This window comes from Salvelinus alpinus, chromosome 24, assembly GCF_045679555.1.
Source record: "Salvelinus alpinus chromosome 24, SLU_Salpinus.1, whole genome shotgun sequence".
Classification (NCBI taxonomy): Eukaryota; Metazoa; Chordata; class Actinopteri; order Salmoniformes; family Salmonidae; genus Salvelinus; species Salvelinus alpinus.
This window is the reverse complement of record NC_092109.1, coordinates 46,560,300-46,704,478: the sequence shown is the minus strand read 5'-3', so window position 1 is coordinate 46,704,478 and position 144,179 is coordinate 46,560,300. Positions and strand designations below refer to the sequence as shown.

Below are 144,179 nucleotides of genomic sequence, written 5' to 3'. Positions count from 1 at the left end.
AGACAGTAACTAGGGTTAAATGTTCAGTCTCTACTACCCAGACAGTAACTAGGGTCAAATGTTCAGTCTCTACTACCCAGACAGTAACTAGGGTTAAATGTTCAGTCTCTACTACCCAGACAGTAACTAGGGTTAAATGTTCAGTCTCTACTACTCAGACAGTAACTAGGGTTAAATGTTCAGTCTCTACTACCCAGACAGTAACTAGGGTTAAATGTTCAGTCTCTAACCCAGACAGTAACTAGGGTTAAATGTTCAGTCTCTACTACTCAGACAGTAACTAGGGTTAAATGTTCAGTCTCTACTACCCAGACAGTAACTAGGGTTAAATGTTCAGTCTCTAACCCAGACAGTAACTAGGGTTAAATGTTCAGTCTCTACTACCCAGACAGTAACTAGGGTTAAATGTTCAGTCTCTACTACTCAGAGAGTAACTAGGGTTAAATGTTCAGTCTCTAACCCAGACAGTAACTAGGGTTAAATGTTCAGTCTCTAACCCAGACAGTAACTAGGGTTACATGTTCAGTCTCTACTACTCAGACAGTAACTAGGGTTAAATGTTCAGTCTCTACTACCCAGACAGTAACTAGGGTTAAATGTTCAGTCTCTACTACTCAGACAGTAACTAGGGTTAAATGTTCAGTCTCTACTACCCAGACAGTAACTAGGGTTAAATGTTCAGTCTCTAACCCAGACAGTAACTCGGGTTAAATGTTCAGTCTCTACTACCCAGACAGTAACTAGGGTTAAATGTTCAGTCTCTACTACCCAGACAGTAACTAGGGTTAAATGTTCAGTCTCTACTACCCAGACAGTAACTAGGGTTAAATGTTCAGTCTCTACTACTCAGACAGTAACTAGGGTTAAATGTTCAGTCTCTAACCCAGACAGTAACTAGGGTTAAATGTTCAGTCTCTACTACCCAGACAGTAACTCGGGTTAAATGTTCAGTCTCTAACCCAGACAGTAACTAGGGTTAAATGTTCAGTCTCTAACCCAGACAGTAACTAGGGTTAAATGTTCAGTCTCTACTACCCAGACAGTAACTAGGGTTAAATGTTCAGTCTCTACTACCCAGACAGTAACTAGGGTTACATGTTCAGTCTCTAACCCAGACAGTAACTAGGGTTAAATGTTCAGTCTCTAACCCAGACAGTAACTAGGGTTAAATGTTCAGTCTCTAACCCAGACAGTAACTAGGGTTAAATGTTCAGTCTCTACTACCCAGACAGTAACTAGGGTTAAATGTTCAGTCTCTACTACCCAGACAGTAACTAGGGTTACATGTTCAGTCTCTAACCCAGACAGTAACCAGGGTTAAATGTTCAGTCTCTACTACCCAGACAGTAACCAGGGTTAAATGTTCAGTCTCTAACCCAGACAGTAACCAGGGTTAAATGTTCAGTCTCTACTACCCAGACAGTAACCAGGGTTAAATGTTCAGTCTCTAACCCAGACAGTAACTAGGGTTAAAAGTTCAGTCTCTAACTCAGACAGTAACTAGGGTTAAATGTTCAGTCTCTACTACCCAGACAGTAACTAGGGTTAAATGTTCAGTCTCTACTACTCAGACAGTAACTAGGGTTAAATGTTCAGTCTCTAACCCAGACAGTAACTAGGGTTAAATGTTCAGTCTCTAACCCAGACAGTAACTAGGGTTAAATGTTCAGTCTCTACTACTCAGACAGTAACTAGGGTTAAATGTTCAGTCTCTACTACTCAGACAGTAACTAGGGTTAAATGTTCAGTCTCTACTACTCAGACAGTAACTAGGGTTAAATGTTCAGTCTCTACTACTCAGACAGTAACTAGGGTTACATGTTCAGTCTCTACTACTCAGACAGTAACTAGGGTTAAATGTTCAGTCTCTACTACCCAGACAGTAACTAGGGTTAAATGTTCAGTCTCTACTACTCAGACAGTAACTAGGGTTAAATGTTCAGTCTCTACTACCCAGACAGTAACTAGGGTCAAATGTTCAGTCTCTACTACCCAGACAGTAACTAGGGTTAAATGTTCAGTCTCTAACCCAGACAGTAACTAGGGTTAAATGTTCAGTCTCTACTACCCAGACAGTAACTAGGGTTAAATGTTCAGTCTCTACTACCCAGACAGTAACTAGGGTTACATGTTCAGTCTCTAACCCAGACAGTAACTAGGGTTAAATGTTCAGTCTCTAACCCAGACAGTAACTAGGGTTAAATGTTCAGTCTCTACTACTCAGACAGTAACTAGGGTTACATGTTCAGTCTCTACTACTCAGACAGTAACTAGGGTTAAATGTTCAGTCTCTACTACCCAGACAGTAACTAGGGTTAAATGTTCAGTCTCTACTACTCAGACAGTAACTAGGGTTAAATGTTCAGTCTCTACTACCCAGACAGTAACTAGGGTCAAATGTTCAGTCTCTACTACCCAGACAGTAACTAGGGTTAAATGTTCAGTCTCTAACCCAGACAGTAACTAGGGTTAAATGTTCAGTCTCTACTACCCAGACAGTAACTAGGGTTAAATGTTCAGTCTCTACTACCCAGACAGTAACTAGGGTTACATGTTCAGTCTCTAACCCAGACAGTAACTAGGGTTAAATGTTCAGTCTCTAACCCAGACAGTAACTAGGGTTAAATGTTCAGTCTCTAACCCAGACAGTAACTAGGGTTAAATGTTCAGTCTCTACTACCCAGACAGTAACTAGGGTTAAATGTTCAGTCTCTACTACCCAGACAGTAACTAGGGTTACATGTTCAGTCTCTAACCCAGACAGTAACCAGGGTTAAATGTTCAGTCTCTACTACCCAGACAGTAACCAGGGTTAAATGTTCAGTCTCTAACCCAGACAGTAACCAGGGTTAAATGTTCAGTCTCTACTACCCAGACAGTAACCAGGGTTAAATGTTCAGTCTCTAACCCAGACAGTAACTAGGGTTAAATGTTCAGTCTCTAACTCAGACAGTAACTAGGGTTAAATGTTCAGTCTCTACTACCCAGACAGTAACTAGGGTTAAATGTTCAGTCTCTACTACTCAGACAGTAACTAGGGTTAAATGTTCAGTCTCTAACCCAGACAGTAACTAGGGTTAAATGTTCAGTCTCTAACCCAGACAGTAACTAGGGTTAAATGTTCAGTCTCTACTACTCAGACAGTAACTAGGGTTAAATGTTCAGTCTCTACTACTCAGACAGTAACTAGGGTTAAATGTTCAGTCTCTACTACCCAGACAGTAACTAGGGTTAAATGTTCAGTCTCTAACTCAGACAGTAACTAGGGTTAAATGTTCAGTCTCTACTACTCAGACAGTAACTAGGGTTAAATGTTCAGTCTCTACTACTCAGACAGTAACTAGGGTTAAATGTTCAGTCTCTACTACCCAGACAGTAACTAGGGTTAAATGTTCAGTCTCTACTACTCAGACAGTAACTAGGGTTAAATGTTCAGTCTCTACTACCCAGACAGTAACTAGGGTCAAATGTTCAGTCTCTACTACCCAGACAGTAACTAGGGTTAAATGTTCAGTCTCTACTACCCAGACAGTAACTAGGGTTAAATGTTCAGTCTCTACTACTCAGACAGTAACTAGGGTTAAATGTTCAGTCTCTACTACCCAGACAGTAACTAGGGTTAAATGTTCAGTCTCTAACCCAGACAGTAACTAGGGTTAAATGTTCAGTCTCTACTACTCAGACAGTAACTAGGGTTAAATGTTCAGTCTCTACTACCCAGACAGTAACTAGGGTTAAATGTTCAGTCTCTAACCCAGACAGTAACTAGGGTTAAATGTTCAGTCTCTACTACCCAGACAGTAACTAGGGTTAAATGTTCAGTCTCTACTACTCAGAGAGTAACTAGGGTTAAATGTTCAGTCTCTAACCCAGACAGTAACTAGGGTTAAATGTTCAGTCTCTAACCCAGACAGTAACTAGGGTTACATGTTCAGTCTCTACTACTCAGACAGTAACTAGGGTTAAATGTTCAGTCTCTACTACCCAGACAGTAACTAGGGTTAAATGTTCAGTCTCTACTACTCAGACAGTAACTAGGGTTAAATGTTCAGTCTCTACTACCCAGACAGTAACTAGGGTTAAATGTTCAGTCTCTAACCCAGACAGTAACTCGGGTTAAATGTTCAGTCTCTACTACCCAGACAGTAACTAGGGTTAAATGTTCAGTCTCTACTACCCAGACAGTAACTAGGGTTAAATGTTCAGTCTCTACTACCCAGACAGTAACTAGGGTTAAATGTTCAGTCTCTACTACTCAGACAGTAACTAGGGTTAAATGTTCAGTCTCTAACCCAGACAGTAACTAGGGTTAAATGTTCAGTCTCTACTACCCAGACAGTAACTCGGGTTAAATGTTCAGTCTCTAACCCAGACAGTAACTAGGGTTAAATGTTCAGTCTCTAACCCAGACAGTAACTAGGGTTAAATGTTCAGTCTCTACTACCCAGACAGTAACTAGGGTTAAATGTTCAGTCTCTACTACCCAGACAGTAACTAGGGTTACATGTTCAGTCTCTAACCCAGACAGTAACGAGGGTTAAATGTTCAGTCTCTAACCCAGACAGTAACTAGGGTTAAATGTTCAGTCTCTAACCCAGACAGTAACTAGGGTTAAATGTTCAGTCTCTACTACCCAGACAGTAACTAGGGTTAAATGTTCAGTCTCTACTACCCAGACAGTAACTAGGGTTACATGTTCAGTCTCTAACCCAGACAGTAACCAGGGTTAAATGTTCAGTCTCTACTACCCAGACAGTAACCAGGGTTAAATGTTCAGTCTCTAACCCAGACAGTAACCAGGGTTAAATGTTCAGTCTCTACTACCCAGACAGTAACCAGGGTTAAATGTTCAGTCTCTAACCCAGACAGTAACTAGGGTTAAATGTTCAGTCTCTAACTCAGACAGTAACTAGGGTTAAATGTTCAGTCTCTACTACCCAGACAGTAACTAGGGTTAAATGTTCAGTCTCTACTACTCAGACAGTAACTAGGGTTAAATGTTCAGTCTCTAACCCAGACAGTAACTAGGGTTAAATGTTCAGTCTCTAACCCAGACAGTAACTAGGGTTAAATGTTCAGTCTCTACTACTCAGACAGTAACTAGGGTTAAATGTTCAGTCTCTACTACTCAGACAGTAACTAGGGTTAAATGTTCAGTCTCTACTACTCAGACAGTAACTAGGGTTAAATGTTCAGTCTCTACTACTCAGACAGTAACTAGGGTTACATGTTCAGTCTCTACTACTCAGACAGTAACTAGGGTTAAATGTTCAGTCTCTACTACCCAGACAGTAACTAGGGTTAAATGTTCAGTCTCTACTACTCAGACAGTAACTAGGGTTAAATGTTCAGTCTCTACTACCCAGACAGTAACTAGGGTCAAATGTTCAGTCTCTACTACCCAGACAGTAACTAGGGTTAAATGTTCAGTCTCTACTACCCAGACAGTAACTAGGGTTAAATGTTCAGTCTCTACTACCCAGACAGTAACTAGGGTTAAATGTTCAGTCTCTACTACCCAGACAGTAACTAGGGTTAAATGTTCAGTCTCTAACCCAGACAGTAACTAGGGTTAAATGTTCAGTCTCTACTACTCAGACAGTAACTAGGGTTAAATGTTCAGTCTCTACTACCCAGACAGTAACTAGGGTTAAATGTTCAGTCTCTAACCCAGACAGTAACTAGGGTTAAATGTTCAGTCTCTACTACCCAGACAGTAACTAGGGTTAAATGTTCAGTCTCTACTACCCAGACAGTAACTAGGGTTAAATGTTCAGTCTCTACTACCCAGACAGTAACTAGGGTTAAATGTTCAGTCTCTACTACCCAGACAGTAACTAGGGTTACATGTTCAGTCTCTACTACTCAGAGAGTAACTAGGGTTAAATGTTCAGTCTCTAACCCAGACAGTAACTAGGGTTAAATGTTCAGTCTCTAACCCAGACAGTAACTAGGGTTACATGTTCAGTCTCTACTACTCAGACAGTAACTAGGGTTAAATGTTCAGTCTCTACTACCCAGACAGTAACTAGGGTTACATGTTCAGTCTCTAACTCAGACAGTAACTAGGGTTACATGTTCAGTCTCTAACTCAGACAGTAACTAGGGTTAAATGTTCAGTCTCTAACCCAGACAGTAACTAGGGTTACATGTTCAGTCTCTACTACTCAGACAGTAACTAGGGTTAAATGTTCAGTCTCTACTACCCAGACAGTAACTAGGGTTAAATGTTCAGTCTCTACTACCCAGACAGTAACTAGGGTTAAATGTTCAGTCTCTACTACCCAGACAGTAACTAGGGTTAAATGTTCAGTCTCTAACCCAGACAGTAACTAGGGTTAAATGTTCAGTCTCTACTACCCAGACAGTAACTAGGGTTAAATGTTCAGTCTCTAACCCAGACAGTAACTAGGGTTAAATGTTCAGTCTCTAACCCAGACAGTAACTAGGGTTACATGTTCAGTCTCTAACTCAGACAGTAACTAGGGTTAAATGTTCAGTCTCTAACCCAGACAGTAACTAGGGTTACATGTTCAGTCTCTACTACTCAGACAGTAACTAGGGTTAAATGTTCAGTCTCTACTACCCAGACAGTAACTAGGGTTAAATGTTCAGTCTCTAACCCAGACAGTAACTAGGGTTAAATGTTCAGTCTCTACTACCCAGACAGTAACTAGGGTTAAATGTTCAGTCTCTACTACTAGGGTTAAATGTTCAGTCTCTACTACCCAGACAGTAACTAGGGTTAAATGTTCAGTCTCTACTACCCAGACAGTAACTAGGGTTAAATGTTCAGTCTCTACTACCCAGACAGTAACTAGGGTTAAATGTTCAGTCTCTAACCCAGACAGTAACTAGGGTTAAATGTTCAGTCTCTACTACCCAGACAGTAACTAGGGTTACATGTTCAGTCTCTAACTCAGACAGTAACTAGGGTTAAATGTTCAGTCTCTACTACCCAGACAGTAACTAGGGTTACATGTTCAGTCTCTAACTCAGACAGTAACTAGGGTTACATGTTCAGTCTCTAACCCAGACAGTAACTAGGGTTACATGTTCAGTCTCTACTACTCAGACAGTAACTAGGGTTAAATGTTCAGTCTCTAACCCAGACAGTAACTAGGGTTACATGTTCAGTCTCTACTACTCAGACAGTAACTAGGGTTAAATGTTCAGTCTCTACTACCCAGACAGTAACTAGGGTTACATGTTCAGTCTCTAACTCAGACAGTAACTAGGGTTACATGTTCAGTCTCTAACTCAGACAGTAACTAGGGTTAAATGTTCAGTCTCTAACCCAGACAGTAACTAGGGTTACATGTTCAGTCTCTACTACTCAGACAGTAACTAGGGTTAAATGTTCAGTCTCTACTACCCAGACAGTAACTAGGGTTAAATGTTCAGTCTCTACTACCCAGACAGTAACTAGGGTTAAATGTTCAGTCTCTACTACCCAGACAGTAACTAGGGTTAAATGTTCAGTCTCTAACCCAGACAGTAACTAGGGTTAAATGTTCAGTCTCTAACCCAGACAGTAACTAGGGTTAAATGTTCAGTCTCTACTACCCAGACAGTAACTAGGGTTAAATGTTCAGTCTCTAACCCAGACAGTAACTAGGGTTAAATGTTCAGTCTCTACTACCCAGACAGTAACTAGGGTTACATGTTCAGTCTCTACTACCCAGACAGTAACTAGGGTTAAATGTTCAGTCTCTAACCCAGACAGTAACTAGGGTTAAATGTTCAGTCTCTAACCCAGACAGTAACTAGGGTTAAATGTTCAGTCTCTACTACCCAGACAGTAACTAGGGTTAAATGTTCAGTCTCTAACCCAGACAGTAACTAGGGTTAAATGTTCAGTCTCTACTACCCAGACAGTAACTAGGGTTAAATGTTCAGTCTCTACTACCCAGACAGTAACTAGGGTTAAATGTTCAGTCTCTAACCCAGACAGTAACTAGGGTTAAATGTTCAGTCTCTACTACCCAGACAGTAACTAGGGTTAAATGTTCAGTCTCTACTACTCAGACAGTAACTAGGGTTAAATGTTCAGTCTCTAACCCAGACAGTAACTAGGGTTAAATGTTCAGTCTCTACTACTCAGACAGTAACTAGGGTTAAATGTTCAGTCTCTAACCCAGACAGTAACTAGGGTTAAATGTTCAGTCTCTACTACCCAGACAGTAACTAGGGTTAAATGTTCAGTCTCTACTACCCAGACAGTAACTAGGGTTACATGTTCAGTCTCTACTACCCAGACAGTAACTAGGGTTAAATGTTCAGTCTCTACTACCCAGACAGTAACTAGGGTTAAATGTTCAGTCTCTAACCCAGACAGTAACTAGGGTTAAATGTTCAGTCTCTACTACCCAGACAGTAACTAGGGTTAAATGTTCAGTCTCTACTACCCAGACAGTAACTAGGGTTACATGTTCAGTCTCTACTACTCAGACAGTAACTAGGGTTACATGTTCAGTCTCTACTACTAGGGTTAAATGTTCAGTCTCTACTACCCAGACAGTAACTAGGGTTAAATGTTCAGTCTCTACTACCCAGACAGTAACTAGGGTTAAATGTTCAGTCTCTACTACCCAGACAGTAACTAGGGTTACATGTTCAGTCTCTAACTCAGACAGTAACTAGGGTTACATGTTCAGTCTCTAACTCAGACAGTAACTAGGGTTAAATGTTCAGTCTCTAACCCAGACAGTAACTAGGGTTACATGTTCAGTCTCTACTACTCAGACAGTAACTAGGGTTAAATGTTCAGTCTCTACTACCCAGACAGTAACTAGGGTTAAATGTTCAGTCTCTACTACCCAGACAGTAACTAGGGTTAAATGTTCAGTCTCTACTACCCAGACAGTAACTAGGGTTAAATGTTCAGTCTCTAACCCAGACAGTAACTAGGGTTAAATGTTCAGTCTCTAACCCAGACAGTAACTAGGGTTAAATGTTCAGTCTCTACTACCCAGACAGTAACTAGGGTTAAATGTTCAGTCTCTAACCCAGACAGTAACTAGGGTTAAATGTTCAGTCTCTACTACCCAGACAGTAACTAGGGTTACATGTTCAGTCTCTACAACCCAGACAGTAACTAGGGTTAAATGTTCAGTCTCTACTACCCAGACAGTAACTAGGGTTAAATGTTCAGTCTCTAACCCAGACAGTAACTAGGGTTAAATGTTCAGTCTCTACTACCCAGACAGTAACTAGGGTTACATGTTCAGTCTCTACTACCCAGACAGTAACTAGGGTTAAATGTTCAGTCTCTAACCCAGACAGTAACTAGGGTTAAATGTTCAGTCTCTAACCCAGACAGTAACTAGGGTTAAATGTTCAGTCTCTACTACCCAGACAGTAACTAGGGTTACATGTTCAGTCTCTAACCCAGACAGTAACCAGGGTTAAATGTTCAGTCTCTACTACCCAGACAGTAACCAGGGTTAAATGTTCAGTCTCTAACCCAGACAGTAACCAGGGTTAAATGTTCAGTCTCTACTACCCAGACAGTAACCAGGGTTAAATGTTCAGTCTCTAACCCAGACAGTAACTAGGGTTAAATGTTCAGTCTCTAACTCAGACAGTAACTAGGGTTAAATGTTCAGTCTCTACTACCCAGACAGTAACTAGGGTTAAATGTTCAGTCTCTAACCCAGACAGTAACTAGGGTTAAATGTTCAGTCTCTAACCCAGACAGTAACTAGGGTTAAATGTTCAGTCTCTACTACTCAGACAGTAACTAGGGTTAAATGTTCAGTCTCTACTACCCAGACAGTAACTAGGGTCAAATGTTCTGTCTCTACTACCCAGACAGTAACTAGGGTTAAATGTTCAGTCTCTACTACCCAGACAGTAACTAGGGTTAAATGTTCAGTCTCTACTACTCAGACAGTAACTAGGGTTAAATGTTCAGTCTCTACTACCCAGACAGTAACTAGGGTTAAATGTTCAGTCTCTAACCCAGACAGTAACTAGGGTTAAATGTTCAGTCTCTACTACTCAGACAGTAACTAGGGTTAAATGTTCAGTCTCTACTACCCAGACAGTAACTAGGGTTAAATGTTCAGTCTCTAACCCAGACAGTAACTAGGGTTAAATGTTCAGGCTCTACTACCCAGACAGTAACTAGGGTTAAATGTTCAGTCTCTACTACTCAGAGAGTAACTAGGGTTAAATGTTCAGTCTCTAACCCAGACAGTAACTAGGGTTAAATGTTCAGTCTCTAACCCAGACAGTAACTAGGGTTACATGTTCAGTCTCTACTACTCAGACAGTAACTAGGGTTACATGTTCAGTCTCTACTACTCAGACAGTAACTAGGGTTAAATGTTCAGTCTCTACTACCCAGACAGTAACTAGGGTTAAATGTTCAGTCTCTACTACTCAGACAGTAACTAGGGTTAAATGTTCAGTCTCTACTACCCAGACAGTAACTAGGGTTAAATGTTCAGTCTCTACTACTCAGACAGTAACTAGGGTTACATGTTCAGTCTCTACTACTCAGACAGTAACTAGGGTTACATGTTCAGTCTCTACTACTCAGACAGTAACTAGGGTTAAATGTTCGGTCTCTACTACCCAGACAGTAACTAGGGTTAAATGTTCAGTCTCTACTACTCAGACAGTAACTAGGGTTAAATGTTCAGTCTCTACTACCCAGACAGTAACTAGGGTTAAATGTTCAGTCTCTAACCCAGACAGTAACTCGTGTTAAATGTTCAGTCTCTAACCCAGACAGTAACTAGGGTTAAATGTTCAGTCTCTACTACCCAGACAGTAACTAGGGTTAAATGTTCAGTCTCTACTACCCAGACAGTAACTAGGGTTAAATGTTCAGTCTCTACTACCCAGACAGTAACTAGGGTTAAATGTTCAGTCTCTACTACTCAGACAGTAACTAGGGTTAAATGTTCAGTCTCTAACCCAGACAGTAACTCGGGTTAAATGTTCAGTCTCTAACCCAGACAGTAACTAGGGTTAAATGTTCAGTCTCTAACCCAGACAGTAACTAGGGTTAAATGTTCAGTCTCTACTACCCAGACAGTAACTAGGGTTAAATGTTCAGTCTCTACTACCCAGACAGTAACTAGGGTTACATGTTCAGTCTCTAACCCAGACAGTAACTAGGGTTAAATGTTCAGTCTCTAACCCAGACAGTAACTAGGGTTAAATGTTCAGTCTCTAACCCAGACAGTAACTAGGGTTAAATGTTCAGTCTCTACTACCCAGACAGTAACTAGGGTTAAATGTTCAGTCTCTACTACCCAGACAGTAACTAGGGTTACATGTTCAGTCTCTAACCCAGACAGTAACCAGGGTTAAATGTTCAGTCTCTACTACCCAGACAGTAACCAGGGTTAAATGTTCAGTCTCTAACCCAGACAGTAACCAGGGTTAAATGTTCAGTCTCTACTACCCAGACAGTAACCAGGGTTAAATGTTCAGTCTCTAACCCAGACAGTAACTAGGGTTAAATGTTCAGTCTCTAACTCAGACAGTAACTAGGGTTAAATGTTCAGTCTCTACTACCCAGACAGTAACTAGGGTTAAATGTTCAGTCTCTACTACTCAGACAGTAACTAGGGTTAAATGTTCAGTCTCTAACCCAGACAGTAACTAGGGTTAAATGTTCAGTCTCTAACCCAGACAGTAACTAGGGTTAAATGTTCAGTCTCTACTACTCAGACAGTAACTAGGGTTAAATGTTCAGTCTCTACTACTCAGACAGTAACTAGGGTTAAATGTTCAGTCTCTACTACCCAGACAGTAACTAGGGTTAAATGTTCAGTCTCTAACTCAGACAGTAACTAGGGTTAAATGTTCAGTCTCTACTACTCAGACAGTAACTAGGGTTAAATGTTCAGTCTCTACTACTCAGACAGTAACTAGGGTTAAATGTTCAGTCTCTACTACCCAGACAGTAACTAGGGTTAAATGTTCAGTCTCTACTACTCAGACAGTAACTAGGGTTAAATGTTCAGTCTCTACTACCCAGACAGTAACTAGGGTCAAATGTTCAGTCTCTACTACCCAGACAGTAACTAGGGTTAAATGTTCAGTCTCTACTACCCAGACAGTAACTAGGGTTAAATGTTCAGTCTCTACTACTCAGACAGTAACTAGGGTTAAATGTTCAGTCTCTACTACCCAGACAGTAACTAGGGTTAAATGTTCAGTCTCTAACCCAGACAGTAACTAGGGTTAAATGTTCAGTCTCTACTACTCAGACAGTAACTAGGGTTAAATGTTCAGTCTCTACTACCCAGACAGTAACTAGGGTTAAATGTTCAGTCTCTAACCCAGACAGTAACTAGGGTTAAATGTTCAGTCTCTACTACCCAGACAGTAACTAGGGTTAAATGTTCAGTCTCTACTACTCAGAGAGTAACTAGGGTTAAATGTTCAGTCTCTAACCCAGACAGTAACTAGGGTTAAATGTTCAGTCTCTAACCCAGACAGTAACTAGGGTTACATGTTCAGTCTCTACTACTCAGACAGTAACTAGGGTTAAATGTTCAGTCTCTACTACCCAGACAGTAACTAGGGTTAAATGTTCAGTCTCTACTACTCAGACAGTAACTAGGGTTAAATGTTCAGTCTCTACTACCCAGACAGTAACTAGGGTTAAATGTTCAGTCTCTAACCCAGACAGTAACTCGGGTTAAATGTTCAGTCTCTACTACCCAGACAGTAACTAGGGTTAAATGTTCAGTCTCTACTACCCAGACAGTAACTAGGGTTAAATGTTCAGTCTCTACTACCCAGACAGTAACTAGGGTTAAATGTTCAGTCTCTACTACTCAGACAGTAACTAGGGTTAAATGTTCAGTCTCTAACCCAGACAGTAACTAGGGTTAAATGTTCAGTCTCTACTACCCAGACAGTAACTCGGGTTAAATGTTCAGTCTCTAACCCAGACAGTAACTAGGGTTAAATGTTCAGTCTCTAACCCAGACAGTAACTAGGGTTAAATGTTCAGTCTCTACTACCCAGACAGTAACTAGGGTTAAATGTTCAGTCTCTACTACCCAGACAGTAACTAGGGTTACATGTTCAGTCTCTAACCCAGACAGTAACTAGGGTTAAATGTTCAGTCTCTAACCCAGACAGTAACTAGGGTTAAATGTTCAGTCTCTAACCCAGACAGTAACTAGGGTTAAATGTTCAGTCTCTACTACCCAGACAGTAACTAGGGTTAAATGTTCAGTCTCTACTACCCAGACAGTAACTAGGGTTACATGTTCAGTCTCTAACCCAGACAGTAACCAGGGTTAAATGTTCAGTCTCTACTACCCAGACAGTAACCAGGGTTAAATGTTCAGTCTCTAACCCAGACAGTAACCAGGGTTAAATGTTCAGTCTCTACTACCCAGACAGTAACCAGGGTTAAATGTTCAGTCTCTAACCCAGACAGTAACTAGGGTTAAATGTTCAGTCTCTAACTCAGACAGTAACTAGGGTTAAATGTTCAGTCTCTACTACCCAGACAGTAACTAGGGTTAAATGTTCAGTCTCTACTACTCAGACAGTAACTAGGGTTAAATGTTCAGTCTCTAACCCAGACAGTAACTAGGGTTAAATGTTCAGTCTCTAACCCAGACAGTAACTAGGGTTAAATGTTCAGTCTCTACTACTCAGACAGTAACTAGGGTTAAATGTTCAGTCTCTACTACTCAGACAGTAACTAGGGTTAAATGTTCAGTCTCTACTACTCAGACAGTAACTAGGGTTAAATGTTCAGTCTCTACTACTCAGACAGTAACTAGGGTTACATGTTCAGTCTCTACTACTCAGACAGTAACTAGGGTTAAATGTTCAGTCTCTACTACCCAGACAGTAACTAGGGTTAAATGTTCAGTCTCTACTACTCAGACAGTAACTAGGGTTAAATGTTCAGTCTCTACTACCCAGACAGTAACTAGGGTCAAATGTTCAGTCTCTACTACCCAGACAGTAACTAGGGTTAAATGTTCAGTCTCTACTACCCAGACAGTAACTAGGGTTAAATGTTCAGTCTCTACTACCCAGACAGTAACTAGGGTTAAATGTTCAGTCTCTACTACCCAGACAGTAACTAGGGTTAAATGTTCAGTCTCTAACCCAGACAGTAACTAGGGTTAAATGTTCAGTCTCTACTACTCAGACAGTAACTAGGGTTAAATGTTCAGTCTCTACTACCCAGACAGTAACTAGGGTTAAATGTTCAGTCTCTAACCCAGACAGTAACTAGGGTTAAATGTTCAGTCTCTACTACCCAGACAGTAACTAGGGTTAAATGTTCAGTCTCTACTACCCAGACAGTAACTAGGGTTAAATGTTCAGTCTCTACTACCCAGACAGTAACTAGGGTTAAATGTTCAGTCTCTACTACCCAGACAGTAACTAGGGTTACATGTTCAGTCTCTACTACTCAGAGAGTAACTAGGGTTAAATGTTCAGTCTCTAACCCAGACAGTAACTAGGGTTAAATGTTCAGTCTCTAACCCAGACAGTAACTAGGGTTACATGTTCAGTCTCTACTACTCAGACAGTAACTAGGGTTAAATGTTCAGTCTCTACTACCCAGACAGTAACTAGGGTTAAATGTTCAGTCTCTACTACCCAGACAGTAACTAGGGTTAAATGTTCAGTCTCTACTACCCAGACAGTAACTAGGGTTAAATGTTCAGTCTCTAACCCAGACAGTAACTAGGGTTACATGTTCAGTCTCTAACTCAGACAGTAACTAGGGTTACATGTTCAGTCTCTAACTCAGACAGTAACTAGGGTTAAATGTTCAGTCTCTAACCCAGACAGTAACTAGGGTTACATGTTCAGTCTCTACTACTCAGACAGTAACTAGGGTTAAATGTTCAGTCTCTACTACCCAGACAGTAACTAGGGTTAAATGTTCAGTCTCTACTACCCAGACAGTAACTAGGGTTAAATGTTCAGTCTCTACTACCCAGACAGTAACTAGGGTTAAATGTTCAGTCTCTAACCCAGACAGTAACTAGGGTTACATGTTCAGTCTCTAACGCAGACAGTAACTAGGGTTAAATGTTCAGTCTCTAACCCAGACAGTAACTAGGGTTAAATGTTCAGTCTCTAACCCAGACAGTAACTAGGGTTACATGTTCAGTCTCTAACTCAGACAGTAACTAGGGTTAAATGTTCAGTCTCTAACCCAGACAGTAACTAGGGTTACATGTTCAGTCTCTACTACTCAGACAGTAACTAGGGTTAAATGTTCAGTCTCTACTACCCAGACAGTAACTAGGGTTAAATGTTCAGTCTCTAACCCAGACAGTAACTAGGGTTAAATGTTCAGTCTCTACTACCCAGACAGTAACTAGGGTTAAATGTTCAGTCTCTACTACTAGGGTTAAATGTTCAGTCTCTACTACCCAGACAGTAACTAGGGTTAAATGTTCAGTCTCTACTACCCAGACAGTAACTAGGGTTAAATGTTCAGTCTCTACTACCCAGACAGTAACTAGGGTTAAATGTTCAGTCTCTAACCCAGACAGTAACTAGGGTTAAATGTTCAGTCTCTACTACCCAGACAGTAACTAGGGTTACATGTTCAGTCTCTAACTCAGACAGTAACTAGGGTTAAATGTTCAGTCTCTACTACCCAGACAGTAACTAGGGTTACATGTTCAGTCTCTAACTCAGACAGTAACTAGGGTTACATGTTCAGTCTCTAACCCAGACAGTAACTAGGGTTACATGTTCAGTCTCTACTACTCAGACAGTAACTAGGGTTAAATGTTCAGTCTCTAACCCAGACAGTAACTAGGGTTACATGTTCAGTCTCTACTACTCAGACAGTAACTAGGGTTAAATGTTCAGTCTCTACTACCCAGACAGTAACTAGGGTTACATGTTCAGTCTCTAACTCAGACAGTAACTAGGGTTACATGTTCAGTCTCTAACTCAGACAGTAACTAGGGTTAAATGTTCAGTCTCTAACCCAGACAGTAACTAGGGTTACATGTTCAGTCTCTACTACTCAGACAGTAACTAGGGTTAAATGTTCAGTCTCTACTACCCAGACAGTAACTAGGGTTAAATGTTCAGTCTCTACTACCCAGACAGTAACTAGGGTTAAATGTTCAGTCTCTACTACCCAGACAGTAACTAGGGTTAAATGTTCAGTCTCTAACCCAGACAGTAACTAGGGTTAAATGTTCAGTCTCTAACCCAGACAGTAACTAGGGTTAAATGTTCAGTCTCTACTACCCAGACAGTAACTAGGGTTAAATGTTCAGTCTCTAACCCAGACAGTAACTAGGGTTAAATGTTCAGTCTCTACTACCCAGACAGTAACTAGGGTTACATGTTCAGTCTCTACTACCCAGACAGTAACTAGGGTTAAATGTTCAGTCTCTAACCCAGACAGTAACTAGGGTTAAATGTTCAGTCTCTAACCCAGACAGTAACTAGGGTTAAATGTTCAGTCTCTACTACCCAGACAGTAACTAGGGTTAAATGTTCAGTCTCTAACCCAGACAGTAACTAGGGTTAAATGTTCAGTCTCTACTACCCAGACAGTAACTAGGGTTAAATGTTCAGTCTCTACTACCCAGACAGTAACTAGGGTTAAATGTTCAGTCTCTAACCCAGACAGTAACTAGGGTTAAATGTTCAGTCTCTACTACCCAGACAGTAACTAGGGTTAAATGTTCAGTCTCTACTACTCAGACAGTAACTAGGGTTAAATGTTCAGTCTCTAACCCAGACAGTAACTAGGGTTAAATGTTCAGTCTCTACTACTCAGACAGTAACTAGGGTTAAATGTTCAGTCTCTAACCCAGACAGTAACTAGGGTTAAATGTTCAGTCTCTACTACCCAGACAGTAACTAGGGTTAAATGTTCAGTCTCTACTACCCAGACAGTAACTAGGGTTACATGTTCAGTCTCTACTACCCAGACAGTAACTAGGGTTAAATGTTCAGTCTCTACTACCCAGACAGTAACTAGGGTTAAATGTTCAGTCTCTAACCCAGACAGTAACTAGGGTTAAATGTTCAGTCTCTACTACCCAGACAGTAACTAGGGTTAAATGTTCAGTCTCTACTACCCAGACAGTAACTAGGGTTACATGTTCAGTCTCTACTACTCAGACAGTAACTAGGGTTACATGTTCAGTCTCTACTACTAGGGTTAAATGTTCAGTCTCTACTACCCAGACAGTAACTAGGGTTAAATGTTCAGTCTCTACTACCCAGACAGTAACTAGGGTTAAATGTTCAGTCTCTACTACCCAGACAGTAACTAGGGTTACATGTTCAGTCTCTAACTCAGACAGTAACTAGGGTTACATGTTCAGTCTCTAACTCAGACAGTAACTAGGGTTAAATGTTCAGTCTCTAACCCAGACAGTAACTAGGGTTACATGTTCAGTCTCTACTACTCAGACAGTAACTAGGGTTAAATGTTCAGTCTCTACTACCCAGACAGTAACTAGGGTTAAATGTTCAGTCTCTACTACCCAGACAGTAACTAGGGTTAAATGTTCAGTCTCTACTACCCAGACAGTAACTAGGGTTAAATGTTCAGTCTCTAACCCAGACAGTAACTAGGGTTAAATGTTCAGTCTCTAACCCAGACAGTAACTAGGGTTAAATGTTCAGTCTCTACTACCCAGACAGTAACTAGGGTTAAATGTTCAGTCTCTAACCCAGACAGTAACTAGGGTTAAATGTTCAGTCTCTACTACCCAGACAGTAACTAGGGTTACATGTTCAGTCTCTACTACCCAGACAGTAACTAGGGTTAAATGTTCAGTCTCTAACCCAGACAGTAACTAGGGTTAAATGTTCAGTCTCTAACCCAGACAGTAACTAGGGTTAAATGTTCAGTCTCTACTACCCAGACAGTAACTAGGGTTAAATGTTCAGTCTCTAACCCAGACAGTAACTAGGGTTAAATGTTCAGTCTCTACTACCCAGACAGTAACTAGGGTTAAATGTTCAGTCTCTACTACCCAGACAGTAACTAGGGTTAAATGTTCAGTCTCTAACCCAGACAGTAACTAGGGTTAAATGTTCAGTCTCTACTACCCAGACAGTAACTAGGGTTAAATGTTCAGTCTCTACTACTCAGACAGTAACTAGGGTTAAATGTTCAGTCTCTAACCCAGACAGTAACTAGGGTTAAATGTTCAGTCTCTACTACTCAGACAGTAACTAGGGTTAAATGTTCAGTCTCTAACCCAGACAGTAACTAGGGTTAAATGTTCAGTCTCTACTACCCAGACAGTAACTAGGGTTAAATGTTCAGTCTCTACTACCCAGACAGTAACTAGGGTTACATGTTCAGTCTCTACTACCCAGACAGTAACTAGGGTTAAATGTTCAGTCTCTACTACCCAGACAGTAACTAGGGTTAAATGTTCAGTCTCTAACCCAGACAGTAACTAGGGTTAAATGTTCAGTCTCTACTACCCAGACAGTAACTAGGGTTAAATGTTCAGTCTCTACTACCCAGACAGTAACTAGGGTTACATGTTCAGTCTCTACTACTCAGACAGTAACTAGGGTTACATGTTCAGTCTCTACTACTAGGGTTAAATGTTCAGTCTCTACTACCCAGACAGTAACTAGGGTTAAATGTTCAGTCTCTACTACCCAGACAGTAACTAGGGTTAAATGTTCAGTCTCTACTACCCAGACAGTAACTAGGGTTACATGTTCAGTCTCTAACTCAGACAGTAACTAGGGTTACATGTTCAGTCTCTAACTCAGACAGTAACTAGGGTTAAATGTTCAGTCTCTAACCCAGACAGTAACTAGGGTTACATGTTCAGTCTCTACTACTCAGACAGTAACTAGGGTTAAATGTTCAGTCTCTACTACCCAGACAGTAACTAGGGTTAAATGTTCAGTCTCTACTACCCAGACAGTAACTAGGGTTAAATGTTCAGTCTCTACTACCCAGACAGTAACTAGGGTTAAATGTTCAGTCTCTAACCCAGACAGTAACTAGGGTTAAATGTTCAGTCTCTAACCCAGACAGTAACTAGGGTTAAATGTTCAGTCTCTACTACCCAGACAGTAACTAGGGTTAAATGTTCAGTCTCTAACCCAGACAGTAACTAGGGTTAAATGTTCAGTCTCTACTACCCAGACAGTAACTAGGGTTACATGTTCAGTCTCTACTACCCAGACAGTAACTAGGGTTAAATGTTCAGTCTCTAACCCAGACAGTAACTAGGGTTAAATGTTCAGTCTCTAACCCAGACAGTAACTAGGGTTAAATGTTCAGTCTCTACTACCCAGACAGTAACTAGGGTTAAATGTTCAGTCTCTAACCCAGACAGTAACTAGGGTTAAATGTTCAGTCTCTACTACCCAGACAGTAACTAGGGTTAAATGTTCAGTCTCTACTACCCAGACAGTAACTAGGGTTAAATGTTCAGTCTCTAACCCAGACAGTAACTAGGGTTAAATGTTCAGTCTCTACTACCCAGACAGTAACTAGGGTTAAATGTTCAGTCTCTACTACTCAGACAGTAACTAGGGTTAAATGTTCAGTCTCTAACCCAGACAGTAACTAGGGTTAAATGTTCAGTCTCTACTACTCAGACAGTAACTAGGGTTAAATGTTCAGTCTCTAACCCAGACAGTAACTAGGGTTAAATGTTCAGTCTCTACTACCCAGACAGTAACTAGGGTTAAATGTTCAGTCTCTACTACCCAGACAGTAACTAGGGTTACATGTTCAGTCTCTACTACCCAGACAGTAACTAGGGTTAAATGTTCAGTCTCTACTACCCAGACAGCAACTAGGGTTAAATGTTCAGTCTCTAACCCAGACAGTAACTAGGGTTAAATGTTCAGTCTCTACTACCTAGACAGTAACTAGGGTTAAATGTTCAGTCTCTACTACCCAGACAGTAACTAGGGTTACATGTTCAGTCTCTACTACTCAGACAGTAACTAGGGTTACATGTTCAGTCTCTACTACCCAGACAGTAACTAGGGTTAAATGTTCAGTCTCTACTACCCAGACAGTAACTAGGGTTAAATGTTCAGTCTCTACTACCCAGACAGTAACTAGGGTTAAATGTTCAGTCTCTACTACCCAGACAGTAACTAGGGTTAAATGTTCAGTCTCTACTACCCAGACAGTAACTAGGGTTAAATGTTCAGTCTCTAACCCAGACAGTAACTAGGGTTAAATGTTCAGTCTCTACTACCCAGACAGTAACTAGGGTTAAATGTTCAGTCTCTACTACCCAGACAGTAACTAGGGTTAAATGTTCAGTCTCTAACCCAGACAGTAACTAGGGTTAAATGTTCAGTCTCTAACCCAGACAGTAACTAGGGTTAAATGTTCAGTCTCTACTACCCAGACAGTAACTAGGGTCAAATGTTCAGTCTCTAACCCAGACAGTAACTAGGGTTAAATGTTCAGTCTCTAACCCAGACAGTAACTAGGGTCAAATATTCAGTCTCTACAGTCTCTACTACCCAGACAGTAACTAGGGTCAAATATTCCGTCTCTACAGTCTCTACTACCCAGACAGTAACTAGAGTTAAATGTTCAGTCTCTACTACCCAGACAGTAACTAGGGTCAAATATTCAGTCTCTACAGTCTCTACTACCCAGACAGTAACTAGGGTCAAATATTCCGTCTCTACAGTCTCTACTACCCAGACAGTAACTAGGGTCAAATATTCAGTCTCTACAGTCTCTACTACCCAGACAGTAACTAGGGTCAAATATTCAGTCTCTACAGTCTCTACTACCCAGACAGTAACTAGGGTTAAATGAACAAAAAACCACACAGGTTGTTGTTCAGGGCTCACCCAGCCCTAGCAGCAGAACCCACCAGTGTTGAGGTCTCCATCACTGAGGCCCTCCAGGATGTTGTTCAGGGCTCACCCAGCCCTAGCAGCAGTACCCACCAGTGTTGAGGTCTCCAGGATGTTGTTCATGGCTCACCCAGCCCTAGCAGCAGAACCCACCAGTGTTGAGGCCTCCAGCATGTTGTTCAGGGCTCACCCAGCCCTAGCTACAGTACCAACCAGTGTTGAGGTCTCCAGCATGTTGTTCATGGCTCAACCAGCCCTAGCAGCAGAACCCACCAGTGTTGAGGCCTCCAGCATGTTGTTCAGGGCTCACCCAGCCCTAGCAGCAGTACCCACCAGTGTTGAGGTCTCCAGCATGTTGTTCATGGCTCAACCAGCCCTAGCAGCAGAACCCACCAGTGTTGAGGTCTCCAGGATGTTGTTCATGGCTCACCCAGCCCTAGCAGCAGTACCCACCAGTGTTGAGGTCTCCAGGATGTTGTACATGGCTCACCCAGCCCTAACAGCAGTACCCACCAGTGTTGAGGCCTCCAGGATGTTGTTCATGGCTCACCCAGCCCTAGCAGCAGTACCCACCAGTGTTGAGGCCTCCAGGATGTTGTACATGGCTCACCCAGCCCTAGCAGCAGTACCCAGAGGTGTTGAGGTCTCCAGCATGTTGTTCATGGCTCAACCAGCCCTAGCAGCAGAACCCACCAGTGTTGAGACCTCCAGGATGTTGTACATGGCTCACCCAGCCCTAACAGCAGTACCCACCAGTGTTGAGGTCTCCAGCATGTTGTTCATGGCTCAACCAGCCCTAGCAGCAGAACCCACCAGTGTTGAGGCCTCCAGGATGTTGTACATGGCTCACCCAGCCCTAACAGCAGTACCCACCAGTGTTGAGGTCTCCAGCATGTTGTTCATGGCTCAACCAGCCCTAGCAGCAGTACCCACCAGTGTTGAGGTCTCCAGCATGTTGTTCATGGCTCAACAAGCCCTAGCAGCAGAACCCACCAGTGTTGAGGTCTCCAGGATGTTGTTCATGGCTCACCCAGCCCTAGCAGCAGTACCCACCAGTGTTGAGGTCTCCAGGATGTTGTTCATGGCTCACCCAGCCCTAGCAGCAGAACCCACCAGTGTTGAGGCCTCCAGGATGTTGTACATGGCTCACCCAGCCCTAACAGCAGTACCCACCAGTGTTGAGGCCTCCAGGATGTTGTTCATGGCTCACCCAGCCCTAGCAGCAGTACCCACCAGTGTTGAGGCCTCCAGGATGTTGTACATGGCTCACCCAGCCCTAGCAGCAGTACCCAAAGGTGTTGAGGTCTCCAGGATGTTGTACATGGCTCACCCAGCCCTAGCAGCAGTACCCACCAGTGTTGAGGCCTCCAGGATGTTGTACATGGCTCACCCAGCCCTAACAGCAGTACCAACCAGTGTTGAGGCCTCCAGGATGTTGTTCATGGCTCACCGAGCCCTAGCAGCAGTACCCAAAGGTGTTGAGGTCTCCAGGATGTTGTACATGGCTCACCCAGCCCTAGCAGCAGTACCCACCAGTGTTGAGGTCTCCAGGATGTTGTACATGGCTCACCCAGCCCTAGCAGCAGTACCCAAAGGTGTTGAGGTCTCCAGGATGTTGTACATGGCTCACCCAGCCCTAGCAGCAGTACCCACCAGTGTTGAGGCCTCCAGCATGTTGTTCAGGGCTCACCCAGCCCTAGCAGCAGTACCCACCAGTGTTGAGGTCTCCAGCATGTTGTTCATGGCTCAACCAGCCCTAGCAGCAGAACCCACCAGTGTTGAGGCCTCCAGCATGTTGTTCAGGGCTCACCCAGCCCTAGCAGCAGTACCCACCAGTGTTGAGGTCTCCAGCATGTTGTTCATGGCTCAACCAGCCCTAGCAGCAGAACCCACCAGTGTTGAGGTCTCCAGGATGTTGTTCATGGCTCACCCAGCCCTAGCAGCAGAACCCACCAGTGTTGAGGCCTCCAGGATGTTGTACATGGCTCACCCAGCCCTAACAGCAGTACCCACCAGTGTTGAGGCCTCCAGGATGTTGTTCATGGCTCACCCAGCCCTAGCAGCAGTACCCACCAGTGTTGAGGCCTCCAGGATGTTGTACATGGCTCACCCAGCCCTAGCAGCAGTACCCAAAGGTGTTGAGGTCTCCAGCATGTTGTTCATGGCTCAACCAGCCCTAGCAGCAGAACCCACCAGTGTTGAGGCCTCCAGGATGTTGTACATGGCTCACCCAGCCCTAACAGCAGTACCCACCAGTGTTGAGGTCTCCAGCATGTTGTTCATGGCTCAACCAGCCCTAGCAGCAGAACCCACCAGTGTTGAGGTCTCCAGGATGTTGTACATGGCTCAACCAGCCCTAGCAGCAGTACCCACCAGTGTTGAGGTCTCCAGCATGTTGTTCATGGCTCAACCAGCCCTAGCAGCAGAACCCACCAGTGTTGAGGTCTCCAGGATGTTGTTCATGGCTCACCCAGCCCTAGCAGCAGTACCCACCAGTGTTGAGGTCTCCAGGATGTTGTTCATGGCTCACCCAGCCCTAGCAGCAGAACCCACCAGTGTTGAGGCCTCCAGGATGTTGTACATGGCTCACCCAGCCCTAACAGCAGTACCCACCAGTGTTGAGGCCTCCAGGATGTTGTTCATGGCTCACCCAGCCCTAGCAGCAGTACCCACCAGTGTTGAGGCCTCCAGGATGTTGTACATGGCTCAACCAGCCCTAGCAGCAGTACCCACCAGTGTTGAGGTCTCCAGCATGTTGTTCATGGCTCACCCAGCCCTAGCAGCAGTACCCACCAGTGTTGAGGTCTCCAGGATGTTGTACATGGCTCACCCAGCCCTAACAGCAGTACCCACCAGTGTTGAGGCCTCCAGGATGTTGTTCATGGCTCACCCAGCCCTAGCAGCAGTACCCACCAGTGTTGAGGCCTCCAGGATGTTGTACATGGCTCACCCAGCCCTAGCAGCAGTACCCAGAGGTGTTGAGGTCTCCAGCATGTTGTTCATGGCTCAACCAGCCCTAGCAGCAGAACCCACCAGTGTTGAGACCTCCAGGATGTTGTACATGGCTCACCCAGCCCTAACAGCAGTACCCACCAGTGTTGAGGTCTCCAGCATGTTGTTCATGGCTCAACCAGCCCTAGCAGCAGAACCCACCAGTGTTGAGGCCTCCAGGATGTTGTACATGGCTCACCCAGCCCTAACAGCAGTACCCACCAGTGTTGAGGTCTCCAGCATGTTGTTCATGGCTCAACCAGCCCTAGCAGCAGTACCCACCAGTGTTGAGGTCTCCAGCATGTTGTTCATGGCTCAACAAGCCCTAGCAGCAGAACCCACCAGTGTTGAGGTCTCCAGGATGTTGTTCATGGCTCACCCAGCCCTAGCAGCAGTACCCACCAGTGTTGAGGTCTCCAGGATGTTGTTCATGGCTCACCCAGCCCTAGCAGCAGAACCCACCAGTGTTGAGGCCTCCAGGATGTTGTACATGGCTCACCCAGCCCTAACAGCAGTACCCACCAGTGTTGAGGCCTCCAGGATGTTGTTCATGGCTCACCCAGCCCTAGCAGCAGTACCCACCAGTGTTGAGGCCTCCAGGATGTTGTACATGGCTCACCCAGCCCTAGCAGCAGTACCCAAAGGTGTTGAGGTCTCCAGGATGTTGTACATGGCTCACCCAGCCCTAGCAGCAGTACCCACCAGTGTTGAGGCCTCCAGGATGTTGTACATGGCTCACCCAGCCCTAACAGCAGTACCAACCAGTGTTGAGGCCTCCAGGATGTTGTTCATGGCTCACCCAGCCCTAGCAGCAGTACCCAAAGGTGTTGAGGTCTCCAGGATGTTGTACATGGCTCACCCAGCCCTAGCAGCAGTACCCACCAGTGTTGAGGTCTCCAGGATGTTGTACATGGCTCACCCAGCCCTAGCAGCAGTACCCAAAGGTGTTGAGGTCTCCAGGATGTTGTACATGGCTCACCCAGCCCTAGCAGCAGTACCCACCAGTGTTGAGGCCTCCAGTATGTTGTTCAGGGCTCACCCAGCCCTAGCAGCAGTACCCACCAGTGTTGAGGTCTCCAGCATGTTGTTCATGGCTCAACCAGCCCTAGCAGCAGAACCCACCAGTGTTGAGGCCTCCAGCATGTTGTTCAGGGCTCACCCAGCCCTAGCAGCAGTACCCACCAGTGTTGAGGTCTCCAGCATGTTGTTCATGGCTCAACCAGCCCTAGCAGCAGAACCCACCAGTGTTGAGGTCTCCAGGATGTTGTTCATGGCTCACCCAGCCCTAGCAGCAGAACCCACCAGTGTTGAGGCCTCCAGGATGTTGTACATGGCTCACCCAGCCCTAACAGCAGTACCCACCAGTGTTGAGGCCTCCAGGATGTTGTTCATGGCTCACCCAGCCCTAGCAGCAGTACCCACCAGTGTTGAGGCCTCCAGGATGTTGTACATGGCTCACCCAGCCCTAGCAGCAGTACCCAAAGGTGTTGAGGTCTCCAGCATGTTGTTCATGGCTCAACCAGCCCTAGCAGCAGAACCCACCAGTGTTGAGGCCTCCAGGATGTTGTACATGGCTCACCCAGCCCTAACAGCATACCCACCAGTGTTGAGGTCTCCAGCATGTTGTTCATGGCTCAACCAGCCCTAGCAGCAGAACCCACCAGTGTTGAGGTCTCCAGGATGTTGTACATGGCTCAACCAGCCCTAGCAGCAGTACCCACCAGTGTTGAGGTCTCCAGCATGTTGTTCATGGCTCAACCAGCCCTAGCAGCAGAACCCACCAGTGTTGAGGTCTCCAGGATGTTGTTCATGGCTCACCCAGCCCTAGCAGCAGTACCCACCAGTGTTGAGGTCTCCAGGATGTTGTTCATGGCTCACCCAGCCCTAGCAGCAGAACCCACCAGTGTTGAGGCCTCCAGGATGTTGTACATGGCTCACCCAGCCCTAACAGCAGTACCCACCAGTGTTGAGGCCTCCAGGATGTTGTTCATGGCTCACCCAGCCCTAGCAGCAGTACCCACCAGTGTTGAGGCCTCCAGGATGTTGTACATGGCTCAACCAGCCCTAGCAGCAGAACCCAAAGGTGTTGAGGTCTCCAGGATGTTGTACATGGCTCACCCAGCCCTAGCAGCAGTACCCAAAGGTGTTGAGGTCTCCAGGATGTTGTACATGGCTCACCCAGCCCTAGCAGCAGTACCCACCAGTGTTGAGGCCTCCAGGATGTTGTACATGGCTCACCCAGCCCTAACAGCAGTACCCACCAGTGTTGAGGCCTCCAGGATGTTGTACATGGCTCACCCAGCCCTAGCAGCAGTACCCACCAGTGTTGAGGCCTCCAGGATGTTGTTCATGGCTCAACCAGCCCTAGCAGCAGTACCCACCAGCGTTGAGGCCTCCAGCATGTTGTTCATGGCTCACCCAGCCCTAGCAGCAGTACCCAAAGGTGTTGAGGCCTCCAGCATGTTGTTCAGGGCTCACCCAGCCCTAGCAGCAGTACCCACCAGTGTTGAGGTCTCCAGCATGTTGTTCATGGCTCAACCAGCCCTAGCAGCAGAACCCACCAGTGTTGAGGTCTCCAGGATGTTGTTCATGGCTCACCCAGCCCTAGCAGCAGTACCCACCAGTGTTGAGGTCTCCAGGATGTTGTTCATGGCTCACCCAGCCCTAGCAGCAGAACCCAAAGGTGTTGAGGCCTCCAGGATGTTGTACATGGCTCACCCAGCCCTAACAGCAGTACCCACCAGTGTTGAGGCCTCCAGGATGTTGTTCATGGCTCACCCAGCCCTAGCAGCAGTACCCACCAGTGTTGAGGCCTCCAGGATGTTGTACATGGCTCACCCAGCCCTAGCAGCAGTACCCAAAGGTGTTGAGGTCTCCAGCATGTTGTTCATGGCTCAACCAGCCCTAGCAGCAGAACCCACCAGTGTTGAGGCCTCCAGGATGTTGTACATGGCTCACCCAGCCCTAACAGCAGTACCCACCAGTGTTGAGGTCTCCAGCATGTTGTTCATGGCTCAACCAGCCCTAGCAGCAGAACCCACCAGTGTTGAGGTCTCCAGGATGTTGTACATGGCTCAACCAGCCCTAGCAGCAGTACCCACCAGTGTTGAGGTCTCCAGCATGTTGTTCATGGCTCAACCAGCCCTAGCAGCAGAACCCACCAGTGTTGAGGTCTCCAGGATGTTGTTCATGGCTCACCCAGCCCTAGCAGCAGTACCCACCAGTGTTGAGGTCTCCAGGATGGTGTTCATGGCTCACCCAGCCCTAGCAGCAGAACCCACCAGTGTTGAGGCCTCCAGGATGTTGTACATGGCTCACCCAGCCCTAGCAGCAGTACCCAAAGGTGTTGAGGTCTCCAGCATGTTGTTCATGGCTCAACCAGCCCTAGCAGCAGAACCCACCAGTGTTGAGGCCTCCAGGATGTTGTACATGGCTCACCCAGCCCTAACAGCAGTACCCACCAGTGTTGAGGTCTCCAGCATGTTGTTCATGGCTCAACCAGCCCTAGCAGCAGAACCCACCAGTGTTGAGGTCTCCAGGATGTTGTACATGGCTCAACCAGCCCTAGCAGCAGTACCCACCAGTGTTGAGGTCTCCAGCATGTTGTTCATGGCTCAACCAGCCCTAGCAGCAGAACCCACCAGTGTTGAGGTCTCCAGGATGTTGTTCATGGCTCACCCAGCCCTAGCAGCAGTACCCACCAGTGTTGAGGTCTCCAGGATGTTGTTCATGGCTCACCCAGCCCTAGCAGCAGAACCCACCGGTGTTGAGGCCTCCAGGATGTTGTACATGGCTCACCCAGCCCTAACAGCAGTACCCACCAGTGTTGAGGCCTCCAGGATGTTGTTCATGGCTCACCCAGCCCTAGCAGCAGTACCCACCAGTGTTGAGGCCTCCAGGATGTTGTACATGGCTCACCCAGCCCTAGCAGCAGTAACCACCAGTGTTGAGGTCTCCAGGATGTTGTACATGGCTCACCCAGCCCTAGCAGCAGTACCCAAAGGTGTTGAGGTCTCCAGGATGTTGTACATGGCTCACCCAGCCCTAACAGCAGTACCCACCAGTGTTGAGGTCTCCAGCATGTTGTTCATGGCTCACCCAGCCCTAGCAGCAGTACCCACCAGTGTTGAGGCCTCCAGGATGTTGTACATGGCTCACCCAGCCCTAACAGCAGTACCCACCAGTGTTGAGGCCTCCAGGATGTTGTTCATGGCTCAACCAGCCCTAGCAGCAGTACCCACCAGCGTTGAGGCCTCCAGCATGTTGTTCATGGCTCACCCAGCCCTAGCAGCAGTACCCAAAGGTGTTGAGGCCTCCAGCATGTTGTTCATGGCTCACCCAGCCCTAGCAGCAGTACCCACCAGTGTTGAGGCCTCCAGGATGTTGTTCATGGCTCACCCAGCCCTAGCAGCAGTACCCACCAGTGTTGACGTCTCCAGGATGTTGTTCATGGCTCACCCAGCCCTAGCAGCAGTACCCACCAGTGTTGAGGTCTCCATCACTGAGGGCCTCCAGGATGTTGTTCATGACTCACCCAGCCCTAGCAGCAGTACCCACCAGTGTTGAGGCCTCCAGGATGTTGTTCATGGCTCACCCAGCCCTAGCAGCAGTACCCACCAGTGTTGAGGCCTCCAGGATGTTGTTCATGGCTCACCCAGCCCTAGCAGCAGTACCCACCAGTGTTGAGGTCTCCATCACTGAGGGCCTCCAGGTTGTTGTTCATGGCTCACCCAGCCCTAGCAGCAGTACCCACCAGTGTTGAGGTCTCCATCACTGAGGTCCTCCAGGATGTTGTTCATGGCTCCCATGTAGAAGATGAGACGGAGCTTAGTGATGGACATGGTGACCAGAGAGAGGATGAAGAGAGGGCTGGTGATGCTCTGCATGAACGACTGGGCTGCAAGAGAGAAAGGGTTCGGAAGGAGAGAGAGGTGTTTCAAAAAGCTATATTTACATTACATAAAATTACATTTAATTTACATAAAAGCTACATTTGCTATGGAAGGTTTTTCACATGGCTGAAGTCATCGGTGTAAACTGTGGTCCTTGACACTCGAGAACACAAATAAGAACTCGAGCACTCGAGAACACAAGTAATGAGAACACAAATAAGAACATCTGAACTAATTTAGTTTATTTTATTTACGCAACCAAGGGGCTGAATACTTATGCAACGACTATATATGTACATGTAACCGATGTGAAGTGGATAGCTAGTTAGCGGTGGTGCGTGCTAGTTAGCGGTGGTGCGTGCTAGTTAGCGGTGGTGCGTGCTAGTTAGCGGTGGTGCGTGCTAGTTAGCGGTGGTGCGTGCTAATAGCGTTTCGATCGGTGAAGTCACTCGCTCTGAGACTTGGAGTAGTTGTTCCCTTGGAGTAGTTGCACCTACTGACCAAAATTATGTTATTATGAAATATATATTTATATAAATACATATTTAGGTTTAAGGAAATACAGCCAGGCATCACGTTACTACAAGACAAAACAGCTCAATCAAGCCATATGGTCTTGTAGGTTTTTCATGTAATAACAAAAAAGCTTGAAAAGGTAATGGAATGGGATAATGTCTTATTGTTTGAAGTACAATACCATTATAGCTACTGTAGTAGGTCAAAGCTGTGTGCTGTAAAACCTTGGTAGAGCATGGGTGGAGTAGGCATTGTGGTGCTGGAAAACCTTGGTAGAGCATGGGTGGAGTAGGCATTGTGGTGCTGTAAAACCTTGGTAGAGCATGGGTGGAGTAGGCATTGTGGTGCTGTAAAACCTTGGTAGAGCATGGGTGGAATAGGCATTTTGGTGCTGGAAAACCTTGGTAGGGCATGGGTGGAGTAGGCATTTTGGTCCTTGTGAATTCCCTTTCTTTTTCAGCTTCAGACCAATGCTTACTTCTCCCATGAAACATAATGTTCTTTGTTTAATGTGTTGTATGTATACTGTGTTATGTTGTAAGTACTCTGTGTTGCGTTATGTTGTCAGGAAGTTGAATGAAGTTTGTTGAGTTGTCTGAACGTTGTGTAATGTTGTATGAATGTTGTCTGAACGTTGTCTGAACGTTGTGTCCTTACATTCCTCCATGGGTTTTTTGCTGACCTCCAGGTCCAAGGTTGAGAGACAGAGTCTGTGTCCTTCCTTAGTGGCCGGCTCTCTCTGCTTCAGACTGTTGCCCACACTCAGACGCTTCCCCACCGTGGTCACCTGGTTGTAGAACTGCTTCCCTGTGATCTTATGGTCAAAACCCAGCCAACTTAACTTTACCTTCACACTAGGGAGGAAGAGAGAGACAGGGAGAGGGGAGGGAAAGAAAGACGGAGAGAGAGAGAGAGAGAGAGAGAGAGAGAGAGAGAGGGGGGGTTCACGTAACACAGTAACAGAGAGGGGTTCATGTAACACAGTAACAGAGAGGGGTTCATGTAACACAGTAACAGAGAGGGGTTAACGTAACACAGTAACAGAGAGGGGTTCATGTAACACAGTAACAGAGAGGGGTTCACGTAACACAGTAACAGAGAGGGGTGAACGTAACACAGTAATAGAGAGGGGTTAACGTAACACAGTAACAGAGAGGGGTTAACGTAACACAGTAACAGAGAGGGGTTCATGTAACACAGTAACAGAGAGGGGTTCATGTAACACAGTAACAGAGAGGGGTTAACGTAACACAGTAACAGAGAGGGGTTAACGTAACACAGTAATAGAGAGGGGTTAACGTAACACAGTAATAGAGAGGGGTTCATGTAACACAGTAATAGAGAGGGGTTCATGTAACACAGTAATAGAGAGGGGCTCATGTAACACAGGAATAGAGAGGGGCTCATGTAACACAGTAACAGAGAGGGGTGAACGTAACACAGTAATAGAGAGGGGTGAACGTAACACAGTAATAGAGAGGGGTTAACGTAACACAGTAATAGAGAGGGGTTAACGTAACACAGTAACAGAGAGGGGTTCATGTAACACAGTAATAGAGAGGGGCTCATGTAACACAGTAACAGAGAGGGGTGAACGTAACACAGTAATAGAGAGGGGTTAACGTAACACAGTAATAGAGAGGGGTTAACGTAACACAGTAACAGAGAGGGGTTAACGTAACACAGTAACAGAGAGGGGTTCATGTAACACAGTAATAGAGAGGGGCTCATGTAACACAGTAACAGAGAGGGGTGAACGTAACACAGTAATAGAGAGGGGTTCATGTAACACAGTAATAGAGAGGGGTTAACGTAACACAGTAACAGAGAGGGGTTAACGTAACACAGTAATAGAGAGGGGTTAACGTAACACAGTAATAGAGAGGGGTTAACGTAACACAGTAATAGAGATGGGTTAACGTAACACAGTAATAGAGAGGGGCTCATGTAACACAGTAATAGAGAGGGGTTCATGCAACACAGTAATAGAGAGGGGCTCATGTAACACAGTAATAGAGAGGGGTTAACGTAACACAGTAATAGAGAGGGGTTAACGTAACACAGTAACAGAGAGGGGTTAACGTAACACAGTAACAGAGAGGGGTTAACGTAACACAGTAATAGAGAGGGGTTAACGTAACACAGTAACAGAGAGGGGTTAACGTAACACAGTAATAGAGAGGGGTTAACGTAACACAGTAACAGAGAGGGGTTAACGTAACACAGTAATAGAGAGGGGTTAACGTAACACAGTAACAGAGAGGGGTTAACGTAACACAGTAACAGAGAGGGGTTAACGTAACACAGTAACAGAGAGGGGTTAACGTAACACAGTAACAGAGAGGGGTTAACGTAACACAGTAACAGAGAGGGGTTAACGTAACACAGTAACAGAGAGGGGTTCATGTAACACAGTAATACAGCTGGTTGTCAGCACAGTTAAACATTCATGATCTGACCTGGAGCTTGACCTATGACCTTTAACCTGGCCATACATGACAGCACATTCTACAGGTTACCCCTCACACTGACTGAAACTAGATGTGTGCGGTGTGCACCTGTAGTCCATGTCCTCGGGGCCAGGGAAGGGTTCCAGGGGCCAGTTGAAGAAGCAGTTGAAGAAGACGAGGCCGGAACACGCTGCCCAGACAACCATGATTGTGATGAAGGTCACACCAAGGTCATAGATCACCTAGGACACAACAAAGATGATCAACTACCTAACAGGTTCTTAAAGATGTTTTAGATACTTTTGGTGTGTGTGTGTGTGTGTGTGTGTGTGTGTGTGTGTGTGTGTGTGTGTGTGTGTGTGTGTGTGTGTGTGTGTGTGTGTGTGTGTGTGTGTGTGTGTGTAAACGTGCCTGTGTGTGTTACCTTGACTCCAGGGAAGGTGACAGCAGAGGAGGCGTAGGAGCCGATCATCAGAGCAATGAACGTAGAACGCAGATTACCAAACATGTTAGGGAGCTGGAGAAGAGAGAGAGAGAAAGCGAGAGAGAGAGAGAGAGAGAGAGAGACAGAGAGAGAGAGAGAGAGAGAGAGAGAGAGAGAGAGAGAGAGAGAGAGAGAGAGAGAGAGAGAGAGAGAGAGAGAGAGAGAGAGAGAGAGAGAGAGCGAGAGAGCGAGAGAGAGCGAGAGAGAGAGAGAGATAGAGAGAGAGTTTGTGAAAGACTCCTGTCTAAACTGGTTGGAGTCTCTCTGAGGGTCGGACAGAAACGCAAGGGCAAAAGTCTGTATTTAGTTTTTTAAACAAATACTGGGACTATATTCTTGGTGCTGTGAAAGGCGATAGGAGGTGCAAGAGGTGGATCTCTAGTGACGTAACACAGCGTTGACAGATCTCTAGTGACGTAACACGGCGTTGACAGATCTCTAGTGACGTAACACGGCGTTGACAGATCTCTAGTGACATAACACGGCGTTGACAGATCTCTAGTGACGTAACACGGCGTTGACAGATCTCTAGTGACGTAACACGGCGTTGACAGATCTCTAGTGACGTAACACGGCGTTGACAGATCTCTAGTGACGTAACACGGCGTTGACAGATCTCTAGTGACGTGACACGGCGTTGACAGATCTCTAGTGACGTAACACAGCGTTGACAGATCTCTAGTGACGTAACACAGCGTTGACAGATCTCTAGTGACGTAACACAGCGTTGACAGATCTCTAGTGACTTAACACAGCGTTGACAGATCTCTAGTGACGTAACACAGCGTTGACAGATCTCTAGTGACGTAACACAGCGTTGACAGATCTCTAGTGACGTAACACAGCATTGACAGATCTCTAGTGACGTAACACGGCGTTGACAGATCTCTAGTGACGTAACACGGCGTTGACAGATCTCTAGTGACGTAACACAGCGTTTACAGATCTCTAGTGAAGTAACACGGCGTTGACAGATCTCTAGTGACGTAACACGGCGTTGACAGATCTCTAGTGACGTAACACGGCATTGACAGATCTCTAGTGACGTAACACAGCGTTGACAGATCTCTAGTGACGTAACACAGCGTTGACAGATCTCTAGTGATGTAACGCGGCGTTGACAGATCTCTAGTGACGCAACACAGCGTTGACAGATCTCTAGTGACGTAACACAGCGTTGACAGATCTATAGTGACGTAACACAGCGTTGACAGATCTCTAGTGACGTAACACGGCGTTGACAGATCTCTAGTGACGTAACACGGCGTTGACAGATCTCTAGTGACGTAACACAGCCTTGAAAGATCTCTAGTGACGTAACACGGCGTTGACAGATCTCTAGTGACGTAACACGGCGTTGACAGATCTCTAGTGACGTAACACGGCGTTGACAGATCTCTAGTGACGTAACACGGCGTTGACAGATCTCTAGTGACGGAACACGGCGTTGACAGATCTCTACTGACGTAACACAGCGTTGACAGATCTCTAGTGACGTAACACAGAGTTGACAGATCTCTAGTGACGTAACACGGCGTTGACAGATCTCCAGTGACGAAACACGGCGTTGACCGATCTCTAGTGACGTAACACGGCGTTGACAGATATCTAGTGACGGAACACGGCGTTGACAGATCTCTACTGACGTAACACAGCGTTGACAGAGCTCTACTGACGTAACACAGAGTTGACAGATCTCTAGTGACGTAACACAGCGTTGACAGATCTCTAGTGACGTAACACAGCGTTGACAGATCTCTAGTGACGTAACACAGCGTTGACAGATCTCTAGTGACGTAACACAGCGTTGACAGATCTCTAGTGACGTAACACAGCGTTGACAGATCTCTAGTGACGTAACACAGCGTTGACAGATCTCTAGTGAAGTAACACAGCGTTGACAGATCTCTAGTGACGTAACACAGCGTTGACAGATCTCTAGTGACGTAACACAGCGTTGACAGATCTCTAGTGACGTAACACAGCGTTGACAGATCTCTAGTGATGTAACACAGCGTTGACAGATCTCTAGTGAAGTAACACAGCGTTGACAGATCTCTAGTGATGTAACACAGCGTTGACAGATCTCTAATGACGTAACACAGCGTTGACAGATCTCTAGTGACGTAACACAGCGTTGAAATATCTCTAGTGACGTAACACGGCGTTGACAGATCTCTAGTGACGTAACACAGCGTTGACAGATCTCTAGTGACGTAACACAGCGTTGACAGATCTCTAGTGACGTAACACAGCGTTGACAGATCTCTAGTGACGTAACACGGCGTTGACAGATCTCTAGTGACGTAACACGGCGTTGACAGATCTCTAGTGACGGAAGACGGCGTTGACAGATCTCTACTGACGTAACACCGCGTTGACAGATCTCTAGTGACGTAACACAGAGTTGACAGATCTCTAGTGACGTAACACGGCGTTGACAGATCTCTAGTGACGTAACACAGCGTTGACAGATCTCTAGTGACGTAACACGGCGTTGACAGATCTCTAGTGACGTAACACAGCGTTGACAGATCTCTAGTGACGTAACACAGCGTTGACAGATCTCTAGTGACGTGACACAGCGTTGACAGATCTCTAGTGACGTAACATAGCGTTGACAGATCTCTAGTGACGTAACACAGCGTTGACAGATCTCTAGTGACGTAACACGGCGTTGACAGATCTCTAGTGACGTAACACAGCGTTGACAGATCTCTAGTGACGTAACACGGCGTTGACAGATCTCTAGTGACGTAACACAGCGTTGACAGATCTCTAGTGACGTAACACGGCGTTGACAGATCTCTAGTGACGTAACACGGCGTTGACAGATCTCTAGTGACGTAACACGGCGTTGACAGATCTCTAGTGACGGAACACGGCGTTGACAGATCTCTACTGACGTAACACAGCGTTGACAGATCTCTAGTGGCGTAACACAGAGTTGACAGATCTCTAGTGACGTAACACGGCGTTGACAGATCTCCAGTGACGAAACACGGCATTGACCGATCTCTAGTGACGTAACACGGCGTTGACAGATATCTAGTGACGGAACACGGCGTTGACAGATCTCTACTGACGTAACACAGCGTTGACAGAGCTCTACTGACGTAACACAGAGTTGACAGAGCTCTACTGACGTAACACAGAGTTGACAGATCTCTAGTGACGTAACACAGCGTTGACAGATCTCTAGTGATGTAACACAGCGTTGACAGATATCTAGTGACGTAACACAGCGTTGACAGATCTCTAGTGACGTAACACGGCGTTGACAGATCTCTAGTGACGTAGCACGGCGTTGACAGATCTCTAGTGACGTAACACGGCGTTGACAGATCTCTAGTGACGTAACACGGCGTTGACAGATCTCTAGTGACGGAACACGGCGTTGACAGATCTCTACTGACGTAACACAGCGTTGACAGATCTCTAGTGGCGTAACACAGAGTTGACAGATCTCTAGTGACGTAACACGGCGTTGACAGATCTCCAGTGACGAAACACGGCATTGACCGATCTCTAGTGACGTAACACGGCGTTGACAGATATCTAGTGACGGAACACGGCGTTGACAGATCTCTACTGACGTAACACAGCGTTGACAGAGCTCTACTGACGTAACACAGAGTTGACAGAGCTCTACTGACGTAACACAGAGTTGACAGATCTCTAGTGACGTAACACAGCGTTGACAGATCTCTAGTGATGTAACACAGCGTTGACAGATATCTAGTGACGTAACACAGCGTTGACAGATCTCTAGTGACGTAACACAGCGTTGACAGATCTCTAGTGACGTAACACAGCGTTGACAGATCTCTAGTGACGTAACACGGCGTTGACAGATCTCTAGTGACGTAACATAGCGTTGACAGATCTCTAGTGACGTAACACAGCGTTGACAGATCTCTAGTGACGTAACACAGCGTTGACAGATCTCTAGTGACGTAACAGATCTCTAGTGACGTAACACAGCGTTGACAGAGCTCTACTGACGTAACACAGCGTTGACAGATCTCTAGTGACGTAACACAGCGTTGACAGATCTCTAGTGACGTAACACAGCGTTGACAGATCTCTAGTGACGTAACACAGCGTTGACAGATCTCTAGTGACGTAACACGGCGTTGACAGATCTCTAGTGACGTAACACGGCGTTGACAGATCTCTAGTGACGTAACACGGCGTTGACAGATCTCTAGTGACGGAACACGGCGTTGACAGATCTCTACTGACGTAACACAGCGTTGACAGATATCTAGTGACGTAACACAGAGTTGACAGATCTCTAGTGACGTAACACGGCGTTGACAGATCTCCAGTGACGAAACACGGCGTTGACCGATCTCTAGTGACGTAACACGGCGTTGACAGATATCTAGTGACGGAACACGGCGTTGACAGATCTCTACTGACGTAACACAGCGTTGACAGAGCTCTACTGACGTAACACAGAGTTGACAGATCTCTAGTGACGTAACACAGCGTTGACAGATCTCTAGTGATGTAACACAGCGTTGACAGGTCTCTAGTGACGTAACACAGCGTTGACAGATCTCTAGTGACGTAACATAGCGTTGACAGATCTCTAGTGACGTAACACAGCGTTGACAGATCTCTAGTGACGTAACATAGCGTTGACAGATCTCTAGTGACGTAACACAGCGTTGAAGCGTCATCTTTAGGACTCTGTTGTTTATGCCTAAAACAACGTTACAAAAAACATGCAGTAACTGCAGTCGACTGCAATATTTTGAACGCAGAATAATAATAATATATAATAATAATAATACTATATAATTAATTGCAGAATACTGTAGTTATACTGCACTCTCGCTGCAATCTTTGTTTTGTAAGGTCTGAATTAGTCAAAGCTAATACATACATCTGTAAATAATGTGGACATTTTTTTCATGAGACAATCCATTAGACATCCCACTATACTTAACAGAAACTAAAGGGGATGCTGCTAACCAGTTAACCAGTGCAGCCAATCACACAATGATGAATTATTCCACCAAAAGCTAGTTGGCTACTGTAGTTACAGGGCCTTCAGAATGTATTCACACCCCTTGATTTCTTCCACATGGTGTTGTGTTACAGCCTGAATTCAAAATGGTTTACATTGAGATGTTGTGACTCTGGCCTCTACACACAATACCCCATAATGTCAAGGTGGAACTATGTTTTTATTTGTTTTATTTACAAATTATTTAAAAAATGTAAAGCTGAAATGTCTTGAGTCAATATGTATTCAACCTCTTTGTTATGGCAAATCTAAATACGTTCCCGGAGTAAAAATATGTCAAACAAGTCACATAATAAGTTGCATGGAGTCACTCTGTGTGCAATAATAGTGTTTAACATGATTTTTGAATGACTACCTCATCTCTGTACCCAACACATACAATTATCTATAAGGTCCCTCAGTCGAGCAGTGAATTTCAAACACAGATTCAACCACAAAGACCAGGGAGGTTTTCCAATGTCTCTCAAAGAAGGGCACCTATTGGTAGATGGGTAAAAAAACAAAAAAAGCCAGACATTGAATATCCCTTTGAGCATGATGAAGTTATTAATTACACTTTGGATGGTGTATCAATACACCCAGTCACTACAAAGATACAGGCGTCCTTCCTAACTCCGTTGCCGTGGAGGAAGGAAACCCCTCAGGGATTTCATCATGAGACAAATGGTGACTTTCAAACAGTTACAGAGTTTAATGGCTGTGTCAAGGTTGTGCGCTACTGGTGCAGAAGTCAGGTGCAGGAGAGCAGAGAGTATTGTTGCTAGCTCGCTAACATTATGAGTTTTCACGATGCAGCTGCCTGTTGGCACGACTCCCGAGTCAGTAACCTCTAGCCTCTTTCAGCTGCAGCTGATCAAAGGAAGCAATCGCTGAGTAACATGCTGATCTACAGTCCCTCTTCATTTAGGTGCAGCTACAGTCTAGCTACAACTTTAGGGTAAATGAAACAGACAGACAGACAGGCAGACAGACAGACAGACAGACAGACAGACAGACAGACAGACAGACAGACAGACAGACAGACAGACAGACAGACAGACAGACAGACAGACAGACAGACAGACAGACAGACAGACAGACAGACAGACAGACAGACAGACAGACAGACAGACAGACAGACAGACAGACATATAATAGATTAATGATTAGTAATAAAGTCTTTCCAGTGCCATGTGTGAAGAGGCCAAATGACACAATGTTCTCCACACAGAGATTATGCAAAACAGACGCACACACACACGTCACTGACACACACTTTGTCTTTTGGATCATAAGGGAATATGGTGAAATCACAAATAAATACGGAGAAATCTGACCTGAACACACACACACAGAGACACGTACACACACTCTTACCGTGAGGGAGGTGAAGGTCATGCACATGCCTCCGAATCCGTTGAACGTCAGAGCGATGAAGATGAGTACAGACAGCTCTGTGGAGGAAGGTGGAGAAAGTGTCAGATACACAACGCTGTTTTGTAACAACCAAAAACTAATGGCAACATGACGAAGACCAAACCCCATTAAACATGTTATTTATTACAGTGTTAAAATCAAGTGCTCGGAAACACCAAAAACTAATGACAACTGATCTGTCACCAACGTGAAGGAGAGAAACCATGAACTTTGCTGGAATGTTGAAACGCATCTTCCTGGGACGTTTTGAAACATGACATGTGTGTTGTAACTCCTCTTCCTCACCCTGACAGGAAGTGGGAGGACAACAGGAAATGGTTGTTTTGAGTTGTGTTTAGTGTCGATGAACATCCTTCACTTTAGGTGCTGTTTCCTCTCTACAGCCTCTAAACACTATGATGGTGTTTCCTCTCTCTACAGCCTCTAAACACTATGATGGTGTTTCCTCTCTATAGCCTCTAAACACCATGATGGTGTTTCCTCTCTCTACAGCCTCTAAACACTATGATGGTGTTTCCTCTCTACAGCCTCTAAACACTATGATGGTGTTTCCTCTCTACAGCCTCTAAACACTATGATGGTGTTTCCTCTCTATAGCCTCTAAACACTATGATGGTGTTTCCTCTCTACAGCCTCTAAACACTATGATGGTGTTTCCTCTCTACAGCCTCTAAACACTATGATGGTGTTTCCTCTCTATAGCCTCTAAACACTATGATGGTGTTTCCTCTCTACAGCCTCTAAACACCATAATGGTGTTTCCTCTCTACAGCCTCTAAACACTATGATGGTGTTTCCTCTCTACAGCCTCTAAACACTATGATGGTGTTTCCTCTCTACAGCCTCTAAACACTATGATGGTGTTTCCTCTCTACAGCCTCTAAACACTATGATGGTGTTTCCTCTCTACAGCCTCTAAACACTATGATGGTGTTTCCTCTCTCTACAGCCTCTAAACACTATGATGGTGTTTCCTCTCTCTACAGCCTCTAAACACTATGATGGTGTTTCCTCTCTCTACAGACTCTAAACACTATGATGGTGTTTCCTCTCTCTACAGCCTCTAAACACTATGATGGTGTTTCCTCTCTCTACAGCCTCTAAACACTATGATGGTGTTTCCTCTCTCTACAGCCTCTAAACACTATGATGGTGTTTCCTCTTTACAGCCTCTAAACACTATGATGGTGTTTCCTCTCTATAGCCCCTAACACTATGATGGTGTTTCCTCTCTACAGCCTCTAAACACTATGATGGTGTTTCCTCTCTACAGCCTCTAAACACTATGATGGTGTTTCCTCTCTATAGCCTCTAAACACTATGATGGTGTTTCCTCTCTACAGCCTCTAAACACTATGATGGTGTTTCCTCTCTACAGCCTCTAAACACTATGATGGTGTTTCCTCTCTATAGCCTCTAAACACTATGATGGTGTTTCTTCTCTCTATAGCCCCTAACACTATGATGGTGTTTCCTCTCTACAGCCTCTAAACACTATGATGGTGTTTCCTCTCTACAGCCTCTAAACACTATGATGGTGTTTCCTCTCTACAGCCTCTAAACACTATGATGGTGTTTCCTCTCTATAGCCTCTAAACACTATGATGGTGTTTCCTCTCTACAGCCTCTAAACACTATGATGGTGTTTCCTCTCTACAGCCTCTAAACACTATGATGGTGTTTCCTCTCTACAGCCTCTAAACACTATGATGGTGTTTCCTCTCTACAGCCTCTAAACACTATGATGGTGTTTCCTCTCTACTCTACAGCCTCTAGAACACTATGATGGTGTTTCCTCTCTACAGCCTCTAAACACTATGATGGTGTTTCCTCTCTACAGCCTCTAAACACTATGATGGTGTTTCCTCTACACCTCTAAACACTATGATGGTGTTTCCTCTCTACAGCCTCTAAACACTATGATGGTGTTTCCTCTCTACAGCCTCTAAACACTATGATGGTGTTTCCTCTCTCTACAGCCTCTAAACACTATGATGGTGTTTCCTCTCTACAGCCTCTAAACACTATGATGGTGTTTCCTCTCTACAGCCTCTAAACACTATGATGGTGTTTCCTCTCTCTACAGCCTCTAAACACTATGATGGTGTTTCCTCTCTACAGCCTCTAAACACTATGATGGTGTTTCCTCTCTACAGCCTCTAAACACTATGATGGTGTTTCCTCTCTACAGCCTCTAAACACTATGATGGTGTTTCCTCTCTACAGCCTCTAAACACTATGATGGTGTTTCCTCTCTACAGCCTCTAAACACTATGATGGTGTTTCCTCTCTACAGCCTCTAAACACTATGATGGTGTTTCCTCTCTACAGCCTCTAAACACTATGATGGTGTTTCCTCTCTACAGCCTCTAAACACTATGATGGTGTTTCCTCTCTACAGCCTCTAAACACTATGATGGTGTTTCCTCTCTACAGCCTCTAAACACTATGATGGTGTTTCCTCTCTACAGCCTCTAAACACTATGATGGTGTTTCCTCTCTACAGCCTCTAAACACTATGATGGTGTTTCCTCTCTATAGCCTCTAAACACTATGATGGTGTTTCCTCTCTACAGCCTCTAAACACTATGATGGTGTTTCCTCTCTATAGCCTCTAAACACTATGATGGTGTTTCCTCTCTACAGCCTCTAAACACTATGATGGTGTTTCCTCTCTACAGCCTCTAAACACTATGATGGTATTTCCTCTCTACAGCCTCTAAACACTATGATGGTGTTTCCTCTCTCTACAGCCTCTAAACACTATGATGGTGTTTCCTCTCTATAGCCTCTAAACACTATGATGGTGTTTCCTCTCTACAGCCTCTAAACACTATGATGGTGTTTCCTCTCTACAGCCTCTAAACACTATGATGGTGTTTCCTCTCTACAGCCTCTAAACACTATGATGGTGTTTCCTCTCTACAGCCTCTAAACACTATGATGGTGTTTCCTCTCTACAGCCTCTAAACACTACGATGGTGTTTCCTCTCTACAGCCTCTAAACACTACGATGGTGTTTCCTCTCTACAGCCTCTAAACACTATGATGGTGTTTCCTCTCTACAGCCTCTAAACACTATGATGGTGTTTCCTCTCTATAGCCTCTAAACACTATGATGGTGTTTCCTCTCTACAGCCTCTAAACACTACAATGGTGTTTCCTCTCTATAGCCTCTAAACACTATGATGGTGTTTCCTCTCTCTACAGCCTCTAAACACTATGATGGTGTTTCCTCTCTACAGCCTCTAAACACTATGATGGTGTTTCCTCTCTACAGCCTCTAAACACTATGATGGTGTTTCCTCTCTACAGCCTCTAAACACCATGATGGTGTTTCCTCTCTACAGCCTCTAAACACCATGATGGTGTTTCCTCTCTACAGCCTCTAAACACTATGATGGTGTTTCCTCTCTCTATAGTCTCTAAACACTATGATGGTGTTTCCTCTCTACAGCCTCTAAACACTATGATGGTGTTTCCTCTCTACAGCCTCTAAACACTATGATGGTGTTTCCTCTCTACAGCCTCTAAACACTATGATGGTGTTTCCTCTCTCTATAGCCTCTAAACACTATGATGGTGTTTCCTCTCTACAGCCTCTAAACACTATGATGGTGTTTCCTCTCTACAGCCTCTAAACACTATGATGGTGTTTCCTCTCTACAGCCTCTAAACACTATGATGGTGTTTCCTCTCTACAGCCTCTAAACACTATGATGGTGTTTCCTCTCTACACTCTCTAAACACTATGATGGTGTTTCCTCTCTACAGCCTCTAAACACTATGATGGTGTTTCCTCCCTCTACAGCCTCTAAACACTATGATGGTGTTTCCTCTCTATAGCCTCTAAACACTATGATGGTGTTTCACATCCTGTCTAGATCCTACTTACTACTTAGATCTACTTCGGGAATAGGATTGTAATGTTTAACATTGACTTATGTACTTTATAATGCATTCATAAAGTATTCAGACCCCTTGACTTTTTCACATTGTTAAGTTACAGCCTTATTCTAAAATTGATTAAATAGTTACTTTTCCTCATCAATCTACACACAATACCCCATTTTGACAAAGCAAAATCTGGTTTTTGTAAATTTTGGCCAATAAAAAAGAAGACATCTGAAATATAATTTACATAATATCACATTTACATAAGTATTCAGACCCTTTACTCAGGACTTTGTTGAAGCACTTTCGGCAGCGATTACTGCCTTATCTTCTTGGGTATGACGCTACAATCTTGGTACACCTGTATTTGGGGAGTTTCTCTCCTTCTTCTCTGCAGATCCTCTCAAGCTCTGTCAGGTTGGATGGGGAGCGTCGCTGCACAGCTATTTTCAGGTCTCTCCAGAGATGTTCGATCAGGTTCAAGTCCGGGCTCTGGTTGGGCCACTCAAGGACGTTCAGACACTTGTCCCAAAGCCACTCCTGCGTTGTCTTGGCTGTGTGCTTAGGGTTGTTGTCCTTTTGGAAGGTGAACCTTCGCCCCAGTCTGGGGTCCTGAGAGCTCTGGAGCAGGTTTCCATCAAGCATCTCTGTGTACTTTGATCCGTTCATCTTTGCCTCGATCCTGACTAGTCTCCCAGTCCCTGTTGCTGAAAAACATCCCCACAGCATGATGCTGCCACCACCATGCTTCACCGTAGGGATGGTGCCAGGTTTTCTCCAGACGTGACACTTGGCATTCAGGCCAAAGAGTTCAATCTTGGCTTCATCAGACCAGAGAATCTTGTTTCTCATGGTCTGAGAGACTTTAGGTGCCTTTTGGCAAACTCCAAGCGGGCTGTCATGTGCCTTTTACTGAGGAGTGACTTCCGTCTGGCCACTTTACCATAAAGGCCTGAGTGCTGCAGAGATGGTTGTCCTTCTGGAAGGTTCTCCCATCTCCACAGAGGAACCCTGGAGCTCTGTCAGAGTGACCATCTGGTTCTTGGTCACCTCCCGGACCAAGGCCCTTCTCCCCCGATTGCTCAGTTTGGCCGGGTGGCCAGCTGTAGGAAGAGTCTTGTTGGTTTCTAAGTTCTTCCATTTAAGAATGATGGATCCTGTCTCGGAGCTCTACGGACAATTCCTTCGACCTCGTGGATTGGTTTTTGCTCTGACATGCACGGTCAACTGTGGGACCTTATATAGACAGGTGTGTACCTTTCCAAATCATGTACAATCAATTGAATTTACCACAGATGGACTCCAATCAAGTTGTAGAAACATCTCAAGGATGATCAATGGAAACAGGATGCACCTGAGCTCAATTTCGAGTCTCATAGCAATGGGTCTGAATACTTATGTAAATAAGGATTTTCTATTTTAAATGTTTAATATATTTGCAAAAAAAAAAAAACATCTGTTTTGGCTTTGTCATTATGGGGTATTGTGTGTAATTTTATAAATGTAAGAATACGGCTGTAACGTAACAAAATCAAGGGGTCTGAATACTTTGAACTTTAGATGATAATGTGTCAGTTTAACCCATTCTGGTATTGTTGAGCACCCTGCTCAAACCTCCAGCAGTGACTCGAGGTTTTACAGTAAGTTTTAAAGGGGTTTTACAAAAAGTTTTACAGAAAGTTTTACAGGGGTTTTACAGTAAGTTTTAAAGAGGTTTTACAGTAAGTTTTACAGGGTTTTAGAGTAAGTTTTACAGGGGTTTTACAGTAAGTTTTACAGAGGTTTTACAGTAAGTTTTACAGGGGTTTTACAGTAAGTTTTAAAGAGGTTTTACAGTACGTCTTACAGAGATTTTACAGTAAGTTTTACAGAGGTTTTACAGTAAGTTTTACAGAAAGGTTTACAGAGGTTTTACAGTAAGTTTTACAGAAAGTTTTACAGAGGTTTTACAGTACGTTTTACAGTAAGTTTTACAGTAAGTTTTACAGTACGTTTTACAGAGGTTTTACAGAGGTTTTACAGTAAGTTTTAAAGGGGTTTTACAGTAAGTTTTACAGGGGTTTTAGAGTAAGTTTTACAGAGGTTTTACAGAGGTTTTAGAGTAAGTTTTACAGTAAGCATGTTCTGATAGTGCATTTGCCTCTACTATTAAAAGCTGGAAATGTGTGAATGGTCTTATCATTGAACTCTGCTTGATGGTTTTGATATGCTTTCATCATGATCCACCTGCTGCTTCATACTAAAATAGATTATACTTTACGTTCGTCAAACAACGTGGAAAATAATCATCAAGTCTAAAATTGTTGCATTTACCCACCATTCTCTGAAGACGAGATTAAAAACCAAACTTCCGATGAGTTCAATCAATTTTCTCTATCTTCGGTCATAAGTTATAAATAATCAGAAAATATACTGACGTTACATTTTGAACAACATATTAAGTTGGATTTATTCTTGAAAAAAAATTTGCTAATTCAATATGTTTTTGTTTGTTTGTTGTTAATTTCATTTCACCCCCCAGAATAATTATTTACAGTGTGGTTGAGTGTGTAAAATCCCAATGAAATGTACCATCTTACTACCCAAGAAGATGAGCCTGCCTTCCAGGACACCTACAGTACGACACCAGCTGTCGCAGGAAGGCCAACAAGATAATCAAGGACCTCAGCCAACATAGCCTGTTCTACCCCCAGACCATCAGGCTGTTGAATAGCTACCACTAGTAAGCTACCTACATATGGGCACTGTACCCTGCTATTACATCATGTGACTAATACACTGTAATCTAATCAACAGGTTACAGCTACTCACCATCAGGATTGTATGCACCGTAGGAGATGAGGAGACAGGAAAAGGAGAAACAGGCACTGGAATACACAGAAAATACATCAATACACAGACACTACATCAATACATTAGACAATACATCAAAACATTAGACAATACATCAATACATTAGACAATACATCAAAACATTAGGCAATGAATCAATACATTAGACAATACATCAATACATTAGAAAATACAAATCATACAAATCAGACCAACTGAGACTATACACACAGACACATCCCTCCCTCTCCCCCGCTCCTACCTGCCCAGTAGTCGTAGGTTGCGTGGTCCATATTTGTCCATGACGATGCCCAGCGGCAAGGTGATGGCTGAGAGGAGAAATGATCCCACGGTGAAGGCCAGGTTTAACATCTCATCCTGGTCCTTACAGATGAGCCAGCCGTTCATCCTCGTGGGTCCGTAAGGGTCCTGAGGAGCCAGATGCCTCATTTCTACCCCATCCCCCAGCCCCACCACACCCTCCTCCTCTGAGTAGTAATCACTGTAGTCATAATCGCCCCCTGGTGAAGGGCGGGGGACAGACAGGTTGGGGGAGGTGGTGTGGTTACCTAGAGAGAGGAGATGTGTCAGTATAGGAATCTTAAAAGGGGATGTGGGGTCTCCCACCTAGAGAGCTAATGTTTCTGGGGTCTCCCTCCTAAACAGCTAATGTTATTGGGGTCTCCCACCTAGAGAGCTAATGTTTCTGGGGTCTCCCTCCTAAACAGCTAATGTTATTGGGGTCTCCCTCCTAGACAGCTAATGATCTTGGGGTCTCCCTCCTAGACAGCTGATGTTTCTGGGGTCTCCCTCCTAGACAGCTGTTTCTGGGGTCTCCCTCCTAGACAGCTAATGATCTTGGGGTCTCCCTCCTAGACAGCTGATGTTCTTGGGGTCTCCCTCCTAGACAGCTAATGATCTTGGGGTCTCCCTCCTAGACAGCTAATGATCTTGGGGTCTCCCTCCTAGACAGCTGATGTTTCTGGGGTCTCCCTCCTAGACAGCTGTTTCTGGGGTCTCCCTCCTAGACAGCTAATGATCTTGGGGTCTCCCTCCTAGACAGCTAATGATCTTGGGGTCTCCCTCCTAGACAGCTAATGATCTTGGGGTCTCCCTCCTAGACAGCTGATGTTCTTGGGGTCTCCCTCCTAGACAGCTGTTTCTGGGGTCTCCCTCCTAGACAGCTGATGTTCTTGGAGTCTCCCTTCTAGACAGCTAATGTTCCACCCCCCCCTCTACCCCCTGACTATCAGAACACAAACATTATAACGAGCAGGTAAAAAGAGAGGTGACATAAAGATGTTGGTCTTACCTTCTCCATTACACATGTAGGAGTAGTAACCTTCAGACTTGAGCATGATGAGTAGCGATCCCCAGCCCAGCAGGACAGCTGAGAAAAACAGGTTCTCTATGACGGCTGTCAACGCCATCCACCACCGCCTGGCGAATGCTGTGGCCAGGGACGGAGCCATGACCAGACGAGAGGGAGGGTGTGGGGGTGAGCAGAAAGTGTTCTAGACAGAATATAGTGAGGCCCTCTGCCAGTATAGTGAGGCTCTCTGGAGATCAGGGTTTTACAGGTCTGTTTGAAAACAGAGAGTGGTTATTTCAGCAGTTATCCACACTGGGTAGTGGTTGCTTTGAATACAATATCATGTGATCACAGTTACATTAATTACTTTATTGAACTTTATTATTGTTCAGGAACAGTCTGAATGTTGATGATCACCATAGAAACCAGCAGACCCCCCCCCCCCCCCCCCACACCAAAACTCACAACTCTTATGTGACCACGTGGTCCTTTGATCTTCAAGGTGATTCGTATGCAACTCTCTCTTTGCCTCTGTTCTTGGTCATTGAGAGTCATTCCCTCCCCCACTCCCCCTCCCTGTTATTTCTCAACTTCTCCCACCTTCCGCTATAAGACACATGGACACGCACATAAACCCGGGTGTGATTACCTAGGTAACAGTGTGACAGTGACACGTTTTAACTGAAATCTACAGTACCAGTGCGTGTTCTACCCGGTGTCCAGCTACAACAGCAAAGTTTCAGAGAGGGGCTGAGGGTGGACGGGGGAGTCAATTACGCGCTGGAGGCAACGACGGACTTCTGTTCCGTACCCGGTGCGGAAACTGATGATGAATGACTAACCGGTCCGAACATGACTAGCCTGCGGTCTCTCTCTCAACTCAACACATTAGCGCAGCAAACAGACGCCAGATAAACAAACCCGAGTTCATCTAATCATAACTCTGGAGCAAGAGACAAAACCACTTCAGAGAATAACGACAGGCCAAACCACTAGCTAATAAATGGGTAGTTAGTTAATGGATACGTGACTCAACAGGTTTATAAACAAGTGCGCAAACAATTTCTCCAATGTTGCCCAGATTATTCTATAGAATCCCTGCCTCTCCACATGACTGAACCCCAGAGGAACGAACGAATGAGATCACTGGTTTTTCACCGCGACACTAAAATTATCAACTTTAATGCTTATGCATACTCTTTAACTTGGGAGAAATACATGGTAACTCTAATTACAACATAAAAAACAATAGGCTTATTCTAACGACCATTGATTACAACATTAAAACCTATTGCAATCAATTCAGCTCAGCACGTTTGTAATATAAAAGTAATATAAAAGTGAAGGCAGGTATGACTCCATGTAGGTATATTTCAGATAAATTGCATACCTGTGAGTCGCAGACACAGACAGCCGAGACAGAAGTTCAGAGTTTATCAGATTTCTTCAATTCCTCTTGTCTTGATATGTTCCTCGGAGATATCAACCCTTGGGCATTAATTCTTTCTTTATTTCTTTCTCTCTTTCTTTATTTCTTTCTCTCTTTCTTTCAATAACCAACATCTGCACGGAGAAGCCTTTTATACGCGCTCCTGTCTTCCTATTGGCTGTCGGAGGTGCCGCTAGAACACTGCTACAGCCAATCAGAGCACCCACTCACAGTCGTCCACGGAGATAGAGAGAGAGAAACAGAGAAGGAAGCAAGGAAGGAAGGGAAGAGGAAATTATATAGGCCTGTCCTACTGACAAAGATTGCGTTTTGATTAAGTGAGCTTTTGATTAAGATAGATAGATTAAGTGATTTGGAACCGGACGTTTATAATATTAAAGTAATTTCATTTTATTTGTTCACCAGAATGGTCCCAGTCTAGTCATCCCTGTACATCAGAATGGTTCCAGTCTAGTCATCCCTGTACATCAGAATGGTTCCAGTCTAGTCAGCCCTGTACATCAGAATGGTTCCAGTCTAGTCAGCCCTGTTCATCAGAATGGTTCCAGTCTAGTCAGCCCTGTACATCAGAATGGTTCCAGTCTAGTCATCCCTGTACATCAGAATGGTCCCAGTCTAGTCAGCCCTGTTCATCAGAATGGTTCCAGTCTAGTCGTCCCTGTACATCAGAATGGTTCCAGTCTAGTCAGCCCTGTACATCAGAATGGTTCCAGTCTAGTCAGCCCTGTTCATCAGAATGGTTCCAGTCTAGTCATCCCTGTTCATCAGAATGGTTCCAGTCTAGTCAGCCCTGTTCATCAGAATGGTTCCAGTCTAGTCAGCCCTGTTCATCAGAATGGTTCCAGTCTAATCAGCCCTGTACATCAGAATGGTTTCAGTCTAATCAGCCCTGTACATCAGAATGGTTCCAGTCTAGTCAGCCCTGTACATCAGAATGGTTCCAGTCTAGTCAGCCCTGTACATCAGAATGGTTCCAGTCTAGTCAGCCCTGTTCATCAGAATGGTTCCAGTCTAGTCAGCCCTGTTCATCAGAATGGTTCCAGTCTAGTCAGCCCTGTCTAGTCAGCCCTGTTCATCAGAATGGTTCCAGTCTAGTCAGCCCTGTTCATCAGAATGGTTCCAGTCTAGTCAGCCCTGTTCATCAGAATGGTCCCAGTCTAGTCAGCCCTGTACATCAGAATGGTTCCAGTCTAGTCATCCCTGTACATCAGAATGGTTCCAGTCTAGTCAGCCCTGTACATCAGAATGGTTCCAGTCTAGTCAGCCCTGTACATCAGAATGGATCCAGTCTAGTCAGCCCTGTACATCAGAATGGTTCCAGTCTAGTCAGCCCTGTTCATCAGAATGGTTCCAGTCTAGTCAGCCCTGTACATCAGAATGGTTCCAGTCTAGTCAGCCCTGTACATCAGAATGGTTCCAGTCTAGTCAGCCCTGTTCATCAGAATGGTTCCAGTCTAGTCAGCCCTGTACATCAGAATGGTTCCAGTCTAGTCAGCCCTGTTCATCAGAATGGTTCCAGTCTAGTCAGCCCTGTACATCAGAATGGTTCCAGTCTAGTCAGCCCTGTACATCAGAATGGTTCCAGTCTAGTCAGCCCTGTTCATCAGAATGGTTCCAGTCTAGTCAGCCCTGTTCATCAGAATGGTTCCAGTCTAGTCAGCCCTGTACATCAGAATGGTTCCAGTCTAATCAGCCCTGTACATCAGAATGGTTCCAGTCTAGTCAGCCCTGTTCATCAGAATGGTTCCAGTCTAGTCAGCCCTGTACATCAGAATGGTTCCAGTCTAGTCAGCCCTGTTCATCAGAATGGTTCCAGTCTAGTCAGCCCTGTTCATCAGAATGGTTCCAGTCTAGTCATCCCTGTACATCAGAATGGTTCCAGTCTAGTCATCCCTGTACATCAGAATGGTCCCAGTCTAGTCAGCCCTGTTCATCAGAATGGTTCCAGTCTAGTCAGCCCTGTTCATCAGAATGGTTCCAGTCTAGTCAGCCCTGTCTAGTCAGCCCTGTACATCAGAATGGTTCCAGTCTAGTCATCCCTGTTCATCAGAATGGTTCCAGTCTAGTCAGCCCTGTTCATCAGAATGGTTCCAGTCTAGTCAGCCCTGTCTAGTCAGAATGGTTCCTGTCTAGTCAGCCCTGTACATCAGAATGGTTCCAGTCTAGTCAGCCCTGTCTAGTCAGCCCTGTTCATCAGAATGGTTCCAGTCTAGTCAGCCCTGTACATCAGAATGGATCCAGTCTAGTCATCCCTGTACATCAGAATGGTTCCAGTCTAGTCAGCCCTGTACATCAGAATGGTTCCAGTCTAGTCATCCCTGTACATCAGAATGGTTCCAGTCTAGTCAGCCCTGTACATCAGAATGGTTCCAGTCTAGTCAGCCCTGTCTAGTCAGCCCTGTACATCAGAATGGTCCCAGTCTAGTCATCCCTGTACATCAGAATGGTTCCAGTCTAGTCAGCCCTGTACATCAGAATGGTTCCAGTCTAGTCAGCCCTGTACATCAGAATGGTTCCAGTCTAGTCAGCCCTGTTCATCAGAATGGTTCCAGTCTAGTCAGCCCTGTACATCAGAATGGTTCCAGTCTAGTCAGCCCTGTCTAGTCAGCCCTGTACATCAGAATGGTTCCAGTCTAGTCATCCCTGTACATCAGAATGGTTCCAGTCTAGTCAGCCCTGTACATCAGAATGGTTCCAGTCTAGTCAGCCCTGTTCATCAGAATGGTTCCAGTCTAGTCAGCCCTGTACATCAGAATGGTTCCAGTCTAGTCAGCCCTGTTCATCAGAATGGTTCCAGTCTAGTCAGCCCTGTTCATCAGAATGGTTCCAGTCTAGTCAGCCCTGTCTAGTCAGCCCTGTTCATCAGAATGGTTCCAGTCTAGTCAGCCCTGTTCATCAGAATGGTTCCAGTCTAGTCAGCCCTGTTCATCAGAATGGTCCCAGTCTAGTCAGCCCTGTACATCAGAATGGTTCCAGTCTAGTCATCCCTGTACATCAGAATGGTTCCAGTCTAGTCAGCCCTGTACATCAGAATGGTTCCAGTCTAGTCAGCCCTGTTCATCAGAATGGTTCCAGTCTAGTCAGCCCTGTACATCAGAATGGTTCCAGTCTAGTCAGCCCTGTTCATCAGAATGGTTCCAGTCTAGTCAGCCCTGTACATCAGAATGGTTCCAGTCTAGTCAGCCCTGTACATCAGAATGGTTCCAGTCTAGTCAGCCCTGTTCATCAGAATGGTTCCAGTCTAGTCAGCCCTGTTCATCAGAATGGTTCCAGTCTAGTCAGCCCTGTACATCAGAATGGTTCCAGTCTAGTCAGCCCTGTACATCAGAATGGTTCCAGTCTAGTCAGCCCTGTTCATCAGAATGGTTCCAGTCTAGTCAGCCCTGTACATCAGAATGGTTCCAGTCTAGTCAGCCCTGTTCATCAGAATGGTTCCAGTCTAGTCAGCCCTGTTCATCAGAATGGTTCCAGTCTAGTCATCCCTGTACATCAGAATGGTTCCAGTCTAGTCATCCCTGTACATCAGAATGGTCCCAGTGTAGTCAGCCCTGTTCATCAGAATGGTTCCAGTCTAGTCAGCCCTGTTCATCAGAATGGTTCCAGTCTAGTCAGCCCTGTCTAGTCAGCCCTGTACATCAGAATGGTTCCAGTCTAGTCATCCCTGTTCATCAGAATGGTTCCAGTCTAGTCAGCCCTGTTCATCAGAATGGTTCCAGTCTAGTCAGCCCTGTCTAGTCAGAATGGTTCCTGTCTAGTCAGCCCTGTACATCAGAATGGTTCCAGTCTAGTCAGCCCTGTCTAGTCAGCCCTGTTCATCAGAATGGTTCCAGTCTAGTCAGCCCTGTACATCAGAATGGATCCAGTCTAGTCATCCCTGTACATCAGAATGGTTCCAGTCTAGTCAGCCCTGTACATCAGAATGGTTCCAGTCTAGTCATCCCTGTACATCAGAATGGTTCCAGTCTAGTCAGCCCTGTACATCAGAATGGTTCCAGTCTAGTCAGCCCTGTCTAGTCAGCCCTGTACATCAGAATGGTCCCAGTCTAATCATCCCTGTACATCAGAATGGTTCCAGTCTAGTCAGCCCTGTACATCAGAATGGTTCCAGTCTAGTCAGCCCTGTACATCAGAATGGTTCCAGTCTAGTCAGCCCTGTTCATCAGAATGGTTCCATTCTAGTCAGCCCTGTACATCAGAATGGTTCCAGTCTAGTCAGCCCTGTCTAGTCAGCCCTGTACATCAGAATGGTCCCAGTCTAGTCATCCCTGTACATCAGAATGGTTCCAGTCTAGTCAGCCCTGTACATCAGAATGGTTCCAGTCTAGTCAGCCCTGTACATCAGAATGGTTCCAGTCTAGTCAGCCCTGTTCATCAGAATGGTTCCAGTCTAGTCAGCCCTGTACATCAGAATGGTTCCAGTCTAGTCAGCCCTGTACATCAGAATGGTTCCAGTCTAGTCAGCCCTGTACATCAGAATGGTTCCAGTCTAGTCAGCCCTGTTCATCAGAATGGTTCCAGTCTAGTCAGCCCTGTACATCAGAATGGTTCCAGTCTAGTCAGCCCTGTACATCAGAATGGTTCCAGTCTAGTCATCCCTGTACATCAGAATGGTTCCAGTCTAGTCAGCCCTGTTCGTCACAATGGTTCCAGTCTAGTCAGCCCTGTCTAGTCAGCCCTGTACATCAGAATGGTTCCAGTCTAGTCAGCCCTGTACATCAGAATGGTTCCAGTCTAGTCATCCCTGTACATCAGAATGGTTCCAGTCTAGTCAGCCCTGTACATCAGAATGGTTCCAGTCTAGTCAGCCCTGTACATCAGAATGGTTCCAGTCTAGACCCCAAGAACATCAGCTGTCTAGGAGGGAGACCCCAAGAACATCAGCTGTCTAGGAGGGAGACCCCAAGAACATCAGCTGTCTAGGAGGGAGACCCCTAGACTATTAGACAACTAGACTATTAGACTACCAGGCTACTAGACTACCAGACTACCAGACTGGTAGTGACTGACGATGTCTAGGCCTTTGCTGTGTTAAGTCGGCAGGAAGACATCTGACAATCCTACCGGTGTTTCTGAGCTAAACCGCAGATATGAGCTGAAAAACAAGCTAGTCAACAAGGTCTGGGTTAAAAATTAAAAAAATCAACAAAAGGTTAGGCTACTACAGTTCAAAAACAACTCAACAACGAGGTTATGAATTTGGATTATTGACGGACAACAGGCCGAAAGTCTTGAGAATGCAGAAAATGAAGCATAGAAATTAATACTCTCTCTCTGTCTCTGTCTCTCTGTCTCTCTCTCTCTGTCTCTGTCTCTCTGCTATCTCTCTCTCACTCTCTCTCTTTCTCTCTCTCTCTGTCTCTGTGTCTCTCTGTCTCTCTCTCTCTCTCTCTGCCCCCTCTCTGTGTGTCTCCTACTCTCTCTCTCTCTCTCTCTCTCTCTCTGTCCCCTCTCTGTGTGTCTCCCACTCTCTCTCTGTGTCTGTCTCTCTCTCTCTCTCACACACTCTCTCTCTGTCTCTGTGTTTGTCTATCACCCACACACACAACACTGTAAAGGGGTTACTGTGAATTTGACAGTAGCTTGCAGGCAACTCGGTGGCAAGTAAAATTCGGAATATCATATTACAGTCAAAAACAACCTAATCCTCCGTGACCATAGTAGGTTAACTCTGTTTTCTATTGTTGTGACATCAGATTAACTACTGGCTCTTTAAGCATGACTTTACTCACCATAACATCTCCTGTGGTACAATGACTTTACTAACCAAAACATCTCCTACAGTACAATGACTTTACATAGAGGAAATTTACAATATGATACATTATAATGGTATTTAATCACAGTGTGATATAATGTTGATATCTCCTTCAGTGAATCGATGAACCGGTTCATAGGTCAGGCGTAACGTGGGTAGGCCTACCCTGTAACTGAAAACTGTAAATGGTACAGTAACCTTTTATATTATCAACAGTAAAATACTCAAACGTTTTACTGCAGCATACTGTAAAATGATTGTGCATTGTGAGAAAATGTTTTTGGTGGGGAAATAATTACGGGGTCAGACAACCCTGACCACCGGACAGACCCTGACCTGGTTATGTTAGAGACCCTGATACTGACCCTGCTAACTTATATCAGGCTACACATCACTCTAGACCAATGTGACCTTATATCAGGCTACACATCCCTCTAGACCAATGTGACCTTATATCAGGCTACACATCCCTCTAGACCAATGTGACCTTATATCAGGCTACACATCACTCTCGACCAATGTGACCTTATATCAGGCTACACATCCCTCTAGACCAATGTGACCTTATATCAGGCTACACATCACTCTCGACCAATGTGACCTTATATCAGGCTACACATCACTCTAGACCAATGTGACCTTATATCAGGCTACACATCACTCTAGACCAATGTGACCTTATATCAGGCTACACATCACTCTCGACCAATGTGACCTTATATCAGGCTACACATCACTCTAGACCAATGTGACCTTATAGCAGACTACACATCACTCTCGACCAATGTGACCTTATATCAGGCTACACATCACTCTCGACCAATGTGACCTTATATCAGGCTACACATCCCTCTAGACCAATGTGACCTTATAGCAGGCTACACATCACTCTAGACCAATGTGACCTTATATCAGGCTACACATCACTCTAGACCAATGTGACCTTATATCAGGCTACACATCACTCTAGACCAATGTGACCTCATAGCAGGCTACACATCACTCTAGACCAATGTGACCTCATAGCAGGCTACACATCACTCTAGACCAATGTGACCTCATAGCAGGCTACACATCACTCTAGACCAATGTGACCTCATATCAGGCTACACATCACTCTAGACCAATGTGACCTTATATCAGGCTACACATCACTCTAGACCAATGTGACCTTATATCAGGCTACACATCACTCTAGACCAATGTGACCTCATAGCAGGCTACACATCACTCTAGACCAATGTGACCTCATATCAGGCTACACATCACTCTAGACCAATGTGACCTCATAGCAGGCTACACATCACTCTAGAGACTCTAGACCAATGTGACCTTATATCAGGCTACACATCACTCTAGACCAATGTGACCTCATAGCAGGCTACACATCACTCTAGACCAATGTGACCTCATATCAGGCTACACATCACTCTAGACCAATGTGACCTCATAGCAGGCTACACATCACTCTAGAGACTCTAGACCAATGTGACCTTATATCAGGCTACACATCACTCTAGACCAATGTGACCTTATATCAGGCTACACATCACTCTAGACCAATGTGACCTTATATCAGGCTACACATCACTCTAGACCAATGTGACCTTATATCAGGCTACACATCACTCTAGACCAATGTGACCTCATAGCAGACTACACATCACTCTCGACCAATGTGACCTTATATCAGGCTACACATCACTCTAGAGACTCTAGACCAATGTGACCTTATAGCAGGCTACACATCCCTCTCGACCAATGTGACCTCATATCAGGCTACACATCACTCTAGACCAATGTGACCTCATATCAGGCTACACATCACTCTAGACCAATGTGACCTTATATCAGGCTACACATCACTCTAGACCAATGTGACCTTATAGCAGGCTACACATCACTCTAGACCAATGTGACCTTATATCAGGCTACACATCCCTCTAGACCAATGTGACCTTATATCAGGCTACACATCACTCTAGACCAATGTGACCTTATATCAGGCTACACATCACTCTAGACCAATGTGACCTTATATCAGGCTACACATCACTCTAGACCAATGTGACCTCATATCAGGCTACACATCCCTCTCGACCAATGTGACCTTATATCAGGCTACACATCCCTCTCGACCAATGTGACCTTATATCAGGCTACACATCACTCTAGACCAATGTGACCTCATAGCATCGCCGCGCCTCTTTGTGGACAACGGTTCCCATTGTTAGGGCGGAGAGACATGTATCTTGTCAGTATATCCATAATCTTTGATGGGGCTAAACGGCAACAACAAAATCGCTAAGGATCATGGTGAAAGTGGCCGTAACTAGCAAAGGATCATGGTCGATGTAGTCGTTTTCATCCTGACTGAGAGTCAACCGGAGCCTCCTCGTAGCCTGCTGACCCGTGATTGGTCTGTGTCAGCACATGGCCATGCGTGACGACAAATGTAGTAGTCAGAATGAATAACGATTAATTAAATATCTTGATTTGTAGCTAACTTTAAAATAATTCACCGTGGGAATCGAACTTGATCATAATAAACACATATTAGAGTCTAAAAAGGCTGTCTAAAAACAAATCAAGTAAATAGCCATGCAATCTCCATAGACAAACATTGGCAGTAGAATGGGCCTTACTGAAGAGCTCAGTGACTTTCAACGTGGCACCTTCATAGGATGCCACCTTTCCAACAAGTCAGTTAGTCAAATTTCTGCCCTGCTAGAGCTGCCCTGATCGACTGTAAGTTCTGTTATTGTGCAGTGAAAAAGTCAAGAGGCAACAACGGGTTAGCGTTACTCGGATAGTCCAGTAAATTAGGGTTATGGTTACCATACGACCTGTAGTATAGCAGGTTATGGTTACCATGGTTACTACATATAGTCTTGGGGTTAGGGTTACCATGGTTACGACCTGTAGTCTTAGGGGTTATTACAGTCAGATGTTTAACACCCCTTTAATAAACAACACACATTTAATACACACTCAACATTTAAACATTATTGTACGTTATCAAAGCAGTTTTTATTGTACACAGACTTAAACAAAATATATTTGGTACAGTAGTCATTTTACATTCTATTTCCTCTTCGTTGCAAAGGACAACGAGGACAATCAAATCAAACAGAGCAGCAGTATAATATTCAAGTTTGGACAGTATACAGTAGACCGGTTCTGAAGCAGACTATTGAACAGTTAGAAGGACTTGGGGAATAAAACCACAGCTGTTCTATTCAATTACCAGAGGGGCTATGTCATAAACCCTTCAAAGTTCCAGGACGCGGTGAAAAACGGCAGCCATCTTGGTCAGGGAGAAATCCAAAGTAGTGTAATTGTAATGAATGGCAGTAGAGGCATAATCTTAAATTATGCAGGGAAATAAAAAGTAAGGCATTGTGATATATCAGAAATTGTGTAATATAATTATTGTCAACCTAAAACAGTTTACAGGTTTTATACCAATATGTAAAGAGACCTTCAATGTTTTAATTGTTGTTTTCTTGGAAATCTGTAAGTAGTATATGATAAAATACTTGTCTAAATCCTATCATAAACTGATGTCAGTTAGTGTATGGCTGTGGATTGACTGACAGTTAATGGAATCATTCCTATACAACTGGTTAGCTAGCGAGCTAACACATACAGTTAATGGAACCATTTCTCTACAACTGGTTAGCTAACGAGCTAACACATACAGTTAATGGAACCATTCCTATACAACTGGTTAGCTAGCGAGCTAACACATACAGTTAATGGAATCATTCCTATACAACTGGTTAGCTAGCGAGCTAACACATACAGTTAATGGAATCATTTCTCTACAACTGGTTAACTAGCGAGCTAACACATACAGTTAATGGAATCATTCCTCTACAACTGGTTAGCTAGCGAGCTAACACATACAGTTAATGGAATCATTTATCTACAACTGGTTAGCTAGCGAGCTAACACATACAGTTAATGGAATCATTCCTATACAACTGGTTAGCTAGCGAGCTAACACATACAGTTAATGGAATCATTCCTCTACAACTGGTTAGCTAGCGAGCTAACACATACAGTTAATGGAATCATTTCTCTACAACTGGTTAGCTAGTGAGCTAACACATACAGTTAATGGATTCATCCCTCTACAACTGGTTAGCTAGCGAGCTAACACATACAGTTAATGGAATCATTCCTCTACAACTGGTTAGCTAGCGAGCTAACACATACAGTTAATGGAATCATTCCTCTACAACTGGTTAGCTAGCGAGCTAACACATACAGTTAATGGATTCATCCCTCTACAACTGGTTAGCTAGCGAGCTAACACATACAGTTAATGGAATCATTCCTCTACAACTGGTTAGCTAGCGAGCTAACACATACAGTTAATGGATTCATCCCTCTACAACTGGTTAGCTAGCGAGCTAACACATACAGTTAATGGAATCATTCCTCTACAACTGGTTAGCTAGCGAGCTAACACATACAGTTAATGGATTCATCCCTCTACAACTGGTTAGCTAGCGAGCTAACACATACAGTTAATGGATTCATCCCTCTACAACTGGTTAGCTAGCGAGCTAACACATACAGTTAATGGAATCATTCCTCTACAACTGGTTAGCTAGCGAGCTAACACATACAGTTCATGGATTCATCCCTCTACAACTGGTTAGCTAGCGAGCTAACACATACAGTTAATGGAATCATTCCTCTACAACTGGTTAGCTAGCGAGCTAACACATACAGTTAATGGATTCATTTCTCTACAACTGGTTAGCTAGTGAGCTAACACATACAGTTAATGGAATCATTCCTATACAACTGGTTAGCTAGCGAGCTAACACATACAGTTAATGGAACCATTCCTATACAACTGGTTAGCTAGCGAGCTAACAAATGCAGTGCATTCAGAAAGTATTCAGACCCCTTCCCTTTTTCCAATTTTATTTTACATTACAGCCCTATTCTAAAATTGATAAAATACCCCATGACAAAACGAAAACAAGGTTTTTAGAAATGTTTGCTAATTTATTACAAATAAAAACAGATATACGTTAATTACATAAGTATTCAGACCCTATACTATGAGACTCGAAATTTAGCTCAGATCCATCATGTTTCCATTGATCATCCTTGAGATGTTTCTACAACTTGATTAGAGTCCACCTGTGGTAAATTCAATTGATTGGACGTGATTTGGAAAGGCACAAACCTGTCTATATAAGGTCCCACAGTTGACAGCGCATGGCAGAGCAAAAACCAAGACAAGATTGTGTCGAGGCACAGATCTGGGGAAGGGTACCAAAACATTTCTGCAGCATTGATAGTCCCCAAGAACACGTTGGCCTCCCATCATTCTTAAATGGAAGAAGTTTGTAACCACCAAGACTCTTCCTAGAGCTGGCCGCCTGGCCAAACTGAGCAATCGGGGGACAAGAGCCTTGATCAGGGAGGTGACCGAGAACCCGATGGTCACTCTGACAGAGCTCCAGACTTCCTCTGTGGCGATGGCAGAACCTTCCAGAAGGACAACCATCTCTGCAGCACTCCACCAATCAGGCCTTTATGGTAGAGTGACCAGACAGAGTTGGAGTTTGCCAAAAGGCAGCTGAAGGACTAAAGAAACAAGATTCTCTGGTCTGATGCAACCAAGATTGAACTCTTTGGCCTGAATGGCAAGCGTCATGTCCGGAGGAAACCTGGCACCATCCCTACGGTGAAGCATGGTGGTGGCAGCATCATGCTGCAGGGATGTTTTTCAGCAACAGGGACTGGGAGACTAGTTAGGATCGAGGGAAAGATTAACGAAGAAAAGTACAGAGAGATTCTTGATGAAAATCTGCTCCAGAGTGGGACGAAAGTTCACCTTCCAACATGACAATGACCCTAAGCACACAGCCAAGACAACGCAGGAGTGGCTTCGGGACAAGTCTCTGAATGTCCTCGAGTGGCCCAGCCAGAGCCCGGACTTGAACCCGATCGAACATCTCTGGAGAGACCTGAAAATAGCTGTGCAGCGACGCTCCCCATCCAACCTGACAGAGCTTGAGAGGATCTGCAGAGAACAATGGGAGAAACTCCCCAAATACAGGTGTGCCAAGCTTCATACCCAAGAAGACTCGATGCTGTAATCGCTGACAAAGGTGCTTCAACAAAGTACTGAGTTAAATGGTCTGAATACTTATGTAAATGTATAAATGTAAAATGTACGTATTTTTTTTATATACATTTGCAAACATTCCTAAAAAACAGATTTTGCTTTGTCATTATGAGGGAAAAAGCAATTGAATCAACTTAAGAATAAGGCTGCAAACGTAAAAATGTTTTGGGGGAAAAGTCAAGGGGTCTGAAAACTTTTCCGAATGCACTGTATACAGCGCAGGCAAATTATTCAAAGTCATTGCTTTACACAATAAAGTATAACAGCACTGGCAAACCATGGCTGATCAAGTCCCTGACCAATATGGCTGATCAAGTCCCTGACCAATATGGCTGACCTTTGATGCCATCACAAGAAGGTTCATGTCCATTCTAGGATTCTACTTCCTAGTTCTATGATAACGCTGTAACATGGATGATTGGATGGTAAAGCTGTGTAATATTCAACTGGCATTCATCATTCATTTTATCTATTGTAGGACTGATTGGTTTGATAGCTGATTACATAGACTGATAATGCATTATGAACACACACGACACACACACACACACACACACACACACACACACACACACACACACACACACACACACACACACACACACACACACACACACACACACACACACACACACACACACACACACACACACACACACACACACACACACACACACACACACACACACACACACACACACACACACACACACACACACACAGAGTAGTCTAGTGGAGAACGGTCAGTAGTAGTGGTAGTAGCAGAGTGGAGATGGAACCTCCAATACCAGGTGCTATAGGAGAGGGGGAGAAACAATGTTATCCTCATCTGGTTCAGGTTATATTAACGTCTAGTCATTCTAATCTGGTTCAGGTTATATTAATGTCTAGTCATTCTAATCTGGTTCAGGTTATATTAATGTCTAGTCATTCTAATCTGGTTCAGGTTATATTAATGTCTAGTCATTCTAATCTGGTTCAGGTTATATTAATGTCTAGTCATTCTAATCTGGTTCAGGTTATATTAATGTCTAGTCATCCTAATCTGGTTCAGGTTATATTAATGTCTTGTCATTCTAATCTGGTTCAGGTTATATTAATGTCTAGTTATATTAATGTCTAGTCATTCTAATCTGCTTCAGGTTATATTAATGTAGAGTCATTCTAATCTGGTTCAGGTTATATTAATGTCTAGTCATTCTAATCTGGTTCAGGTTATATTAATGTCTAGTCATTCTAATCTGGTTCATGTTATATTAATGTCTAGTCATTCTAATCTGGTTCAGGTTATATTAATGTCTAGTCTTTCTAATCTGGTTCATGTTTATTAATGTCTAGTCAATCTAATCTGGTTCAGGTTATATTAATGTCTAGTCATTCTAATCTGGTTCAGGTTATATTAATGTCTAGTCCTCCTAATCTGGTTCAGGTTATATTAATGTCTAGTCATCCTAATCTGGTTCATGTTTATTCATGCCTAGTAATTCTAATCTGGTTCATGTTTATTCATGTGGTTCATGTTTATTCATGCCTAGTCATTCTAATCTGGTTCATGTTTATTCATGTGGTTCATGTTTATTCATGCCTAGTCATTCTAATCTGGTTCATGTGGTTCATGTTTATTCATGCCTACTCACCATGTGATGTTTTCTCTGGAATAAAAGATAAACAAGAGACTTGATGTTAGACAATGTTGACGTCATAACAGTCTGTCACCCTCTGTCTGTCACTCTCTGTCTGTCACCCTCTGTCTGTCTCCGTCTGTCTGTCTCTGTCTGTCACCCTCTGTCTGTCACCCTCTGTCTGTCACCCTCTGTCTGTCACCCTCTGTCTGTCACCCTCTGTCTGTCACCCTCTGTCTGTCTCTGTCTGTTACTCTCTGTCTGTCACTCTCTGTCTGTCACTCTCTGTCTGTCACCCTCTGTCTGTCTCTGTCTGGCACCCTCTGTCTGTTACTCTCTGTCTGTCACCCTCTGTCTGTCACTCTCTGTCTGTCACCCTCTGTCTGTCACCCTCTGTCTGTCACCCTCTGTCTGTCACCCTCTGTCTGTCACCCTCTGTCTGTTACTCTCTGTCTGTCACCCTCTGTCTGTCACCCTCTGTCTGTCACCCTCTGTCTGTCACCCTCTGTCTGTCACTCTCTGTCATTCACTCTCTGTCTGGCACCCTCTGTCTGGCACCCTCTGTCTGTCTCTGTCTGTTACTCTCTGTCTGTCACTCTCTGTCTGTCACTCTCTGTCTGTCACTCTCTGTCTGTCACTCTCTGTCTGTCACCCTCTGTCTGTCTCTGTCTGTTACTCTCTGTCTGTCACTCTCTGTCTGTCACCCTCTGTCTGTCACCCTCTGTCTGTCACCCTCTGTCTGTCACCCTCTGTCTGTCACCCTCTGTCTGTCACCCTCTGTCTGTCACTCTCTGTCTGTCACTCTCTGTCTGTCACCCTCTGTCTGTCACCCTCTGTCTGTCACCCTCTGTCTGTCACTCTCTGTCTGTCACTTTCTGTCTGTCACCCTCTGTCTGTCACTCTCTGTCTGTCACTCTCTGTCTGTCACCCTCTGTCTGTCACCCTCTGTCTGTCACCCTCTGTCTGTCACTCTCTCTGTCACTCTCCCTCTCTCACACCGACACACAGGGTCTTGGTTTCAAGAGGTTAGGTCTGGGTTTGGGTCCTGTGATGCTGAAGGTGGTCTCCATGGTTACCCGTGATGGTGAAAGTAGTCTCCATTCCAGCGTGGATGTGGTCGGCGACGTGGCAGTGCAACAGCCATGTCCCAGGGTTCCCTGCAGTCATCTCGACCGTCTGAAACGTCCCCGGGAACAGGTCAAACACATCCGCACGGTGCACACTGTCCGTCTGACACACACACGCACACACACACACACACACCAGGGGAGAGAGAGGGGAGGACTTGGTAACAGGTCAAACACATCCACACTGTCTGTCTGAGGATCATGTTAATACATAGATTTACTGTATTATCATATATATTTATACCATGGCATTGTTGAATACTCCTATCTGATTGGCTTGAAGGGCATTCTAGAGTGTGCATTAATTCCCTATAACGCATGGTATATTTGCCAAGAGTGTTCAAAGCTGTCATCAAGGCAAAAGGGTGGCTACTTTGAAGAATCTAAAATATATGTTGATTTGTTTACCACTTTTTTGGTTACAACATGATTCCATATGTGTTATTTCATAGTTTTGATGTCTCCACTATTATTCTACAATGTAGAAAATAGTGAAAATAAAGAAGAACCCTGGAATGAGTAGATGTGTATCACAGCCGCAGACCACATGTAACCAAGCCAGCCCAGGACCTCCACATTCGGCTTCTTCACCTGCAGGATTGTCTGAGACCAGCCACCCAGACAGCTGATGAAACTGAGGAGTATTTCTGTCTGTTAAAAAGCCTTTTTGTGGGGAAAAACTCATTCTGATTGGCTGGGCCTGGCTCCCTAGTAGGTGGCCCTATGCCCTCCCAGTCCCACCCATGGCTGTGCCCCTGCCCAGTCATGTGGTATCCATAGATTAGAGGCTAATTTATTTATTTTAATTGACTCATTTCCTTATTATGAACTTTAACTCAGTACACTCTTTGAAATTGTTGTATGTTGCGTTTATATTTTTGTTCAGTATATATTTCAACATTTGAGGTAGGCTACATGATCACACCGGTAATACATCTGTTGTTGTATTAGTTGTGAGGCTCAGTTGAGTGAGCATACATTTTCAATAGTTATTTATTTTTATTTTACTGGGCTGTTGGTGCCTGCGTCTGATGGTCAGTCTCTGCGGAGGGAGAGAGCAGCAGACTGAGGGTCAGTCTCAGCAGAGGGAGAGAGCAGCAGACTGAGGGTCCGTCTCAGCGGAGGGAGAGAGCAGCAGACTGAGGGTCAGTCTCAGCGGAGGGAGAGAGCAGCAGACTGAGGGTCAGTCTCTGCAGAGGGAGAGCAGCAGACTGAGGGTCAGCCTCAGCAGAGGGAGAGAGCAGCAGACTGAGGGTCCGTCTCAGCGGAGGGAGAGAGCAGCAGACTGAGGGTCAGTCTCAGCGGAGGGAGAGAGCAGCAGACTGAGGGTCAGTCTCTGCAGAGGGAGAGCAGCAGACTGAGGGTCAGCCTCAGCAGAGGGAGAGAGCAGCAGACTGAGGGTCCGTCTCTGCAGAGGGAGAGAGCAGCAGACTGAGGGTCCGTCTCAGCAGAGGGAGAGAGCAGCAGACTGAGGGTCAGTCTCAGAGGAGGGAGAGAGCAGCAGACTGAGGGTCCGTCTCTGCAGAGGGAGAGAGCAGCAGACTGAGGGTCCGTCTCAGCGGAGGGAGAGAGCAGCAGACTGAGGGTCAGTCTCTGCAGAGGGAGAGAGCAGCAGACTGAGGGTCCGTCTCAGCGGAGGGAGAGAGCAGCAGACTGAGGGTCAGTCTCTGCAGAGGGAGAGAGCAGCAGACTGAAGGTCAGTCTCAGCAGAGGGAGAAGAGCAGCAGACTGAGGGTCCGTCTCAGCGGAGGGAGAGAGCAGCAGACTGAGGGTCAGTCTCTGCGGAGGGAGAAGAGCAGCAGACTGAGGGTCAGTCTCTGCGGAGGGAGAAGAGCAGCAGACTGAGGGTCAGTCTCAGCAGAGGGAGAAGAGCAGCAGACTGAGGGTCCGTCTCTGCAGAGGGAGAGAGCAGCAGACTGAGGGTCCGTCTCAGCGGAGGGAGAGAGCAGCAGACTGAGGGTCAGTCTCTGCAGAGGGAGAGAGCAGCAGACTGAAGGTCAGTCTCAGCAGAGGGAGAAGAGCAGCAGACTGAGGGTCCGTCTCAGCGGAGGGAGAGAGCAGCAGACTGAGGGTCAGTCTCTGCGGAGGGAGAAGAGCAGCAGACTGAGGGTCAGTCTCTGCGGAGGGAGAAGAGCAGCAGACTGAGGGTCAGTCTCAGCAGAGGGAGAGAGCAGCAGACTGAGGGTCCGTCTCTGCAGAGGGAGAGAGCAGCAGACTGAGGGTCAGTCTCAGAGGAGGGAGAGAGCAGCAGACTGAGGGTCAGTCTCTGCGGAGGGAGAGCAGCAGACTGAGGGTCAGCCTCAGCAGAGGGAGAGAGCAGCAGACTGAGGGTCCGTCTCTGCAGAGGGAGAGAGCAGCAGACTGAGGGTCAGTCTCTGCGGAGGGAGAGCAGCAGACTGAGGGTCAGCCTCAGCAGAGGGAGAGAGCAGCAGACTGAGGGTCAGTCTCAGCGGAGGGAGAAGAGCAGCAGACTGAGGGTCAGTCTCTGCGGAGGGAGAAGAGCAGCAGACTGAGGGTCAGTCTCTGCAGAGGGAGAGAGCAGCAGACTGAGGGTCAGTCTCAGCAGAGGGAGAAGAGCAGCAGACTGAGGGTCAGTCTCAGCAGAGGGAGAGAGCAGCAGACTGAGGGTCTGTCTCAGCAGAGGGAGAAGAGCAGCAGACTGAGGGTCAGTCTCTGCGGAGGGAGAGAGCAGCAGACTGAGGGTCCGTCTCAGCAGAGGGAGAGAGCAGCAGACTGAGGGTCAGTCTCTGCGGAGGGAGAGAGCAGCAGACTGAGGGTCAGTCTCTGCGGAGGGAGAAGAGCAGCAGACTGAGGGTCAGTCTCTGCGGAGGGAGAAGAGCAGCAGACTGAGGGTCAGTCTCTGCGGAGGGAGAAGAGCAGCAGACTGAGGGTCAGTCTCTGCGGAGGGAGAAGAGCAGCAGACTGAGGGTCAGTCTCTGCGGAGGGAGAAGAGCAGCAGACTGAGGGTCCGTCTCAGCAGAGGGAGGGACTGATGGTCCGTCTCAGCAGAGGGAGGGTCTGAGGGTCCGTCTCTCAACAGCCCTCTCAGCTCTCCCTTTCCTCCACCGACCAAAAAGACACACCGTCTTCCAGCTGATGGTGAAACGCCAGCCGCACAGCATTATTTCTGACCTCATGCACAAATTCATCTTGTTACTCCTATGAACAGAGAATGTGAAATATTCCTCGATATTAAAAAAAAGACCCAAGCAGCTAATAATAACAACAACAACCAACAAGCCCACAGATACACGTTCCTACTCATTACTGTTGCAGTGCTTGTTGTAGCGCTGAGTGGAAATAGGAAGTGTTTATAAAAGGTGTTGAATACAAAGTGTTGACAGTGTAAGAACATAAACTAACTCATAAAAACAGCATCTCGTTGCTGTATTCGTTGACCATCTCTCTCTCGTCGTGGTTCTATACGTTTTGAAATCTCACAGTATCAACTTTGCTGTAGCTTTTATGACTGCAGACGCGGTCATCTGAGCCATCCGATTGGCTAGCGGAGGCCGATAGTGCACTTGATTTGGGCCCACCAGCAGAGTTTGTACCTTCAGACACATGAAATGGTTCAAAATGGCAACAGTTGGCCTACCACCTGGCGCGCGGGACCGTTGAATCTGGTGCATCTACCCGCCAACAGCCCGAGACAAATAAAAAAAATAGGAACACAAGGCTTTATAGTTGTTTTTTTTACAGAAATGTTTGGCGATCGACTAGTAATGCCTTGGAGATCGTCGACCGGTTGGTGACTCTAGAAAGCTCTAGAAAGTTGAGTGAAGGTCAATCTCATGCTTCTTCTGTTCTTTTGCTCCTGGAGGAGCTTTGAGGGAACATTGCTCACCAGACATGTCACCCATTGAGCATGTTTGGAATGCTCTGGATCGACGTGTACAACAGCGTGTTCGAGTTCCCACCAACATCCAGCAACATTGGACAGCCATTGAAGAGGAGTGGGACAACATTCCACAGGCCACACGCAGCAGCACAGGCCACACACAGCAGCACAGGCCACACACAGCAGCACAGGCCACACGCAGCAGCACAGGCCACACGCAGCAGCACAGGCCACACGCAGCAGCACAGGCCACACGCAACAGCACAGGCCACACGCAGCAGCACAGGCCACACGCAACAGCACAGGCCACACGCAACAGCACAGGCCACACGCAACAGCACAGGCCACACGCAACAGCACAGGCCACACGCAACAGCACAGGCCACACGCAACAGCACAGGCCACACGCAACAGCACAGGCCACACGCAACAGCACAGGCCACACGCAACAGCACAGGCCACACGCAGCAGCACAGGCCACACGCAACAGCCTGATCAACTCTATGCGAAGGAGATGTGAATCAACAGATTCATATCTGTATTCCCGGTCATGTGAAATCCATAGATTAGGGCCTTGTGTTTATATTTTTGTTCAGTGTACAGTATATATACGTATGATATCTGTTTATCACAATTTATCACAACAGCCATTTGGTTGAAATATTGCCTTTCAGTATCTTTATAAAAGTGAGGAGGGAACAGAATTAAGGCAATGTACTGGGAAACTGACTCCGGTGATAATGATTATGATGAATAATAAGAAGAAGAAGAAAGATGAGGGGAACAATAATAATAAGACAACGAACAAGGAGAGGAAGAAGAAGAGGAAGAAGAAAAGGAGAAGAAGAAGCAGAAGCAGAGGAGGGAGAAGAAGAAGAAAAGGAGAAGAAGAAGGAGAAGAAGAAGAGAGGGAGGTTTGTCTTACTTTATAAGTGAACGTCTCAGCGTGGAAGTGGACGGTGTGTATGTCGACCTCGTTGCCCATCCCCAGTAGATACCAGTCCACTGTCTGGCCATTAGACATGGTTAGACCATGTAGGTTTCCATACAGCTTACCATTTATACCTACACACACACACACACACACACACACACACACACACACACACACACACACACACACACACACACACACACACACACACACACACACACACACACACACACACACACACACACACACACACACACACACAATAATACTCCTTTATACCATTGCAGTCAACATGATCTCTCTCTCAGCCTCTGTGTGTATATTAATATGTTACAGGTGTCAGTACTACATTAGTCAACATCTCTCAGCCTCTGTCTTTGTTGGTTCCCAATAACACTATGTATCTTTCCTCCTGAAGTGTGCACTCTCTCGCTACTCTCCACAAATCTAGAAGCATTGGAATAGTGTAGGAATGGGCTAAGTATCCAAATACTGTAATTTCCTTTCAAATCCATGAAGGGAAGTGCACATTTAGGGAGGAAGGAGAGATTATTGGGACTCACTCTCTTCTCTATAAGCCTGGCTTTTCTTCTCCCTCCTGCTCCCCCTCCGCTCCTCACCTCCTCCTCCTCTCTCTAACTCTCTTCTTCCTCCCTCTCCCCCTCCTCCTCTCCCTCCCTCCCTCTTCTCCTCCTCCCTCCCCTCCCTCTCCCCCTCTCCCTCCCTCCTACACCTTCCTCTCTCTCCCTCTCCTCCTCCTCCTCTCCCTCCCTCCCTCTCCCCCTCCTCTCCTCCTTCTCCTCTCCCTACCTCTCCATCCCTCTCTTTACATCCTCTCCCCCTCCTCCTCCTCCTGTCCCTCCCCCTCCCTCCTACACTTGCCTCTCTCTCCCTCCCCTCCTCTCTCTCCTCACCGTGCATCTTGTTGCTCTCTATAAAGTTGTCGTCCATGGTGAAGTTACTGGGGTCAGCGTGGAGGTAAGTTCTGATGTTGTCGTCCAGGTACCATGACTCATTCTCATCAAACACCATGAAGAGCAGAGCAAACTCCCTCTCCACGTCCTTCCTCTTCCTCGTTCCCCCCTCAGCTCCACGCTGCAGTACTCCCTGTCTGCAGACCACTAGGGGGCCCAAGAGACCACTGAACACATCCTGAAGGACAGATAGAGAGACTTACTGGATACAGGTAGACACACACATTCTCAGGAGTTCTATAGGTAAACACACACACACACACCTTGACGAAGTCAACAGTAGAGTAGTACGCGTAGGAGATACAGTTAGGATCAGAGACTCCTGGCCCAGAGCTCTCTGGCACCTCCCACCTGAACTCTGTCATATAACCTGGGGATGTGAGAATAGAGGAGAGGAGAGAGATGGAGAGGGGGGATGAGAGAGGAGGAGAGGGGAGGAGTGGACAGGGGAGAGGAGGAGAGGGTAGAGAGGGATAGAGGGGAGGGGGAGGAGAGGAGAGAGAGGGGAGAGGGAGAGGAAGAGGAGAGAGATGGAGAGGGGGGAGGAGAGGGGAGGAGTGGACAGGGGAGAGGGGGAGAGGAAGAGGAAGAGGAGAGGAGAGATGGAGAGGGGGGATGAGAGAGGAGGAGAGGGGAGGAGTGAACAGGGGAGAGGGGGAGAGGAGGAGAAGAGGAGAGAGGAGAGATGGAGAGGGGGGATGAGAGAGGAGGAAGTGAACAGGGGAGAGGAGGAGAGGGGGATAGAGAGAGGGGAGGGGAAGAGGAGAGGAGAGAGATGGAGAGGGGGGATGAGAGAGGAGGAGAGGGGAGGAGTGGACAGGGGAGAGGAGGAGATGATGAGAGGGGAGAGGAGGAGGGGGGAGAGGAGGAGAGGGGAGAGGGGGTAGAGGGAGGGGGGAGAGGAGGTAGACGGGGAGAGGGGAGGAGAGAGGAGGAGAGGGGAGGAGTGGACAGGGGAGAGGAGAAGATGATGAGAGGGGAGAGGAGGAGAGGGTGAGAGGAGAGGGGGATAGAGGGAGAGAAGGAGAAGGGGAGACAAGGAGAGGGGGATAGAGGGAGAGGGGAGGGGAAGAGGAGAGGAGAGAGATGGAGAGGGGGGATGAGAGAGGAGGAGAGGGGAGGAGTGGACAGGGGAGAGGAGGAGATGATGAGAGGGGAGAGGAGGAGAGGGGAGAGGGGGTAGAGGGAGGGGGGAGAGGAGGTAGATGGGGAGAGGGGAGGAGAGAGGAGGAGAGGGGAGGAGTGGACAGGGGAGAGGAGAAGATGATGAGAGGGGAGAGGAGGAGAGGGTGAGAGGAGAGGGGGATAGAGGGAGAGAAGGAGAAGGGGAGACAAGGAGAGGGGGATAGAGGGATAGAGGGAGAGGGGAGGGGGGAGAGGAGGAGAATAGGGGAGAGGAGGAAAGGAGAGGGGGAGGGAAAAAGGAAAGAAGGAGAGGAGGTAGAGGGGGAGAGGGGAGGAGTGGACAGGGGAGAGGAGGAGAAGAGGAGAGGAGAAAAGAGGAGAGGAGATGGGGGAGGAGGAGACGAGGAGAGAGGATGATAGAAGAGGAGAGAGGAGAGGAGGAAAGGAGAGAGGATGATAGAAGAGGAGAGAGGAGAGGAGGAAAGGAGAGAGGATGATAGAAGAGGAGAGAGGAGATAAAAGGGGAGGAGCAGTCACACACACACTAACATGGACCGTTGTTGGTTGGACAGGTGTGTCTGTGATGTCCACTCTGTGTGTTTGTATAGAGTACAGCCCGGGCAGTGTGTTTGTGTGTGTGTTTTACCTGGCTGGACAGGTGTGTGTGTGTCGGTAGTGACCACTCCGTGAGCGTGTATAGAGTACGGACGGCTGGCTCTGTTCTTAAAGGTGATCAGAACCTCCTCTCCCACCTCCACCCTGATTATAGGACCTGTAGGAACGACACACAAACACACACAGTAACCGTATCAATCCCAGCTAGCGCATAAACGTTCTGAGAACCATCTGTTTCTTAAAGCTTGGTGAGAGCATGGTTGTCCTACTGTTATTTTGCCTACAATCTTTCCACAACTTTCCGGGAATAGTGCAGGATAGTTTCCTGGCTTTGGAACATTCTCAGCACATTTAACCTGATGAGGACAGAGGGCGCTGTTTTCACTTTGGGGGAAAATCGTGCCCAATTTAAACGGCCTCGTACTCAATTCTTGCTCGTACAATATGCATATTATTATTACTATTGGATAGAAAACACTCTCTAGTTTCTAAAACCGTTTGAATTTTGTCTGTGGGTAAAACAGAACTCATTTGGCAGCACACTTTCTGACCAGGAAGTGGAAAGTCTGAAATCGATGTTCTGTTCAAGGACCTGCCTATAAATGGGCATGATACGTATGACTATACGTGCACGTCATACACCTTCCCCTAGATGTCAAGAGGAAGTGAGAGAAGAAATGAGTTGATTATCTCGGTCTGAGATGGAAAGAAACCTCTTGGAACGACGTGTCCTCCATTTTCTGTTTTCTGCAAGGCGCATGGAGGGACCTGTTATTGCCTTCTGAAAAACTGTCGTTATAGGCGAATACTATCTCCGGCTTTGATTTTATTTGATACATGTCACAATATCATCGTAAAGTATGTTTTTTCAATATAGTTTTATTAGATTATTGAATTTTTTTCGGGACGTTAGGCGTGTTGCTTTGTCTGCATATGTTCAGGAAGGATAGCTTCGCGACACTTGGCCAGTGTGCTTGCTAATTCAAGAGGGAAAAAGAACGTTCTAATACCAAATAAAGACGGTTCTGGACAAAGGACCCCTTGTACAACATTCTGATGGAAGATCGCCAAAAGTAGGAACCATTTTGTGATGCTATTACATATATCTGTCGAACTGTGTACTAGTAGCTTTGCGCTCAGGTTTTGGGCATTCCCTTACCATAACTAAGTCTTATGTCGTAATGAAGGTATTTTTAGAATTCTAACACTGCGATTGCATTAAGAACTAATGGATCTATCGTTTCCTATACAACATGTATTTTTTTGTAATGTTTATGAATAGCTATTTGGTCAGAATAGGTGAGAGTCTAATAGAAATATCCGCACATTCTGGGAAAAAGATGCTACGTTAGCACATTGTATAACCACTGATTTCAGCTCTAAATATGCACATTTTCGAACAAAGCATAAGTGTATGTATAACCTGATGTTATAGGACTGTCATCTGAGGAAGGTTTATGAAGGTTAGTGAAATTTAATATCTTTTGCTGGTTTATTCGCTAACGCTAACGTGCCTATTGCTATCGCTAACGTGCCTTGATGAATGAATGCGGTAGTGTGGTAGGCTATTGTAGTAAGCTAATATAATGCTATATTGTGTTTTCGCTGTAAAACACTTAAATAATCGGAAATATTGGCTGGATTCACAAGATGTTTGTCTTTAATTTGCTGTACACCATCGATTTTTCAGAAATGTTTTATGATGAGTATTTAGGTAATTCACGTTGGTCTCTATAATTACTCTGGCTGCTTCGGTGCTATTTTTGACGGTAGCTGTGATGGTAGCTGAAATGTAAAACTGATTTATACCTCAAATGTGCACATTTTTCGAACAAAACATCGATTTATTGTGTAACATGTTATAGGACTGTCATCTGATGAAGTTGTTTCTAGGTTAGTTTGGTTGGATCTTGGTTAGTTATGTTGGTTTTGTGCATGCTACCTGTGCTGTGAAAAATGTCTGTCTTTTTTTTGTATTTGGTGGTGAGCTAACATAAATATACGTGGTGTTTTCGCTGTAAAACATTTTAAAAATCGGACATGTTGGCTGGATTCACAAGATGTGTATCTTTCATTTGCTGTATTGGACTTGTTAATGTGTGAAAGTTAAATATTTCAACAAAAAAATAATTTGAATTTCGCGCTCTGGCTTTTCAGTGGAATGTGGGAGGAGTTCCGCTAGCGGAACCCCAGAGTCAGACAGGAACTAGACAAAAAAAAAACTGCGTGGCAGTTTAGAGGGAACCTTGCACTAAAAGCGTATAGTATAATCAGTATCACATAGAGCCGTATAGTATATTCAGTATAGCATAGAGCCGTATAGTATATTCAGTATAGCATAGAGCCGTATAGTATATTCAGTATAGCATAGAGGTTAGCAAAATGCCTATATTTATTTTCACCCCCCTTCAATCCACCGGAAGCCGTCATATGGTGTATTGTTTGGGAGCGCGGATCCCAGACCCGCCCTCTCCGTGGCCAATTATGTGTGAAAAATCTCCCTGACCTAGAATTCCCTCGGACATGATGAAAATAAACCCAGGTGTTCGCCTTCAAGGAAGCTTTTCAAAAACCTCCAAATAACCTATAATGTCCGTTCTCAGAGCGTAAACAAAACCTCCCAGGAAAACTGGGAGGATCCAGAGTAAAAACGTTCCCAGAAAAGGAAAAATGTTCAGTTCGTTTCTCAGAACGTTTTTAAAAAACGTTCAGTTTAAAACTACCAACGTGAAAAACAAAAACATACGTTCCCACAACTTCCAAGGAACCAAATGTGCTAGCTGGGATTTGATCAGCTGCCAGAATGGCATGGTTCATTTGTTCAGTGACTGATTTAAAGAGACAGTGTGCGTCTCACTAATCCCACCTTGTTCTCCGCTATTTCCCTTCATGGATTTGAAAGGAAATGACTGGTATATAGAAACTCACTGTAGCCCATGTCTACACCAATCCAATGCTTTTACATTTGTTGGAAGTAGTGAACAAGTGCAAACATCCGGAGGAAGGACATATTATTGGGACCCCTCCCTTACCCAGAATGCCGAGGTGCAGTTGTTCCGGCTGCAGTTCCGTCTGTGTCCTGAAGGTGTCGTCAGTGTACTGTATATACACTGCCTTCTTATAGCGTGGACCAATACGATTCTCTCCCCTGCCCACGAATACACTGCCTGGACTGGGACACACACACACAAAATTATGAATGAATGAATGAATCACACACACACACACACACACACACACACACACACACACACACACACACACACACACACACACACACACACACACACACACACACACACACACACACACACACACACACACACACACACACACACACACACACACACACACACACACACACACACACAATAACATCTGCTAAATCATGTTTATGTGACCAATAAAATGAAACCTCCTCCTCCTTCTCTCTCTCTACCTGTCCTCCTCTGTAGCGTGATGTTTCTCTAGTTCCCAGACCCGGTTAGGTGAGTAGTCCCACTCCACCTCCTCTGCGCTGATGTAGTAGCGAACCACGGACGAGGCAGGGGAGTGTGTGTGTTTCACGTTGCTCTCGGAGCAGGTCTTCACAGAGTACTGCTGTCTCATCCCTCCATTATAGTGGTCAGTCACTCTGCAGCTCACCTCAAATACACCTAGAGAAACAGGGGTCAGAGGTCAGGGGTCAGGGACAGAGGTTAACATTATAGTGGTCAGTCACTCTGCAGCTCACCTCAAATACACCTAGAGACACAGGGGTCAGAGGTCAGGGTTAGAGGTCAAGGGGTAATTAATAATGTCCATGTAGACAAACAGTGTTCCCCCGTCAAAAGCATCAGAGTCTAAATCTGAAACATGAAGTCATTTCTGAATATACATGACAGTTGTCTGTCTTCCTCAGTGATCTGCTGGTGGTATACACCTCCCTGTTAATCTAGTGATCCTGCTGGTGGTATACACCTCCCTGTTAATCTAGTGATCCTGCTGGTGTTATACACCTCCCTGTTAATCTAGTGATCCTGCTGGTGGTATAGACCTCCCTGTTAATCTAGTGATCCTGCTGGTGGTATACACCTCCCTGTTAATCTAGTGATCCTGCTGGTGTTATACACCTCCCTGTTAATCTAGTGATCCTGCTGGTGGTATACACCTCCCTGTTAATCTAGTGATCCTGCTGGTGTTATACACCTCCCTGTTAATCTAGTGATCCTGCTGGTGTTATACACCTCCCTGTTAATCTAGAGATCCTGCTGGTGGTATACACCTCCCTGTTAATCTAGTGATCCTGCTGGTGGTATACACCTCCCTGTTAATCTAGTGATCCTGCTGGTGGTATACACCTCCCTGTTAATCTAGTGACCCTGCTGGTGTTATACACCTCCCTGTTAATCTAGTGATCCTGCTGGTGTTATACACCTCCCTGTTAATCTAGTGATCCTGTAAATCTAGTGATCCTGCTGGTGGTATACACCTCCCTGTTAATCTAGTGATCCTGCTGGTGGTATACACCTCCCTGTTAATCTAGTGATCCTGCTGGTGGTATACACCTCCCTGTTAATCTAGTGATCCTGTTAATCTAGTGATCCTGCTGGTGGTATACACCTCCCTGTTAATCTAGAGATCCTGCTGGTGTTATACACCTCCCTGTTAAACTAGTGATCCTGCTGGTGTTATACACCTCCCTGTTAATCTAGTGATCCTGCTGGTGTTATACACCTCCCTGTTAATCTAGTGATCCTGCTGGTGTTATACACCTCCCTGTTAATCTAGAGATCCTGCTGGTGGTATACACCTCCCTGTTAATATAGTGATCCTGCTGGTGTTATACACCTCCCTGTTAATCTAGTGATCCTGCTGGTGTTATACACCTCCCTGTTAATCTAGTGATCCTGCTGGTGGTATACACCTCCCTGTTAATCTAGTGATCCTGCTGGTGTTATACACCTCCCTGTTAATCTAGTGATCCTGCTGGTGGTATACACCTCCCTGTTAATCTAGTGATCCTGCTGGTGGTATACACCTCCCTGTTAATCTAGTGATCCTGGTGGTGGTATACACCTCCCTGTTAATCTAGTGATCCTGTTAATCTAGTGATCCTGCTGGAGGTATACACCTCCCTGTTAATCTAGTGATCCTGCTGGTGGTATACACCTCCCTGTTAATCTAGTGATCCTGCTGGTGGTATACACCTCCCTGTTAATCTAGTGATCCTGCTGGTGGTATACACCTCCCTGTTAATCTAGTGATCCTGCTGGTGGTATACACCTCCCTGTTAATCTAGTGATCCTGCTGGTGTTATACACCTCCCTGTTAATCTAGTGATCCTGCTGGTGGTATACACCTCCCTGTTAATCTAGTGACCGGTGTGCTATTCAAACTCCTTCAGCAGGGACCCCATTTTTTTCCCACATCAATTTCTCACCACATCACACCACCCCAAATATGACACAACCTTAAAATTGGTACATTTCTAAATTTTAATCTCTTATCAAAATTAAAAGAAACCAAAATATACTTTTAGTAAATAACATTTTATTTTTCAAATTATCTATCTCAAAAACGCTTGCATGTTGTCCCAAACAATCACCTGTACTCTTAAATGTTTTGTTTCCGACATTTTAGAGATTTTTTGTCGTTCCGGGGTCGCGACCCCGACTTTGAACACCACAGCTGTATGTGTGTTTATTACGGATCCCCATTAGTTCCTGCCAAGAGACCCCGACTTTGAACACCACAGCTGTATGTGTGTTTATTACGGATCCCCATTAGTTCCTGCCAAGACTGCAGCTATTCTTCCTGGGGTTTATTATGGATCCCCATTAGTTCCTGCCAAGGCTGCAGCTACTCTTCCTGGGGTTTATTATGGATCCCCATTAGTTCCTGCCAAGGCAGCAGTTACTCTTCCTGGCGTTTATTATGGATCCCCATTAGTTCCTGCCAAGGCAGCAGCTACTCTTCCTGGGGTTTATTATGGATCCCCATTAGTTCCTGCCAAGGCAGCAGCTACTCTTCATGGGGTTTATTATGGATCCCCATTAGTTCCAGCCAAGGCAGCAGCTACTCTTCCTGTGGTTTATTATGGATCCCCATTAGTTCCTGCCAAGGCAGCAGCTACTCTTCCTGTGGTTTATTATGGATCCCCATTAGTTACAGCCAAGGCAGCAGCTACTCTTCCTGTGGTTTATTATGGATCCCCATGCAGTCATTTCAGTCGCTGTATTAGCTGATGTGTATAGTGTTGAGTCTTCCACATGGTTTACTCAAACCAGTGGCATGTCGTTAGTAAAGATGGAAGATTTATGTAAGTGCTTGTTGAATGTATCACTTTAGTTTACGTTCAAATCTCCAATTTAGACGTTCCTACTTCCTTTGGTCAAGTGTTCTTAAGGTAAGAGGTCACAGGAAGTGGGCTGTGAGGTCACGTCAGTGAGGTCATCCATTAAAAACAACAGGAACTCTCTGTCACAGTCTGGCGTGGACACCGCCGTGTGTGTGTACGTACCAGGTGTGTGTGTACGTACCAGGTGTGTGTGTACATACCAGGTGTGTGTGTACACGTACCAGGTGTGTGTGTGTACGTACCAGGTGTGTGTGTGTGTACGTACCAGGTGTGTGTGTGTGTGTACGTACCAGGTGTGTGTGTGTGTACGTACCAGGTGTGTGTGTGTACGTACCAGGTGTGTGTGTGTACGTACCAGGTGTGTGTGTGTACGTACCAGCTGTGTGTGTGTACGTACCAGCTGTGTGTGTACGTACCAGGTGTGTGTGTACGTACCAGGTGTGTGTGTACGTACCAGGTGTGTGTGTACGTACCAGGTGTGTGTGTGTACGTACCAGGTGTGTGTGTGTACGTACCAGGTGTGTGTGTGTACGTACCAGGTGTGTGTGTACGTACCAGGTGTGTGTGTGTACGTACCAGGTGTGTGTGTACGTACCAAGTGTGTGTGTATGTACCAGGTGTGTGTGTACGTACCAGGTGTGTGTGTTCGTACCAGGTGTGTGTGTACGTACCAGGTGTGTGTGTACGTACCAGGTGTGTGTGTACGTACCAGGTGTGTGTGTACGTACCAGGTGCGTGTGTACGTACCAGGTGCGTGTGTACGTACCAGGTGCGTGTGTACGTACCAGGTGCGTGTGTACGTACCAGGTGCGTGTGTACGTACCAGGTGTGTGTGTACGTACCAGGTGCGTGTGTACGTACCAGATGCGTGTGTACGTACCAGATGTGTGTGTACGTACCAGGTGTGTGTGTACGTACCAGGTGTGTGTGTACGTACCAGGTGTGTGAGGCAGCATGCTGACAGCAGCGGTGGTGTGGGGGAACAGGCTCAGTGTATCTCTGGTAGTACCATGTCTCTGGAAGGTGTTCCCCTCCCAGTACACCCCATGGATATCCACCTCCGTACCCAGCCCAAAGGTGTACCAAAATACCCTGTCCCCGGAACACATGTCCAGGCCTGGAAGGTTCCCGTACATGAAGCCGTTCACCGCTGAGAGAGAAGGAGAGATGATATCAACTACTACACCACCATGAGATAGGAGAGAGGAGGGAAGGGAGAGAGGAGAGAAGGGAGGAGAGGAGGGAGGAGAGAAGGGAGGAGAGATCGGAGAGAGGAGAAGGGAGGAGAGGAGGGAGGAGAGAGAGGGGAAGGGAGGAGAGAGAGGAGGGGAGAGGAGAGATGATATCAACAACTACACCACCATGAGATAGGAGAGAGGAGGGAAGGGAGAGAGGAGAGAAGGGAGGAGAGATCGGAGAGAGGAGAAGGGAGGAGAGGAGGGAGGAGAGAGAGGGGAAGGGAGGAGAGAGAGGAGGGGAGAGGAGAGAGGAGAGCGAGGAGAGAAGGGAGGAGAGAGTAGAGAGAGAAGGGAGGAGAGATGATATCAACTACTACACTCAGAGGAGATATAGAAAGTAGTAAAAAGTTGACGGCAATGACAATAAAATAGTTGAACAGGTGCTAACTAATGGAAAAGACAGTTCTGCACTATAAGTATACAGGTCCTACAACTTGATGGGTAAAGTGTAGAAGCGGACCGGTGTGTGTATCATACCGTGCATATTGTTGCTCTCCTGAAAGTCTTCGTTGTCTGGGTCTGACTGGTCTGATCCATAGGTCTCTATGTTCCTCTGAAGGTACCAGCTCAGGTTCTCATCCATCACAGAGAACAGCAGGAACAACTCCCTGTCTACCTCCCTCTGCACCACACACACACACACACACACACACACACACACACACACACACACACACACACACACACACACACACACACACACACACACACACACACACACACACACACACACACACACACACACACACACACACACAGAGAGATATGATAAGAGCAATGCTGTTATCATGTATGTTACCATGTACAGTTGAAGTCGTAAGTTTACATACACCTTAGCCAAGTACATTTAAAGTCAGTTTTTCACAATTCCTGACATTTAATCCTAGTAAAAATTCCCTGTCTTAGGTCAGTTAGGATCACCACTTTATTTTAAGAATGTGAAATGTCAGAATAATAGTAGAGAGAATTATTTATTTCAGCTTTTATTTATTTCATCACATACCCAGTGGGTCAGAAGTTTACATACACTCAATTAGTATTTGGTAGCATTGCCTTTAAATAGTTTAACTTGGGTCAAACGTTTTGGGTAGCCTTCCACAAGCTTCCCACAATAAGTTGGGTGAATTTTGGTCCATTCCTCCTGACAGAGCTGGTGTAACTGAATCAGGTTTGTAGGCCTCCTTGCTCACACAAGCTTTTTCAGTTCTGCCCACAAATGTTCTATAGGATTGAGGTCAGGGCTTTGTGATGGCCACTCCAATACCTTGACTTTGTTGTCCTTCAGCCATTTTGCCACAACTTTGGAAGTATGCTTGGGGTCATTGTCCATTTAGAAGACCCATTTGCGACCAAGCTTTAATTTCCTCGTTGATGTCTTGAGACGTTGCTTCAATATATCCACATAATTTTCCTCCCTCATGATGCCATCTATTTTGTGAAGTGCTTTTTCTGCCTCATGATGCCATCTATTCTTTTTTTTCTTTTTTCTTTTTTTCTCCCCAATTTTCGTGGTATCCAATCGCTAGTAATTACTATCTTGTCTCATCGCTACAACTCCCGTACGGGCTCGGGAGAGACGAAGGTCGAAAGCCATGCGTCCTCCGAAGCACAACCCAACCAAGCCGCACTGCTTCTTAACACAGCGCGCCTCCAACCCGGAAGCCAGCCGCACCAATGTATCGGAGGAAACACCGTGCACCTGGCCCCCTCAGTTAGCGCGCACTGCGCCCAGCCCGCCACAGGAGTCGCTGGAGCGCGATGAGACAAGGATATCCCTACCGGCCAAACCCTCCCTAACCCGGACGACGCTAGGCCAATTGTGCGTCGCCCCACGGACCTCCCGGTCGCGGCCGGCTGCGACAGAGCCTGGGCGCGAACCCAGAGACTCTGGTGGCGCAGCTAGCGCTGCGATGCAGTGCCCTAGACCACAGCGCCACCCGGGAGGCCCTGATGCCATCTATTCTGTGAAGTGCACCAGTCCCTCCTGCAGCAAAGCACCCCCACAACATGATGCTGCCACCCCCGTGCTTCACGGTTGGGATGGTGTTCTTCGGCTTGCAAGCCTCCCCCTTTTTCCTCCAAACATAACGATGGTCATTATGGCCAAACTGTTCTATTTTTGTTTCATCAGACCAGAGGACATTTCTCCAAGAAGTGCAATCTTTGTCCCCATGTGCAGTTGCAAACCGTAGTCTGGCTTTTTTATGGCGGAATTGGAGCAGTGGCTTCTTCCTTGCTGAGCGGCCTTTCAGGTTATGTCGATATAGGACTCGTTTTACTGTGGATATAGATACTTTTGTATTCGTTTCCTCCAGCATCTTCACAAGGTCTTTTGCTGTTGTTCTGGGATTGATTTGCACTTTTCGCACCAAAGTCTGTTCATCACTAGGAGACAGAACGCGTCTCCTTCCTGAGCGGTATGACGGCTGCGTGGTCCCATGGTGTTTATACTTGCGTACTATTGTTTGTACAGATGAACGTGGTACCTTCAGGCATTTGGAAATTGCTCCCAAGGATGAACCAGACTTGTGGAGGTCTACAATTGCTTTTCTGAGGTCTTGGCTGATTTCTTTGGATTTTCCCATGATGTCAAGCAAAGAGGCACTGAGTTTGAAGGTATGATAACCTGTACATGGTAACGTGTACATGGTAACATACATGGTAACGTACATGGTAACGTGTACATGGTAACATGTACAAAGTAACATAAATGGTAACATGATAACATGGCAACATAAATGGTGACAAATTATGACATTCATGGTAACATATATGATAACATGTACATAGGAACATACATAGGAACATACATAGGAACATACATAGGAACATACATAGGAACATACATAGGAACATACATAGGAACATACATAGGAACATACATAGGAACATACATGGTAACATGTACAAGGTAACATACATGGCAAAACGTACATGGTAACATACATGGTAACATGATAACATACATGGTAATGTTACCACGTATGTGGTCACCGAGTCAGTGTATACGTCGATATTATTCCCAGAGGTTGAACAGTCCTGAACAGTCCAGACCAACACTGAACAGTCCAGACCAACACTGAACAGTCCTGAACAGTCCAGACCAACACTGAACAGTCCTGAACAGTCCAGACCAACACTGAACAGTCCTGAACAGTCCAGACCAACACTGAACAGTCCTGAACAGTCCAGACCAACACTGAACAGTCCTGAACAGTCCAGACCAACACTGAACAGTCCTGAACAGTCCAGACCAACACTGAACAGTCCTGAACAGTCCAGACCAACACTGAACAGTCCTGAACAGTCCAGACCAACATTGAACAGTCCTGAACAGTCCAGACCAACATTGAACAGTCCTTACCACGGGTGCTTCCTGCTTAAGGCGGGGAGGAGCAGCATGAATGCGTGGTCAGATTTCCAGAAGGGAAGGCGGGGGGAGGTCCTTGTAGCCATCCCAGAAGGAAGAGTAGCAATGGTTAAAAACGCTCTTGCCGCGAGTAGCAAAGGAGATGTGTTGATAGAATTTCCAGAGCGTTTTCCTCAGATTTACTTTGTTAAAGTCACAAGGTACAACAAATTCAGTCTCAAGGTTTTTTTATTCCAAGTCCAGTGTAGTTCCTTGAGAGCTGTTGTTGTGCCTGTGGGGGAATGCGGTCGGCATTTGTTGGTGAGGTATTGAGATCGGGAGAACAAAAGGACTTGAGTTCCTGTACGTTACCACAATCACACCATGAGATGTTAATCATGAGACATCTCTTTGTTTCCATTAGTTTTTTTGTTCCTATCCACGTGATGGACGGAGAAGCCTGCTGGTTGAATGGACCGGGGGACATCCTCGCCCTGAGCTCATCTATTTTATTGTCCAAAGGACTGAATGTCAGCTAATAATATACAGTGACAGACTAAGATCCCACTCATCCTTCTCAGGTAGCAACGTTTTAGAGTATCACCTGGGATGGATGGGGCTGCCTCGGGTAGTCCAAACAAAGGATCCAGGTCCAGGAAGTCAAATTTCTGGTCGAATTTCTGGTGAGTAACCGCCGATCTAATTTCCCCCCCAAAAAAGTTATTTTTTGTGTGTGTGTATGTGTGTACTGTCATGTACCTGCTTGCCGTGGTCCCCCAGTGCTCCGGGCCTACAGACCAGTAGTGGTCCGGCGAGGCCAGCGTTGGTGTCCTCTACAGGGGAGGAGCCAGAGTAGTACAGGTAGGACAAACAGGGAGGGTCAGAGAGGGAGGGACCATCCAACACCTGCCAGGTATAGGTAAACCTGGAGCCTGGAGACACAGCTGAGCCTGGCTTCTCTACACCTGGGGAAACATTAGACAACACAGCCAGTCAGAAGAACAAGGTATCATAACTGATGTACGCCTTGCACTAGCGAGCGAGCGTGTCTCACCGTCTTGGTAACTGGTTCCCTGGTATTGTTTGTCGAAGTGGAGGCCGTGAGGCTGGATACTGTAGTTTCTGTCTGCCTTGTTCAGAAACACCACCTGTAGAATGTCCCCTACCTCAGCCCTCAGCACCGGGCCTAGAGAGAGAGAGAGGGATGAGAGAGAGAAAGAAAGAGAGATCATTTTTGCCATTTAGCAGACACTTTTATCGGAAGCAGTTAACAGTCATGCCTTCCTTCCTTTATAAGTATGGGCGGTCTCGGAAATCGATCCCACTACCCTGGTGTTATAAACGCCATGCTCAACCAACTGAGCTACAAACGGACCCAATGAGATGAGAGAGAGAGGCACAGAGAAACAGAGAGAGGCACAGAGAAACAGAGAGAGGCACAGAGAAACAGAGAGAGGGACAGAGAAACAGAGAGAGGGACAGAGAAACAGAGAGAGGGACAGAGAAACAGAGAGAGGGACAGAGAAACAGAGAGAGGGACAGAGAAACAGAGAGAGGCACAGAGAAACAGAGAGAGGGACAGAGAAACAGAGAGAGGGACAGAGAAACAGAGAGAGGGACAGAGAAACAGAGAGAGGGACAGAGAAACAGAGAGAGGGACAGAGAAACAGAGAGAGGGACAGAGAAACAGAGAGAGGGACAGAGAAACAGAGAGAGGCACAGAGAAACAGAGAGAGGGACAGAGAAACAGAGAGAGGGACAGAGAAACAGAGAGAGGGACAGAGAAACAGAGAGAGGGACAGAGAAACAGAGAGAGGGACAGAGAAACAGAGAGAGGCACAGAGAAACAGAGAGAGGGACAGAGAAACAGAGAGAGGCACAGAGAAACAGAGAGAGGCACAGAGAAACAGAGAGAGGCACAGAGAAACAGAGAGAGGCACAGAGAAACAGAGAGAGGCACAGAGAAACAGAGAGAGTGTCGTGGATAATCGTCTCAGAAATATAACACTCGTATAAGAACTTGTAAAATCAATAAAGACTTTTAATACAATGTATCACAAGCCGGGGTGGTCCGCGGATCACACACCTTCCCAGAGCACTGGCTCTCTCTTTATACACACATGAGATCATTACATACATTAATTAAATTACTTCTCCCAGGTCATCTGCCACCATTATCCTTCATTTCAGGCTTCCTGCTTGTTTACGCCCAATAACGCCTGTATCCGCTCTTGATTAGATTATAATGGAGGCAGGACCCTCTTATCTCCTAAAATTAACATATGTCTATCTTACCGTAAGCACTTATGGCCTTTACCCTAAGCACTTATGGCCTTTCCTCTCTATTTAATCTTCATAATGGTGTCCTGCTCTTTCCATAAATGCACTTTAAAGAACGTATGGCTTCGGCCATTTTACTATCTGTTTTATCTTTGGTTTCCTGTATTTACCAGAATGGCAAATGCACTCATGTCTGCCTTCTCCTGTTTATATTCTAATGTACACTTTTATGTCTGTCCCTAAATGTATCATTCACTCCCACATGAGGCACAGAGAAACAGAGAGAGGCACAGAGAAACAGAGAGAGGGACAGAGAAACAGAGAGAGGCACAGAGAAACAGAGAGAGGGACAGAGAAACAGAGAGGCACAGAGAAACAGAGAGAGGCACAGAGAAACAGAGAGGCACAGAGAAACAGAGAGAGGCACAGAGAAACAGAGAGAGGCACAGAGAAACAGGAGAGGCACAGAGAAACAGAGAGAGGGACAGAGAAACAGAGAGAGGCACAGAGAAACAGAGAGAGGCACAGAGAAACAGAGAGAGGGACAGAGAAACAGGGAGAGGCACAGAGAAACAGAGAGAGGCACAGAGAAACAGAGAGAGGCACAGAGAAACAGGGAGAGGCACAGAGAAACAGAGAGAGGCACAGAGAAACAGAGAGAGGGACAGAGAAACAGAGAGAGGCACAGAGAAACAGAGAGAGGCACAGAGAAACAGAGAGAGGCACATAGAAACAGAGAGAGGCACAGAGAAACAGAGAGAGGCACAGAGAAACAGAGAGAGGCACAGAGAAACAGAGAGAGGCACAGAGAAACAGAGAGAGGCACAGAGAAACAGAGAGAGGCACAGAGAAACAGAGAGAGGCACAGAGAAACAGAGAGAGGGACAGAGAAACAGAGAGAGGCACAGAGAAACAGAGAGAGGCATAGAGAAACAGAGAGAGGCACAGAGAAACAAGAGAGGCACAGAGAAACAGAGAGAGGCACAAAGAAACAGAGAGAGGCACAGAGAAACAGAGAGAGGCACAGAGAAACAGGGAGAGGCACAGAGAAACAGGGAGAGTGACAGCAGGTCTTACCCAGTATTCCCAGGTGTTGTGTTTCAGGGGTGAGAGGTTGTCTGGTGGTGAAGGTGTCGTCTGTGTAGCCACGATACACCGCCTTCATATAGCGACCGCCTATCCTGCCATCACCACTACCGAAGAACACCTCAGAGGGACTGGGAGGAGGAGGAGGAGAAGGAGGATGAGGAGGAGAGGAGGATGAGACAGAGAGGAGAGGAGGATGAGACAGAGGAGAGGAGGATGAGACAGAGTGATTTCTCCAGCTTTGCTTATTCATGATGATGGAATTTCTCTGTAGAGTTAAACTGAGCAGAATAAACAGCAGAGCTGGAGGACTGGAGGACTGGAGGACTGGAAGAGCTGGAGGACTGGAGGACTGGAGGACTGGAAGAGCTGGAGGACTGGAGGACTGGAAGAGCTGGAGGACTGGAGGACTGGAGGACTGGAAGAGCTGGAGGACTGGAGGACTGGAGGACTGGAAGAGCTGGAGGACTGGAGGACTGGAGGACTGGAGGACTGGAGGACTGGAAGAGCTGGAGGACTGGAGGACTGGAAGAGCTGGAGGACTGGAGGACTGGAGGACTGGAGGACTGGAGGACTGGAGGACTGGAGGACTGGAGGAGCTTCCATGTGGTTGATACCATTCCATTGACTCCATTCCAGCCGTCACTAACAACCGTCCTCCCTTCAGCAGCCTCCACTGACCGTTACATACACTATACAGAGGTTGGTGTGTGTGTTACCTGTCGGGCAGTGTGAGGGAGAGGTTGGTGTGTGTTACCTGTCGGGCAGTGTGTGGGAGAGGTTGGTGTGTGTGTTACCTGTCGGGCAGTGTGAGGGAGAGGTTGGTGTGTGTGTTACCTCTCTGGCAGTGTGTGGGAGAGGTTGGTGTGTGTTACCTGTCAGGCAGTGTGAGGGAGAGGTTGGTTTGTGTGTCGATGCCGGTAGGAGCATAGTCCCAAGTGACGGTCTCTGCTGCCAGGTAGTACTTCCTGACTGGGCCAGCAGGGGGGGCTGCTGAGGGGCTGACACCATCATCACAGGATACCACCTCATACAGTGCCTGCATACCGGCTGGTACACACACACACACACACACACACACACACACACACACACACACACACACACACACACACACACACACACACACACACACACACACACACACACACACACACACACACACACACACACACACACACACACACACACAGGTAAGGACAGGACAGAGTGAGAGCAGGCCAGAGTTATACAGCCTGTCATTAAGAACCACATAGTGAACTGAATTACCCCTGGGAAGGAAAACTTACTGGTTGGAACTCCTGTCATATCTAACTAGGTCTAGTGTGGCCAGATACTGGTTGGAGTCTCCTGTCATATCTAACTAGGTCTAGTGTGGCCAGATACTGGTTGGAGTCTCCTGTCATATCTAACTAGGTCTAGTGTGGCCAGATACTGGTTGGAACTACTGTCATATCTAACTAGGTCTAGTGTGGCCAGATACTGGTTGGAGTCTCCTGTCATATCTAACTAGGTCTAGTGTGGTCAGATACTGGTTGGAGTCTCCTGTCATATCTAACTAGGTCTAGTGTGGTCAGATACTGGTTGGAGTCTCCTGTCATATCTAACTAGGTCTAGTGTGGCCAGATACTGGTTGGAGTCTCCTGTCATATCTAACTAGGTCTAGTGTGGCCAGATACTGGTTGGAACTACTGTCATATCTAACTAGGTCTAGTGTGGCCAGATACTGGTTGGAGTCTCCTGTCATATCTAACTAGGTCTAGTGTGGCCAGATACTGGTTGGAGTCTCCTGTCATATCTAACTAGGTCTAGTGTGGTCAGATACTGGTTGGAACTACTGTCATATCTAACTAGGTCTAGTGTGGTCAGATACTGGTTGGAACTACTGTCATATCTAACTAGGTCTAGTGTGGTCAGATACTGGTTGGAGTCTCCTGTCATATCTAACTAGGTCTAGTGTGGTCAGATACTGGTTGGAACTACTGTCATATCTAACTAGGTCTAGTGTGGTCAGATACTGGTTGGAACTACTGTCATATCTAACTAGGTCTAGTGTGGCCAGATACTGGTTGGAGTCTCCTGTCATATCTAACTAGGTCTAGTGTGGTCAGATACTGGTTGGAGTCTCCTGTCATATCTAACTAGGTCTAGTGTGGTCAGATACTGGTTGGAACTACTGTCATATCTAACTAGGTCTAGTGTGGTCAGATACTGGTTGGAGTCTCCTGTCATATCTAACTAGGTCTAGTGTGGTCAGATACTGGTTGGAGTCTCCTGTCATATCTAACTAGGTCTAGTGTGGTCAGATACTGGTTGGAGTCTCCTGTCATATCTAACTAGGTCTAGTGTGGCCAGATACTGGTTGGAACTCCTGTCATATCTAACTAGGTCTAGTGTGGCCAGATACTGGTTGGAGTCTCCTGTCATATCTAACTAGGTCTAGTGTGGCCAGATACTGGTTGGAGTCTCCTGTCATATCTAACTAGGTCTAGTGTGGCCAGATACTGGTTGGAGTCTCCTGTCATATCTAACTAGGTCTAGTGTGGTCAGATACTGGTTGGAACTACTGTCATATCTAACTAGGTCTAGTGTGGTCAGATACTGGTTGGAGTCTCCTGTCATATCTAACTAGGTCTAGTGTGGCCAGATACTGGTTGGAGTCTCCTGTCATATCTAACTAGGTCTAGTGTGGCCAGATACTGGTTGGAGTCTCCTGTCATATCTAACTAGGTCTAGTGTGGCCAGATACTGGTTGGAGTCTCCTGTCATATCTAACTAGGTCTAGTGTGGTCAGATACTGGTTGGAGTCTCCTGTCATATCTAACTAGGTCTAGTGTGGCCAGATACTGGTTGGAGTCTCCTGTCATATCTAACTAGGTCTAGTGTGGTCAGATACTGGTTGGAACTCCTGTCATATCTAACTAGGTCTAGTGTGGCCAGATACTGGTTGGAGTCTCCTGTCATATCTAACTAGGTCTAGTGTGGTCAGATACTGGTTGGAGTCTCCTGTCATATCTAACTAGGTCTAGTGTGGTCAGATACTGGTTGGAGTCTCCTGTCATATCTAACTAGGTCTAGTGTGGTCAGATACTGGTTGGAGTCTCCTGTCATATCTAACTAGGTCTAGTGTGGCCAGATACTGGTTGGAGTCTCCTGTCATATCTAACTAGGTCTAGTGTGGCCAGATACTGGTTGGAGTCTCCTGTCATATCTAACTAGGTCTAGTGTGGTCAGATACTGGTTGGAGTCTCCTGTCATATCTAACTAGGTCTAGTGTGGCCAGATACTGGTTGGAGTCTCCTGTCATATCTAACTAGGTCTAGTGTGGTCAGATACTGGTTGGAACTCCTGTCATATCTAACTAGGTCTAGTGTGGCCAGATACTGGTTGGAGTCTCCTGTCATATCTAACTAGGTCTAGTGTGGTCAGATACTGGTTGGAGTCTCCTGTCATATCTAACTAGGTCTAGTGTGGTCAGATACTGGTTGGAGTCTCCTGTCATATCTAACTAGGTCTAGTGTGGCCAGATACTGGTTGGAGTCTCCTGTCATATCTAACTAGGTCTAGTGTGGTCAGATACTGGTTGGAGTCTCCTGTCATATCTAACTAGGTCTAGTGTGGTCAGATACTGGTTGGAGTCTCCTGTCATATCTAACTAGGTCTAGTGTGGCCAGATACTGGTTGGAGTCTCCTGTCATATCTAACTAGGTCTAGTGTGGCCAGATACTGGTTGGAGTCTCCTGTCATATCTAACTAGGTCTAGTGTGGTCAGATACTGGTTGGAGTCTCCTGTCATATCTAACTAGGTCTAGTGTGGTCAGATACTGGTTGGAACTACTGTCATATCTAACTAGGTCTAGTGTGGTCAGATACTGGTTGGAGTCTCCTGTCATATCTAACTAGGTCTAGTGTGGCCAGATACTGGTTGGAGTCTCCTGTCATATCTAACTAGGTCTAGTGTGGTCAGATACTGGTTGGAGTCTCCTGTCATATCTAACTAGGTCTAGTGTGGTCAGATACTGGTTTGAGTCTCCTGTCATATCTAACTAGGTCTAGTGTGGCCAGATACTGGTTGGAGTCTCCTGTCATATCTAACTAGGTCTAGTGTGGTCAGATACTGGTTGGAGTCTCCTGTCATATCTAACTAGGTCTAGTGTGGCCAGATACTGGTTGGAGTCTCCTGTCATATCTAACTAGGTCTAGTGTGGCCAGATACTGGTTGGAGTCTCCTGTCATATCTAACTAGGTCTAGTGTGGCCAGATACTGGTTGGAGTCTCCTGTCATATCTAACTAGGTCTAGTGTGGCCAGATACTGGTTGGAGTCTCCTGTCATATCTAACTAGGTCTAGTGTGGTCAGATACTGGTTGGAGTCTCCTGTCATATCTAACTAGGTCTAGTGTGGTCAGATACTGGTTGGAGTCTCCTGTCATATCTAACTAGGTCTAGTGTGGCCAGATACTGGTTGGAGTCTCCTGTCATATCTAACTAGGTCTAGTGTGGTCAGATACTGGTTGGAACTACTGTCATATCTAACTAGGTCTAGTGTGGTCAGATACTGGTTGGAACTACTGTCATATCTAACTAGGTCTAGTGTGGTCAGATACTGGTTGGAGCCTCCTGTCATATCTAACTAGGTCTAGTGTGGCCAGATACTGGTTGGAGTCTCCTGTCATATCTAACTAGGTCTAGTGTGGTCAGATACTGGTTGGAGTCTCCTGTCATATCTAACTAGGTCTAGTGTGGCCAGATACTGGTTGGAGTCTCCTGTCATATCTAACTAGGTCTAGTGTGGCCAGATACTGGTTGGAGTCTCCTGTCATATCTAACTAGGTCTAGTGTGGCCAGATACTGGTTGGAGTCTCCTGTCATATCTAACTAGGTCTAGTGTGGTCAGATACTGGTTGGAGTCTCCTGTCATATCTAACTAGGTCTAGTGTGGTCAGATACTGGTTGGAGTCTCCTGTCATATCTAACTAGGTCTAGTGTGGTCAGATACTGGTTGGAACTCCTGTCATATCTAACTAGGTCTAGTGTGGCCAGATACTGGTTGGAGTCTCCTGTCATATCTAACTAGGTCTAGTGTGGTCAGATACTGGTTGGAGTCTCCTGTCATATCTAACTAGGTCTAGTGTGGTCAGATACTGGTTGGAGTCTCCTGTCATATCTAACTAGGTCTAGTGTGGTCAGATACTGGTTGGAACTCCTGTCATATCTAACTAGGTCTAGTGTGGTCAGATACTGGTTGGAGTCTCCTGTCATATCTAACTAGGTCTAGTGTGGCCAGATACTGGTTGGAGTCTCCTGTCATATCTAACTAGGTCTAGTGTGGTCAGATACTGGTTGGAGTCTCCTGTCATATCTAACTAGGTCTAGTGTGGCCAGATACTGGTTGGAGTCTCCTGTCATATCTAACTAGGTCTAGTGTGGTCAGATACTGGTTGGAGTCTCCTGTCATATCTAACTAGGTCTAGTGTGGCCAGATACTGGTTGGAGTCTCCTGTCATATCTAACTAGGTCTAGTGTGGCCAGATACTGGTTGGAGTCTCCTGTCATATCTAACTAGGTCTAGTGTGGTCAGATACTGGTTGGAGTCTCCTGTCATATCTAACTAGGTCTAGTGTGGCCAGATACTGGTTGGAGTCTCCTGTCATATCTAACTAGGTCTAGTGTGGCCAGATACTGGTTGGAACTCCTGTCATATCTAACTAGGTCTAGTGTGGCCAGATACTGGTTGGAGTCTCCTGTCATATCTAACTAGGTCTAGTGTGGCCAGATACTGGTTTGAGTCTCCTGTCATATCTAACTAGGTCTAGTGTGGCCAGATACTGGTTGGAGTCTCCTGTCATATCTAACTAGGTCTAGTGTGGTCAGATACTGGTTGGAGTCTCCTGTCATATCTAACTAGGTCTAGTGTGGCCAGATACTGGTTGGAGTCTCCTGTCATATCTAACTAGGTCTAGTGTGGTCAGATACTGGTTGGAGTCTCCTGTCATATCTAACTAGGTCTAGTGTGGCCAGATACTGGTTGGAGTCTCCTGTCATATCTAACTAGGTCTAGTGTGGCCAGATACTGGTTGGAACTCCTGTCATATCTAACTAGGTCTAGTGTGGCCAGATACTGGTTGGAGTCTACTGTCATATCTAACTAGGTCTAGTGTGGCCAGATACTGGTTGGAACTCCTGTCATATCTAACTAGGTCTAGTGTGGCCAGATACTGGTTGGAGTCTACTGTCATATCTAACTAGGTCTAGTGTGGCCAGATACTGGTTGGAGTCTCCTGTCATATCTAACTAGGTCTAGTGTGGCCAGATACTGGTTGGAACTCCTGTCATATCTAACTAGGTCTAGTGTGGCCAGATACTGGTTGGAGTCTCCTGTCATATCTAACTAGGTCTAGTGTGGTCAGATACTGGTTGGAACTACTGTCATATCTAACTAGGTCTAGTGTGGCCAGATACTGGTTGGAACTACTGTCATATCTAACTAGGTCTAGTGTGGTCAGATACTGGTTGGAACTCCTGTCATATCTAACTAGGTCTAGTGTGGTCAGATACTGGTTGGAGTCTCCTGTCATATCTAACTAGGTCTAGTGTGGCCAGATACTGGTTGGAGTCTCCTGTCATATCTAACTAGGTCTAGTGTGGCCAGATACTGGTTGGAGTCTCCTGTCATATCTAACTAGGTCTAGTGTGGCCAGATACTGGTTGGAACTCCTGTCATATCTAACTAGGTCTAGTGTGGCCAGATACTGGTTGGAGTCTACTGTCATATCTAACTAGGTCTAGTGTGGCCAGATACTGGTTGGAACTCCTGTCATATCTAACTAGGTCTAGTGTGGCCAGATACTGGTTGGAGTCTACTGTCATATCTAACTAGGTCTAGTGTGGCCAGATACTGGTTGGAGTCTCCTGTCATATCTAACTAGGTCTAGTGTGGTCAGATACTGGTTGGAGTCTCCTGTCATATCTAACTAGGTCTAGTGTGGCCAGATACTGGTTGGAGTCTCCTGTCATATCTAACTAGGTCTAGTGTGGCCAGATACTGGTTGGAGTCTCCTGTCATATCTAACTAGGTCTAGTGTGGTCAGATACTGGTTGGAACTACTGTCATATCTAACTAGGTCTAGTGTGGTCAGATACTGGTTGGAGTCTCCTGTCATATCTAACTAGGTCTAGTGTGGCCAGATACTGGTTGGAGTCTCCTGTCATATCTAACTAGGTCTAGTGTGGCCAGATACTGGTTGGAGTCTCCTGTCATATCTAACTAGGTCTAGTGTGGCCAGATACTGGTTGGAGTCTCCTGTCATATCTAACTAGGTCTAGTGTGGTCAGATACTGGTTGGAGTCTCCTGTCATATCTAACTAGGTCTAGTGTGGCCAGATACTGGTTGGAGTCTCCTGTCATATCTAACTAGGTCTAGTGTGGTCAGATACTGGTTGGAACTCCTGTCATATCTAACTAGGTCTAGTGTGGTCAGATACTGGTTGGAGTCTCCTGTCATATCTAACTAGGTCTAGTGTGGTCAGATACTGGTTGGAGTCTCCTGTCATATCTAACTAGGTCTAGTGTGGTCAGATACTGGTTGGAGTCTCCTGTCATATCTAACTAGGTCTAGTGTGGTCAGATACTGGTTGGAGTCTCCTGTCATATCTAACTAGGTCTAGTGTGGTCAGATACTGGTTGGAGTCTCCTGTCATATCTAACTAGGTCTAGTGTGGCCAGATACTGGTTGGAGTCTCCTGTCAAATCTAACTAGGTCTAGTGTGGCCAGATACTGGTTGGAGTCTCCTGTCATATCTAACTAGGTCTAGTGTGGTCAGATACTGGTTGGAGTCTCCTGTCATATCTAACTAGGTCTAGTGTGGCCAGATACTGGTTGGAGTCTCCTGTCATATCTAACTAGGTCTAGTGTGGTCAGATACTGGTTGGAACTCCTGTCATATCTAACTAGGTCTAGTGTGGCCAGATACTGGTTGGAGTCTCCTGTCATATCTAACTAGGTCTAGTGTGGTCAGATACTGGTTGGAGTCTCCTGTCATATCTAACTAGGTCTAGTGTGGTCAGATACTGGTTGGAGTCTCCTGTCATATCTAACTAGGTCTAGTGTGGCCAGATACTGGTTGGAGTCTCCTGTCATATCTAACTAGGTCTAGTGTGGTCAGATACTGGTTGGAGTCTCCTGTCATATCTAACTAGGTCTAGTGTGGTCAGATACTGGTTGGAGTCTCCTGTCATATCTAACTAGGTCTAGTGTGGTCAGATACTGGTTGGAGTCTCCTGTCATATCTAACTAGGTCTAGTGTGGTCAGATACTGGTTGGAGTCTCCTGTCATATCTAACTAGGTCTAGTGTGGTCAGATACTGGTTGGAGTCTCCTGTCATATCTAACTAGGTCTAGTGTGGCCAGATACTGGTTGGAGTCTCCTGTCATATCTAACTAGGTCTAGTGTGGTCAGATACTGGTTGGAGTCTCCTGTCATATCTAACTAGGTCTAGTGTGGTCAGATACTGGTTTGAGTCTCCTGTCATATCTAACTAGGTCTAGTGTGGCCAGATACTGGTTGGAGTCTCCTGTCATATCTAACTAGGTCTAGTGTGGTCAGATACTGGTTGGAGTCTCCTGTCATATCTAACTAGGTCTAGTGTGGCCAGATACTGGTTGGAGTCTCCTGTCATATCTAACTAGGTCTAGTGTGGCCAGATACTGGTTGGAGTCTCCTGTCATATCTAACTAGGTCTAGTGTGGCCAGATACTGGTTGGAGTCTCCTGTCATATCTAACTAGGTCTAGTGTGGCCAGATACTGGTTGGAGTCTCCTGTCATATCTAACTAGGTCTAGTGTGGTCAGATACTGGTTGGAGTCTCCTGTCATATCTAACTAGGTCTAGTGTGGTCAGATACTGGTTGGAGTCTCCTGTCATATCTAACTAGGTCTAGTGTGGTCAGATACTGGTTGGAATCTACTGTCATATCTAACTAGGTCTAGTGTGGTCAGATACTGGTTGGAACTACTGTCATATCTAACTAGGTCTAGTGTGGTCAGATACTGGTTGGAGCCTCCTGTCATATCTAACTAGGTCTAGTGTGGCCAGATACTGGTTGGAGTCTCCTGTCATATCTAACTAGGTCTAGTGTGGTCAGATACTGGTTGGAGTCTCCTGTCATATCTAACTAGGTCTAGTGTGGCCAGATACTGGTTGGAGTCTCCTGTCATATCTAACTAGGTCTAGTGTGGCCAGATACTGGTTGGAGTCTCCTGTCATATCTAACTAGGTCTAGTGTGGCCAGATACTGGTTGGAGTCTCCTGTCATATCTAACTAGGTCTAGTGTGGTCAGATACTGGTTGGAGTCTCCTGTCATATCTAACTAGGTCTAGTGTGGTCAGATACTGGTTGGAACTCCTGTCATATCTAACTAGGTCTAGTGTGGCCAGATACTGGTTGGAGTCTCCTGTCATATCTAACTAGGTCTAGTGTGGTCAGATACTGGTTGGAGTCTCCTGTCATATCTAACTAGGTCTAGTGTGGTCAGATACTGGTTGGAGTCTCCTGTCATATCTAACTAGGTCTAGTGTGGTCAGATACTGGTTGGAACTCCTGTCATATCTAACTAGGTCTAGTGTGGCCAGATACTGGTTGGAGTCTCCTGTCATATCTAACTAGGTCTAGTGTGGCCAGATACTGGTTGGAGTCTCCTGTCATATCTAACTAGGTCTAGTGTGGTCAGATACTGGTTGGAGTCTCCTGTCATATCTAACTAGGTCTAGTGTGGCCAGATACTGGTTGGAGTCTCCTGTCATATCTAACTAGGTCTAGTGTGGTCAGATACTGGTTGGAGTCTCCTGTCATATCTAACTAGGTCTAGTGTGGCCAGATACTGGTTGGAGTCTCCTGTCATATCTAACTAGGTCTAGTGTGGCCAGATACTGGTTGGAGTCTCCTGTCATATCTAACTAGGTCTAGTGTGGTCAGATACTGGTTGGAGTCTCCTGTCATATCTAACTAGGTCTAGTGTGGCCAGATACTGGTTGGAGTCTCCTGTCATATCTAACTAGGTCTAGTGTGGCCAGATACTGGTTGGAGTCTCCTGTCATATCTAACTAGGTCTAGTGTGGTCAGATACTGGTTGGAGTCTCCTGTCATATCTAACTAGGTCTAGTGTGGCCAGATACTGGTTGGAGTCTCCTGTCATATCTAACTAGGTCTAGTGTGGTCAGATACTGGTTTGAGTCTCCTGTCATATCTAACTAGGTCTAGTGTGGCCAGATACTGGTTGGAGTCTCCTGTCATATCTAACTAGGTCTAGTGTGGCCAGATACTGGTTGGAACTCCTGTCATATCTAACTAGGTCTAGTGTGGCCAGATACTGGTTGGAGTCTCCTGTCATATCTAACTAGGTCTAGTGTGGCCAGATACTGGTTTGAGTCTCCTGTCATATCTAACTAGGTCTAGTGTGGCCAGATACTGGTTGGAGTCTCCTGTCATATCTAACTAGGTCTAGTGTGGTCAGATACTGGTTGGAGTCTCCTGTCATATCTAACTAGGTCTAGTGTGGCCAGATACTGGTTGGAGTCTCCTGTCATATCTAACTAGGTCTAGTGTGGTCAGATACTGGTTGGAGTCTCCTGTCATATCTAACTAGGTCTAGTGTGGCCAGATACTGGTTGGAGTCTCCTGTCATATCTAACTAGGTCTAGTGTGGCCAGATACTGGTTGGAACTCCTGTCATATCTAACTAGGTCTAGTGTGGCCAGATACTGGTTGGAGTCTACTGTCATATCTAACTAGGTCTAGTGTGGCCAGATACTGGTTGGAACTCCTGTCATATCTAACTAGGTCTAGTGTGGCCAGATACTGGTTGGAGTCTACTGTCATATCTAACTAGGTCTAGTGTGGCCAGATACTGGTTGGAGTCTCCTGTCATATCTAACTAGGTCTAGTGTGGCCAGATACTGGTTGGAACTCCTGTCATATCTAACTAGGTCTAGTGTGGCCAGATACTGGTTGGAGTCTCCTGTCATATCTAACTAGGTCTAGTGTGGTCAGATACTGGTTGGAACTACTGTCATATCTAACTAGGTCTAGTGTGGCCAGATACTGGTTGGAACTACTGTCATATCTAACTAGGTCTAGTGTGGTCAGATACTGGTTGGAACTCCTGTCATATCTAACTAGGTCTAGTGTGGTCAGATACTGGTTGGAGTCTCCTGTCATATCTAACTAGGTCTAGTGTGGCCAGATACTGGTTGGAGTCTCCTGTCATATCTAACTAGGTCTAGTGTGGCCAGATACTGGTTGGAGTCTCCTGTCATATCTAACTAGGTCTAGTGTGGCCAGATACTGGTTGGAGTCTCCTGTCATATCTAACTAGGTCTAGTGTGGCCAGATACTGGTTGGAGTCTCCTGTCATATCTAACTAGGTCTAGTGTGGTCAGATACTGGTTGGAGTCTCCTGTCATATCTAACTAGGTCTAGTGTGGCCAGATACTGGTTGGAGTCTCCTGTCATATCTAACTAGGTCTAGTGTGGCCAGATACTGGTTGGAGTCTCCTGTCATATCTAACTAGGTCTAGTGTGGTCAGATACTGGTTGGAGTCTCCTGTCATATCTAACTAGGTCTAGTGTGGTCAGATACTGGTTGGAGTCTCCTGTCATATCTAACTAGGTCTAGTGTGGTCAGATACTGGTTGGAGTCTCCTGTCATATCTAACTAGGTCTAGTGTGGTCAGATACTGGTTGGAGTCTCCTGTCATATCTAACTAGGTCTAGTGTGGCCAGATACTGGTTGGAGTCTCCTGTCATATCTAACTAGGTCTAGTGTGGTCAGATACTGGTTGGAGTCTCCTGTCATATCTAACTAGGTCTAGTGTGGCCAGATACTGGTTGGAACTACTGTCATATCTAACTAGGTCTAGTGTGGCCAGATACTGGTTGGAGTCTCCTGTCATATCTAACTAGGTCTAGTGTGGCCAGATACTGGTTGGAGTCTCCTGTCATATCTAACTAGGTCTAGTGTGGTCAGATACTGGTTGGAGTCTCCTGTCATATCTAACTAGGTCTAGTGTGGCCAGATACTGGTTGGAGTCTCCTGTCATATCTAACTAGGTCTAGTGTGGCCAGATACTGGTTGGAACTCCTGTCATATCTAACTAGGTCTAGTGTGGTCAGATACTGGTTGGAGTCTCCTGTCATATCTAACTAGGTCTAGTGTGGCCAGATACTGGTTGGAGCCTCCTGTCATATCTAACTAGGTCTAGTGTGGCCAGATACTGGTTGGAGTCTCCTGTCATATCTAACTAGGTCTAGTGTGGCCAGATACTGGTTGGAGTCTCCTGTCATATCTAACTAGGTCTAGTGTGGTCAGATACTGGTTGGAGTCTCCTGTCATATCTAACTAGGTCTAGTGTGGCCAGATACTGGTTGGAACTCCTGTCATATCTAACTAGGTCTAGTGTGGCCAGATACTGGTTGGAACTCCTGTCATATCTAACTAGGTCTAGTGTGGTCAGATACTGGTTGGAGCCTCCTGTCATATCTAACTAGGTCTAATGTGGCCAGATACTGGTTGTGCAGGTTTTTGCTCCATTCCTGCTTTAACACACCTTATTCAGCTCCACTAGTCAGAAATCTGGCCACACGAGTCCATGTCGACCTCTGAAGGTTGGCAGGCAGATCAGATTACAATCAGCAATACATGCTCAGTGGTCAATGATAGGTTAGTGGTTGGTAGGTCAGGGGTCAGAGGTCAGGTGTTTGGGGTCAGGTGACTTACCCTGTAGATGGTCGTTGACCTGACAGCTCAGCAGCCATTTCCCGGTCGCCAAGGGAACCATCGCCGCGGTGACGAAGGTTGCCGGGAACAGGCTGAGTGTGTCGGCACGGTGACCGCGGTCCAATAGGGTGTTGCCCTGGAAGTACGCGGAGTGTATGTCCACCTCGTTGCCCATCCCAAACAGGTGCCATGCCACCGTGCGACCCTGGCACAGCTCCATGTGAAGCAGGTTACCATACATATACCCATTTATGGCTGAGGAAAGGAGAGGAGGAAGAGATTAGAAGAGGAGAGGAGGAGGAGAGGAGGAGGAGGTGAGAATGAGGGGGAGAGGTTGAGGAGAGGAGGAGGATGAGAGGAGGATGATGAGAGGATGAGGAGGAGGAGGAGAGGAGGATGATGAGAGGATGAGGAGGAGGAGAGGAGGATGAGGAGAGGATGAGCAGAGGAAGAGGAGGAGGAGAGGAGGAGGAGGAGGAGAGGAGAATGAGGAGAGGAGGATGAGGTGTGGATGAGGAGAGGATGAAGAGAGGAGGATGAGGAGAGGATGAGGAGAAGAGAAGGATGAGGAGAGGAGGAGGACAGGATGAGGAGGAGGAGGAGGAGAGGATGAGGAGAGGATGAGGAGGAGAGGAGGATGAGTAGAGGAGGAGGAGAGGATGAGGAGGAGAGGATGAGGAGGGGATGATGAGGAGAGTATGAGGAGAGGAGGACGAAAGGAGAGGATGAGGAGAGGAGGAGAGGATGTGGAGAAGATGAGGAGGAGAGGAAAAGGAGAGGAGGAGGAGAGGATGAGGAGAGGAGTTGTTGGTTTTTCTTTGGATTTTCTCCTACCATATCTATGGTGTTATATTTTCCTACATTATTTTAACATTTCTACAAACTCCAAAGTGTTTCCTTCCCAATGGTACCAATTATATGCATATCCAGGCTTCAGGGCCTGAGCTACAGGCAGTTTACTTTGGGCAGGTCATTCAGGCGGAAATGGAGAAAAAAGTGGCTTAGGGCCTGGATGGCAGGAAGAGGTCCTGGATGGCAGGAAGCTTGGCCCCAGTGATGTACTGGGCCATTCGCACTAACCTCTGTAGTGCCTTGCAGTCGGAGGCCGAGCAGTTGCCATACCAGGCAGTGATGCAACCAGTCAGGATGCTCTCGATGGTGCAGCTGTAGAACCTTTTGAGGATCTGAGGACCCATGCAAAATATTTTCAGTCTCCTGAGGGGGAATAGGTTTTTGTCGTGCCCTCTTCATGACTGCCTTGGTGTGTTTGGACCATGTTAGTTTGTTGGTGATGTGTACACCAAGGAACTTGAAGCTCTCAATTTGCTCCACTACATCCCCGTTGATGAGAATGGGGGCGTGCTTGGTCCTCTTTTTCCTGTAGTCCACAATCATCTCCTTTGTCACAGCTGGTCTGTGCTCTGAGAACGCGCCGTAGAATAACGTCTGGCTCCGTGACCAAAACCTTACTCACGTCGGCTTCGTAGAGCGAGATCACCTAGTCCTCTGGGACGGCGGGGGGGTCTCGTGCATGGCCCAGTGTTGTTTTTTTCAAGGTATGCATACAATGCATTGAGTTTGTCTGGTAGAGAGGCATCGTTGGATATATCACGGCTAGGTCTACCTTTGTAATCCGTAATGGACTGCCACATATGTGGAGCGTCGGCTCCGGTGTCATAGGATTCCACCTTGTTGCCATATATTGTCCTTTTGCCTGTTTGTCTGCTCTGCGGACGTAGCAGTGGGACTTGTTGTATGTGTCCTCAGCCGTAGCCTCGGGGGTAGCCTGCGATAGCCCTGTGTGCAGTAGCTCTGTCCTTTAGCTTTGCGCGTAGCTCGGTGTTAATCCAGGGCTTTTGATTGGGGAAGAGCGGAACTTTCACTGTGGGGACGACGTTGGGCGATGCATTTCCTGATGAAGCCCGAGACGAAGGAGGTTAGCTCGTCATATCGGCTGAGTCCTGAAACATATTCCGGACAGCGCTAGCAAAGCAGTCCTGCAACATAGCCCCCGATTCAGAACCACATTTCTCTACAGAGCACATCGCGGGTACTACCTGTTTGAGCTTCTGTTTGTAAACAGGAAGCAGGAGTATGGAGACATGATCTTACTTGCCAAAAGGGGGACGAGGGAGGGCCTTGAATGCTTGCTTTATTGCCCCTAGAGGTGTAGGAGACGTGATGATAAAAGTTAGGCATCACGGAATTTTAAAAAATCGTCGGCAACAAGAAAAGCAGTCTCTGGGTGCATGGTTTCCTGCTTGTTTATAGCCTCGTACAGTTTGTTAATTGCAAGCTTGTTGCTGTTGTTGTCCTGAGGTGGAATGTAGTCAGTAGTCACGATAACACCTGAAAACTCTCCTGGGAGGTAGAAGGGTCGGCAATGGACCATCAGTTATTTCAAGACGTGCGAACAATGGGTTAACGTTTCTACTGCACTAGAGTCTGCACAGCATCTGTTACCGAGAATCCATTTCACTAGACCAGCTAGGCAGGCAGGTTGCCAAACATGTCCCCTTTACACGCTGCCAGGACAGACGAGAGGAGAGGAGACATTCTGTCACAGTATTCAACCTGCTAGTCAGAACATTCAGTTTCTAAATGACAGATTAGAAGATCTGAGAACATATCTCCTTTTATTACCAGTCACAAAGTATATCATGTCCTGGCAAGAGGACAACAAGAAGATGGAAAGACACAAACAATGGTGTTGCCCATAACTGACATAGTTCCCAGCACTGACAAGAGGGTGTTACAATGTGAACAGACTAAACCCCAGGTTTGCTGTGTGGTTATGAGTCCGTCGTCTAGTAGTGATATCTTCATATCTTTTCCACCATTTCACTTCAACCACTTGATTGTGTTTAATTGAATGTTTTCCTGTTAGAACAGGTTGGCTAATTGGCTTCTGTCACTAATTGCCTGAATCAGACACAGGTGTGTAATTGTTTGCTGGAGAAATGCCATGAGGGAGTTGGAGCACCTCTACACCCTCAGTAGACTGAACAGATTTATCCTGCGCACACACAGCTCTGTTATCTCTCTCTCACACACACAGCTCTGTTATCTCTCTCTCACACACACAGCTCTGTTATCTCTCTCTCTCTCTGACAGCTCTGTTAACTCTCTCTCACACACACACAGACAGCTCTGTTATCTCTCTCTCACACACACAGCTCTGTTATCTCTCTCTCACACACACAGCTCTGTTAACTCTCTCTCTCTCTGACAGCTCTGTTAACTCTCTCTCTCTCTCTCTCTCTCACACACACAGCTCTGTTAACTCTCTCTCTCTCTGACAGCTCTGTTAACTCTCTCTCACACACACACAGACAGCTCTGTTAACTCTCTCTCTCTCACACACACACAGACAGCTCTGTTAACTCTCTCTCTCTCACACACACACACACAGCTCTGTTAACTCTCTCTCACACACACACAGACAGCTCTGTTAACTCTCTCTCTCTCACACACACACAGCTCTGTTAACTCTCTCTCTCTCTCACACAGACAGCTCTGTTAACTCTCTCTCTCTCTCACACAGACAGCTCTGTTAACTCTCTCTCTCTCTCACACACAGCTCTGTTAACTCTCTCTCTCTCTCTCACACAGACAGCTCTGTTAACTCTCTCTCTCTCTCACACACAGCTCTGTTAACTCTCTCTCTCTCTCACACACACAGCTCTGTTAACTCTCTCTCTCTCACACACACAGCTCTGTTAACTCTCTCTCTCTCTCACACAGACAGCTCTGTTAACTCTCTCTCTCTCTCACACACAGCTCTGTTAACTCTCTCTCTCTCACACACACAGCTCTGTTAACTCTCTCTCTCTCTCTCACACACAGCTCTGTTAACTCTCTCTCTCTCTCACACACAGCTCTGTTAACTCTCTCTCTCTCTCACACACAGCTCTGTTATCTCTCTCTCTCTCTGACAGCTCTGTTAACTCTCTCTCACACACACACAGACAGCTCTGTTAACTCTCTCTCTCTCACACACACACAGACAGCTCTGTTAACTCTCTCTCTCTCACACACACACAGACAGCTCTGTTAACTCTCTCTCTCTCACACACACACACACAGCTCTGTTAACTCTCTCTCACACACACACAGACAGCTCTGTTAACTCTCTCTCTCTCACACACACACAGCTCTGTTAACTCTCTCTCTCTCTCACACACACAGCTCTGTTAACTCTCTCTCTCTCACACACACAGCTCTGTTAACTCTCTCTCTCTCTCACACAGACAGCTCTGTTAACTCTCTCTCTCTCTCACACACAGCTCTGTTAACTCTCTCTCTCTCTCACACACAGACAGCTCTGTTAACTCTCTCTCTCTCACACACACAGCTCTGTTAACTCTCTCTCTCTCTCTCACACACAGCTCTGTTAACTCTCTCTCTCTCTCTCACACACAGCTCTGTTAACTCTCTCTCTCTCTCACACACAGCTCTGTTAACTCTCTCTCTCTCACACACACAGCTCTGTTAACTCTCTCTCTCTCTCTCTCTCACACACAGACAGCTCTGTTAACTCTCTCTCTCTCTCACACAGACAGCTCTGTTAACTCTCTCTCTCTCATCTCTCTCTCACACTCACACACTCACTCACACACTCACTCACTCACACACTCACTCACTCACACTCACTCACACACTCTCACACACAAACACACACACACACACACACAGAGACAGCTCTGTTAACCTGCACACACAGACACACATCGACGGGCTGTGGTGGAGCAGGTTGAGAGCTTCAACTTTCTCGGTGTCCACATCACTAAGGACCGATCATGGTCCACACAGACCAACACAGTCGTGAAGAGGGCACAACTCCTCCTCTTCCTCCTCAGGAGGCTGACAATATTTGTCATGGGCAATCAGATCTTCAAAAAGTTCTACAGCTGCACCATCGAGAGCATCCTGACCGGTTGCATCACCGCTTGGTTCGGCAATCACAAGGCACTACGGAGGGTGGTGAGTACGGCCCAGTACATCCAGGTTCTCTATACCAGGCGGTGTCAGAGGAAGGACCTCAAAAAAATTGTCAGAGTCCAGCCACCCAGGCCATAGACGGTTCACACTGGTCAAGAACTACAGGAAACGTATGATCTCTGTAATTGCAAACAAAGGTTTCTGTACCAAATATTAAGTTCTGCTTTTCTGATGTATCAAATACTTATGTCATGCAATAAAATGCAAATTAATTACTTAAAAATCATACAATGTGATTTTCTGGATTCTGGATTCCGTCTCTCACAGTTGAAGTGTACCTATGATAAAAATTACAGACCTCTACATGCTTTGTAAGTAGGAAAACCTGCAAAATCGGCAGTGTATCAAATACTTGTTCTCCCTACTGTATATACTGTATTTTATACCATCTACTGCATCTGCCTATGCAGCTCAGCCATCACTCATCCATATATTTATATGTACATATTCTCATTGGCCCCTTTAGGTTTGTGTGTATTAGGTAGTTGTTGGGGAATTGTTAGATTGCTTGTTAGATATTACTGCACGGTCGGAACTAGAAGCACAAGCATTTCGCTACACTCTCATTAACATCTGCTAACCATGTGTATGTGACAAATACAATTTGATTTTAGTCTTTTTGGGTATGACACTACAAGCTTGGCTTTGGGGAGTGTCTCCCATTCTTCCGGAAGGTTCTCTCATCTCCACAGAGGAACTCTGGAGGTCTGTCAGAGTGACCATCGTGTTCTTGGTCACCTCCCTGACCAAGGCCCTTCTCCCCAGATTGCTCAGTTTGGCCGGGCGGCCAGCTATAGGAAGTGTCTTGGTGGTTCTGAACTTCTTCCATTTAAGAATGATGGAGGCCACTGTGTTCTTGGGGACCTTCAATGCAGCAGAAATGTTTTGGTACCCTTCCCCAGATCTGTGCCTCAACACAATTCTGTCTCGGAGCACTACGGATAATTCCTTCAACCTCATGGCTTGGTTTTTGCTCTGACATGCACTGTCAACTGTGGGACCTTATATAGACAGGTGTGTGCCTTTCCAAATCATGTCCAATCAATTGAATTTACCACAGATGGACTCCAATCAAGTTGTAGAAACATCTCAAGGATGATCAATGGAAACAGGATGCAAGTTTCTCATCGAGTCTCATAGCAAAGGGTCTGAATACTTATGTAAATAAGGTATTTCTGTTATTTCTTTTTTTATTTTTTTATAAATTTGCAAAAATGTCTAAAAAACAGTTTTCACATTATGGGGTATTGTGATGTCATTATGGGGTATTATGGTGTCATTATGGGGTATTGTGTGTAGATGAGAAATTATTTCTTTAATCAATTTTAGAATACAGCTGTAACGTAATTTTTTTTGGGGAAAAGTCAAGGGGTCTGAATACTTTCTGAATGCACCGTACATATTACCTCAATGTTTATTATTACCTTAATATCTCAATTACTCAATAATCCCGCCACATCGACTGAGAAGTCAAGTGGTTAGAGTGGAGGGGCGGCAGGTAGCCTAGTGGTTAGAGTGGAGGGGCGGCAGGTAGCCTAGTGGTTAGAGTGGAGGGGCGGCAGGTAGCCTAGTGGTTAGAGTGGAGGGGCGGCAGGTAGCCTAGGGGTTAGAGTGGAGGGGTGGCAGGTAGCCTAGTGGTTAGAGTGGAGGGGTGGCAGGTAGCCTAGTGGTTAGAGTGGAGGGGCGGCAGGTAGCCTAGTGGTTAGAGAGGAGGGGCGGCAGGTAGCCTAGTGGTTAGAGCGGAGGGGCGGCAGGTAGCCTAGTGGTTAGAGTGGAGGGGCGGCAGGTAGCCTAGTGGTTAGAGTGGAGGGGCGGCAGGTAGCCTAGTGGTTAGAGTGGAGGGGCGGCAGGTAGCCTAGTGGTTAGAGTGGAGGGGCGGCAGGTAGCCTAGTGGTTAGAGTGGAGGGGCGGCAGGTAGCCTAGTGGTTAGAGTGGAGGGGCGGCAGGTAGCCTAGTGGTTAGAGTGGAGGGGCGGCAGGTAGCCTAGTGGTTAGAGTAAAAATAAATATCCTATTTTGAGAATAAACTGTTCTTCGCTTTTAGTAAAAACCTTTTTATGTGAAGGGCATCGGCCAGCCTTTTCACATGGGGTGAGCGAGGATAGGAAGAAATGGGGGAGAAATGGGGGAGAAGAGGGTGAAATGAGGGATCCTGGGTAGGAAGAGGAAAGGACTTGACGGAGAGATGGGGGGAGGAGAGGGAGAAAGAAATTGAGTTGTTTTTAGGATTTGTTCTAGTAGGCAAGACTTGATTACCCACCATGCATCATGTTGGACTCCTGGAAGTCTGGGTCATCAGGGTCGACGGAGGCGGGGTCAGAACAGAAGGTCTGGATGTTGTGTTCCTGGTACCAGCTCATAGACTCGTCCACCACGTTGAACATCAGAACCACGTCTCTGTCTACATCTACACGACCCTCCTCTGTCAGGGTACCTGGTTAACACAACAACAGGTTTACATCTATACATTAAACACCAGAACAACGTCTCTGTCTACATCTACACGACCCTCCTCTGTCAGGGTACCTGGTTAACACAACAACAGGTTTACATCTATACATTAAACACCAGAATAACCTCTTCATCTCAATACAGATTAAGGTATGATGGGCAACAGTTAACATTAATGTGTATTAATTTACGTAGGCTTTATAAAGGGTTCATAGGCAGTTCACAGATTAACACACACAGACACAGACACAGACACAGACACAGACACAGAGACAGACAGACAGACAGACAGACAGACAGACAGACAGACAGACAGACAGACAGAGACAGACACAGACCTTTCTCTCAGGTGAGTATTGGGGGTTATTAGAAGTGTTGAGGTAAGGGAACACACAGACCTTTCTCTCAGGTGAGTATTGGGGGTTATTAGAAGTGTTGAGGTCGGGGAACACACAGACCTTTCTCTCAGGTGAGTATTGGGGGTTATTAGAAGTGTTGAGGTAAGGGAACACACAGACCTTTCTCTCAGGTGAGTATTGGGGGTTATTAGAAGTGTTGAGGTAAGGGAACAGACAGACCTTTCTCTCAGGTGAGTATTGGGGGTTATTAGAAGTGTTGAGGTAAGGGAACACACAGACCTTTCTCTCAGGTGAGTATTGGGGGTTATTAGAAGTGTTGAGGTAAGGGAACACACAGACCTTTCTCTCAGGTGAGTATTGGGGGTTATTAGAAGTGTTGAGGTAAGGGAACCGACAGACCTTTCTCTCAGGTGAGTATTGGGGGTTATTAGAAGTGTTGAGGTAAGGGGAACAGACAGACCTTTCTCTCAGGTGAGTATTGGGGGTTATTAGAAGTGTTGAGGTAAGGGGAACAGACAGACCTTTCTCTCAGGTGAGTATTGGGGGTTATTAGAAGTGTTGAGGTAAGGGAACACACAGACCTTTCTCTCAGGTGAGTATTGGGGGTTATTAGAAGTGTTGAGGTAAGGGAACAGACAGACCTTTCTCTCAGGTGAGTATTGGGGGTTATTAGAAGTGTTGAGGTAAGGGGAACAGACAGACCTTTCTCTCAGGTGAGTATTGGGGGTTATTAGAAGTGTTGAGGTAAGGGAACACACAGACCTTTCTCTCAGGTGAGTATTGGGGGTTATTAGAAGTGTTGAGGTAAGGGAACACACAGACCTTTCTATCAGGTGAGTATTGGGGGTTATTAGAGGTGTTGAGGTAAGGGAACACACAGACCTTTCTCTCAGGTGAGTATTGGGGGTTATTAGAAGTGTTGAGGTAAGGAAACACACAGACCTTTCTCTCAGGTGAGTATTGGGGGTTATTAGAAGTGTTGAGGTAAGGGAACACACAGACCTTTCTTGCAGGTGAGCAGAGCTCCTATGAGTCCAGAAGTGATGTCTCTAGGAGCCTCTACATGTGAGTGGTATACCCAGGTCAGACAGGCTGCGTCTCCCTCTGTAGGGGAGAACTCAGGTCGCACTTCCCAGCGGTACATATAGCTGGCCCCAGGGCCTACACTGTCATCCTGTTTCAGTCTGCCTGATGTACCGTCTGGATACAGCGCCCCTAGTGGAGAGATACAGTATTATATTATTATATAGCCAGTGGTACGTATAGCTGGCCCCGGGGCCTACACTGTCATCCTGCTTCAGTCTGTCTGATGTACCGTCAGGATACAGCGCCCCTAGTGGAGAGATACATTATATTATTATATAGCCAGTGGTATATATAGCTGGCCCCGGGGCCTACACTGTCATCCTGCTTCAGTCTGTCTGATGTACCGTCTGGATACAGCGCCCCTAGTGGAGAGATACAGTATTATATTATTATATAGCCAGTGGTACGTATAGCTGGCCCCAGGGCCTACACTGTCATCCTGCTTCAGTCTGTCTGATGTACCGTCTGGGTACAGCGCCCCCTAGTGGAAATAGAACAACAGCAGTGTTATAATATTTCTACTTTACTATCCAGTGGTAAGTATAAATGGTCCCCTGGCTACAGCGCCCCTAGTGGAGAGATGGAGTATAACAGTGTTATTATTATTATTATTACTATAGTATTAAAGCCAGAGGTAAGTATAGCTCCTGGCTCCTGGAAACAGCACCCCTGGTGGAGATATGGAGTATAACAGTGTTATATAGTTATGAGATACTAGTATTAACTAGCTCAGAGGTAGGTATAGCTGGCTAACTTTCTCGGACTAACATTCGCTGACCAACCTGGTCGGACGAGACTGTCGATGAAAAACATACTATGACTAGCTTTCTCAGACGAACTGGCTCTGACTAACTTTCTCTGACTAACTTTCTCTGACTCTATTTGTAATGTTGTAATATTTGTACACCTGACTGGTATAATGGTGGAGTGTTTGTCTGCAGTATGAACAGTGTTAGAGCTGTTGTGTGTGTTTGTCTGCAGTATGAACAGGGTTAGAGCTGTTGTGTGTGTTTGTCTGCAGTATGAACAGTGTTAGAGCTGGTGGAGTGTTTGTCTGCAGTATGAACAGTGTTAGAGATGGTGGAGTGTTTGTCTGCAGTATGAACAGTGTTAGAGCTGGTGTGTGTGTTTGTCTGCAGTATGAACAGGGTTAGAGCTGGTGTGTGTTTGACTGCTAGTTTCATATAATCAAATATAATCTAATCTCCAATTAACGGTTATGACCTGATGACATCCGTCCCTGCCTGGTTTATCTCAAACTCCAACCTCCACGTGTGTGTGTGTGTGTGTGTGTGTGTGTGTGTGTGTGTGTGTGTGTGTGTGTGTGTGTGCCCTATAAACACAGATGAAGAAGCAGTAACCTTTGGGTCCTATAGTCACCTGACACAGTGAAGTCACTGTCTTCAGTCATGTTATCAATTCTTGTTCCTACATACTGTACTGGAAACACACACATACACACACACAGCGAGCGAGCGAGCAGAGCAGAGCAGAGCAGAGCGAGAGAGAGCGAGAGAGAGAGAGAGAGAGAGAGAGAGAGAGAGAGCAGCGCGAGAGAGAGAGAGCGCGAGAGCGAGAGAAACACAGAGAGAAACACAGAGAGACAGAAACAGAAACACAGAGAGACAGAAACAGAAACACAGAGAGAGAGAGAGAGAGAGAGAGAGAGAGAGAGACAGAGAAACAGAGAGAAAGACCCAACCAAATCATAAGAAAACCAAAAGATAATTACTTGACACATTGGAAAGAATTAACAAAAAACAGAGCAAACTATAATGATATTTGGCCCTAAACAGAGTACACAGTGGCAGAATACCTGACCACTGTGACTGACCCAAACTTAAGGAAAGCCTTGACTATGTACAGACTCAGTGAGCATAGCCTTGCTATTGAGAAAGGCCGCCGTAGGCAGACATGGCTCTCAAGAGAAGACAGGCTAAGTGCACACTGCCCACAAAATGAGGTAGAAACTGAGCTGCACTTCCTAACCTCCTGCCAAATGTATGACCATATTAGAGAGACATATTTCCCTCAGATTACACAGAACCACAAAGAATTCGAAAAACAAATCCAATTTTGATAAACTCCCATATCTACTGGGTGAAATACCACAGTGTGCCGTCACAGCAGCAAGATTTGTGACCTGTTGCAGCAAGAAAAGGTCAACCAGTGAAGAACAAACACCATTGTAAATACAACCCAGTTGTTCCTCCTTTAAAAGTTGTGTCATACTGCGCCACACCCTGCGTGCTGCCTCGGCATACTGCGCCACACCCTGCGTGCTGCCTCCTCATACTGCGCCACACCCTGCGTGCTGCCTCGGCATACTGCGCCACACCCTGCGTGCTGCCTCGGGCATACTGCGCCACACCCTGCGTGCTGCCTCGGGCATACTGCGCCACACCCTGCGTGCTGCCTCGGCATACTGCGCCACACCCTGCGTGCTGCCTCGGGCATACTGCGGCACACCCTGCGTGCTGCCTCGGCATACTGCGGCACGTCGTTTAATTGTCAGACATTTTTTTTGTTACTGCAAGTTATTGCTAGTTTGACCACCAGAGGGCATCTTTGAGAAGCATTTCATAGTATTCCGTATTGGCATTACCAGAGAATTTAAAACCTTTTTTTTGTAATAACATAGTATACGGGATTGATTTTAAGAAATTTGGCTGAATTAATTTGATTAATATTATGGTGTTGCTATTCAGAGAAAAACGACAAACGAAACCCTTAGGATGAAATGGAAAATATGGCGCTGTACAACGTGACGGTCGGGAGTAGGTTACAGGAGTGGAGGTTTCTACATTGGTTGCCTTCATTAGACAACTTTGTTAAAATATTTCTGTAAAATCAGTGATATTTATTCCCATAGTAATTCATTATGGATCCATAACTAAATCAACATCTGTATTTTGAAAGAGTAATTTTTCATCATTGAAAATAGTCAAAATAAATACAAATCCTTGAATGAGTAGGTGTGTCCAAACTTTTGACCGGTACTTGCTTAATTAATTAGATTAATATTATGGTGTTTCATTCCATGAAAAATGAAAAACTGGATTTCCGATAGGATGGAACAGAAAATATGGAGCTGTACAACGTGACTCTCATTAATTCAGAGCGTTGTCAGATTGTCAGTTTGTAAATTCAGACCTTTTCACTCTCAGAACTGGGCCAAGGAGTAGGGTTGATATGAGCGTTCTGGCCTTACAACGGCAGTCAAGGACCCAAGCTAACGTTGGCTACCTTGCTAGCTACTTCCAGACACAGCTGAGACCCCCTGACAATTTTATTCACCCTAGCTGAGCTGGTAAGGTAGTTTTCGTGTTAACCAGAGTGTTGGTGACTGTAACTGTGCTGGAAACAATTGAATTACTCTTTTTTTCCCGACCTTTACTGACACCGGCCATATTCAACGGATGTTGAGCGCTCGTAAAGTAATTATTCTGCCCTCTGGTACACTCAGATGAGAGTGCTCTGAAATCCGTGTCGATAGTAGGCTGGACACATGAAACAACGTTATTTTCTGGTAAAAACTAGTTCATTGCATCTGCCGTGGAGCCCAGTTTCATAATATGACCATATGTCCCAGCTGCTTGCCGTCGTTTTGAAGTAATCACGAAAAAACAGGCCTTATATTTTAGGGAACCTTTCACCCTGCCAGCTCCTATTAGTTCTATTGAGTACCGTGGCACCAACTCGCCTTCCGAACGTTCTATTCCCAGCTAATTGTTCTATGTCACAATGCTTTCACTATTGTTGCCAATGAGACCTGCTCACGTTGTTTATAGTTAAAATGTCAACTTTAAAAAATGTAAAAAATTATATTGGAACTCTGAGGTCGTCCCATTGTTTCCTATGGGGGAAATATAGGCAAGAAAAGGGCAACCAGTGAAGAACAAACACCATTGTAAATACAACCCATATTTATGTTTATTTATTTTCCCTTTTGTACTTTGACTATTTGCACATCGTTACAACACTGTATATAGACATAATACGTGAGTAAAACACTTAAACGTGTTAAACCTCGCAAGGCTGGTGGCCCTAGCTGCGTCCTCAGCATGCGCAGACCAGCTGGCTGGTGTGTTTACGGACATATTCAATCAATCCTTATCCCAGTCTGCTGTTCCCACATGCTTCATGCTTCAAGATGGTCACCATTGTTCCTGTTCCCAAGAAAGCGGAGGTAACTGAGCTAAACGACTACCGCCCCGTAGCACTCACTTCCGTCATCATGAAGTGCTTTGAGAGACTAGTCAAGGACCATATCACCTCCACCCTACCTCTCACCCTAGACCCACTCCAGTTTGCTTACCGCCCCAATAAGTCCACAGATGATGCAATCGCCTTCACATTGCCCTATCCTATCTGGACAAGAGCAATACATATGTGAGAATGCTGTTCATCGACTACAGCTCAGCATTTAACACCATAGTACCCTCCATATTCGTAATTAAGCTCAAGACCCTGGGTCTCGACCCCGCCCTGTGCAACTGGGTCCTGGACTTCCTGACGGGCCGCCCCCAGGTGGTGAGGGTAGGTAACAACATCTCCACCCCGCTGATCCTCAACACTGGGGCTCCACAAGGGTGCGTTCTCAGGCCTCTCCTGTACCCCCTGTTCACCCATGACTGCGTGGCCATGCACGCCTCCAACTCAATCATCAAGTTTGCAGACGACACTACAGTGGAAGGCTTGATTACCAACAACAACGAGACGGCCTACAGGGAGGAGGTGAAGGCTCTCGGAGTGTGGTGTCAGGAAAATAACCTCACACTCAAAGTCAACAAAACAAAGGAGATGATTGTGGACTTCAGGAAACAGCAGAGGGAGCACCCCCCTATCCACATCGACGGGACAGTAGTGGAGAGGGTAGTAAATTTTAAGTTCCTCGGCGTACACATCACTGACAAACTGAATTGGTCCACCCACACAGACAGCGTTGTGAAGAAGGCGCAGCAGCGCCTCTTCAACCTCAGGAGACTGAAGAAATGTGGCTTGTCACCAAAAGCACTCACAAACTTTTACAGATGCACAATCGAGAGCATCCTGTCGGGCTGTATCACCGCCTGGTACGGCAACTGCTCCGCCCACAACCGCAAGGCTCTCCAGAGGGTAGTGAGGTCTGCACAACGCATCACCGGGGGCAAACTACCTGCCCTCCAGGACACCTACACCACCCGATGTCACAGGAAGGCCAAAAAGATCATCAAGGACAACAACCACCTGAGCCACGGCCTGTTCACCCCGCTATCATCCAGAAGGCAAGGTCAGTACAGGTGCATCAAAGCTGGGACTGAGAGACTGAAAAACAGCTTCTATCTCAAGGCCATCAGACTGTTAAACAGCCACCACTAACATTGAGTGGCTGCTGCCAACATACTGACTCAAATCTCTAGCCACTTAATAATGGAAAATTGGATGTAATAAATCTATCACTAGCCACTTTAAACAATAACACTTTATATAATGTTTACATACTCTACATAATTCATCTCATATGTATATAGTGTACTCTATACCATCTACTGCATCTTGCCTATGCCGTTCTGTACCATCACTCATTCATATATCTTTATGTACATATTCATATTCCTTCCTTTACACTTGTGTGTATTAGGTAGTTGTTGTGAAATTGTTAGATTACTTGTTGTTATTACTGCATTGTCGGAACTAGAAGCACAAGCATTTCGCTACACTCGCATTAACATCTGCTAACCATGTGTATGTGACAATACAATTTGATTTGATTTGATTTATTATGACATTTGAAATGTCTTTATTCTTTTGGAACTTTGTGAGTGTAATGTTTACTGTTTATTACCCATTTCACTTGCGTTGGCAATGTAAACATATGTTTCCCATGCCAATAAAGCCCTTGAATTGAATTGAGAGAGAGAGAGAGAGCAGAGGGGCAGGCCAGGACACCACGGGACAGAAGAATGTTGGTAAATCACGGAGAACCCCATTCTTTGAAGAGCAGAAGCAGACAGGAACTTCCTGGTTGAGACGCTGTGTAATCCAGAAGCAGACAGGAACTTCCTGTGTAATCCAGAGGCAGACAGGTCAACTGTAGTGTGTTCTGACTGTATAACTGTCATGTATAACAGCCTCTAAAACATCTCTCATCTCTTCCTCTTTGTAAGAACACACTATCCTACATGCAAAATCTGGGAGCTCTGTCTGATTGTCTTTCTAAGGCTGTTTCTATTGTGTGGTCTGTCTGACTTCCTGTTATCTGATCCAGTCTGGCATGAAAATAGCAGCTCTCTTTAGACAAACAAGAAATACAGCCAAACAAACAACAAGGCAACAAGGTCGGGAGGAAACAGCAGTGTTGCCAGGAAGGATATTATAGACCAGCACCAGATGGGTTCTGTTGTAGATGTCCAAACCAACAACAGACAAAGCAGCTGGGAACAGACAGAGAGGAAAAGAGGGAACTGGATCCTGGTGTGAGTCTGCAGCTACTGATGGTCTGGTCACGTTGTGATCTGATCTGTTCGGCTCTGCTCTGATTGGTTCTGTTCAAATGTCCTCACTTCAGACCCTGGCCAACAACATAGCACAACGGAGATATTCTGAATGTCTAAACTAGATGGAGATACTAGAGACATCTAAACTAGATGGAGATACTAGAGACATCTAAACTAGATGGAGATATTATGAATGTCTAAACTAGATGGAGATATTATGAATGTCTAAACTAGATGGAGATACTAGAGACATCTAAACTAGATGGAGATACTAGAGACATCTAAACTAGATGGAGATACTAGAGACATCTAAACTAGATGGAGATACTAGAGACATCTAAACTAGATGGAGATACTAGAGACATCTAAACTAGATGGAGATACTAGAGACATCTAAACTAGATGGAGATACTAGAGACATCTAAACTAGATGAGATACTAGAGACATCTAAACTAGATGGAGATACTAGAGACATCTAAACTAGATGGAGATACTAGAGACATCTAAACTAGATGGAGGTACTAGAGACATCTAAACTAGATGGAGATACTAGAGACATCTAAACTAGATGGAGATACTAGAGACATCTAAACTAGATGGAGATACTAGAGACATCTAAACTAGATGGAGATACTAGAGACATCTAAACCAGATGGAGATACTAGAGACATCTAAACCAGATGGAGATACTAGAGACATCTAAACTAGATGGAGATACTAGAGACATCTAAACTAGATGAGATACTAGAGACATGTAAACTAGATGTAGATACTAGAGACATCTAAACTAGATGGAGATACTAGAGACATGTAAACTAGATGTAGATACTAGAGACATCTAAACTAGATGGAGATACTAGAGACATCTAAACTAGATGTAGATACTAGAGACATCTAAACTAGATGTAGATACTAGAGACATCTAAACTAGATGGAGATACTAGAGACATCTAAACTAGATGGAGATACTAGAGACATCTAAACTAGATGGAGATACTAGAGACATCTAAACTAGATGGAGATACTAGAGACATCTAAACTAGATGGAGATACTAGAGACATCTAAACTAGATGGAGATATTAGAGACATCTAAACTAGATGGGGATACTAGAGACATCTAAACTAGATGGAGATACTAGAGACATCTAAACTAGATGGAGATACTAGAGACATCTAAACTAGATGGAGATACTAGAGACATGTAAACTAGATGAGATACTAGAGACATCTAAACTAGATGGAGATACTAGAGACATCTAAACTAGATGGAGATATTAGAGACATCTAAACTAGATGGAGATACTAGAGACATCTAAACTAGATGGAGATACTAGAGACATCTAAACTAGATGGAGATACTAGAGACATCTAAACTAGATGGAGATACTAGAGACATCTAAACTAGATGGAGATACTAGAGACATGTAAACTAGATGGGGATACTAGAGACATCTAAACTAGATGGAGATACTAGAGACATCTAAACTAGATGGAGATACTAGAGACATCTAAACTAGATGGAGATACTAGAGACATGTAAACTAGATGAGATACTAGAGACATCTAAACTAGATGGAGATACTAGAGACATCTAAACTAGATGGAGATATTAGAGACATCTAAACTAGATGAGATACTAGAGACATCTAAACTAGATGAGATACTAGAGACATCTAAACTAGATGGAGATACTAGAGACATCTAAACTAGATGGAGATACTAGAGACATCTAAACTAGATGGAGATACTAGAGACATCTAAACTAGATGGAGATACTAGAGACATCTAAACTAGATGGAGATACTAGAGACATCTAAACTAGATGGAGATACTAGAGACATCTAAACTAGATGGAGATACTAGAGACATCTAAACTAGATGGAGATACTAGAGACATCTAAACTAGATGTAGATATTAGAGACATGTAAACTAGATGGAGATATTATGAATGTCTAAACTAGATGGAGATACTAGAGACATCTAAACTAGATGGAGATACTAGAGACATCTAAACTAGATGGAGATACTAGAGACATCTAAACTAGATGTAGATATTAGAGACATGTAAACTAGATGAGATACTAGAGACATGTAAACTAGATGGAGATACTAGAGACATGTAAACTAGATGGAGATACTAGAGACATCTAAACTAGATGGAGATACTAGAGACATGTAAACTAGATGGAGATACTAGAGACATGTAAACTAGATGAGATACTAGAGACATCTAAACTAGATGGAGATACTAGAGACATCTAAACTAGATGGAGATATTATGAATGTCTAAACTAGATGGAGATATTAGAGACATCTAAACTAGATGGAGATACTAGAGACATCTAAACTAGATGGAGATACTAGAGACATCTAAACTAGATGGAGATACTAGAGACATCTAAACTAGATGGAGATACTAGAGACATCTAAACTAGATGGAGATACTAGAGACATCTAAACTAGATGAGATACTAGAGACATCTAAACTAGATGGAGGTACTAGAGACATCTAAACTAGATGGAGATATTATGAATGTCTAAACTAGATGGAGATATTAGAGACATCTAAACTAGATGGAGATACTAGAGACATCTAAACTAGATGGAGATACTAGAGACATCTAAACTAGATGGAGATACTAGAGACATCTAAACTAGATGGAGGTACTAGAGACATCTAAACTAGATGAGATACTAGAGACATCTAAACTAGATGGAGATATTAGAGACATCTAAACTAGATGGAGATACTAGAGACATCTAAACTAGATGGAGATACTAGAGACATCTAAACTAGATGGAGATATTAGAGACATCTAAACTAGATGGAGATACTAGAGACATCTAAACTAGATGGAGATACTAGAGACATCTAAACTAGATGGAGATACTAGAGACATGTAAACTAGATGGAGATACTAGAGACATCTAAACTAGATGGAGATACTAGAGACATCTAAACTAGATGAGATACTAGAGACATCTAAACTAGATGGAGATACTAGAGACATCTAAACTAGATGGAGATACTAGAGACATCTAAACTAGATGGAGATACTAGAGACATCTAAACTAGATGGAGATACTAGAGACATCTAAACTAGATGGAGATACTAGAGACATCTAAACTAGATGAGATACTAGAGACATCTAAACTAGATGAGATACTAGAGACATCTAAACTAGATGGAGGTACTAGAGACATCTAAACTAGATGGAGATATTATGAATGTCTAAACTAGATGGAGATACTAGAGACATCTAAACTAGATGGAGATACTAGAGACATGTAAACTAGATGGAGATACTAGAGACATCTAAACTAGATGGAGATATTATGAATGTCTAAACTAGATGGAGATATTAGAGACATCTAAACTAGATGGAGATACTAGAGACATCTAAACTAGATGGAGATACTAGAGACATCTAAACTAGATGGAGATACTAGAGACATCTAAACTAAATGGAGATACTAGAGACATCTAAACTAGATGGAGGTACTAGAGACATCTAAACTAGATGGAGATACTAGAGACATCTAAACTAGATGGAGATACTAGAGACATCTAAACTAGATGGAGATACTAGAGACATCTAAACTAGATGGAGATACTAGAGACATCTAAACTAGATGGAGGTACTAGAGACATCTAAACTAGATGGAGGTACTAGAGACATCTAAACTAGATGGAGATACTAGAGACATGTAAACTAGATGGAGATACTAGAGACATCTAAACTAGATGGAGATACTAGAGACATCTAAACTAGATGGAGATACTAGAGACATCTAAACCAGATGGAGATACTAGAGACATCTAAACTAGATGGAGGTACTAGAGACATCTAAACTAGATGGAGATACTAGAGACATCTAAACTAGATGGAGGTACTAGAGACATCTAAACTAGATGGAGGTACTAGAGACATCTAAACTAGATGGAGATACTAGAGACATCTAAACTAGATGGAGATACTAGAGACATCTAAACTAGATGGAGGTACTAGAGACATCTAAACTAGATGGAGATACTAGAGACATCTAAACTAGATGGAGATACTAGAGACATCTAAACTAGATGGAGATACTAGAGACATCTAAACCAGATGGAGATACTAGAGACATCTAAACCAGATGGAGATACTAGAGACATCTAAACTAGATGGAGATACTAGAGACATCTAAACTAGATGGAGATACTAGAGACATCTAAACTAGATGGAGATACTAGAGACATCTAAACTAGATGTAGATATTAGAGACATGTAAACTAGATGGAGATATTATGAATGTCTAAACTAGATGGAGATACTAGAGACATCTAAACTAGATGGAGATACTAGAGACATCTAAACTAGATGGAGATACTAGAGACATCTAAACTAGATGTAGATATTAGAGACATGTAAACTAGATGAGATACTAGAGACATGTAAACTAGATGGAGATACTAGAGACATCTAAACTAGATGGAGATATTAGAGACATGTAAACTAGATGAGATACTAGAGACATCTAAACTAGATGGAGATACTAGAGACATCTAAACTAGATGGAGATACTAGAGACATCTAAACCAGATGGAGATACTAGAGACATCTAAACTAGATGGAGATACTAGAGACATCTAAACTAGATGGAGATACTAGAGACATCTAAACTAGATGGAGATATTAGAGACATGTAAACTAGATGGAGATATTATGAATGTCTAAACTAGATGGAGATACTAGAGACATCTAAACTAGATGGAGATACTAGAGACATCTAAACTAGATGGAGATACTAGAGACATCTAAACTAGATGTAGATATTAGAGACATGTAAACTAGATGAGATACTAGAGACATGTAAACTAGATGGAGATACTAGAGACATCTAAACTAGATGGGGATACTAGAGACATCTAAACTAGATGGAGATACTAGAGACATGTAAACTAGATGGAGATACTAGAGACATGTAAACTAGATGAGATACTAGAGACATCTAAACTAGATGGAGATACTAGAGACATCTAAACTAGATGGAGATATTATGAATGTCTAAACTAGATGGAGATATTAGAGACATCTAAACTAGATGGAGATACTAGAGACATCTAAACTAGATGGAGATACTAGAGACATCTAAACTAGATGGAGATACTAGAGACATCTAAACTAGATGGAGATACTAGAGACATCTAAACTAGATGAGATACTAGAGACATCTAAACTAGATGGAGGTACTAGAGACATCTAAACTAGATGGAGATATTATGAATGTCTAAACTAGATGGAGATATTAGAGACATCTAAACTAGATGGAGATACTAGAGACATCTAAACTAGATGGAGATACTAGAGACATCTAAACTAGATGGAGATACTAGAGACATCTAAACTAGATGGAGATACTAGAGACATCTAAACTAGATGGAGATACTAGAGACATCTAAACTAGATGGAGATATTAGAGACATCTAAACTAGATGGAGATACTAGAGACATCTAAACTAGATGGAGATACTAGAGACATCTAAACTAGATGGAGATACTAGAGACATCTAAACTAGATGGAGATACTAGAGACATCTAAACTAGATGGGGATACTAGAGACATCTAAACTAGATGAGATACTAGAGACATCTAAACTAGATGGAGATATTAGAGACATCTAAACTAGATGGAGATACTAGAGACATCTAAACTAGATGGAGATACTAGAGACATCTAAACTAGATGGAGATACTAGAGACATCTAAACTAGATGGGGATACTAGAGACATCTAAACTAGATGAGATACTAGAGACATCTAAACTAGATGGAGATATTAGAGACATCTAAACTAGATGGAGATACTAGAGACATCTAAACTAGATGGAGATACTAGAGACATCTAAACTAGATGGAGATATTAGAGACATCTAAACTAGATGGAGATACTAGAGACATCTAAACTAGATGGAGATACTAGAGACATCTAAACTAGATGGAGATACTAGAGACATGTAAACTAGATGGAGATACTAGAGACATCTAAACTAGATGGAGATACTAGAGACATCTAAACTAGATGAGATACTAGAGACATCTAAACTAGATGGAGATACTAGAGACATCTAAACTAGATGGAGATATTATGAATGTCTAAACTAGATGGAGATACTAGAGACATCTAAACTAGATGGAGATACTAGAGACATCTAAACTAGATGGAGATACTAGAGACATCTAAACTAGATGGAGATACTAGAGACATCTAAACTAGATGAGATACTAGAGACATCTAAACTAGATGGAGGTACTAGAGACATCTAAACTAGATGGAGATATTATGAATGTCTAAACTAGATGGAGATACTAGAGACATCTAAACTAGATGGAGATACTAGAGACATCTAAACTAGATGGAGATACTAGAGACATCTAAACTAGATGGAGATATTAGAGACATCTAAACTAGATGGAGATACTAGAGACATCTAAACTAGATGGAGATACTAGAGACATCTAAACTAGATGGAGATACTAGAGACATCTAAACTAGATGGAGATACTAGAGACATCTAAACTAGATGGAGATACTAGAGACATCTAAACTAGATGGAGATACTAGAGACATCTAAACTAGATGGAGATACTAGAGACATCTAAACTAGATGGAGATACTAGAGACATCTAAACTAGATGGAGATACTAGAGACATCTAAACTAGATGGAGGTACTAGAGACATCTAAACTAGATGGAGATATTATGAATGTCTAAACTAGATGGAGATATTATGAATGTCTAAACTAGATGGAGATACTAGAGACATCTAGATATCTTGGCCAGCAAGTCAGACTAAGTGTTTGGTTCCTTGACTCCATTCCAGAATGTGCTTGTGATATCATTCTATTGTACCCTGTTCTACCACTCTGACCAATACTATTCTCTACCACATAAAGAGTTGTTGTGTAAGCCTACGACCAGGTTCTCTAAATAAGCCTTTCCTGTTAGAGAGGAGGGGAAGAGGAAGGGAAACAACAGGAGAACGGGAGAGTGCAGTTTCATATCTGCTTTGTTGCATTAGCTAGGTCATCAGTCTTAGATCTCTATTGGTCCTCATTGGTCACTATTGTCAGAGTAATATTTCCAATGTATTCATTACACATAGCAAATAACCTAGACACTGGAACTTTGCCACAATCTGTCTGTCTGTCTGTCTGTCTGTCTGTCTGTCTGTCTGTCTGTATTCTCTGCTGTATGAGAGACCTGTCAAGTCTGTCTGACTACATTCTCTGTTGTATGAGAGACCTGTCAAGTCTGTCTGTCTGACTACATTCTCTGCTGTATGAGAGACCTGTCAAGTCTGTCTGACTACATTCTCTGCTGTATGAGAGACATGTCAAGTCTGTCTGTCTGACTACATTCTCTGTTGTATGAGAGACCTGTCAAGTCTGTCTGTCTGACTACATTCTCTGCTGTATGAGAGACCTGTCAAGTCTGTCTGTCTGACTACATTCTCTGCTGTATGAGAGACCTGTCTGTCTGTCTGACTACATTCTCTGCTGTATGAGAGACCTGTCAAGTCTGTCTGACTACATTTTCTACTGTATGAGAGACCTGTCTGTCTTTCTGACTACATTTTCTACTGTATGAGAGACCTGTCCGTCTTTCTGACCTCTGTTGTATGAGAGACCTGTCAAGTCTGTCTGACTTCATTCTCTGCTGTATGAGAGACTTGCCAAGTCTGTCTGTCTGACTACATTCTCTGTGATAAACAGAATATGATAGGCTCAACAATAGGGTCAAGGGTCAAGAGAACTTTCAGAGTAATGGAGAGAAGAGAGAGACTGTGGATGGAGATGGAGAGAGAAAGTGAATTGGAGGGTGGTCTGTGTCTCATTGTGTAAATAACTTTTGTTGTGGGTACAGCTGTGTGTGTCCTGTCTGTCTTGTGTGTGTGTGTGTGTGTGTGTGTGTGTGTGTGTGTGTGTCCTGTGTGTGTGTGTGTGTGTGTGTGTGTGTGTGTGTGTGTGTGTGTGTGTGTGTGTGTGTGTGTGTGTGTGTGTGTGTGTGTGTGTGTGTGTGTGTGTGTGTGTGTGTGTGCGTGCGTCCTACCCTCTGAGTCCTTCTCGTAGAAGACCCCATGAGGATGCATGGAGTAGTTTCTGGAGGCAAAGTTCTTCAAGTGCACAATGATGACATCATCAACCTCTGCCCGCAACACAGGCCCCAGGTAGCCCAGCCAGCCGGGCCGGGGGGCCTCGATGAGGTAGGAGGCATCCGTGTACTGCCTGTACACAGCCTTCTTATACACACTGCCAATACGCTGGGGACCACTCTGGAGGAACAATGACGCATGCCTGGGGAGAGAGGGGCAGAAAGAGAGAGTCAGAGAGATGGAGACAAAAACAGAGAGAAAAAGGGAGAGAGAGAGCGGGGGAGAGAGAGAGAGAGAGAAAGCGAGAGAACGAGAGAGAGAGAGAAAGCGAGACAGCGAGAGAGAGAGAGAGAGAAAGCGAGAGAGAGAGAGAGAGAGTGAGAGGGGGAAAGCGAGAGGGAGAGGGAGAGAGCGAGAGGGAGGGAGAAAGCAAGAGACACGGACACCCCGCCCAGACCAGCGAGACACCTTCACAGACCTGCAAGACCCCCTCCTGAAGGACCTGCACTGAGAGAACCCACACCAAGAGAGGACCTACACCCAGACCACAGCATCACCAGCCGCACCCCAACCAGCTGAGACCACCCCAAGCAAACCCTGGCCACACTCTATATAGGCCCCCCTATATCAGACCTACGCCCTTTCTGCCCACCCCATGCACACCGCCCCAGCGGCAAGGACCTCAACATGACAGCAGGACATATGCCCAGGGCGTGAGCAGAGCAACAGCCCCAACCCCCACTATTACACCCGGCCAAGCTCCATCCTGCAACAGGCCCAACCCCCACTAATACACCCGCCCCAGCCCCATCCTGCAACAGGCCCAACCCCCACTAATACACCCGCCCCAGCCCCATCCTGCAACAGGCCCAACCCCCACTATTACACCCGCCCCAGCCCCATCCTGCAACAGGCCCAACCCCCACTAATACACCCGGCCAAGCCCCATCCTGCAACAGGCCCAACCCCCACTATTACACCCGGCCAACCCCCATCCTGCAACCTAAGAGGTATGTATCAGATGCTCAACATGCTCTGCTCACACCTACTGTGATGGTCTGGGCCTAAACCACACCAAAACAACACTAGACACTATGGAACACAAAGCTTTAACTATCTCATCCTGGAATATACAAAGTCTGAGGTTATCTGTCTTTAGCCTAAAAGATCAGGAACCCAGACTTCACCAAAGAAATTGGAAATACAGACATTGTCATCCTACAAGAAACATGGTATAGAGGAGACAGACCCACTGGTTGCCCTCTAGGTTACAGAGCACTGTACTAGTCTGTGGTGACCTTAATAACAGAACTAGACAAGAACCTGACACCTTCAGCACACAGGGGGACAAACACTTAGTAAGATGGCGCCGACAGATATGGCAGCTCTGCTTCTAGCTCCTAAGCAACTTTTCAGTATTTTGTTTTTTGTGTGTTATTTATTACATTTTTAGCACAGAATTTTTTTGTTTGTTATAACATACAGCCTGAAATAACTTTTGATATCAGCAAGGTGGTAGCATTAAGACCAGGAATACAACTTTCCCGAATGGGATCCTTTGTTTGTATCCCCCGGGCAATTTAACTTATTCCAAAACACAAAACTCCACCGGCGGAGAAGAGGTATTCGGAGTGGACTTCTAGTCCAACTCAGGAGGCGTGCACACCATCCACCGCTTCCGAGTATATTACTCACTAATGTTCAGTCTCTGGACAATAAAGTAGACGAGCTCAGGACGAGGATCTCCTTCCAGAGAGACATCAGGGACTGTAACATACTCTGTTTTACGGAATCATGCCTCTCTCCAGATATACTTTCACCGTCCATTCAGTCAGCGGGGTTCTCCGTCCATCAGGCTGACAGGAAAAACTCTCCAGGAAAAAGAAAGGCGGAGGTGTATGTTTCATGATTAACAACTCATGGTGTGGTTGTGGTAACGTACATGAACTGAAGTCCTTTTGTTCTCTCGATCTGAATACCTCACTATCAAACGCCGGCCACATCACCTCACCGTGATGGTTCTCAAGGCAAAACACTGGACTATGTGCAAAACTGGAAACCACATATATCCTGAGGCCGGGGACGCTACTGAAGATCTCTCCTGTGCTACTCGCGCATCAAGCACTCTACTCCCCCTTCCCTGCGTGGCTTCAAGGCCCTCCCCCATCCTCCGTTCTGCAAATCAGATCAAGCTAAACATCTTCTTTGTCCTTTTCAAGGAAAACACCGAGCCACCGACACGGGCCACCGCCACTCATGAAGACTGTGACCTCTTATTCTCTGTGGCCTATACGAGCAAGACATTTAAGCGTGTCAACCACCGCAAGACATCTCAAGCCAGAATCCTCAGACCATGTGCTGGCTGGTTTACGGACATACTGTATTTCATCTCATCATGACAGCATAGTTAAGGATCATATCACCACCACCTTACCTGGTACCCTAGACCCAGTACAATTTGCATACCCCCCCAACAGATCCACAGATGACACAATCGCCATCGCACTGCAAACTGGACATTCAGAGACTTGTCGCAAAGTCACTCCTGTGTTGTCTTGGCTGTGTGCTTAGGGTCGTTGTCCTGTTGGAAGGGAAACCTTTGCCCCAGTCTGAGGTCATGAGCGCTCTGGAGCAGGTTTTCATCAAGGATCTCTCCACACTTTGCTCCGTTCATTTTTCCTCAAGCCTGACTAGTCTCCCAGTCCCTGCCGTTGAAAAAGGTCCCCAAAGCATGATGCTGCCACCACCATGCTTCGCCATAGGGATGGTGCTAGGTTTCTTCCAAACGTGACGCTTGGCATTCAGGCCAAAGAGTTCAATCTTGGTTACATCAGACCAGAGAGTCTTGTTTCTCATGGTCTGAGAGTCTTTAGGTGCCTTTTGGCAAACTCCAAGCGGGCTATCATGTGCCTTTTACTGAGGAGTGGCTTCCTTCTGGCCACTCTACCATAAAGGCCTGATCGGTGGAGTGCTGCAGAGATGGTTGTCCTTCTGGAAGGTTCTCCCATCTCCACAGAGGAACTCTGGAGGTCTGTCAGAGTGACCATCAGGTTCTTGGTCACCTCCCTGACCAAGGCCCTTCTCCCCCGATTGCTCAGTTTGGCCGGGTGGCCAGCTATAAGAAGAGTCTTGGTGGTTCCAAACATCTTCCATTTAAGAATGAAGGAGGCCACTGTGTTCTTGGGGACCTTCAATGCTGCAGAAATGTTTTGGTACCCTTCCCCAGATCTGTGCCTTGACACAATCCTGTCTCGGACCAATACAGACAATTCCTTCGACCTCATGGCTTGGTTTTTGCTCTGACATGCATTGTCAACTGTGGGACCTTATATAGACAGGTGTGTGCCTTTCCAAACCATGTCCAATCAATTGAATTTACCACAGGTGGACTCCAATCAAGTTGTAGAAACATCCCAAGGATGATCAATGGAAACAGGAATCACCTGAGCTCCATTTCAAGTCTCATAGCGAAGGGTCTGAATACTGATGTAAATATGTATTTTTTTATTTTTTTTATTTTTTTACATTTGCAAAAAAACTCTAAAGACCTGTTTTCGCTTTGCCGGTATGCGGTATTGTATGTAGATTGATGAGGAAAAAATGTATTTAATGAATTAGAATAAGGCTGTAACATAACAAAACTAATAAACTAAACTAATAATATATCTAATTGAAATAGCACCACTTCTAATAATATAAGATTGTAAATCAAATCCAATTTTAACTCGCCTTTTTGTCCTTGTTTCCTGATTCAACAGACCTTGATTTGTCATGTAAAGTCCTTCCTTGGTGAGTCCTGTAACATCCTTCTTTGGTGAGTCCTGTAACGTCCTTCCTCGGTGAGTCCTGTAACGTCCTTCCTCGGTGAGTCCTGTAACGTCCGTCCTCGGTGAGTCCTGTAACGTCCGTCCTCGGTGAGTCCTGTAACGTCCGTCCTCGGTGAGTCCTGTAACGTCCGTCCTCGGTGAGTCCTGTAACGTCCGTCCTCGGTGAGTCCTGTAACGTCCGTCCTCGGTGAGTGCTGTAACGTCCGTCCTCGGTGAGTCCTGTAACGTCCGTCCTCGGTGAGTCCTGTAACGTCCGTCCTCGGTGAGTCCTGTAACGTCCGTCCTCGGTGAGTCCTGTAACGTCCGTCCTCGGTGAGTCCTGTAACGTCCGTCCTCGGTGAGTCCTGTAACGTCCGTCCTCGGTGAGTCCTGTAACGTCCGTCCTCGGTGAGTGCTGTAACGTCCGTCCTCGGTGAGTCCTGTAACGTCCGTCCTCGGTGAGTCCTGTAACGTCCGTCCTCGGTGAGTCCTGTAACGTCCGTCCTCGGTGAGTCCTGTAACGTCCGTCCTCGGTGAGTCCTGTAACGTCCGTCCTCGGTGAGTCCTGTAACGTCCGTCCTCGGTGAGTCCTGTAACGTCCGTCCTCGGTGAGTCCTGTAACGTCCGTCCTCGGTGAGTCCTGTAACGTCCGTCCTCGGTGAGTCATGTAACGTCCTTCCTTGTTGAGTCATGTAAAGTGTCTCCCTTTTCTCTCTTGCTCATTCTCCCTGATGCTCACTCAAACAAACACATGTGCAGTTGCAGAGAAGAGGCGAGATTTGCCAATTACACCCATTTATAACACGGTGTTGCAGGAATGATATGACAGACCCATACTTTTTAACAATAGAATATGTTATTGTCTCTTTACACTTTATTTTTTTAAGACTGCCAAGCTGTCCTCTATTGGGGAACCTCTGCACGGGACAATGTCCAGGATTATGGAGCGGTGTGTTATAAAAAGTTGATTGAATATTACAACATGTATTAGGATCAGTGTTGTACTCCAGTCCGGTCTCGAGACGACATATTGAGTGTCTGGGTCCAGTCCGGTCTCGAGACGACATATTGAGTGTCTGGGTCCAGTCCGGTCTCGAGACGACATATTGAGTGTCTAGAGGTCCAGTCCGGTCTCGAGATGACCATAATGAGTGTCTAGAGGTCCAGTCCGAGTCTCGAGACGACCATCATTGAGTGTCTGAGGTCCAGTCCGAGTCTCGAGACGACATATTGAGTGTCTGGGTCCAGTCCGGTCTCGAGACGACATATTCAGTGTCTGGGTCTAGTCCGGTCTCGAGACGACATATTGAGTGTCTGGGTCCAGTCCGGTCTCGAGACGACATAATGAGTGTCTGGGTCCAGTCCGGTCTCGAGACGACATATTGAGTGTCTGGGTCCAGTCCGGTCTCGAGACGACATATTCAGTGTCTGGGTCTAGTCCGGTCTCGAGACGACATATTCAGTGTCTGGGTCCAGTCCGGTCTCGAGACGACATAATGAGTGTTTAGAGGCTATAGAGAGGAAACACCATCATAGTGTTTAGAGGCTGTAGAGAGGAAACACCATCATAGTGTTTAGAGGCTGTAGAGAGGAAACACCATCATAGTGTTTAGAGGCTGTAGAGAGGAAACACCATCATAGTGTTTAGAGGCTGTAGACAGAGGAAACACCATCATAGTGTTTAGAGGCTATAGAGAGGAAACACCATCATAGTGTTTAGAGGCTGTAGAGAGGAAACACCATCATAGTGTTTAGAGGCTGTATAGAGGAAACACCATCATAGTGTTTAGAGGCTGTAGAGAGGATACACCATCATAGTGTTTAGAGGCTAGAGAGGAAACACCATCATAGTGTTTAGAGGCTGTAGAGAGGAAACAGCGCCTAAAGAGAAGGATGTTCATCGACACTAAACACAACTCAAAACAACCATTTCCTGTTGTCCTCCCACTTCCTGTCACGGTGAGGAAGAGGAGTTACAACACACATGTCATGTTTCAAAACGTCCCAGGAAGATGCGTTTCAACATTCCAGCAAAGTTCATGGTTTCTCTCCTTCACGTTGGTGACAGATCAGTTGTCATTAGTTTTTGGTGTTTCCGAGCACTTGATTTTAACACTGTAATAAATAACATGTTTAATGGGGTTTCGGGGTCACCGACATACATATTTTACATATATTAGATAAACATTACAGACATTTTGTTGAGACAAGAGGCGCCATTTCAGTTACAATCTGGATTTTAAAATAGTTGCCATCATTAGCAGAAAGAAAAGGCCCTTATCAATCTACTAGCAACCTCATGGGACTAGCGGTTTAACGTCACCGCACCCGGTCACACCCCACAACACCCCGGACCCAAAACCAGTACGCAGTTCCAAGGAGATGAAACTAGATGATCGCTTTTCGTATGAACACTGCTAAACATTGGTCAAACTCTGCAATGTGTTATGGTGACATGAAAAATAGCAATGAACTTTCTTCACACTGTATTCGCGTTCATGATTTTAGCATATCTTCACACAATAAGCCTAGGTAAACAAATAACACAACAACAAATGTAAACAAACAACAGCATGTCAAAACTGAACTCACTCATCTTCCGCTATTTGTTTCCCGTTGATGAGGTTCATGCCAGTCGGAGCGTAGTCCCAGTTGATCTCTTTGATTCCCACGTAATACACCCTCTCCCGTCCCCGTCCTTCTCCACCCGGTAGCCCGGCGAGCAGCAGCAGCAGACCCGGGAACAGTGTCCTGAAGCCGACCATTCTACTGCTTCTGTCCCGTTAGTTGAGCGGTGGCTTTTGGTGTGGTCTAGCGGTGTGCGCGTGGTTGGGATTGCTGGATCAAGTGGTCGAGAGGGAGAGACCGAGAGAAAACGTCCACATGCGCGGAGAACCGGGAAACACAGACACGGAGAGTTTATGAGACTCCGCTTGGGAAAGAGAACAGTCCCGCTATTCAGCTGTGTGTGTGTGTGTGTGTGTGTGTGTGAGACTCTGGCGCCGGAGTCCTCTCTGTCTGCTGATAGTTGATAGGCTAGGCGGCCAGTCTGGTCTCATAGACGAGACGTAACATAGTAATTAAATCCGGGACACTGAATTTAGGTTTAGTTGTGGTTACATAAAACAGACGTTTAGGTAAGGCAAGTAATGTATTATTTATTTTTACCACCACTAAACAGTTGAAATCGATAATCTGACCATTTCAAACATGAGGAAGTGGATCATGGCAAATGTTTTACTTTTAAACTCGGACAAAACAGAGATGCTAGTTCTAGGTCCCAAGAAACAAAGAGATCTTCTGTTGAACCTGACAATTAATCTTGATGGTTGTACAGTCGTCTCAAATAAAACTGTGAAGGACCTTGGCGTTACTCTGGACCCTGATCTCTCTTTTGACGAACATATCAAGACTGTTGACATATCAACATGTTGATATATCTGTTGACATATCAAGACTGTTTCAAGACTGTTTCAAGACTGTTTCAAGGACAGCTTTCTACGTAACATTTCAAAAACAGAAACTTTCTGTCCAAAAATGATGCAGAAAAATGTATCCATGCTTTTGTTACTTCTAGGTTAGACTACTGCAATGCTCTACTTTCCGGCTACCCGGATAAAGCACTAAATAAACTTCAGTTAGTGCTAAATACGGCTGCTAGAATCCTGACTAGAACCAAAGCAGTGCTAGCCTCTCTACACTGACTTCCTGTTAAGGCAAGGACTGATTTCAAGGTTTTACTGCTAACCTACAAAGCATTACATGGGCTTGCTCCTACCTATCTGTCTGATTTGGTCCTGCCGTACATACCTACACGTACGCTATGGTCACAAGACGCAGGCCTCCTAATTGTCCCTAGAATTTCTAAGCAAACAGCTGGAGGCAGGGCTTTCTCCTATTGAGCTCCATTTTTATGTAAAGGTCTGCCTATCCATGTGAGAGACGCAAACTCGGTCTCAACCTTTAAGTCTTTATTGAAGACTCATCTCTTCAGTAGGTCCTATGATTGAGTGTAGTCTGTCCCAGGGGTGCGAAGGTGAACGGCAAGGCACTGGAACGATGAACCCCCATTGCTGTCTCTTCCTTAGCGGGCTCCCCTTCTCTCCACTGGGATTCTCTGCCTCTAACCCTATTACAGGGGCTGAGTCACTGACTTACTGGTGCTCTTCCATGCCGTCACTAGGAGGGGTGCATCACGTCCTGACAAGCTTTTTTGTGCTATACTCAACGTGAGTGGGTTGAGTCATTGACGTGATCTCCTGTCCGGTCTTCAATCAATCAATCAATCAAATGTATTTATAAAGCCCTTCTTACATCAGCTGATGTCTCAAAGTGCTGTACAGAAACCCAGCCTAAAACCCCAAACAGCAAGCAATGCAGGTGTAGAAGCACGGTGGCTAGGAAAAACTTCCTAGAAAGGCCAGAACCTAGGAAGAAACCTAGAGAGGAACCAGGCTATGAGGGGTGGCCAGTCCTCTTCTGGCTGTGCCAGGTGGAGATTATAACAGAACATGGCCAAGATGTTTGTGCAGTGGAGGAGATCTTTGTGGGCTATACTCAGCCTTGTCTCAGGGTAGTAAGTTGGTGGTCTGTTGATACACCTCTAGTGGTGTGGGGTCTATACTCAGCCTTGTCTCAGGGTAGTAAGTTGGTGGTCTGTTGATACACCTCTAGTGGTGTGGGGTCTATACTCAGCCTTGTCTCAGGGTAGTAAGTTGGTGGTCTGTTGATATCCCTCTAGTGGTGTGGTGGCTGTGCTTTGGCAAAGTGGGTGGGGTTATATGCTGCCTGGTTGACCCTGTCCAAGGGTATCGTCAGACGGGGCCACAGTGTCCCTCGACCCACCCCTAGTTCAGCCTCCAGTATCTATGCTGTAATAGTCTACGTGTCGGGGGGCTAGGGTCAATCTTGTGTAATTCTCCTGTCTTATCCGGTGTCCTGTGTAAATTTAAGTGCGCTCCTAATTCGCTCTCTCTCCTTCTCTCCCTCCCTTCCCGGAGGACCTGAGTCCTAGGACCATGCCTCAGGACTACCTGGCCTGATTACTCCTGGCTGTCCCCAGTCCACCTGGCCGTGCTGCTGCTCTAGTTTCAACTATTCTGCCTGCGGCTATGGAACCCTGACCTGTTCAATGGACGTGCTACCTTGTCCAGGACCTGCTGTTTTTGACTCTCCCCCTCTCTCTTTCTCTACCGCACCTGCTGTCTCGACCTCTGAATGTTCGGCCAACTGACATTTACTCCTGAGGTGCTGACCTGTTGCACCCTCTACAACCACTGTGATTATTATTATTTGACCCTGCTGGTTGATTGTTTTGAACTGTTTTAAAGTCACCAATAATCGAGAGGTGGAAATCCCTGAGTGGTTTCCTTCCTCGCTGGCAACTGAGTTAGGAAGGACACCTGTATCTTTGTAGTGACTGTAACGGCAGTCTATTTCGTCCTCCTCATCGGACGAGGAGAGGCGAGAAGGATCGGAGGACCAATGTGCAGAGTGGTAAGTTTCCATGGTAATTTAATGTACACGAAAACAATACACGATACAAAACAACAAACGAACATACCGTAACAGTCCCGTGTGGCGAAACACTGACACAGGAACAAACACCCACAAACCACACGTGAAACCCCGGCTGCCTAAGTATGATTCTCAATCAGGGACAACGATTGACAGCTGCCTCTGATTGAGAATCATACCAGGCCGAACTCAAAATCCCAACATAGAAAAACACACATAGACAAACCCACCCAACTCACGCCCTGACCAACTAAATAAATACAAAACAAGGGAAAACAGGTCAGGAACGTGACAGTTTAACATGATTTTTGAATCATCTGTGATGTGGAGAAAAAAATATTTCTGAAGGCACACTGTTGTTCAGATCAGTGAAGACTCCTCAGAGGAAGAAGAGGAGGACCATATTATGCGAAGAGGTGTAAGGATCTGGGTGTAGCTGGTGCAGAGGAGTCAGGTGCAGGACAGCAGAGATGAGTAACACAAGGAAATTTACTCAAAATATCAAAATACATGAAGTAACACCAGGCCCACGAACAACGGACCGAACTTACAAATAAAAAAAACGGGGGAAAACAGAGGGTTAAATAATGAACACGTAATTGGGGGATTGAAACCAAGTGTGTAGGACAAAACAAATGGAAATGAAAAGTGGATCGGCGATGGCTAGAAGGCCGGTGACGTCGACCGCCGGACGCCGCCCGAACGAGGAGAGGGACCAACTTCGGTGGAAGTCGTGACAAGAGGTTAGCACCATGGCATAGCTAGAGGACAGCTAGCTTCCGTCCTCCTCGGCGTACATTGACTTCAATACAAAACCTAGGAGTCTCATGGTTCTCCCCTTTCCATAGACTTAGACAGTAATTATGACAACTTCCGGAGGAAGTCTTCCAACCTATCAGAGCTCTTGCTGCATGAACTGACATGTTGTCCACCCAATCAAAGCATCAGATAATGATTCTAGTACTGAAACATAAGCTACAGTTAGCACTGCAGAATGTGGTGAGTAGTTGACTCAAAGAGACAGAAAGACAATAGTTGAACAGTTTTGAACAAATTCATTTCTTAAAAAATGAAGAGAGAAGTAAAAGAAGAGAGAGCTATTTTTCATTTTATTTTCCCCCCCTCTTACTTAGCTAGCAAATCCAGCTGGCTAGCTTAGCCTACTCAAACACCGGTCTCAAACAGAGAGATGCTATGTTAGCTAGCTGGCTATAGCTATCCAACATTGGAACTCTTCCAAGTCAAGGTGAGCTTTTGGTTTTATTAATTTATTGCCACCGGGGCCCGCCGGTGTAACTGCTAAACTGTTTGCTGACTGTACACTGTACTGCATGATTGTAGCGGGTTTACTAATGCATTAGTTCTAGTAGCTATGTTGACTAGGACGTTACTTTAGCTAATATGGTGATAACGATGTAGGCTCTGTGTAGCGGTTAGCAGTTATGATATGAAGGCAAAAAGGAAAGTTTTTTTTTCCTTGTCAAACAAAGCGAAGAGAAAAGGAAAATGTGAGAAGAGGAGATCGCGTAGATGCAAGAATTAATTATCCAACGAGAAAAGTGATCATGCTGTTTGTATGTGGCTGCTATGAAAGTGAACTGTGTTTGTGTGTGATCAGGGCGTATTCATTCCGCCGATTCTGTTGAAAAAAAACGTTCCTTAAACGTAAGCAAACGGAACAAAACGGGGATAAACATACCTGGATTTTGTCCAATAGAAACTCTCGATTGCAACTGTTGGTCTAGTGATTACACCCTAGATCTGCTAGATGCAGGCAAGAGTGTGCAAGTGCAGTATTGAATGTGTCACTGTCTGTCACCTAGATTAAAAAATGTATATATATCTCGACCTGTGCACCTACGTCGTAAACTTCCATTCATAGGCTAGGTTGTAGCAACCTCATGATGGGTAAAAATGTTGTATAATGTAGTAGCCTAAACCTATCCCTGTTACGTTGAGCTGGGTGGATGGAATACGAATGACGGTCATCCAATATGTGAAATAAATCACGCCTCTGTATTAAAAATAGGCATAAGATTGTTCAAGCAACGCTTCTCCCTGTGTTGGATTCTGGGTAAATTGTTTACTTGCATTCGGGCACAACCTCTGTTTTGAAACCCTTGGACACAGTCTACCATTCAGCAATACGTTTTATCACGGGAGACAATTTAATGACTCATCATTGTGGGACGGACCTCTCTGTCTGTAAGAAGAGAGCTGCGTTCCCTTTTAGTTAATTTACAATCTGACAGAAACTCCCTTCGTTAATGTAACTTCATTAATTAAGAATCATAGTTAACCAGATTGACGAGCATGGTCAATTAAACCACAGTTTCTCTCAAATAAAATGATGATTGAAAGCATTACGCGTCCCATTGTTCTCAGTTATGATGCCAGAGTTAGACAGAACTTGCTTAGTCAGGGAAAAAGAGGAATTTGTCCTCTTCAGTGCATGTAATGTTTTCCATGCAATAGTCTGAAAGATTGCGAGTCCACTACAGAGTCCGTTTTCTTTGCTTTGGCCCAGGCCTGATTTGTCATCTGAATGAGTAATGGATAAGAGTGTGGGGGGGATATTTGACAATTGAGAGACAACCCTACTCCGAAAGGCTACTACTGTTTTTTGTAGTTTATAACCCGCTGAGAAGTTTAACAGCAGATTTTACTTGATGGTCTCGTTAAAAACAAGTCTATATTTTATTTTATTGAACGCAAGGGGTTTAAAAGACAATGTGAAGCTGAAAGCTATTTTTCTATTTTGAAACGAGCAAAAAAGGCCCATTGCACTTCATGTACAAGAAACTCATTCGTGTGACGCTGATCCCACCTTCTGGCCAAAGCAGTGGGGAGACAAAGTTCAGTCATGACTCTAACCGGTCTGGAGATGTGGCCATATGTTTCAACCCCTGGGAAGATAGTTACATTCAAAGCTGATTGGCTGGCTGTTGTATTAACTGTTGAATAATTATTTTATATTTTGTTGAATATTTATGGATACTAACTCAAACAAACTGTTGTTATTGAAAGTGACTGATGTTATTTCTGAAAATAAGAATCTTTATAATACAGAGTTTATTTTGATAGGATTTTTAATTTGACACCTGACGAATGGCTTGATAGGAGTCCTTTTAAATATAATTAGCATTTAATACCATACTTGATTTCACTCATTCAAATGCTCTTATAGATGTTTGAAAGGACAATAATCCAGTTATTAGACAATAGTCTGCAAATCCAGATTTCTGGTCAGCAACACCTGAAATTATAAGATAAACTCAGCCAAAAAAAGAAACGTCCTCTTACATTCAACTGTGTTTATTTTCAACAAACTTATCATGTGTAAATATGTGTATGAACATAACAAGATTCAACAACTGAGACATGAACTGAACAAGTTTCCACAGACATGTGACTAACAGAAATGGAATAATGTGTCCCTGAACAAAGGGGGAGTCAAAATCAAAAGTAACAGTCAGTATCTGTGTGGCCACCAGCTGCATGAAGTACTGCAGTGCATCTCCTCCTCATGGACTGCACCAGATTTACCAGTTCTTGCTGTGAGATGTTACCCCACTCTTCTACCAAGGCACCTGCAAGTTCCCGCACATTTCTGGGGGGAATGGCCCAAGCCCTGAGATCCGGGCTCTTCGCTGGCCATGGCAGAACACTGACATTCCTGTCTTGCAGGAAATCACGCACAGAACGAGCAGAATGGCTGGTGGCATTGTCATGCTGGAGGGTCATGTCAGGATGAGCCTGCAGGAAGGGTGGGATGAGGGAGGAGGATGTCTTCCCTGTAACGCACAGCGTTGAGATTGTCTGCAATGACAACAAGCTCAGTCCGATGATGCTGTGACACACCGCCCCAGACCATGACGGACCTTCCACCTCCAAATCGATCCCGCTCCAGAGTACAGGCCTCGGTGTAACGCTCATTCCTTCGACGATAAACGCAAATCCGACCATCACCCCTGGTGAGACAAAACCGCGACTCGTCAGTGTAGAGCACTTTTTGCCAGTCCTGTCTGGTCCAGCGATGGTGGGTTTGTGCCCACAGGCGATGTTGTTGCCGCTGATGTCTGGTGAGGACCTGCCTTACAGCAGACCTACAAGTCCTCAGTCCAGCCTCTCTCAGCCTGCACGTCCATCCATTTCAGTAGACCCCACAACCTTCCTTTTAGCCTGCTGAAGGACTCCACAGTCATCCTGGCACTACTGAGTAAAAAAATGTAAGTACTTGTGTTCAGGTGTCAGGCGCCCGTTTTCGGGATAGGCCTTCATCAGCCATCGAAGCAGCGGATTGGTTGGATCGCCCTGAACAGCCGAAGGGACTGGAACACCATTGGGCGAAAAGGGTCAATAACAGGACATATCTTTAACTAGATATTTCCTGATATCTGACATGCTATTATTTATTTATTTGTATTTTTTATTTAACCTTTATTTAACCAGAGAAGGCTCATTGAGATTTAAAATCTCTTTTTCAAGAGCGTCCTGGCCGAGATAGGCAGCACCAAGTCATTACAAAAATTACAGACAAACAACATGAAAAACTACAAGTAATCTAGTAAAAACCATAGAATTCACAAGAGTATAACAAAAACAGTAAATTAAAAACATTGACAGGTCAGGGAATCAGTCTCAAGATCATTCATCAGTGATTTAAAAATACCAATCGGGACAAGTTCTTCCAGTTTAAAAGTATTTTGTAAGGCGTTCCAAGACGATGGCGCAGAGTACATAAAAGCCCTTTTACCAAATTCAGTTCGGACATTTGGAACAGTTAGATGTGAGGAGTAGAAATCCTCCAGGCACGTCATTCATTTCCTATAGGGAGCTAGGATCTTCTCCGTAACGGACAGTTTCTACACGTATCCCAATCAAGACCTCAGAAATCTCCCTGCTACCGTATGAGTCCAGGGAGATATCTGGGGTGTGATGCGTTCAAGACACGACATATTTGTAGACTATTCTAACTCTGGAAACAGGTGTGTGTCAACATTCTGACATAGCTAAGCCTTTATACATAGGCAGAAATATATCATATCCGTAGTGATTACCTGATCATTTATTAATCCATATATAATTTTTTAAATTATAATTTCAATAGATATCCTTACACGATATGTAATATTCATCCTCTTATGTCTGACCAACAAAATGGCCAAATCCGAGTCATTAAATGTCTTAAAATTATTTTACCTGTTCATTGTACTTCTTCACATGAAGGTGACATATCTGAGTGTACAATTATCACCATATTAGCTAACGTCACAGTCAACATAGCTACTACGTTGGCTCCCGAGTGGCGCAGCGGTCTAAGGCACTGCATCTTAGTGCTAGAGGCGTCACTACAAACATCCTGGTTCAAATCCAGGGTGGCGCACAATTGGCCCAGCGTCGTGTGGGTTTGGCCGGTGTAGGCCGTCATTGTAAATAAGAATGATATAGTACCAAAATACTAGAACTAACGCGTTAGTGTACCTGGTACAATCATAGTGTACAGTCAGCAAGCAGTTTAGCAGTTACACCGGCGGGCCACGGTGGCAATAAATTAGTCAAACCAAAAGCTTACCTTGGCTTGGAAGAGTTCCAGTGTTGGATAGCCATTGCCAGCTAGCTCAAATACAATCTGCAGCTAGCTACATTCGCTAGCTCTGTGGCTTCTACTTCATTTTTGAAGAAATTAATTTGTTAACTGTTCAACTATTGTCTTTCTCTCTCTTCGAGTCAACTACTCACCACATTTTATGCACTGCAGTGCTAGCTAGTTGTAGCTTATGCTTTCAGTACTAGATTCATTCTCTGATCCTTTGATTGGGTGGACAACATGTCAGTTCATGCTGCAAGAGCTCTGATAGGTTGGAGGACGTCCTCCGGAAGTTGTCATAATTGCTGTGTAAGTCTATGGAAGGGGGTGAGAACCATGAGCCTCCTAGGATTTGTATTGAAGTCAATGTACCCAGAGGAGGACAGAAGCTAGCTGTCCTCCGGCTACACCATGGTGCTACCCTACAGAGTGCTGTTGACGCTACTGTAGACATTCATTGCAAAACAATGTGTTTTAATCAATTATTTGGTGAATATATTTAGTATAGTTTCATCTAAAAAGGATGGTCCTCCCCTTCTTCCTCTGAGGAGACTCTACTGATCAGCGCATGGTAGCAGACCTATTGGTGCCGTGGTGGTACCAGCTGTAGGGAGAAGAGCTTTCCTGTCATCTGAGGGAACCCAGGTAGCTGAGGTGGTGGTGGGATTGGTAGCTGAGGTGGTGGTGGGATTGGTAGCTGAGGTGGTGGTGGGATTGGTAGCTGAGGTGGTGGTGGGATTGGTAGCCGAGGTGGTGGTGGGATTGGTAGCTGAGGTGGTGGTGGGATTGGTAACCGTGGTGGTGGGATTGGTAGCTGAGGTGGTGGTGGGATTGGTAGCCGAGGTGGTGGTGGGATTGGTAACCGTGGTGGTGGGATTGGTAACCGTGGTGGTGGGATTGGTAGCTGAGGTGGTGGTGGGATTGGTAGCCGAGGTGGTGGTGGGATTGGTAACCGTGGTGGTGGGATTGGTAACCGTGGGGGTGGGATTGGTAGCCGAGGTGGTGGTGGGATTGGTAACCGTGGTGGTGGGATTGGTAACCGTGGGGGTGGGATTGGTAGCTGAGGTGGTGGTGGGATTGGTAACCGTGGTGGTGGGATTGGTAACCGTGGTGGTGGGATTGGTAACCGTGGGGGTGGGATTGGTAGCCGTGGTGGTGGTGGGATTGGTAGCTGAGGTGGTGGTGTGGTTGGTTAAATGCATCGGTTAAATGCCCTAATCTATAGGAACATAGATCTATAGGAACATAGAATTAGGTTACTTCTTATTGACTATACCCTCAGAGCTAACAGTTAAAGGAACATAGATTAGGTTACTTATTATTGACTATACCCTCAGAGCTAACAGTTATAGGAACATAGATTAGGTTACTTCTTATTGACTATACCCTCAGAGCTAACAGTTAAAGGAACATAGATTAGGTTACTTATTATTGACTATACCCTCAGAGCTAACAGTTATAGGAACATAGATTAGGTTACTTCTTATTGACTATACCCTCAGAGCTAACAGTTAAAGGACCATAGATTAGGTTACTTATTATTGACTATACCCTCAGAGCTAACAGTTAAAGGAACATAGATTAGGTTACTTATTATTGACTATACCCTCAGAGATAACAGTTATAGGAACATAGATTAGGTTACTTATTATTGACTATACCCTCAGAGCTAACAGTTAAAGGACCATAGATTAGGTGACTTATTATTGACTATACCCTCAGAGCTAACAGTTAAAGGAATATAGATTAGGTTACTTATTGTTGACTATACCCTCAGAGCTAACAGTTAAAGGAACATAGATTAGGTGACTTATTATTGACTATACCCTCAGAGCTAACAGTTAAAGGAACATAGATTAGGTGACTTATTATTGACTATACCCTCAGAGCTAACAGTTAAAGGAACATAGATTAGGTTACTTATTATTGACAATACCCTCAGAGCTAACAGTTAAAGGAACATAGATTAGGTGACTTATTATTGACTATACCCTCAGAGATAACAGTTATAGTAACATAGATTAGGTTACTTATTATTGACTATACCCTCAGAGCTAACAGTTAAAGGAACATAGATTAGGTTACTTATTATTGACTATACCCTCAGAGATAACAGTTATAGGAACATAGATTAGGTTACTTACGTTCAATACACTTCTATTTATCTGGGATATAATACCATTTCCATGTCCTCTGTTGGTTATTATGACAGGGAGGACTGGAGCACTACCAAACCCAGACTGTCAGTCTCTAAAACAGTTCTCTATGTTGATGAAGATCACCCCTTGTTGTTAGGGTGAATACCGTATATAGGAAGAATGTTGGTTGCTCCCACAGCAAGTCAAAAGTGTTACAAAAGGAGACATTCCTGTCTTTGCAGAGATTCTTCAGGAATTTGTTTAGGGCAGCAGCTGTAATGTTCCAAACCCCTTCTATAGCACGGCAGGGGTCTAGAGGTGACTAGTCTCTTCCCTGTGCAAACAAGGGTGTTGTAGTCCTTCTTCATTTCCTCAGATTGCCAAAAGCGAATGTCGTTAAATCCAACGTGAGTGACAATGGTGCCAATATTAGAGTAATTGGCTAGAACTGTGGGCAGGAAGGAGTTGATGTCTTGGACACGGGCACCTGGGTGACAGTGGACCTTGGTGGGACCCAGGTTCGCAGGCAGGCCAAAATCTCTCACCATCGAGCTGCCCACGACGATGGTGGTGGTGATGGAATCCGATGGGGGTGGGGGGGGGGGAGAGGGGGAACAGAACGGGCCTGCCTCGGGAAGGTGGGAGGACATCGCACATTACAGGAGGTTGGTGGCACCTTAATTGGGGAGGACGTGCTCATAATAATGGCTGGAGTGGAATGAGTGGAATGGAATCAAATGCATCAAACACATGGTTTCCATGGTTTCCATGGTTTCCATGTTTGATGCCATTCCATTCACTCCGTTCCAGCCATTATTATGAGCCGTACTCATGGTGCACATGTACCAGTAGCAGTGGACGGCGTCGGAATCCTCACAGAGATGGAGGATGGCCCAAGACCCGGCTGAGCTGTGGAGGATGGCCCAAGACCGGCTGAGCTGTGGAGGATGGCCCAAGACCTGGCTGAGCTGTGGAGGATGGCCCAAGACCGGCTGAACTGTGGAGGAGGGCCCAAGACCCGGCTGAGCTGTGGAGGAGGGCCCAAGACCGGCTGAGCTGTGGAGGAGGGCCCAAGACCGGCTGAGCTGTGGAGGAGGGCCCAAGACCGGCTGAGCTGTGGAGGAGGGCCCAAGACCCGGCTGAGCTGTGGAAGAGGGCCCAAGACCGGCTGAGCTGTGGAGGAGGGCCCAAGACCTTGCTTCCTTTGGTCATCGACCGGCTGAGCTGTCTGTAATTGAGACAAATTACAGATAGTAGCCTATAGAAGTGACAAAATAGAACTCAATGTATTTTACATGAAATGTATGTCAATAAGATTTAAATAGGCCTATAGCCTACTGTTTATATTTTAATGCAGTCATCTCAGTTTTCATTTGAAGCATATTGTTATACGTTGTTTGTTTGTAACAATTGCAAAGACATTGGCAACTTTGTATTTGCAGTCAACTTTGTTCTGAAGTTTTCGGTAGTCACAGAGACAGACCCACGGCTAGTTCCTAAGGCCAGCTGGCGAGTGGAGTTTGCCATTCAAGACGTGATTTGCTTCTCTGGTGGGTCTCTGGTGGGTCTCTGGTGGGTCTCTGGTGGGTCTCTGGTGGGTCTCTGGTGGGTCTCTGGTGGGTCTCTGGTGGGTCTCTGTCCACTATACGCCCTCAGCAGGCTGCTTGTGCATCTCTGGCGTGAAGCCTCAGAGGACAGCTCTATGCCCCAAGGCAAGCCATCGAGCCATGACTTCATTTGAAAGACAACAGCAAGGAATTTCCCTCAAATTAGGCCTGCCAACTTCCAGCTAATTCTCAAAAGAAAGTCAAGTGCATGTTACTGAAAGTGGGTGAGTCACGTTCTCCCCTTGCATACTAAGTCAAGCAAAACAAACTTAAATTAGTGCCTACCTTGACAGACAAATCGCTGTACTTTACAGGATGTAATCATTTCTCGGCATGGAGAAACAGCGCCATTTTCGAGATGAAACCGCTGTTGCCGAACGGAAGATAGAGGCTGCAAGCTGTTTTGTTGACTCTATTAACCTTAGCATAAATGTGCTGTGATTTTAATTTTTATTTGATTTATTTGCCAATTTTAAAAACGAAACAACGACAGAGGACACGATGGATTTTAAAATAATCAAAGATGATATAAAATAGAGATTCACCTAATAATGTATAGTTTAGGTAGATTGTAGGTAATGTATTAAATATGCTGATTAATAGTCTACATTTCTGTCATAGAGTTTATATACAGTGGGAAGAAAAAGTATGTGATCACTTTAGAATTACCTGGATTTCTGCATAAATTGGTCATAACATTTGATCTGATCTTCATCTAAGTGTAACAGTATAACTTTAGTACGTCCCCTCGCCCCGACACGGGCGCGAACCAGGGACCCTCTGCTCACATCAACAACAGTCACCCACGAAGCATCGCTACCCATCGCTCCACAAAAGCCACGGGCCTTGCAGAGCAAGGGGCAACACTACTTCTAGGTTTCAGAGCAAGTGACATAACTGATTGAAACGCTAGTAGCGCGTACCCGCTAACTAGCTAGCCATTTCACATACACTAGTAGTCACAACAATAGACAAACACAGTCTGCTTAAACTAATAACACACAAACAATTATACAGTTTTCATGTCTTTATTGAACACTCTGTGTAAACTTTTACAGTGCAGGTTGGGAAAAAGGTATGTGAAGCTCTTTATTATCTATGCATAGTCACTTTGCAGCTACTCTTCCTGGGGTTTATTATGGATCCCCATTAGTTCCTGCCAAGGCAGCAGCTACTCTTCCTGGGGTTTATTATGGATCCCCATTAGTTCCTGCCAAGGCAGCAGCTACTCTTCCTGGGGTTTATTATGGATCCCCATTAGTTCCTGCCAAGACAGCAGCTACTCTTCCTGGGGTTTATTATGGATCCTCATTAGTTCCTGTCAAGGCAGCAGCTACCTTTCCTGGGGTTTATTATGAATCCCCACTAGTTCCTGCCAAGGCAGCAGCTACTCTTCCTGGGGTTTATTATGGATCCCCATTAGTTCCTGCCAAGGCAGCAGCTACTCTTCCTGGGGTTTATTGTGGTCCCGTGTGGCTCAGTTGGTAGAGCATGGCGCTTGCAACGCCAGGGTTGTGGGTTCATTCCCCACGGGGGGACCAGGATGAATATGTATGAACTTTCCAATTTGTAAGTCGCTCTGGATAAGAGCGTCAGCTAAATGACTTAAATGTAATGTAAATGTAAATTATGGATCCCCATTAGTACCTGCCAAGACAGCAGCTACTCTTCCTGGGGTTTATTATGGATTCCCATCAGTTCCTGCCAAGGCAGCAGCTACTCTTCCTGGGGTTTATTATGGATCCCCATTAGTTCCTGCCAAGACAGCAGCTACTCTTCCTGGGGTTTATTATGGATCCCCATTAGTTCCTGCCAAGACAGCAGCTACTCTTCCTGGGGTTTATTATGGATTCCCATTAGTTCCTGCCAAGACAGCAGCTACTCTTCCTGGGGTTTATTATGGATCCCCATTAGTTCCTGTCAAGGCAGCAGCTACTCTTCCTGGGGTTTATTATGGATCCCCATTAGTTCCTGCCAAGGCAGCAGCTACTCTTCCTGGGGTTTATTATGGATCCCCATTAGTTCCTGCCAAGGCAGCAGCTACTCTTCCTGGGGTTTATTATGGATCCCCCCCTGCCAAGGCAGCAGTTACTCTTCCTGGTGTTTATTATGGATCCCCATTAGTTCCTGTCAAGGCAGCAGCTACTCTTCCTGGGGTTTATTATGGATCCCCATTAGTTCCTGCCAAGGCAGCAGCTACTCTTCCTGGGGTTTATTATGGATCCCCATTAGTTCCTGCCAAGGCAGCAGCTACTCTTCCTGGGGTTTATTATGGATCCCCCCCTGCCAAGGCAGCAGCTACTCTTCCTGGTGTTTATTATGGATCCCCATTAGTTCCTGCCAAGGCAGCAGCTACTCTTCCTGGGGTTTATTATGGATCCCCATTAGTTCCTGCCAAGGCAGGCAGCAGCTACTCTTCCTGGGGTTTATTATGGATCCCCATTAGTTCCTGTCAAGGCAGCAGCTACTCTTCCTGGGGTTTATTATGGATCCCCATTAGTTCCTGTCAAGGCAGCAGCTACTCTTCCTGGGGTTTATTATGGATCCCCATTAGTTCCTGCCAAGGCAGCAGCTACTCTTCCTGGGGTTTATTATGGATCCCCCCCTGCCAAGGCAGCAGCTACTCTTCCTGGGGTTTATTATGGATCCCCATTAGTTCCTGCCAAGGCAGCAGCTACTCTTCCTGGGATTTATTATGGATCCCCATTAGTTCCTGCCAAGGCAGCAGCTACTCTTCCTGGGGTTTATTATGGATCCCCCCCTGCCAAGGCAGCAGCTACTCTTCCTGGTGTTTATTATGGATCCCCATTAGTTCCTGCCAAGGCAGCAGCTACTCTTCCTGGGGTTTATTATGGATCCCCATTAGTTCCTGCCAAGGCAGGCAGCAGCTACTCTTCCTGGGGTTTATTATGGATCCCCATTAGTTCCTGTCAAGGCAGCAGCTACTCTTCCTGGGGTTTATTATGGATCCCCATTAGTTCCTGTCAAGGCAGCAGCTACTCTTCCTGGGGTTTATTATGGATCCCCATTAGTTCCTGCCAAGGCAGCAGCTACTCTTCCTGGGGTTTATTATGGATCCCCATTAGTTCCTGTCAAGGCAGCAGCTACTCTTCCTGGGATTTATTATGGATCCCCATTAGTTCCTGCCAAGGCAGCAGCTACTCTTCCTGGGGTTTATTATGGATCCCCCCCTGCCAAGGCAGCAGCTACTCTTCCTGGTGTTTATTATGGATCCCCATTAGTTCCTGCCAAGGAAGCAGCTACTCTTCCTGGGGTTTATTATGGATCCCCATTAGTTCCTGCCAAGGCAGGCAGCAGCTACTCTTCCTGGGGTTTATTATGGATCCCCATTAGTTCCTGTCAAGGCAGCAGCTACTCTTCCTGGGGTTTATTATGGATCCCCATTAGTTCCTGCCAAGGCAGCAGCTACTCTTCCTGGGGTTTATTATGGATCCCCATTAGTTCCTGCCAAGGCAGCAGCTACTCTTCCTGGGGTTTATTATGGATCCCCGTTAGTTCCTGCCAAGGCAGTAGCTACTCTTCCTGGGGTTTATTATGGATCCCCATTAGTTCCTGTCAAGGCAGCAGCTACTCTTCCTGGGGTTTATTATGGATCCCCATTAGTTCCTGCCAAGGCAGCAGCTACTCTTCCTGGGGTTTATTATGGATCCCCATTAGTTCCTGGCAAGGCAGGCAGCAGCTACTCTTCCTGGGGTTTATTATGGATCCCCATTAGTTCCTGTCAAGGCAGCAGCTACTCTTCCTGGGGTTTATTATGGATCCCCATTAGTTCCTGTCAAGGCAGCAGTTACTCTTCCTGTGGTCCAGCAAAATTAAGGCAGTAAAACAATTTTAAAAACATTACAATACCTTATTTACATTTTCAGACCCTTTGACCCTTTGCTATGCGATTTGAAATTGAGCTCAGGGGCATCCTGTTTTTATTTATTTTATTATTATTTTTTGTGACAAAAAAATCTCTATTTAATCCATTTTGAATTCAGGCTGTTACACAAAAAAATGTGGGAAAAGTCAAGGGGTTTGAATATTTCCTGCAGGCGCTGCGTGTAACTTGCCAGAGAGAGAAAGAGGAAGGAGCCACTTCACTCTCAAAAAGGACCTTGTGTTCCCATGTAAGCTTTGACTCTGTCAAATTGTAACTTTTCCATACTATTAAAATATAAATCGATCCCTGAGATTCATTGGGAGCGTTGTAAAATGGACTTTGCCTTGCAGGCTTTAATTATCGCCTATGCCTGACAATAAAAACAGTGGCCTGAAACTCATAGTGTACAGGCCACATCAGGCCCCCACGAAACATTATGCTGGCTGGCAAACTGATGTGTAATTCCTATTGGATTCCAGCCAGATATCTATGATTTAGATTGTTTATTCACCTGCAAACTGCATTCAAATCAAATCAAAGTTTATTGGTCACGTATACAGTTTAGCAGATCTTATAACGGGTGCAGTGAAATGTATTATGTTACTAGCTCATAACAGTGCAGTAAAACGTCAAACAAATAATACAAAAATAAATCAAGAAATGTCAGAGCGAATCTAATTAACAACCCAAATAGCACTGTAACACGTAATCCAAATCTACACCAGATGAATATACACAAGATTTACACTGAACAAAAATATAAAAACGCAACATGTAACAAATTCAAAGATTTTACTGAGTTACAGTTCATATAAGGAA

At 45.3% G+C, this 144,179-nt stretch overlaps 2 protein-coding genes across 3 annotated transcripts in view; both read right to left on the bottom strand.

The window, feature by feature from the left end:
• The window catches only part of LOC139551636 (large neutral amino acids transporter small subunit 4-like), a 60,245-nt gene extending 12,067 nt beyond the window's left edge, over positions 1-48,178 (bottom strand). For both annotated transcript variants that reach the window (XR_011670297.1, XM_071362904.1), the window contains exons 1-9: positions 48,024-48,178; positions 46,634-46,903; positions 45,584-45,890; positions 45,301-45,356; positions 38,536-38,612; positions 32,082-32,174; positions 31,766-31,899; positions 29,865-30,061; positions 28,553-28,696 (exon numbers count right to left, since the gene is read on the bottom strand). Coding sequence is in view for 1 of the 2 variants with exons in the window: in XM_071362904.1 (XP_071219005.1) it covers positions 28,553-28,696; positions 29,865-30,061; positions 31,766-31,899; positions 32,082-32,174; positions 38,536-38,612; positions 45,301-45,356; positions 45,584-45,890; positions 46,634-46,793 (1,168 nt within the window). In the remaining variant the exon portion in view is untranslated. The remainder of the gene's footprint in view (positions 1-28,552; positions 28,697-29,864; positions 30,062-31,765; positions 31,900-32,081; positions 32,175-38,535; positions 38,613-45,300; positions 45,357-45,583; positions 45,891-46,633; positions 46,904-48,023) is intronic.
• An 8,671-nt stretch (positions 48,179-56,849) lies between these two features.
• LOC139551635 (ferroxidase HEPHL1-like) lies at positions 56,850-127,624 on the bottom strand. Its single transcript, XM_071362902.1, has 20 exons — positions 127,215-127,624; positions 120,774-121,018; positions 106,114-106,326; positions 104,562-104,735; positions 97,302-97,556; positions 85,402-85,576; positions 84,518-84,657; positions 82,215-82,346; positions 81,920-82,125; positions 78,289-78,433; positions 77,511-77,723; positions 73,673-73,889; positions 73,266-73,405; positions 70,265-70,390; positions 68,757-68,863; positions 68,434-68,671; positions 67,511-67,650; positions 62,694-62,847; positions 61,633-61,647; positions 56,850-60,789 (listed from the first exon to the last, which is right to left on the bottom strand). The coding sequence occupies exons 1-20, from the start codon at positions 127,385-127,387 to the stop codon at positions 60,725-60,727; spliced, it is 3,273 nt and encodes a 1,090-aa protein (XP_071219003.1). The 5' UTR covers positions 127,388-127,624; the 3' UTR covers positions 56,850-60,724.
• Between the last annotated feature and the right edge of the window lie 16,555 nt (positions 127,625-144,179).

Excerpts from the sequence above, each read along its gene's own strand:
- LOC139551635 (XM_071362902.1), bottom strand. The coding sequence starts at position 127,387 with ATGGTCGGCTTCAGGACACTGTTCCCGGGTCTGCTGCTGCTGCTCGCC. Across the intron at positions 77,724-78,288 it reads GGAGAGCAACAATATGCACG|CGGTGAACGGCTTCATGTAC; the intron begins GTATGATACACA and ends CTTCTCTCTCAG. Across the intron at positions 70,391-73,265 it reads ACTGCACCTCGGCATTCTGG|GTCCTATAATCAGGGTGGAG; the intron begins GTAAGGGAGGGG and ends TCGTTCCTACAG.